The following is a 144,179-nucleotide window of genomic DNA, read 5'->3' as shown; positions in this document are numbered from 1 at the left end:
ACCACTGCTTCGCTCTTCCTAACAGTGAGAATGGGAAGAGGCGAAGTAGTATAGCATCTTTGGAAACTCCTGATATGGTGAATGTGTTGCAAATCTCCAGGAAGTGTTGTAAATGAGCACTAGCATCTTCGTGTTCCTTCCCACAGAACTGGTTGGATTGCACCATGTTGATAAGTCCAGGCTTGAGCTCAAAGTTGCCATCGATCTCTGCAGCAGGTCCAGTGCGGATGTTATCCGTAGTGGGAGCTGAGAACTCACGGATTGATTTGTTCGCCATGGCCTCGAACTCTGAAGACAAGTTCCGGTGATCTTCTTGATTGGATGAAGCTTCTTGCTGAAGTGTTGATGATCTCTTCTTGAGCTTGGCTCTCGTCTTCTTGAATAATGCTTAGGGATTGTCAACAAAATTTCCTGGAAGATGTCTTCTATTCATACATTCCCCTGCATAAGATAAAATAGGAAAATATCGGGGTAAAACTGTATGAGAGAATAGATAAGCTCAATCATCTTAGTGATGCGAATGATAACTCAAAATCTTTTATTCTATTCTTGATTAGTAATCAACCTTCCCCGGCAACGGCGCCAAAAAAATGCTTGTTGGGTATTCTTAACATCATTACCAAAAGTAGACTAAGTTCTCTAAATCTAGTAACGGTGCCAAAAATGCCAAACCTATCCCTCACACCACTTAAGCCAAGTTGTCATCCCCAACATGACATGAGAGACGCGGTATTGAAATATGCAATTGCTCTTCTAAATAAATAATGAATGGGATCTGCAAGCGCACAGATTAATACCGATGTAGCATTTTAACCAGGAAGTATTCCAGGTATCGTTATTTATATTTTTACCACTGGGAAGGGATTAGCAATCATCACTATTGATTACAGAATAGAATATGAGATTGAGCATCTATCATTGCATGTATAATTGAGAACATTATATCTAACTCTTCAGACAGAGATGAGTGTCACATAAAAGATATATGAAATAATGAATAGTGACAAGGATAACTAGTCTGATCTAGCCACATAATAAATATGATAAGCACCTCAATTAGATACTCTAGAAAGTCATTAGCATGGTATTAGAACGAACTACAAGAATATTCCCTAAGTTATTCTCAACTATATAGTCTAGCATATCGTAGTTAGTGCAAGCATACTTAGCAATCATTGTGAGACAAGACTACGCCCATGCATAGTGATATTAGCAAGGAATATGAGAAACATAGCAATCACTCCCGTGTAATAATGTTGCTCTGCCAGCCCAATACACGAGAGGGGGACTATATAAGAATCAATGAAGCTGTCACTATCACGAACCACCCCACGATCTGGCATATTGGGTACAATCGTAGATAAATACGGTATAAGCACCACGCCTACACAATATCTATCATTTACCCATGGATCCGATGGATAAACGCTATACGATCCTAAGCATGTATATAGATCCAATCTAACTAAGCCAAGTACATAACTATGATAAACTAAGAACAATATAATCTTGAATATAAGCAAGTAGAGCAAAGTCATAAGCAATATATTGAAGTAGAACAAAGTCATATTCATAATATTGAAGAACAAAGATAATTAGAAGAACAATTAGAAGCACAATTAGAGAATTACCAAGAATCCTCCTGACAGATCCGGAAACCAATCGAAGATTGACTCCTTCTAGTTCTAATCCTATGTAGCTATGATAATCTAGATATCTAATTGATGTGGTGGCTCTAATCTTGATCAGAGGCTTCTTCTCCCTTGAGGAACAATGAATTAGGGTTGAGAGGCTCTCTCCTCCAGGGGCCAGGGGGTCTGGTTTTATAGTCCCTTCAAGTGAATATGGGCCGTTGGATCAAACCGACATAGATTGTATGGTTTAGATTCATCCTTTAGGTCGGTGGAGATCTCCCACGAAGCAGAGTCCTGATTGGACTCAGGAGGTGGGTGGGCGCCCTGATCACCTGGGCGGGCGCCCAGGGTCAGGCCCCGTTTCGCCTCCGCTTCGGTCTCGTGGCTTCTGGAGTCTTCTAGATGTAAGATAATTGCGCAGCACGTTAATATCTCTATGTAATCCCGACGTGTGGGCCTTTCTTCCATATTTCCTGATAACCCCCTGCAGAAATACACAAACACCAAAACTCGTGGAATTCTGTCAGATAAAACCCTAAGTCTAGATGTTGCTTTCATTTGGATCCTTTTCTTTATTTGTTTGATAATTAAATTTGATACTTAAGGACCGTCAACAGGGAATAGACTACATGGGTCCATTTCCTCCATCAAAGAAGTGTGAGTACATCTTGGTGGCAGTTGACTATGTCTCCAAGTGGGTAGAGGCATTACCTTGCAAGCATGCCGACAACATCAGTTCAAAGAGGATGTTTGAAGAAATTATATTTCCAAGTTTTGGAGTCCCCAGAGTAGTGATAAGTGATGGAGGAGCACACTTCATCGACAAACGCTTCAAGCAATATCTAGCAAAACATGGAATCCGTCACAACGTCGCTACCCCTTATCATCCTCAGACAAGTGGCCAAGCATAAACTTCCGACAAACAAATCAAGAATATTCTTCAGAAGACAGTAAATAAAATGGGAACAGCGTGGAAAGACAAGTTACCCGATGCACTCTGGGCATACCGGACAGCATACAAGACCCCAATTGGAATGTCTCCATACCAATTGGTATACGGGAAGACTTGCCATCTACCCGTTGAACTAGAGTTCAAAGCACACTGGGCCATAAAGAGATGGAATATGGACCTAGATGTTGCTGGAGATTATAGAAAAATGCAACTATCAGAATTGGAAGAATGGCGAGAGAAGGCTTATCACAACTCAAAGATTTACAAAGAAAGAGTCAAAAGGTGGCATGACAAGAGAATCAAGAAGAAGGAGTTCACACCCGGAGATAAGGTATTACTTTTTAATTCCAGGGTGAAGCTTTTCGGGCATGGAAAACTCCAGAGCAAATGGGAAGGACCATTCAAGGTAATTAATTCATCATCCCACGGAGCTATTACACTTCAAAATGACGAAGGTACGTTATTCAAGGTAAATTGTCAACGTCTTAAATTATTTTTAGAGCCTAATCAAGAATTAGAAGAAATAGACGTAGTCCACTTTTACCTTTCCATGGAGAATTAGAGCCCGACCTTTTTAGTCTGATGTTTTTGGGTCATATATATATTTTTCTAAATAATTTCGCATCTAGAAACGCGCTCGAGAAAGTGGGCCCACAGAGGGGCCAGAGAGAGGGCGGGCGCCCAGATCAGGTGGGCGGGTGCCCAGCTCCTGTTCCCCCTCGGTCCCGATTTTCTCTGTTATGGAAAATGCACTTATGGTAATCCGAATAATCCCTCGGATGGAATGTTTCGTACGCACATCGACGGGAGCAACCCGAACAACCCATAGAGGCACTTTTTGACCCCTATATAAACAGACCCCTGACCTCAGTTTTCAAACACCAAGCCACCAAGCCTTCTCTCCTTCAATTAGAGCTTGATTAGTTCCTTGCTGCTCCAATGGCCGAGAAGTACCACGATGATTGGGAAGTCGTCCCCTTCAACCTCAACATGGATCCTGTGGAAGACCCCGATGCCCGTGCTCTCGTCCCGGCTAACACAGAGCGACAGCTAGAAGCCATGCCATTACGCCAACGCAGCTCCGCCCAATCCTACCATGCTTAACCAGTTCTCACCGCACCGCCACAACCCCTACTCCTCAAAGGATCATCATCCAAGACGAAGACCACCATCAAGGTGCCAACCGGCACAAGGATCCTTCCACCTAGACCCAATGAGAGAGTCGTTGGAGTCAAGACCAACCGGAGCGGCGAGATCAGCAGCGTACGCTACACTACGGAGGAGGAAAGGCCTTACTTTGAAGGGATTAGAGCAGCCAAAGTCCGTTTCATCCCTCCAAAGGCAGCCCCGAAGCACGCTCTCAATGCTTTTGAGACACCTCCCAAGCGTCACAAGACTATAATGGATATTGATGAGGACGTTCACAGACTAGACAGAGTTATCATAGACCTCCAGTCCTCTATTAATTCCCTCACTAGGCAGCTCTCTAACCACAACACCATTATACTAGGCCTTAGGCAGGATCTTGCCAATGCGAACACGAAGATTAGGGAATTAGAGCGCCGCTAAGTTATCTAGATTAGACCTTGAGGCAATGCATCTTAGTTATCTATCTTTAAATCCGGTTTAGGTTTACTATTATCATTAGTTTGCTATCAGTTTGCTACTAGTCTTTTGTAATAAATGCCTCAAGATTAATAAAGAGTATTATTATTATTATGTCTTGTGTGTCTCTACTTTATTTTTGTGCAAGAAAGCAGAAAACAAGTATGGGGGAGATCCCTCGACATGCCAAACACACTCTGACCACACCACTCCATGATTCAGGTACACACTCTGCACACTTTACTTTACACATACATATATTTTGGATTATGCAGAATATTGTTTCCGACATGATAAATTAAAAAGATTAAAATATTTCTAATCATGGTTAATCTCAATCTATGATATTTCCTGAAAACTTGCAACTATTATAAAATCATTTTAAAACCCTGTGTTACTTAAGTCAATATGGAATACGTGATGGTAGAGTATGAGTTTCTTATTCTTGATATCATTGTTGCTTGGAGAATTTATTTCAAAATATTCAAAACTCTAGCTACCATCCTCAGTGTTTTATATGCCTGATAAAACTAAAAATATTAATTATAATTATAAAAGCTATCTCCTCTGTATTGAGTTTGTTCAAAATGAGTTAGACCCTTGTTGAGAGGTTTATCATGCTCCTAAGATCAAGACATTTATTTAGAAAGATTCACTCTTCTGAAGTATTATTGCATTAGAGGCATGGGTTGTGCAAAAATAGAGATATTTCGAGGAAATAAAAAGGAGCAAGTGCTCGACAACCTCGCAGAAAAAATGGACAAGTGTCCGGCAGTAGAATTAGGGATACCTCGGTATCCACTTAAAAAAAAGAAGAAAAAGAGAAAATGATAGCCCATGGTCCCTCTAATAAGCAATATGCCAGCAAGAGTTGACAAAGATTTTAATTTCCAAAGTCTTTGATCTAAGAGTATGACATTCCCCTCCTTGGATCCCGTTTTGATCAGGCAATAAATGCAAAGTAAGTATGCTTGAGAATTTTAGCAAAATAAAACAACCTCAGTGAGATATATAAAAGATAATGAGTGATCTGAGAAGAACCTATGAGGATAAAAAGGTATGCTAACTTTGTTTCAAAAAAATATACAAAAACTCCAAGTGACAAGATTGAGAAGAAAGGATCTTTACTCTTAACCATAAACATCCCTGACTATAGTACACAGTGGATTTTTAACACCCTGCAATTATAAAGAGAATGCTTTTAAAATGTTTTACCCTAGATATTGATCTTAACCATCCTTTTCTCGAGGATGAGTAAAAGCCTAAGTATGGGGGTATTTGTTGACGGTTCTTAAGTATCAATTTTAATTATCAAATAAACAAGGGAAAGGACAAATATACAACCAACACCTAGAATTAGGGTTTGATCTGACAGAATTCCACGAGTTTTGTTGTTTATCTGTTTCTGCAGGGGGTTATCAGGAAATAAGGAAGAAAGGCCCACATGTCGGGATTACATAGAGATATCAACGCACCGCGCGATTTTCTACCATCTAGAAGACTCCAGAAGCCACGGGAAGAAGGCAGAGGCCGAAAGGGGCCAGGCCCAGGGCACCCGCCCTGGTGACCTGGGCGCCCGCCCCCTGTTGGATCCAGTTCGGGACTCTCTTCGCACGGGATGTTCCACCGACCTATTGGATCGCGGAAAACATAGTACCACCTCGCCTACCGACCCAAAAACGCATAGAGGAGGAGGACTATATAAGGAGACCCCCCTGGCCCCTGGAGAAGACATGAAGAAATTATCATAGAGATTGAGGGGTGCCCTCGAAGGAAAACCTCTTCTCTAATTAATATTTCTTTTTAGGCTTAGCAACCAATGTAAAGTAGAAATAGATCTTCTAGTTTCTACTAGATTGAGAGAGATAGAGTGGAGGTGTAGATTGGAGGAAGCCCGGCCTGTCGGTGTCTACTCCAAGCTTGTACCTGCGGGATCAAGTTCTCCTAACCCGAAGCTTGCTCCTAGGATTCTTCAGTATTTCGACTTCTAAATTCTAGTAAGTTCTTGTTTTATTATTCTTCTGGTTTATGAGTTTACTTTAATCTCTTCGCGTAGAGTTTAGAGTAATCATTACTGGCGTAAACATGGTGTTTAGGCTGGGGTACTCATAGATATTCCCTGACTAGCTGGACCGTGGTAGTAGTGAGGAACGTGACAATTCCGAGTTACCTTTGCATACCATATCTCGTTAGCAGGAAGGATAGGGTTTATAGGTGCGGGTTGAACATCCTTCGTGGTGTCTAGATTCCGTTAGCCTCCCCAATAGAGCAGTAAATCATCCTTACCAAGGTTAGAAGGAGACTACGGTTGCAGTCTTCTCTATTTATCACTCACATCGAAAGACATTCTTTGTGCCTAAAGGGTTAGTAGTAATAGACCGGTTAGTCAGATGCACTCTTTCTCCTAGTGGTAAAAAAATAAATACGATACTCTGGATAATTTCTCGGGTGAAGTGCTCACTGATATCCGTGCGCTTGCGGATCAATTCCTTATTGCGTTCCCAAATATCAACAGTCACCTATCGGCTCTTGTTCGGAACCATGCCCCTAAAACCAACATACATTCAGCTTTAGATGGCAGATCAGATGTTTCGAGAAGTTATAGGAACAGTAACTGATGTCCCAGTCAAAATAGACGATCATTTTGTCTACACAGACTTTTAGGTTATTGACATGGGAGAAGACGAATACGACCCACCCATCATCCTTAGAAGACCGTTCCTCAGCACTGTTAAAGCAATCATCTACATTGGAACCGGAGAAGTCCATATGCACTTCCCCTCAGAAAAGGTACGCCGTTATTTTACTGACCCTAACTATATCTTTGAAGAATCTAAGCACGTCAGGAAATGACACAACCGCAACCAGAGGAGGCAAATCATCAAGGTTGGATGGGCAGACTATGAAGGAGAAGTTGTAAGATCAGAAGACGTAGAGTTTAAATAGAGCTATCCTGAGGAGACCATAGCACCGAGTCAGGTATGGAAAGAGAAGATAACTATACATGAAGAGGAGGCGCCTCCGGAAGTACCGACTACGCCACCCAACGAATCCCAGGACAATTGAGAAAACGGAGAGTCCCGTTCGGAGGACTTAAAAATACCGAATGCCTTGCCAAGAGGTAAACTTGGTAGTTATCCTTTCCCTTTCAATTATTTTAAATAGTTTACTTAGTTAATTATGTTCATACTATCCTAAAAAGAAAATAAAAATGTGAAAAATAGTAAGCCCCATGTGAGTATACAAGCGGCATAAAACCCATAAGTACATTCACTGTGGTGGCATAAAAATAAAATAAATATTTCCTTTCTACTTTATAAAATGAAAATATAAAAACTTGGGAGCAATAATTGTTGAGGAAGCTCAACATGATAAAGGCTAGATATTTATGCTAACACTTAATCAGTTCCACAAGGCTTTGTTGTCTATTTGAGCTCCACAGAATTTAAGAATCAAGAAGACTAGCAGACAGAGGACATTCTAATCGCTGTCAAGATACTGCCGACTTTCAAATACACCTCTGCCACCTGCTAGCTACATCAAGAGAAATTACGTCAAAATTCAGCTTGGGGGAGAGCACCCCCATTTATCCCGATAAGTATTTCTACCTATCTTTATACTTACATTATATTAGAATTTAAATATACATAACTATAGAAAACCAAATAAAGATTTTATGCTTATATATATATCTTTTGCTTAGTGTGTTTAATAAATAAATAAAGTGGCTATGCTAATCTGTATCTAAATAAAACTCTAGCATGGATATGATGAATAGTTGCTCTGCTTAATTTTAAAATTTGAAGTTCTCTCTCCAGTTTAGATATAACTGTTATAATTTAAAGCTTGCTCTAGACCTAAACTTGTGAGATGAAAACTTGATCTAAAGTCTAAGTTATTAACGGATACGATATGGGAAGGTTGAGCTGTTGTTTATCTGTTACTAGAGATGCTAGAATTCTGGAGAATTTTATCTTTGAAAATCTTTGAAATGTTGCATGATGAGTTCCTGTATGATGAGAGTTTAAATTCCTACCACAGCCATATATACATGCTTGCTAGACTTTGAGCCATATATTTACTATTTACTGCTTATGAGCATTGAGTGTGGTCAAGCTGTGTAGACCCTTAGGAGCTTGTCATGTGGTTAAATCAAGATTCACTTGCACATTCACTCACACATGGTGCTTCTACTCCGGAAGTACCATCCACATATATCCACTCATTTCCATCTCCAGAACCACCTAAAAATATTCAACTCCTAATCCGGGAGAGAATAGCCAAAAATATCTCTGTTTTTCCTTATGAAATAAATGCTCAAGTTATCTTGTTACTACCACTTGCTATATTATCTCAAGAGATGAGTGCTCTAAAAAAAAGAAATAAAGATACGAGGAAATAAAAAGGGGCAAGTGCCCGGAACCTCAAAAGAAAATAAAAAGTGAGACGAGAGGTAAAAATGGACAAGTGTCCGACAGTAGAATTAGGGGTACAAGATACCCACCTGAGATAAAAGAAAAAAAATAGCATCTCATTCTCCCCATAAAGTTTCAAAAAGCAAGAAAGGTATGTATCCCCTCAAAAGAGCAAAAGTAGAATTAGACTTTCACCATTGTTATCACCATCATCACCATACACCATTCATTCACCACACATGCACATCTTGATTAAACTTATTGACTTGTTTCTTTGGATCCATGGTTTGACTATACAATAAATGTCTTGTAAGTATGTATACTTTATCTCCCACCTATGAGCTCCAGATATTAAAGCCTTATTAGAGTAGGGTGAGAGAGGAGGCAATGTCACTATGCTTTATACCACAAATACTACATATATTGAGAGAAGGCATATACCATCACTGCCTTGGTAAGGATCCAGAAATACCACAAAAGAGAGATTTGAGAGAGTCAGACAAGGAATCTCTGAGTTTTATTTGAAAATCTGCAAAAAACTCCAGAGCTATAGTTGATCAAGAATAAGAGACATGGCACTTGACTAGACTGTTCTATCTTTTAACCACTCGAGACAGAAGTGACGGTTACAAGTCCCATGGTGAAAGGTAAAGTAAGTAAGTTTTAAGTCTTGACAGTTTACTCTAACTCAGAGATGAGACCTCATTTAAAAGCATGTGTACCGTCAATTTTTAAAGTACTGCAGCAACTTCTAATATATCACTGAGATTATCCTTGCTCAGGGACGAGCAAGAGGTAAGCTTGGGGGAGTTTGTTGACGGTCCTTAAGTATCAAATTTAATTATCAAATAAATAAAGAAAAGGACCCAAATGAAATCAACATCTATACTTAGGGTTTTATCTGACAGAATTCCACGAGTTTTGGTGTTTGTCTATTTCTGCAGGGGGTTATCAGGAAATATGGAAGAAAGGCCCACATGTCAGGATTACGTAAAGATATTAACGTGCTGCGCAATTATCTTACATCTAGAAGACTCCAGAAGCCACGAGACCGAAGCGGAGGCGAAACGGGGCCAGACCCTGGGCGGCCGCCCAGTTGGTCAGGGCGCCCGCCCTGCCCCTGAGTCCAATCAGGACTCTGCTTTGCGGGAGATCTCCACCGACCTAAAGGATGAATCTAAATCATACAATCTGTGTTGGTTTGATCCAAGGGCCCATATTCACTTGAAGGGACTATAAAACCAGACCCCCTGGCCCCTGGAGGAGAGAGCCTCTCAACCCTAATTCATTGTTCCATCAAGGGAGAAGAAGCCTGTGATCAAGATTAGAGCCACCACATCAATTAGACATCTAGATTAGCATAGCTACATAGGATTAGAACTAGAAGGAGTCAATCTTCGATTGGTTTCCGGATCTGTCAGGAGGATTCTTGGTAATTCTCTAATTGTGCCTCTAATTGCTTTCTAATTATCTTTGTTCTTCAATATTATGAATATGACTTTGTTCTACTTCAATATATTGCTTATGACTTTGCTCTATTTGCTTATATTCAAGATTATATTGTTCTTAGTTTATCATAGTTATGTACTTGGCTTAGTTAGATACGATCTATATACATGATTAGGATCGTATAGCGTTTATCCATCGGATCCATGGGTAAATGATAGATATTGTGTAGGCGTGGTGCTTATACCGTATTTATCTGCGATTGTACCCAATATGCCAGATCGTGGGGTGGTTCGTGATAGTGACAGCTTCATTGATTCTTATATAGTCCCCCTCTCGTGTATTGGGCTGGCAGAGCAACATTATTACAGGGGAGTGATTGCTATGTTTCTCATATTCCTTGCTAATATCACTATGCATGGGCGTAGTCTTGTCTCGCAATGATTGCTAAGTATGCTTGCACTAACTATGATATGCTAGACTATATAGTTGAGAATAACTTAGGGAATATTCTTGTAGTTCGTTCTAATACCATGCTAATGACTTTCTAGAGTATCTAATTGAGGCGCTTATCATATTTATTATGTGGCTAGATCAGATTAGTTATCCTTGTCACTATTATTATTTCATATATCTTTTATGTGACACTTATCCCTGTATGATGAGTTAGATATAATGTTCTCAATTATACATGCAATGATAGATGCTCAATCTCATATTCTATTCTGTAATCATTAGTGATGATTTCTAATCCCTTCCCAGTGGTAAAAATATAAATAACGATACCTGGAATACTTCCCGGTTAAAATGCTGCATCGGTATTAATCTGTGCGCTTGCAGATCCCATTCATTATTTATTTAGAAGAGCAATTGCATATTTCAATACCGCGTCTCTCATGTCATGCTGGGGATGACAACTTGGCTTAAGTGGTGTGAGGGATAGGTTTGGCATTTTTGGCACCGTTGCTAGATTTAGAACTTAGTCTACTTTTGGTAATGATGTTAAGAATACCCAACAAGCACCTATCATCCTAGGGAGGCCATTCTTGAACACCACGGGAGCTATCATCTACGCTAGTGCTGCCAAGATCAGTTTCTACGTCAAAGAGAAGAAGGAGACATTTTTCTTCAAGAACAAGACTACACAAATTCAAGATCAATCCAGACGTGAATCAAGGAAGAGGACCAACAGGAGAAACAGGAACAAGCAAGTGTGGACCGAGTCAGCTAAGATGGTCACTGTAGTCCATGGAGGCCAAGATCATCAAGTTAAGTCACCGTTTTTGACCAAGAAGGACGACCCAAGAATGCCAAGCATCTACTGCTCCATAAATGGATACAACTTCTACAAGACGATTTGTGACACCGGATCGGGCGTCAACAAAATGGCCGCAGTCACTTATCGGCTCTTGTTCGGGACCTTGCCACTAAGACCAACATACATTCAGCTCCAGATGGCAGATCAGACATTTCGAGAAGTTAAAGGAATAGTATCTGATGTCCCAGTCAAAATAGACGATCACTTTGTCTACACAGACTTTCAAGTTGTTGACATGGGAGAAGATGAGTATGATCCACCCATCATCCTTGGAAGACCCTTCCTCAGCACCGTTAAAGCAATTATCTACATTGGAACCGGAGAAGTCCATATGCACTTCCCCTCAGAGAAGGTACGCCATTATTTTACTGACCCTAACTATATCATTGAAGAATCTAAGCAGGTCAGAAAAAGACGCAACCGCAACCAGAGGAGGCAGATCATCAAGGACGGATGGGCAGACTATGAAGGAGAAGTTGTAAGGTCAGAAGACGTTGAATTTAAATAGAATTATCCAGAGGAGATTGAAGCACCGAGTCAGGTATGGAAAATGAAGATAACTATACAAGAAGAGGAGGCGCTGCCGGAAGTACCGACTACGCCACCCAACGAACCTCAGGACAATTAAGAAATTGGAGAGTCCCGTTCGGAGGACTTAAAAACACCGAACGCCTTGCCAAGAGGTAAACTTGGTAGTTATCCTTTCCCTTTCAGTTATTTCAAATAGTTTACTTAGTTAATCAAGTTCATACTATCTTAAAAATAAAATAAAAAATGTGAAAAAACAGTAAGCCCCATGTGAGTAGACGAGTGGCATAACACCCATGAGTACATTCACTGTGGTGGCATAAAAATAAAATAAATATTTTTCTGCTTTATAAAATAAAAATATAAAAACAGGGAGTAATAATTATTAAGGAGTCTCAAGATAATAAAGGCTAAATATTTATGCTAACACTTAATCAGTTCCACAAGCTTTGTTGTCTATTTGAGCTCCACAGAATTTAGGAATCAAGAAGACTAGCAGACGGATGACATTCTAATCGCTGTCAGAATGCTGCTGACTTTCAAATACACCTCTACCACCTGCTAGCTACACCAAGAGAAATTACGTCAAAATTCAGCTTGGGGGAGAGCACCCCCATTTATCACGATAAGTATTTCTATCTATCTTTATACTTATATTATTTTAGAATATTAAAATACATAAACTATGAAAAACCAAATAAAGATTTTATACTTATATATATCTTTTGCTTAGTATGTTTAATAAATAAATAAAGTGGCTATGCTTATCTGTATCTAAATAAAACTTAAGCATGGATATGATGAATAGTTGCTTTGCCTAATTTGCACATTTTAAGTTCTCTCTCAAGTTTAGATATAACTGTTATAATTTAAAGCTTGCTCTAGACCTAAACTTGTGGGATGAAAACTTGATCTGAAGTCTAAGTTGTTAACGGATACGATATGGGAAGGTTGAGCTGCTGTTTATCTGTTCCTAGAGATGCTAGAATTCTGGAGAATTTTATCTTTGAAAATCTTTAAAATGTTGCATGATGAGTTCCTGTATGATGAGAGTTTAAATTCCTACCACAGCCATATATACATGCTTGCTAGACTTCGAGCCACACATTTACTATTTACTACTTATGAGCATTGAGTGTGGTCAAGCTGTGTAGACCCTTAGGAGCTTGTCATGTGGTTAAATCAAGATTCACTTGCACGTTCACTCATATATGCTACTTCTACTCCAGAAGTACCATCCACATATATCCACCCATTCCATCTCCAGAATCACCCAAAAATATTCTACTCCTAATCCGGGAGAGAATAACCAAAAATATTTCTATTTTCCCCTTGTGAAATAAATGCTCAAGTTATCTTGTTACTACCACTTGCTATATTATCTCAAGAGATAAATGCTCTGAAAAAAAAGAAAAAAAGAGATACGAGGAAATAAAAAGGAGCAAGTGCTCGGAACCTCAAAAGAAAAGAAAAAGTGAGACGAGAGGTAAAAATGGACAAGTGTCCGACAGTAGAATTAGGGGTGCAAGATACCCACCTGAAAAAAAAAGAGAGAAGAGCATCTCATTCTCCTCATAAAGTTTCAAAAGCAAGGAAGGTATGTATCCCCTCAAAAGAGCAAAGTAGAATTAGACTTCCACCACCATTGTTTTCACTATTGTTATCACCATCATCACCATACACCATTCATTCGCCACCCATGCACATCTTAATTAAACTTATTGGCTTGTTACTTTGCATCCAAGGTTTGACTATACAATAAATGTCTTGTAAGTATGTATATTTTATCTCCCACCTATGAGCTCCAGATATTAAAGCCTTATTAGAGTAGGGTGAGAGAGAAGGCAATGTCACTATGCCTCATACCACAAATACTACATATCTTGAGAGAAGGCATATACCATCAATGCCTTGGTAAGGATCCAAAAATACCACAAAAGAGAGACCTGAGAGAATCATACAAGGAATTTCTGAGTTTTATTTGAAAATCTGCAAAAACCCCAGAGCTATAGCTGATCAAGAATAAGAGACATGGCACTTGGCTAGACTGTTCTATCTTTTAACCACTCAAGACAGAAGTGACAGTTACAAGTCCCATGGTAAAGGTAAAGTAAGTAAGTTTTAAGTCTTGACAGTTTACTCTTACTCAGAGATGAGATCTTATTTAAAAAGCATGTGTACCGTCAATTTTTTTTAAAATATATATATATATATATTTCAACAACTTATGATCCATAGCTGAGTCTATCTTTCCTCAGGGACGAGCAAGAGGTAAGCTTGGGGGAGTTTGTTGACGGTCCTTAAGTATCAAATTTAATTATCAAATAAATAAAGAAAAGGACCCAAATGAAATCAACATCTAGACTTAGGGTTTTATCTGACAGAATTCCATGAGTTTTGGTGTTTGTCTATTTCTACAGGGGGTTATCAGGAAATATGGAAGAAAGGCCCACATGTCAGGATTACGTAAAGATATTAACGTGCTGCGCAATTATCTTACATCTAGAAGACTCCAGAAGCCACGAGACCGAAGCGGAGGCGAAACGGGGCCAGACCCTGGGCGGCCGCCCAGTTGGTCAGGGCGCCCGCCCTGCCCCTGAGTCCAATCAGGACTCTGCTTTGCGGGAGATCTCCACCGACCTAAAGGATGAATCTAAACCATACAATCTATGTCGGTTTGATCCAAGGGCCCATATTCACTTGAAGGGACTATAAAACCAGACCCCCTGGACCCTGGAGGAGAGAGCCTCTCAACCCTAATTCATTGTTCTATCAAGGGAGAAGAAGCCTCTGATCAAGATTAGAGCCACCACATCAATTAGACATCTAGATTAGCATAGCTACATAGGATTAGAACTAGAAGGAGTCAATCTTCGATTGGTTTCCGGATCTGTCAGGAGGATTCTTGGTAATTCTCTAATTGTGCTTCTAATTGCTTTCTAATTATCTTTGTTCTTCAATATTATGAATATGACTTTGTTCTACTTCAATATATTGCTTATGACTTTGCTCTACTTGCTTATATTCAAGATTATATTGTTCTTAGTTTATCATAGTTATGTACTTGGCTTAGTTAGATACGATCTATATACATGCTTAGGATCGTATAGCGTTTATCCATCGGATCCATGGGTAAATGATAGATATTGTGTAGGCGTGGTGCTTATACCGTATTTATCTGCGATTGTACCCAATATGCCAGATCGTGGGGTGGTTCGTGATAGTGACAGCTTCATTGATTCTTATATAGTCCCCCTCTCGTGTATTGGGCTGGCAGAGCAACATTATTACAGGGGAGTGATTGCTATGTTTCTCATATTCCTTGCTAATATCACTATGCATGGGCGTAGTCTTGTCTCGCAATGATTGCTAAGTATGCTTGCACTAACTATGATAATGCTAGACTATATAGTTGAGAATAACTTAGGGAATATTCTTGTAGTTCGTTCTAATACCATGCTAATGACTTTCTAGAGTATCTAATTGAGGTGCTTATCATATTTATTATGTGGCTAGATCAGATTAGTTATCCTTGTCACTATTATTACTTCATATATCTTTTATGTGACACTTATCCCTGTATGAAGAGTTAGATATAATGTTCTCAATTATACATGCAATGATAGATGCTCAATCTCATATTCTATTCTGTAATCAATATTGATGATTGTTAATCCCTTCCCAGTGGTAAAAATATAAATAACGATACCTGGAATACTTCCCGGTTAAAATGCTGCATCAGTATTAATCTGTGCGCTTGCAGATCCCATTCATTATTTATTTAGAAGAGCAATTGCATATTTCAATACCGCGTCTCTTATATCATGCTGGGGATGACAACTTGGCATAAGTGGTATGAGGGATAGGTTTGGCATTTTTGGCACCGTTACTAGATTTAGAGAACTTAGTCTACTTTTGGTAATGATGTTAAGAATACCCAACACTGATCATGAGGGTTCATAGCAAACTTTATTTATTTATTTATTTAGCAAACTAAGCAAAGATATATATATAAGCACAAAATCTTTATTTGAGTTTTTATGATTATGCATCTTTTTATTGTTTGAGTAAAGTATAAACGTGAATATAAACACTTAGCTGGATAAATGGGGGTGCTCTCCCCCATGCTGGATTTTAATGTAATTTCTTCTGATATAGCTAGCAGGTGGCGAAGGTGTATTTGAATGTCGGCAGCACCCTGACAGCGATATAGGATGTCCTCCGTCTGCTAGTCTTCTTTGATCCTTGAATTTTGTGGAGCTCAAATAGACAACAAAGCTTTGTGGATGTCCTCCAGTGTTAGCATAAAATCTCTTAGCCGTTATCATTTTGAGCTTCCTCTAATAAATATTACTCTCTTTGGTAGGATCATAAATTTACTTTTATATTTTCATTTTTATATGACAGGAATATATTTATTTTATTTTTACGCCACCACAGTGAATGTACATATGGGTTTTACTCCATGAGCATACTCACATGGGGCTTACTATTTTTAACATTTTTATTTTCTTTTCAAGATGATATGAACCTGATTAACTAAGCAAACTATTTTAAATAATTGAAATGAAAAGGACAACTACCAAGTTTACCTCTTGGCAAGGCGTTCGGTGTTTTTAAGTCCTCCGAACGGGACTCTGCGTTTTCTCAGTCATCCTGGGATTCGCTGGATGGCGTAGTCAGTGGTTCCGGCGGCGCCTCCTCTTCGTGTATAACTATCTTTTCTCTCCACACCTAACTTGGTGCTACGGTCTCCTCAAGACAGTTCTGTTCAAGCTGTATGTCTTCAGACCTTACCACTTCTCCTTCGTAGTCTGCCCGTCCGTCCTTGATGATTTGCCTCCTCTAGTTGCGGTTCCGTTGTCTTCTTCTTGTCCTGGCCTGCTTAGAGTCTTCAAGTATATAGTTAGGGTCAGTAAAATAGCGGTGTACCTTCTCAGAGGGGAAGTGTATGTGGACTTCTCTGGTTCCAATATAGATGATTGCTTTAACGGTGCTGAGGAATGGTCTCCCAAGGATGATGGGTGGATCGTACTCGTCTTCTCTCATGTCAATAACCTAAAAATCTGTATGGACAAAATGATCGTCTATTTTGATAGGGACATCAGTTACTATACCTTCAACCTTTCGGAATGTCTGATCTACCATCCGGAGCTGAATGTATGTCGGTTTTAGGGGCATGGTTCCGAACAGGAGTTGATAGGTGACTGCGGCCATTATGTTGACGCCCGACCCGGTGTCGCAAAGCGTCTTCTGGAAGTTGTATCCATTAATGGAGCACTAGATGCTTGGCATACCTGGGTTGTCCTTTTTGGTCAGGAACGATGACTTAAGTCAACAATCTTGACCTCCTTGAACTGCAGTGACCATCTTAGCTGACTAAGTCCAAATTTGCTTGTTCTTGTTCCTCCTGTTGGTCCTCTTCCTTGGTTCATGTCAGAATTGCTCCGAGATTTGTGTAGTCTTGTTCTTGAAGGAAAACGTCTCCTTCCTCCCCTTGATGTAGAAATTAATCTTGGCAGCACTAGCGTAGATGACAGCTCCCGAGGTGTTCAGGAATGGTCTCCCTAGGATGATGGGTGCCCACTCATCAGTACTAGTCTCTATCACCACGAAGTCTGCTGGGGTGTACAAGGTACCAACTCGGACACAGAGGTTCTTCAATATTCCCTTGGGGAAACTTAGTGTCCGATTTGCAAGCTGCAAACACATGGTTATTTCTAGTAAAGGATGTGTAAAGAATTTTTCATAGAGTACCGTGGGCATAATGTTGACGCTGGAGCCAAAGTCACAGAGTGCTTCTGGGAAGTCCACCATGCCGATAGAGATCGGGATGACGGGGTGTCCTGGATCACCTCTCTTGACCAACAGAAGGTCTGTAATTACTTCCACATCAGGGTTACTCCAGTAGTTACTTGCATCAAACATGTCTACAAGTTTTGCAGAATCTAATCCTTCTGGTTGTGATGGTATACCAGGGTTAGTAGCAGGAACAGCAGCAGCTATTTGATTTAACTGAGATTTAATCATTTTATTAAAGCTAATTTGATTCTTGATGGCAGTAGAGAAATTATTCATTCTATTATTTATATTTTCTAACATTTTATCATTAGATGCCAATTTCTTAGATAGGTTATCCATTAGCTTTCTTTGATTAGACACTAACTCTATCAGAGGTAGAAAATTATTATTATTATTGTAAGAATTATTACCTTGATAATTACCTGAGTAGTTAGGCCTCTATTGATTCCAACCTTGATTTTGTTGAGGACGGTTATAGTTGTAGTTGTTGTTGATGTAGTTTACGTCCTCAAGCATCTCAGGGCAGTGATTTCCTGAGTGTCCATTATCTCCAGTGTGTTTGTTCTTGTAGATCCAGGTTCTTCACTTAGTGGAGTCTTGGTGTCGTAAAACTCCTTCATATTTTGCTCGAAGTGTACCTGCTCGTAGAGACAAGATAGAGATCAAATGCATGGGCCCTATTGGTGGAAAACACCAACAGAACCAAAAGTTTATTTGTTTTTCTCTAACCTTAAGCATTGTGAGCAAGACAAAGTTGATGGATAATAAGATCATGAGTGTAGCATTTAAAACATTTGTCAGATCAGATTGCTCAACCTAATGGAAAGATAATCTATCTATACTTGTGTTTTTATATATATATATATCTTCCAAGGATTGCGTGTGCAACATTTTAGTTCATATGATTAGGAGTGTGGGATCACAAAGGTGGAAGGACTAAACATATTGAATCGATTGGGTTGGTTAATCTAGAGTTGTAAACCATACATGTTTATCTCTTTTATTCATGTGAACGCTAGAACCAAGGAGAAGCTTATAAAAGTGATAGTTAAGTACCTTAAGATGTTACCTTACTTGAAGAGTGATGGTACAATATCACCTTGTGGAAGCTCTCCTTTCTAAGCGGTTATGCATCGTGTTTGTGGCACCCTCCATGGATCATCTCTTGTGAGTTATGCCTTCCTTGTGTAAATTGTTAACCTTCATGTGTCTCTCACTTTGTCTCCAATGTGAGTTTATCTCAGTACTTCCCAGGTCGATATTGAAAGTTTTTCTATAGGGGTTAGTCCAACAAAATATCCATTATCTACTATAGCATACTATCGGCTCAAAAATCAACCTAGACACCATGTCTAATCTGATTTAGGAGGGCATTTTAACCTAAGCACCATACTTAATTTAAAATCCCATGGAAGTAAGATCATCATTCTTAAACTAAGCACCATGCTTAATTAAGAGATAAATGAAACTACTCCAAATCTAGACATATACTAAAGCAAATAAAGGTAGCATGAGAGCATTTATAGAGAACTACTCAAGTGGAGATGAAGTATTGTGATTGGTATTTAACAAATTGAGTATGTCTCAAAGGTAGGGACAGCCAACATAGCAACATGGCAAAGGATGTTTTTATGTAAACTACACCCCCAAGCTTGAATTTTGCAAAATTCAAGTTTGGATGAATTTAATTCAATGTTGTATGATGATTGGTTGGACATACCTTGTCCTTGTCATTCATCCGATCTTCTTGCTCCAATCCTGGTAAGGTTAGTGACAAGAATACCCGAAGGAATTTTTTTACAATTATTCTTATATGCTCAATACACAAGGTAATGTTGCAAATAATTAAAAGCTCATGTTACGATCTCATCAGTGCTTATTTTAGGACACTAAGCTTGTCCTTGGGAAACCATCAATTTATGTCAGCGAAGTGGTTTCACCTCCACGAGATCTGTAATATTTATTATAAACATATGCATCGACAACCGCCCTTTTAAGTTTTTATAAATAGAAATGAAGATGGGGTTGGATATCTTGAATGTGGTGATGTCGGAGAGACCAATACATTGGGAAGATGTTGCATATGAGCATGGAGTAAATGAAGCGGCTATGAAATAAATTCCATGCTCATTAATGTTTGGAGTGAAATCCTTGTGGTATGGTGAAAATGGTAAGGTGAGTGTGGTAAAAAAAAGAAAAGAAAAAGGATACACGGACGACTTGGTTCGAAACTAGCACACCTACCGTTCCCCGGCAACGGTGCCAGAAAGCTTGTTGGGTATTTTAAACGCAAACAGAAAAATCCGCAAGTGCACGGATACCGATGTAGCTTTTACCCGGGAGTATTCTAGAGTATCGATTTTCCACAGGGAACATGAGTGTACTAATTAAGATTCAAGATCGCACAAGGATAACTATATAATTATTTTTGGTGGGAAGAGAGGAAGTTTCCGGAGAGTTCTCTAGTTGATCTAAGAATCAAGAATTACTTCAAAGATTATTTATTTTGGGACATCAGAACACTAACCACAGAAAGAGATGAGAAGGGGGCTTGGAAGCTCTCACTTTGGTCCTACAAACACTGATCCGAACGAGGTGGAATACGTCGACCGTTAGGGCTGTCACTACCCTAGGGCTACCACAACAATCCGCAGGATTGGGTGTAATTCCAGGTAATTGCAAGACTCAACACCACGTCTAATCTATTAATTACTACTCTAGCGTTTCAAAGACTAGAGCACTTGATGCAAGCGGGAATCCAATAAATATCTTGAATGTAAATAAAAGTAATTAAAGAACTCAAGAATTATGAATTGAAGAACTTGGAGAACGATGAAGAACGAACCAGTTGCTACAAAAGTACAATGTTGAGGAAGATCTGACAGATCAGGCTCCTCCTCCACTCTCCTCTTCTCTCTCCCTATTTTCTAGATTACAACTAGAACTAACTAGAACTAGAACTAGATGAACTAGAACTAGAACATGATGAACTAGAGGGATCCTCTCTACTTGGATGAATAATTGAAACCCTAGCTTTGATTCTGTAGAAGAGGTATGTTCTCCAGGGGCCAGGGGGCCTGCTTATATAGCCCTTCCAAATGAACGTGGGCCATCGAATCAAACCGACCTTAATCGTACGGTTTTCCTTGATCCTCAAAGGTGGTGGAGCACGATCCGTGAGACCCGCCCTGATTGGTCACCAGGGCAGGGCGGGCGCCCAAGGGGGGAGGGCGGGCACCCTGCCCCCGGGCCCGTTGGCCTCCCGTTCATTCCCGTGGCTTCTGGAGTCTTCTAGATGATAGAAAATTGGCGCACACGTTAATATCTCTATGTAAACCTGATGTGTGGGCCTTTCCTTCATATTTCCTGATAACCCCCTGCAGAAATAGACAAACACCAAAACTCGTGGAATTCTGTCAGATAAAACCCTAAGTCTAGGTGTCGGTTGCATTTAGATCCTTTTCCATGATTAGTTGACGGTTAAATGTGAGCATTAAGGACCGTCAACATTGACCACATTGGCGTAGCAGAGTTCAATAGGCAACTCACCAAAAGCTATTTGACGAGATAGTGCCAATGGGTTATAAAGTTCATAAGTTGTGTTGGTGTTCTTCCCACTGCCGAAGTTGTTTACTGGGATTGCTCTTAGGGTAATGATTGCCATCATCAAGTCATTATCCTTGTTGAGTGCATCATCGGCAGGATGGAAGGTGAGTGGAAATCTAGATTCTTCGTCTTCGTAAGGCATCCAAGCCCAAAGATCCCTGGAAAGGCCGTTGTAAAATGTTTGGAAGAATCGGTCGATCTGGTTCTCGTTTGCATCGGTCCCAGGAAGGATTATGATAGCTTCACCATAATTGAGGGGCGAGCGTGTTGCCAATTCGTCCTCTGTTAGCTCATAGTCCTCAACAATGTCCCGTGGGAATTGCTGTGTGAAGAAATCCCATTGCAGATGTTTATGCATATGGGCATTGTGCCACATATTAATAAACCACCAAGGGCCTCCCAGGTTGCCGTTGGGTTTGCCTAACAAGAGTTTCTTAGCTACTTGATGAAGGAGGTGGTAGACAGAGCCCAAAAGGTATTGGCCAAGGGGGAATCAATGACCATTGGCTAGTCGCTCTGCTGCCGATAGGTAAACAGAAGTTGGTCCTACCGATCGGCCGTAGAAGATAAACTTGTCCAACCACATGTTCAGAAAGATGGCATGCTCTCTCTGGCCAACCAATCTAGTCTGCCGATACTTCTGAATGTATCTCGACCAGCCGCCGATGTTACGGGTTTCTACTTTGTACTCAGTCTTCCGGTTGAAAATACCTCCATCATCGGCAGTTGAGATATTCAAACCAGTAAGCATGAGGACATCACCAAGTGTAGGGGAAGCTGGGCCGTGACCAAATATAAAGGCATTGAGGGTGTCTGACCAGAAGCATGAGGCTGCTATCATCATCGACTCATTCTTCTCCATATCGGCAATGGAGAGTCTGATGCATTGATCTAGTTTGCGTTCCCCCTAGTACACTTGATTTGTCCCACTGACTCTCAGGAACCAATCTTTCCATCCCTTAGTGGGTTTTGGCTAGGATCGGAAAGTGTCCTTCCATAGATCTAGGGGGAAGTTTTCGGCTCTAAAGGGGATCCTGTTGGTTTCTGCGTTGACTAAATTAGTAGGATCTGGATTACCCATTGGACCCAGACATTGGAGGTGAGGTTGCTCAGTTGGAATAACAATCTTGTCACTCAAGTCCTAGAGTTTGGAGATCAACAGGATAGAAAAATAGGAAGGAAATGCTAAGTATATAAACTCACAAGAATATAAAGAACTGCAGTAAAGGAAAGAGAAGATGGGGATGGATTAACCTCAGTAACAGTGAAGTGGACGGCCATTTCTTCTAGTAGGGGGAAGATTAGGAATTTGAAGGTCTTGAGTTACGAGTCTTGCTGTAGGGGAGTTACTTGTTGCCGGAGTTCTTGAGCTTTTCGTCAGAGTCGCCGCTGAAGAGAACGAGGATGGAGATGAAGAATGGCAGGGTAGAAGATGAGTGCTGAGGAAGGAGGTATTTATAGGTTGAGATGAGTAGGGGTATTTTTGACTTATCTCTTTGCCGTATCCGTGAGATTCAAGGTTGTTCAGATGGATATTGTAACTTTTCACACGATAATCAAGGGATTGTGCAGGTGATTTGATGGCAAGTAATCATAATTTTGGAGACATTTCACTGTACACAATATTTTTAAGTCGGTCATTGGTAATCTATCCTAACAAAAAAGTTGCCGATGAGCATTTTTCTATATGATTCGGTTCGGGTGGTTGGAAGATTTGATATATTTACTGAGATATGGAAGTCAGGATTAAAGCTGTTTGGATTTGGTAATAATTTTTTACCGAAAGGAAAGTGATTATGAAAAGGTTGTAATTATCTGGAGAGAATTTTGGAGCATTAATGATTTTATACTCTGAAATTGGGGGCATGTGTTGACACCGTTTTTTGGCACAAGTCAGGATGATCAGGAAGAACTGATCAGCAGTAGGAAAATGCTGTGTCAAACCGATAAGAAGATTGCCGACAGTCGATGATGCCGATGACAGGATGACAGATGGGGGATGTCGCTGGCCTAAGGGTTGAGACGGTAGTTACTGATCATTGCCGATTGATTGTTGATGCCGATGATCGCCGATACCGATGAAGAAAGGTGTGGAAGTTGCTAAGGAGGCTAAGGGAGTATGCCGATGCCGATGAAGGAAGGCGTGGAAGTTGCTAAGGAGGCAACAAAGATATACCGATGAAGCAGAGCCGATGAAAGGTTTCATCGTAATTGAAGCAAACACCAGAATAGATAGGTGGATGTTTTCCATATTTATTAAAATATGCCTTATGTAAGAGTCCTGTTTTGTTTAGAATTAAATCCTAGTCGTACACGGTTGTAACTCTTTAGGTCAGGGTATAAATGTAGACCTAGCGGCAATGTAAAAAACACAATCAATCAATATCATACACAAGTTTTACATCTACTTTTATATCTACTTTTTCGACGACTTCGTCAACTTGCACAGTTTCTTTTTTTCTACGAGTTCTCAGGGATTCAACGAGCAATACTCGATGAATTCTCGAGTTCCGCGTGAGTACCTCTTGGCCGTGGCATCCGGGCGCATCGCTGTTGTCAAGACAAAAGTATTCAAGTTATCACCTTTGACGATTGTTAGGTCAAATCGGTTGGCGCGCCTCAACATTAGAATCGGGTATTAGCCCTTTGTGTTTCAGATATACTTTTGCATCAACACCCCCTTTTTTATTTTTAAATACTTTTCCATAGCCACATGCATCCTTGAATATAAATCATTAGAGAGATAATGATAAGAACATAGAGCAATTAAATGGGGGCTGTCCTATAGGGTATTTTTTGTTGTTGTTTACTCCCAATGTAGGAGAAAACATTTTTTAAGGTGGATCTGGGTGAAAGTGGAAAATAATTGCGCTTAGTCCTAGAGTAGGAGCAATGCATATGTAGGTGGAGTGCATAAGTGATCTTGATTTTAAAAGCATGAGAAGACTGTCATAAGGAGGAGACAAGTTCATCATAGAGTTGAGAGGAGCCCTCAAAGGAATACCTCTCCTCTAAATAAAATTTCTTTTTAGGCTTAGCAACCAATGTGAGTAGAAATAGATCTTATAGTTTCTACTAAATTGAGAGAGATAGAGTGGAGGTGTAGATCGGAGGAAGCCCGGCCTGTCGGTGTCTACTCCGAGCTTGTACCTACGGGATCAAGTTCTCCTAACCCGAAGCTTGCTCCTAGGATTCTTCAGTATTTTGACTTCTAAATTCTAGTAAGTTCTTGTTTTATTGTTCTTTTGGTTTATGAGTTTACTTTAATCACTTCGCGTAGAGTTTAGAGTGATCATCTCTAGTGTAGACGTGGTGTTTGGGCTAGGATACACATAGATATTCCCTGACTAGCTAGACCGTGGTAATAGCGAGGAACGTGACATTTCCGAGTTACCTATGCAGATCATATCTCGTTAGCAAGAAGGATAGGGTTTATAGGTGCGGGTTGAACATCCTCTGTGGTGTCTAGTTTCCGTTAGCCTCCCCAATAGAACAGTAGATCATCCTTACCATGGTTAGAAGGAGATTACGGTTGTAGTCTTCTCTATTTATCACTCATATCGAGAAACATTCTTTGTAGCCTAAAGGGTTAGTAGTAATAGACTGGGTTAGTCAGATGCACTCTTTCTCCTAGTGGTAAAAAATAAATACGATACTCTGGATAACCTCCCGGGTGAAGTGCTCACCGATATCCGTGCGCTTGCGGATCAATTCCTTATTGCGTTCCCAAATATAAACACATGAGAGGGGGACTATATAAGAATCAATGGAGTTGTTACCACCACGAACTACCCCCGCGATCCGGCATATAGGGTATAATCGCAGATAAATACGGTATAGGCACCACGCCTACACAATACTTATCATTTACCCACTATACACATGGATAAACGCTATATGATCCTAAACATGTATATAAATCCAATCTAACTAAGACAAGCACATAACTATGATAAACTAAGAACAATATAATTGCAAATATAAACAAGTAGAGCAAAGTCATAATCAATATATTGAAGTAGAACAATGTCATATTCATAATATTGAAGAACAATGATGAACAAATGAAGAACAATAGAGGAATTACCAAGAATCCTCTTCACAGATCCGGAAACCAATCGAAGATTGACTCCTTCTAGTTCTAATCCTATGTAGCTATGCTAAACTAGAGATCTATTGATGTGGTGGCTCTAGGGCTTGATCAGAGGCTTCTTCTCCCAAGATGGATAAATGAATTAGGGTTTCTAGGGTCCTCTCCTCCAGGGGCCACGGGGTCTGCTTATATAGTCCTTCCAAATGAATGTGGGCTGTCGGATCAAACCGATATTAATCGCATGGTTTTCCTTAATCCCTTAGGTCGGTGGAGAATGATCCGCGAGGTGGAGTCTGATTGGCCCTCAGGCCAGGGCGGGCGCCCAAGGGGGGAGGGCGGGTGCCCTGCCCCCGGGCCCGATCGGCCTCCCGCTCGTTCCCGTGGCTTCTGGACTCTTCTAGATGTTGGATAATTGCGGTGCGCGTTAATATCTCTATGTAAACCCGACGTGTGGGCCTTTCCTCCATAATTCTTGATAACCCCCTGCAGAAATAGACAAACACCAAAACTCGAATAATTCTGTCAGATAAAACCCTAAGTCTGGGTGTTGGTTGCATTTGGATCCTTTTCTCTATTTATTTGTTGATTATATTTGATACTTATGGACCGTCTACAACCGGCAGCGCTCCAAGTGGGTGCCACTAATAGACTCTCTTCTTGTCATAATGTTGTTCCTGCATAATTACACTTCAAAAAGAAAACCAAAACTCAAGACTCGAATTTAATAATGGGTGAGCGGTCAGCCAGTAAGTAATTGATTGTTCTTTGAGTTGATTTGAATTGACAGATTCTAGCAGGATTCTCCTTTTCTAGTTTAATTATGTAGAAATTAAATATGTGTGCTTCATATATATGGTTGTATTTTTATGCCTCTATAAAGAATATTTATTCTTATGTGGCTTAGGCTTTTCATAATGCGACGAAGTAAATACAGAAGCTATTATTATTATTCTTTATGTCATCACGATAAATATTCCTACAGGGTTACCATAAGTTTATTCCTATGGAGCTTTTAATATTTTATGATGCAGTAAATGAAGCAATAAAGATTTATTTTATTTTATTTTTTTATATTTATGTAGATGAAAATATTAGAGTGACATTATTAATGTAGACAGGAATACTACCATATTACCTTATGGCAATGATGTAAAATTTAAAGTTTACCGACAGGTCTTCTCCTTCCACTCTTGTGTATCTCTCCATCTTGAGAGATGGAGGTCTTGATGGTTGCATACCTCTGTAATGGTAATGTCACTTTTGTTCTTTGATTTAGTCAGCAGGTTGAAGTAGGCTTTAATAGTAGCTAGCAGCATCTTGCTTAGTGTGCATGCTCACAGAACTTTCACTTGTAGAATTAATAAACTTTGCTTGATGTGTTGTCCTGTTTGCAAAACTAAGGTAGAGATCAAGTGTATGGGCTCTACTGGTGGAAAAACACCAACGAAACAAAATCTATTTCTCTATTTATTTTTCTCCATCCTTAGGCACATTAAACAAGATAAAGTTGTGTTACATGATTTATTTATTTATGAGTGGTAGATCAAAAGATTAAGCATTTAATGTTGCATTTAAGTTCACATGATAGAAAAGAATGAAATTGCTTAACCAATGGAAGGATTGTCTATCTCTATATAAATTTTCAAATAAGTATGACTATCATCTTCCCAAGATTGAATATAATGTTTTAACTTATTTAGTTAAGACTGAGATTAAGAGAATGGTGCCAAGAACAATTTTAAAGAGCAAAGCATATTGAGTTAATCAATTTAAGTTGTAACTCTAATATGTTTGTGTCTTCACTTATGTGCATACCAAGATCAAGAGAAGAGAGTGACCACTTACCTTAGAATATTACCCTCATTATTAGAGCATGATGGCACTAACTTATGAAGGGTAAATGACTGGTGGTCCTTCCTCTTGCATCTTGAGTTGTTCATAGACATCCTGTCTCCTTTGTTGCACTCATTCTTTTGCCATCTTTTGCTTCTTTAATCTGTTGACTCTTTTTACTCCAGTCATTATCATGCCTGCAACAGTTTAGTGGACAACACATACCTGAAGGAGTATACAAGTTTTTAACATAGGTTGCCTGTCCAGTATTTTATTTTTCTCTATCTATGCTAATGAAAAGATAGTGTTAATATTGTTTTAGCATAGATCATGTTTATACAGACATGGCTCGAGGCAAAGTAACTTGTAGTAGAAGATAAAGTGAATGAATCATTAATGTACACAGTTCTTTCATTTATGATGAATGAGGTGTGTCTACTTCTACAAAGTTATCAAAGGTTTTTATATTTGAATTGAATTCATCTCCTGACTTACCCAAATTAAATTTAAAAATTTTCCTACAGGGGTTAGTCCAGAAAATATCCAATGTCTACTATAGTATATTATTAGTTCAAAAATCAACCTAGACACCACGTCTAATTTGATTTAGGAAGGCATTTTAACCTAAGCACCACGCTTAATTCAAAAATCCTTTGAAAGTAAAATCAACACACCTCTGAGTTCAAAAAAAATCAAACTAAACACCTTGTCTAATTATGACTCAAGAAAACAGTTTAAACTAAGCACCATGCCTAATTCAAAAGGTGTATGAAAATACTCCAAACCTTAAGGATATTATCGCAAACAAAGGTAACATGAAAGTTTATAGAGTGTTATTCATGTGGAGATTAAAGAGCATGATTAACAAATTGAATAAAGGTAGAGACAACCAATATTAGCAACATAAGAGTTTCTAAATTAGGCCATTCCCCCAAGCTGGAATTTTGCAAAGTAAATGTAAGCTTGAGTGGATGTAATTCAAAATTGCATAATGATAGGTTAGTGATACTTGGTGCTGCCATTATTAATTTTCTCACTTCAAACCTGAAATGGTTAGTGACAAGAGTATTCATAGGAATATTTTGACAATTACATTTCTATGCTAAAGGTGCAAGCTTAATGCACCTTTTTTAAGAGTGGTTATTTTAGAACACAAAGTTGTTCTTGGAAAACCTTCTGATTATTATAATTCGAGTTGGTGAGGTGGTTTCCTCTAGAACATTAGCTTTTGTGCACTGTTGGTATAAATTAACTGCACTCCTTTAAATAAGATATAAGTAATATTATCCGCAAGTGCATAGATATTGTACCAATGTCACATTTTACCCGAGGCGTTATAAATATCGTATCCAGAGGGAAGGCCTATATGTAGGACTTATAACTATAACGTATACTATTGATATGAATGATAAACCCTAACTAGAATCCTACTCATAACAGGGATAAGTCACTTGATAAAAGATATAAGATAAATAATGATCAGTCATCATAAATACATAAATATCAGAGCTCTTCTAGTCATAGTATGTCACATCCGGTTTTAAGGAACAAAACCAGGCTAGCTATATGTGTGCCCAGGAAGTCCACACATACAACAACAGAACAGTATCAGAAACAATGTTATATAGCAAAAACATACTTATAATTAACACTTACATCAGAGTATCGCGGAACGGTAACTAATCTTCAGGCTCAATCTTCACAGGGACGGTTGACTAGGGGTAACATATGCCTAGCACTTCTTGTATCCTGAGAACGTCCTTCGTAACTCCTTCGCTCCTCTCATAACTCTTACTAGTAAACTAGAGTGGTGGGAAATAGCAAGAGTGAGCACATATCGTACTCAACAAGTATAACCAGGGGTTCATGAGGCTCAAAAAGCTGACACTGGTTTGACTGCATTTAGCTTTTATATGTAGATAGCATGTTTATATTTAGATAACAAATGTCAAGGTAGCATAGATAATCCATTAATCACATGATCAAGTGTAAGCATAATTAATCTCATAGCATAAACGATAATCAAATGAACATAACAACTTAATAAGCTCATCGTCGTCGCAGCAAGAACCCCCAAGGCCGCTCATAACCGTGAGCACGGCTAGTATACTAGTTTTAACACTCTGCAGAGGTTGCACATCTTTACCCATAAGTCATGATTTACCCTTTCGCCCGAGGTGATCAGCCTCTTAACCCACTTCCAAGGAAGGTCGGCAGGGATCACTATGAAGCCTTTCAAAAGTTCGTCTAACATGTTAGGGCCGCAAGGTTTCCTTTGCGCGCAGATATAGATACCCCTTCCGAATGGCACAATGACGCGCAGCCTATACACATAGGGATCGGGGCTCGCACTATACCCAAAACGGTTCAGCCCCTCCGCCCTTTTGGGTAACCTCTAACAAGCTAGAAAAGGTCTTCATACTGAGCTAAAGCTAGAGCCATTATAGCCCTCATGGTTGCACTGTTGTCCCGGTGATCACTTAGAGACAAGATCTCATACAGTTATTTGTCATTCTTTTATGTTTATTGCATAGCTATTAATCATCCTACAAGATCATGGATTGTCTCAAGCACTAGCACATCTACAACAAATGCATATCAAGTAGGTAGCAAGAAATCCAGGTAACAATCATCTATGATTTTGCTAAGGTCGACAAGGTGATAGCATGCATATGATATATATGTGTAGTTATGAGTGAATAGGTAACAATGATGATCCCAAGTTATACTTGCCTTAAACACTTGCTCAATTCTCACACCAGCAGCTTTCAATCATCACCTTCTGATCTTCAGCGCCCACAAACAGTTCTCGTCTATTCGTAGCAAGCACCACACATAGGCAAACATACAAGCTACAAACAAAAGACAACTAAGAACAACACATCAATCAAAAAGAAAAGCTTTAAAAGAGAGCACACAAAACGGCACGACTTGATGCTAAGGTTACGAGAAACGCTAGAACCAAAACTATCATTACAAAGAAACGACTACAGAAAGTTTTAGATACTATCATGTGTAACCTACTAATTCAGATTAGTCAATTTATAGTTTAATTAAAAATAAATAAATAAATTAGAACTAATTATATCTTATTTATGAACATGTCTATTATTTAATCAATAATCATATTTCAAATATAAGCATGCACGCACCATTTTAATCAAAGTAATCTTTAACTTTTCAAAAAAATGTATGAAAACATCTATTCATATTATACGTGATACGTGTTGGATATGATCATATTTTATTCATACATAATTTTATATCGTTTATGCCGGTTAAACTTCAACTTGTAAAATAATGTAATATGCGAACACTAAAATAAGTTTATGGTGTATATCGTGATTGTCTAAGCAAAATATAATTGAAACATATTCAAGTTACTATTAGTTAAATTCATGCTCATGTAATTACAAAGGATAGACAAGACAAACCTATATTATTTTAATTATAAAACTAACTACAAGTATATTAAACAATTAAATATTTAGCAATATATGGACAACGTGTGACATGAAAAACACTAGCACTAACGTGTAGATTACATTGCTATGAGTCTAACACAACTTGAACGGATCAAATCGGGATTAGAAAGAGCATTTAATGGCTAAAACAAAATAGTGTATTTTATTTGTATTTTTAGATTTGTTTCTCTAAAGGAAAACGGCCACAAAACTTATGCGATGTCATCATACGATCATCATGAGATCATCAAGCTAGCAATCGTCCTGTGCTTCAGTGAAGATGGCCGGTGCAGCAGTACCCGTGAGCTATGGCAAGAGCTTCCAGGAAAAACATGAACAGGGCCTAAATACCATGCATGGAAGAAATACTGGAAGAAAGAGGAGGAGATTGTGATCTCACCTAGGATCTTTGCGTAGACTAAGATGGCTCGATGGCTTCGGCATCAGATGATCGATTCATCACCATATGTAGATCGAGGGAGCTAGCACCTGATCAGTTCTTCACGTGGCCAGACTAGCTAGGGTCCTCCGGCAGCGGTGGCATCAATTCGATTGCTCTTGCGTTGCCAAATTTCCGGCAGGTCGTGACTGCACGGCAAGGATGGAGAAGGACGGGACGACGGCAAGCAAGATCAATCGAGAGGTTCGAGTCTCGAGCCAAGCGATGCGTGCGGCGGCCGCTTGGTTTTTATAGGGCGGCAGGTAGGGCTTGCGTATGCTCCTGGGTCTCGATAGCGTCTGGCAAACAGGATTTAAGTTGGGCTAATATGGAAAAGAAATTACAATTAGGATTTATTATTTTTGGATTATTTAATTCATGTATTTAAAATAATTTTAGAGAAGTTTAGAATAATCATTTGAGAACAAAAAATACTCCAAAAAAAATCTAGAAATTTGGGTAAAACTTTTAGAGACATTTTTAGAATATAATGAACCCAAATAAAGTATCTGGACCTCATGATAATTTAATATAGAGCATCTAAAAATTAGATTTTGCTTGTAGAAAGTGAGAAAGAATTCTAGAAAAAGATGGGAGATTTTCGAAGAAGGTTCAATAGGTCGGTTGATGGAAGATGAACTCAAAGGAATGATTTAGAGTAGAATAAGAGGATATGAAAAACACCAAATAAAAGATTAAGATCAAGAGGGAGGAGACTTGATTAAAAAAAATTGAGACACGTCGGATACAAATCAATGACTTACTAAATGCGTTTTGAATGTTTTACTTACTCACAAAGTCATACAACAAGCAAGCAAACATCACATCACATCAACAAAAGCCTATCAAGTTAATTCGAAACAATTTGGAAATTCACATTTTTTTCTACAACTAATTTGCACAAACTAAACTTGGCAAATCTTATATAAATATTAATTTCATTTTATTTTATTTAGTGTTTTCTATGCAGAACGCAAAATCGAAAATTTTGAGGTATGACATAGTAATAGCTAGCCAATGGATAAACTCAGGATGAAATACTAAGGTAATTCTATAACTACGTCAATGAATAACTCTAATTGGTGCAATTACATCTAGAAATCATTGTTAAGTCAACCTTATATCATAATCACAAGCAAAGAGGCATCAACTAATGAGGGTTTTAAGACGCAACCGTCACCTCCTTCGCGACCGTGCCCAAGCTAGTCCTACGTACGGGTGGTGAAGTGGCAACGGGCAGATAAAATCCACGTACCCGTGGGCACCCGACTCGACGGGCGAGGATACGGGCGTCACTCTATGCCCGCGGGCACGGGCACGGGTACAGATTTATGCCCAACGGGCAATCCTACACGGGTAAGAAAATACTACGCCCGTATCTGTAAACCCGCGACACCCGCACTGACATGTGGGTCCATAGCACAAGTGATATATATAGCTCGGTTTTAGGGTTTCCACTCCTCAGGCTTGGTCCAAATTTCCCCTAATCCCCTGCCCCTGCGCCGCCGTCGCCCAGGAGACGCGAGTCACGCGACTCACGAACTCGCGATTCCACCCGAGCGCGAGAGGCCGAGACCCGACGCTTTCCCCCCTGCGCCGCCGTCGCCCAGGTCCCAGGAGAGTAGGAGACGTGACTCTCCCACTCGGCACTGCACCCAGCGGCATCTACCAGGCGCCAGCGACCAGATCCTGGGCTCCCGAAGTCCCGATAGGCCGACACCCTGCATCCCGCTCCCCATCGACAGTTCGGCAGTCACGAGTCACGAGCGTCGCGTGGGGCTGCAGGAGACCGACGCTTTTGGACCGTCACCACCGCCTTGTCCATCCCCGGAGACTGGCTGTCGACTGCTCTGACCTCACCGTTCAAAGGCAAGATCCCTATTTTGCTTGTTCTTGATGCCTCCCAGCAGATCTTGTCCTTTTTAGTTCTTGTCTTCATATTCCAGTTCGAGATCAGCCTACTGGAGTAATAAATCAAGTGACAACATTGTGATGTGCAGCTAGAATGGCGACCCCTGGTAGCTCCCAAGTGCAAACCTCCCATTTTTGGCGGGTATGCGGACATGCCCGCGGGCGAGCCTTGCCCGCGGATAGCGGGCACGGGCACAAGTTCCTGCCCGTGGCGGGTAACGGGCGCGGGTGCGGGCACAAGATTTTGGTTGCGGGTGCGAGCATGCAAAGTCATTATCCGCGCGGATTTTGCCCGTTGCCATACACAGGGTGAACTACAGAGGAACCAATGCAGCTGTCACCTGCGCGGACTACCACACGACCCAGCACGTCAGGGTGCCCTCACAGATAAACAAGATATCTAGACACCAGATCTACATATTGTCTACCATCTACCCACCAATTGATTGGATAAACGCTATATGAGCAATTACATTAATTCAATAAGATCAAATCAACTATCCTACACATATAATCAATGTAGACAATGACTATTGAAATTTAGAATATATAAGAGATTAAGAACAATGTTGCCTGAATCATAATATTGAATACAATAAGAGAAAGGTACTAGAGCTATACCGAACTCCGCGCTCCAGACAGACGCCAGCGGCTCCACATCCCGGTGAAGAACTAGAACTCTTCTACTTCTAATCTAACTAGACATTGGCACAAACTCAAAGTAGGGAGTGTTCATGGAGATTGGAAGGAGTTATATAGTAGTTTTCTTTCTAAATATTTTCCAATCTCCAAAGTGGTGGAACTTCAGCGTGAGATTCTTTATTTTAGAGAACTGGAAGAAGAATCTCTCGGCAAATCATGGGACCGCTTTATTAACCTTACTCTCACTGGTCCAAAGCTTTCTATTCCAGAAGAAGTTCTTCTAATTCACTTTTTAAGGGCCTTAGTAGGGAAAATAAGCAAACCTTGAATACAGCCTTTGGAGGATCTTTCCACCACCTATCCGCTAGTGAAGCTTGGAATTTGATTGATTTAATGAGCGGAAAGTCTCTTAGCTTTTATATCCCTGAGAAAGAGAAAGAACCAGTTCCTAGACAAGAAGAAGAAGTTTCGATAGCTAGATCACAACCACTTCAATTCCAAACTTTAGCTATCGATCCTAAACCATCAATACCCCAAAATTCTCCAAGGGAGGAAGGAATTCCGACCTTGAATCTTTCAGATGCTGATGGTTTAGACTTCTGGTTCCATAAGAGACCTTCAAGCAAGGATAATTCAAATCTTTGCAATAATGTTTCTCTTAGAGAATGTCCTGATTCCTATTATGAAGAAGTGGAGGATGAAATATCAAGTGAAGGAGAGCTAAACCATATAGAAGACTCTATCTGCTTAGAGAATGTCCTGGTTCCTATTATGAAGAAGTGGAGGATGAAATATCAAGTGAAGGAGAGCTAAACCATATAGAAGACTCTATCTGCTCCCCTTCCATGTTCACAAGTTCTAAATCCATCCTTGACCTTAGAGACCCCTCTTATCCCTCTACTTTTAAGTCTCATGATGATCCTAGCAATTCACCAAGACGACCAAACCATAGGAGTCATGAAGACCATAAGGATGGCATGTCAAGTAATGCCATAGAAGGAGAGCTAAGCTATATAGAAGATTCTATCAGCTCCCCTTTCCTGATCACAAGTTCCAAATGGCTAAAATGTGTAGAATGGATGGATAAGAAAGAAGCCTTAATGGATTCTGACTTTGGCTCAATTTCAAATGGTGAGTTCTTGACTCCCATTGAAAATGGGATTCATCCAACTATAGAAGAGGACATAAGTGAGACCAATCCAAGAGAAACTCCGAACATTCGGATTGGAAATGAAGATAACATTAATGAGCATGGAATTTATTTCATAGCCACTTCGTTTACTCCATGCTCATATGCAAAATCTTCCCAATCTATTGGTCTCTCCAACATCACCACATTTGAGATCTCCATCCCCCTCTTCCTTTCTATTTATAAAAACTTTAAAAGGGCGGTTGTCGATGCATATGTCTATAATAAATATTGCAGATCTCGTTGAGTTGATCTTGATATAGGTCAGCGTTGGAAGGGAAACCACTTCGCCGACATAAATTGATGGTTTCCCAAGGACAAGCTTAGTGTCCTAAAATAAGCACTGACTAGATCGTAACATGAGCTTTTAATTATTTACAACATTACCTTGTGTATTGAGCATATAAGGATAATTATAAAAATATTCCTTCGGGTATTCTTGTCACTAACCTTTCCAGGATTGGAGCAAGAAGATTGGATGAACGACAAGCACAAGGTATGTCCAACCAATCATCATACAACACTGAATTAAATTCATCCAAACTTGAATTTTGCAAAATTCAAGCTTGGGGGAGTACTTACACAAAAACATCCTTTGCCATGTTGCTATGTTGGTTGTCCCTACCTTTGCGACATGCTCAATTTGTTAAATACTAATCACACTACTTCATCTCCACTTGAGTAGATCTCTATAAATGCTCTCATGCTACCTTTATTTGCTTTAGTATATGTCTAAGTTTGGAGTAGTTTCATTTATCTCTTAAATAAGCATGGTGCTTAGTTTAGGAATGATGATCTTACTTCCAAGGGATTTTAAATTAAGCATGGTGCTTAGGTTAAAATGCCCTCCTAAATCAAATTAGACATGGTGTCTAGGTTGATTTTTGAGCCGATAGTATGCTATAGTAGATATTGGATATTTTGTTGGACTATCCCCTGCAGGAAAACTTTCAATATCAACCTGGGAAGTCCCGAGATAAACTCACATTAGAGACAAAAAGAGAGACACATCAAGTTTAACAATTTAGACAAGGAGGACGTAGCTCATAAGAGATGATCCATGGAGGGTGCCACAAACACGATGCACAATCGCTTAAAAAGAAAGGCTTCCACAAGGTGATACTATACCATCACTCTTCAAATAAGGTAACATCTTAAGGTACTTGACTATCACATTTATAAGCTTCTCCTTGGTTCTGGCGTTCATATGAATAAAAGAGACAAACATGTATGATTTACTGTTGACGGTTCTTAAGTATCAATTTTAATTATCAAATAAACAAGAGAAAGGACCAATATGCAACCAACACCTAGAATTAGGTTTTGATCTGACAGAATTCCATGAGTTTTGTTGTTTATCTGTTTCTGCAGGGGGTTATCAGGAAATAAGGAAGAAAGGCCCACATGTCAGGATTACATAGAGATATCAACGCACCGCGTGATTTTCTACCATCTAGAAGACTCCAGAAGCCACGGGAAGAAAGCGGAGGCCGAAAGGGGCCAGGCCCAGGGCGCCCGCCCTGAGGACCTGGGCGCCCGCCCCCTCCTGGAAGCCATTCAGGACTCTCTTCGCACACGACGTTCCACTGACCTAAAGGATCAAGGATAAACATAGTACCACATCGCCTACTGACCCAAAAATGCATAGAGGAGGAGGACTATATAAGGAGACCCTCCTGGCCCCTGGAGGAGACAATAATTTATCATAGAGTTGAGGGGTGCCCTCGAAGGAAAACCTCTTCTCTAAATAAAATTTCTTTTTAGGCTTAGCAACCAATGTAAGTAGAAATAGATCTTCTATTTTCTACTAGATTGAGAGAGATAGAGTGGAGGTGTAGATCGGAGGAAGCCCGGCCTGTCGGTGTCTACTCTGAGCATGTACCTGCGGGATCAAGTTCTCCTAACCCGAAGCTTGCTCCTAGGATTCTTCAGTATTTCGACTTCTAAATTCTAGTAAGTTCTTGTTTTATTGTTCTTTTGGTTTATGAGTTTACTTTAATCTCTTCGCGTAGAGTTTAGAGTAATCATTGCTAGCGTAAACGTGGTGTTTAGGCTGGGCTACTCATAGATATTCCCTGACTAGCTAGACCATGGTAGTAGCGAGGAACGTGACAATTCCGAGTTACCTTTGCAGACCATATCTCGTTAGCAGGAAGGATAGGGTTTATAGGTGCGGCTTGAACATCCTCTGTGGTATCTAGATTCTGTTAGCCTCCCCAATAGAACAATATATCATCCTTACCAAGGTCAGAAGGAGACTACGGTTGCAGTCTTCTCTATTTATCACTCACATCGAGAAACATTCTTTGTTGCCTAAAGGGTTAGTAGTAATAGACCGGTTAGTCAGATGCACTCTTTCTCCTAGTGGTAAAAAAATAAATATGATACTCTGGATAACCTCCCGGGTGAAGTGCTCACCGATATCCATGCGCTTGTGGATCAATTCCTTATTGCATTCCCAAATATCAACAAGCATTTCTGGCGCCGTTGCCGGTTAGAAAGACGGTTTGCTGAGATAACCTTGAGTCTTACTACTAGCTTGTATCTATACTTTTATCTTTTCTTATCTTTTATATTCTGTATTTATTTTCTTTACTCTTACCTTATGGAAAACCAAAATTCTAAATCGATCCATGAATCTGCAATCCCTTCAGTAACTGACCTTTTACCATGGGAGTCATCACAACCTATCCAAACATCCCAGTATAAGTTAAGTTCTAGGTTGATTGCCATGATACAAAACCTATCTTTTTCAGGAAAGGAAGACGAAAACCCTTACCTTCATATTAGAGATTTTGAGCAAACATGTGATTGTCTTTGCATTGAAGGCATTTCTGATAAAACTTTACGTTGGAAGCTTTTTCCTTTTTCCTTAAGGAGAGAAGCTAGACAATGGTACAGTCAGAAGGTAAGTCAACAACGAGGTGAATGGGGAATTTTACGAGCCAACTTTTGTCTAGATTTCTATTCCCTCGACCGTATAGCTGACCTTAGACTTGAAGTCCTATCTTTTAAACAAAAAGATAATGAAACTTTGGGAAAATCCTGGAAACGTTTTTCTGATCTTTTAGAATCTGGTCCAAACCTTAATCTTGAAGACCCTGTTCTTTTATTTCACTTTTTTCGAGGTCTTCAGAAAAATCACAAACAAATGCTACACACAATGTCTAGAGGTTCTTTCTTTCGCATCCCTACTGATGAAGCTAGAGTGATCCTAGATAGAATCCTAGAAGCTGAGATGGATAATACCCTTCATGATGAAACCTACGAAGCCGAAGTATACACTCTGCCAAATTCTTGATCTACTTTAGCTATCCCAAGTTCTGAGCCACAAGAGGAAGAAATTCCACTACCGGACTTCATGATGGATATAGAATCCGATGTTTTTGCCGATTTTGGAAACATTTCAAACTACCATTCTATTGACAAACCCCCAAACGGAGCATTTATTTGCCAAGTGAATATCAATAGAGAGAGCTTATCTCAGTCATGAGTAGCGAATGGTTGGAGGAATCAGAGCTTTCCTCTGATGTGATCCGTTTGGACACACCCTCTATAATTATACGCTGTGCTTATAATTCTAATCGATTTAATGCTCTTTATAATCCTGTTGTGGGGATCAACATCATGTCTGAATCTTTTGCACTTAAACTGTTTAAAAATCTTGTCTTAACCCCCACAACAAAGGTCATAAAGGAATCTTCGAGACGATTAGTCTCCAGTCTTGGAATTATTAATGTCCTACCTCTTACGGTAGAAGGCTTCATGGTTCATTTGAACTTCTATATCTTTGATACATGGGACTTCGACCTGTTGATAGGACAACCTTTTAGAAGACTCCTTTATGAAGGTCATACTGGAAAGCTACACATTTCTTTTGGAAAAGCTTTTAAATTCCCAATAACAATTTCACACTCCTTGAATAATAAGGCCGAGTCATATCTTTTGCCTGATCCTATGGAGGAGGTAAAGGCTGCATCTCTTGAACTTTTAGAAGAATCAGAATTAGAAGACGAAACTCCTTTCTTCACAGAAGAAGAAGCCAAACCTTCTGAAACTGAACCCTTAGATGAGTTTGCAGAAACACCTAGACCCCCCATAGAGCTTACAACTTTATCACCCGGTCTTACCTATGCTTTCCTAAACAATAATCCAGAGTTTCCTGTGATCATTAGCGATAAACTCACTCAGGATCAAACTCTGCGATTAATGACCATTCTTGAGAAAAATCACTTAGTTTTCGGCTACTCACTCCAAGATCTTATAGGAATCAGTCCTATGATTTGCACCCATCGAATTCCAACAGATCCTTCTGTTTCACCTTCTCGAGAGCCCCAACGTAGACTTAATAACACTATGAGAGAGGTAGTTAAAAAGGAAGTTATAAAGTTGTTGCATGCAGGGATTATATACCCTGTGCCGCACAGTGAGTGGGTAAGCCCAGTACAAGTTGTGCCTAAAAAGGGAGGCATGACTGTTATTATGAATGAAAAGAACGAGCTAATTCCGCAACGCACCGTCACAGGATGGCGGATGTGCATAGACTATAGAAAACTAAACAAAGCCACAAGAAAGGATCACTTTCCTTTACCTTTCATAGATGAGATGCTAGAGCGATTAGCGAACCATTCGTTCTTTTGTTTCTTAGATGGATATTCAGGGTATCACCAAATCCCGATCCATCCTGATGATCAAAGCAAAACCACTTTTACATGCCCATATGGAACTTATGCTTACCGTAGAATGTCTTTTGGGTTATGTAATGCACCAGCTTCTTTTCAAAGATGCATGATGTCTATATTTTCTGATATGATTGAAGAGATTATGGAAGTTTTCATGGATGATTTCTCTGTTTATGGAAAAACTTTTGATAGTTGTCTTGAAAACTTAGACAAGGTTTTGCAAAGATGTGAAGAAACGCACTTAGTCCTTAATTGGGAAAATGTCATTTTATGGTTAGGGAAGGAATAGTGCTGGGACACCTAGTGTCTGAAAGAGGTATTGAGGTAGACAAAGCTAAAATTGAAGTAATTGAACAACTACCTCCACCTGTGAATATAAAAGGAATTCGAAGCTTTCTTGGCCATGCTGGTTTTTATCGTAGATTCATAAAAGATTTTTCATTCATTGCTAGACCACTTACTCTTTTGCTAGCCAAGGATGCTCCTTTCAAATTTGATGATGCATGTCTAACATCTTTCAATTTATTAAAGAAAGCACTCATCTCTGCACCAATCATTCAACCCCCTGATTGGTCGTTGCCTTTTGAAATTATGTGTGATGCTAGTGATTATGCTGTGGGGGCAGTTTTGGGACAAACTAAAAATAAGAAGCATCATGCAATTGCTTATGCTAGTAAAACTTTGACAGGAACTCAACTTAATTATGCAACCACTGAAAAAGAGCTTCTGGCTGTTGTCTTTGCCATTGATAAATTTAGATCTTATTTAGTTGGAGCTAAAATAATTGTTTACAATGATCATGCAACACTAAAATATTTGCTCACTAAAAAAGATGCTAAACCTCGCCTGATTAGATGGATCTTATTACTCCAAGAATTTGACTTAGAAATAAAAGATAAAAAGGGAGTAAAAAATTCTGTTGCTGATCACTTGTGTAGAATGTATTTTAAGAGTCCATAGGAAACCCCCATCAATGATTCACTCCGGGACGACATGCTCTACGGGATTAACAGGTCTGACACCTGGTATGCAGATATTGTTAATTTTATGGTTTCAGGGTATGTACCACTAGGAGCAAACAAGAAGAAGCTTATTCAAGAAAGTCGTTCACATATATGGGATGAGCCATACCTCTTCCGAGTATGCTCTGATGGCTTACTCAGGAGATGTGTGACCACTAAGGAAGGATGGAAGATCATCGACAGATGTCATTCATCGCCATATGGAGGTCATTATGGAGCATTCCGTACACATTCAAAGATCTGGCAGTGTGGATTCTACTGGCCTACAATGTATGAAGACACGAAGCAATATATCAGAAGATGTGGGCCATGTCAAAGGCACGGAAACATAAATACAAGGGATGCAATGCCACTCACCAACAACCTTCAGATTGAGCTCTTTGATGTCTAGGGAATAGACTACATGGGTCCATTTCCTCCATCAAAGAAGTGTGAGTACATCTTGGTGGCGGTTGACTATGTCTCCAAGTGGGTAGAGGCATTACCTTGCAAGCATGCCGACAACATCAGTTCAAAGAGGATGTTCGAAGAAATTATATTTCCAAGATTTGGAGTCCCCAGAGTAGTGATAAGTGATGGAGGAGCACACTTCATCGATAAACGCTTCAAGCAATATCTATCAAAACATGGAATCCGTCACAACGTCGCTACCCCCTATCATCCCCAGACAAGTGGCCAAGCAGAGACTTCCAACAAACAAATCAAGAATATTCTTCAGAAGACAGTAAATGAAATGTGAACGGCGTGGAAAGACAAGTTACCTGATGCACTCTGGGCATACCGAACATTATACAAGACCCCAATTGGAATGTCTCCATACCAATTGGTGTACGGGAAGACTTGCCATCTACCTGTTGAACTAGAGTTCAAAGCACACTGGGCCATAAAAAGATGGAATATGGACCTAGATGTTGCTGGAGATTATAGAAGAATGCAATTATCAGAATTAGAAGAATGGCAAGAGAAAGCATATCACAATTCGAAGATCTACAAAGAAAGAGTCAAAAGGTGGCATGACAAGAGAATCAAGAAGAAGGAGTTCACACCCGGAGATAAGGTATTACTTTTTAATTCCAGGGTGAAGCTTTTCGGGCATGGAAAACTCCGAAGCAAATGGGAAGGACCATTCAAGGTAATTAATTCATCATCCCACGGAGCTATCACACTTCAAAATGACGAAGGTACGTTATTTAAGGTAAATGGTCAACGTCTTAAATTATTTTTAGAGCCCAATAAAGAATTAGAAGAAATAGACGTAGTCCATTTTTACCTTCCCATGGAGAATTAGAGCCCGACCTTTTTAATCTGATGTTTATGGGTCATATATATATTTTTTCTAATTAGTTTTGCATCTAGAACCGCGCTCGAGAAAGTGGGCCCACAGAGGGGCCAGAGAGAGGGTGGGCGCCCAGATCAGGTGGGCGGGCGCCCAGCTCCTGTTCCCCCTCGGTCCCGATTTTCTCTGTTATGGAAAATGCACTTATGGTAATCCGAATAATCCCTCAGATGGAAAGTTTCGCACGCGCATCGACGGGAGCAACCAGAACAACCCCTAGAGGCACTTTTTGACCCCTATATAAACAGACCCCTGACCTCAGTTTTTAAACACCAAGCCACCAAGCCTTCTCTTCTTCTTCAATTAGAGCTTGATTAGTTCCTTGCTGCTCCAATGACCAAGAAGTTCCACGATGATTGGGAAGTCGTCCCCTTCAACCTCAACATGGAGCCTGTGGAAGACCCCAACGCCCGTGCTCTCGTCCCGGCCAACACAGAGCGACGGCTAGAAGCCATGCCATTACGCCAACGCAGCTCTGCCCAATCCTATCATGCTCAACCAGTTCTCACCGCGCCACCACAACCCCTACTCGTTAAGGGATCATCATCCAAGACGAAGACCACCATCAAGGTGCCAACCGGCACAAGGATCCTTCCACCTAGACCCAATGAGAGGGTCGTTGGAGTCAAGACCAACCGGAGCGGCGAGATCAGCAGCGTACGCTACACTACGGAGGAGGAAAGGCCTTATTTCGAAGGGATTAGAGCAGCCAAAGTCCGTTTCATCCCTCCAAAGGCAGCCCCGAAGCATGCTCTTAATGCTTTTGAGACACCTCCCAAGCGTAGCAAGACTATAATGGATATTGATGAGGACATTCGCAGGCTAGACAGAGTTATCATAGACCTCCAGTCCTCGATTAATTCCCTCACTAGGCAGCTCTCTAACCACAACACCGCTATACTAGGCCTTAGGCATGATCTTGCTAGTGCCAATAAGAAGATTAAGGAATTAGAGCGCCGCTAAGTTATCTAGATTAGACCTTGAGGCAATGCATCTTAGTCATTTATCTTTAAATTTGGTTTAGGTTTACTATTATCATCAGTTTGTTACTACTATCGTCAGTTTGCTGCTAGTTATTTGTAATAAATGCCTCAAGATTAATAAAGAGTATTATTATTATTATTATTATTATTATTATTATTATTATTATTATTATTATTATTATTATTATTATTATTATTATTATTATTATTATTATTATTATTATTATTATTATTATTATTATTATTATTATGTCTCGTGTGTCTCTACTTTATTTTTGTGCAAGAAAGCAGAAAACAAGTATGGGGGAGATCCATCGACATGCCAAAGACAACTTTGACTACACCACTCCACGAGTCAGGTACACACTCTGCACACTTTACTTTACACATATACATCTTGGATTATGCAGAATACTGTTTCTGACATGATAAATTAAAAAGATTAAAATGTTTCTAAATATGATTAATCTCATTCTGTGATATTTCCTAAAACTTGCAATTATTGAAAAATCATTTTAAAACCCTGTGTTACTTAAGTCATTGTGGAATATGAGATGGTAGAGTATGAGTTTTTTATTCTTGATATCATTGTTGCTTGGAGAGTTTATTTCAAAATCTTCCAAATTCTAGCTACCATCCTCAGTGTTTTATATGCCTACTAAAAACTGAAAATATTAATTATGATTATAAAAGCTATCTACTCTGTATTAAGTTTGTTCAAAATTAGTTAGACCCTTGTTGAGAGATTTATCATGCTCCTAAGATCAAGGCATTTATTCAGAAAGATTCACTCTTCCGAAGTATTATTGCATTAGAGGCATGGGCTATACAAAAATAAAGATATTTTGAGGAAATAAAAAGGAGCAAGTACTCGACAACCTCGCAGAAAAAATGGACAAGTGTCCGGCAGTAGAATTAGGGGTACCTCGGTATCCACTTAAAAAAAAGAAAAAAAAGAGAGAAAAAAGAAAATGATAGCCCATGGTCGCTCTAATAAGCAATATGCCAGCAAGAGTTGACAAAGTTTTTAATTTCCAAAGTCTTTGATCTAAGAGTATGACATTCCCCTCCTCGGATCCCATTTTGATCAGGCAATAAATAAGTATGCTTGAGAATTTTTGTAAATTAAAACAGCCTCAGTGAGATATGTAAAAGATAATGAGCGATCTGAGAAAACCTATGAGGATAAAAGTATGCTAACATTCTTTTCAAAAATATACAAAAACTCCAAGTAACAGGATTGAGAAGAAAGGATCTTTACTCTTAACCATATACTTCCCTGACTATAGTACACGGTGGACTTTAACACTCTGCAGATATGAAGAATGTTTTAAAAATGTTTTACCCCAGATATTATTCTTAACCATCCTTTTCTCGAGGACGAGTAAAAGCCTAAGTATGGGGTATTTGTGGACGGTTCTTAAGTATCAATTTTAATTATCAAATAAACAAGAGAAAGGACCAATATGCAACCAACACCTAGAATTAGGGTTTGATCTAACAGAATTCCATGAGTTTTGTTCTTTATCTGTTTCTGCAAGGGGTTATCAGGAAATAAGGAAGAAAGGCCCACATGTCGGGATTACATAGAGATATCAACGCACCGTGCGATTTTCTACCATCTAGAAGACTCCAGAAGCCACGGAAAGAAAGCGGAGGCCGAAAGGGGCCAGGCCCAGGGCGCCCGCCCTGAGGACCTGGGCGCCCGCCCCCTCGTGGAAGCCATTCAGGACTCTCTTCGCACACGACGTTCCACCGACCTAAAGGATCAAGGATAAACGTAGTACCACATCGCCTACCGACCCAAAAATGCATAGAGGAGGAGGACTATATAAGGAGACCCCCCTGGCCCCTGGAGAAGACAAGAATTTATCATAGAGTTGAGGGGTGCCCTCGAAGGAAAACCTCTTCTCTAAATAAAATTTCTTTTTAGGCTTAGCAACCAATGTAAGTAGAAATAGATCTTCTAGTTTCTACTAGATTGAGAGAGATAGAGTGGAGGTGTAGATCGAAGGAAGCCCAGCCTGTCGGTGTCTACTCCGAGCTTGTACCTGCGGGATCAAGTTCTCCTAACCTCAAGCTTGCTCCTAGGATTCTTTAGTATTTTGACTTCTAAATTCTAGTAAGTTCTTGTTTTATTGTTCTTTTGGTTTATGAGTTTACTTTAATCTCTTCGCGTAGAGTTTAGAGTAATCATTGCTGGTGTAAACGTGGTGTTTAGGCTGGGGTACTCATAGATATTCCCTAACTAGCTAGACCGTGGTAGTACCGAGGAACGTGACAATTCTGAGTTACCTTTGCTGACCATATCTCATTAGCAGGAAGGATAGGGTTTATAGGTGCGGGTTGAACATCCTCTGTGGTGTCTAGATTCCGTTAGCCTCCCCAATAGAACAGTAGATCATCCTTACCAAGGTTAGAAGGAGACTACAGTTGCAGTCTTCTCTATTTATCACTCACTTCGAGAAACATTCTTCGTTGCCTAAAGGGTTAGTAGTAATAGACCGGTTAGTCAGATGCACTCTTTCTCCTAGTGGTAAAAAAATAAATACGATACTCTGGATAACCTCTCGGGTGAAGTGCTCACCGATATCCGTGCGCTTGCGGATCAATTCCTTATTGCGTTCCCAAATATCAACATTTACAACTCTAGATTAACCAACCCAATCGATTCAACATGTTTAGTCCTTCCACCTTTGTGATCCCACACTCCTAATCATATGAGCTAAAATATTGCACACTCAGTCTTCGGAAGATATATATAAAAAAAACATAAATATAGATAGATTATCTTTCCATTAGGTTGAGCGATCTGATCTGACAAATGTTTTAAATGTTACACTCATGAACTTATCATCCATCAACTTTGTCTTGCTCACTATGCTTAAGGTTAGAGAAGAACAAATACACTTTTGGTTCTGTTGGTGTTTTCCACCAACAGGGCCCATGCACTTGATCTCTGCCTTGTCTCTGTGAGCAGGTACACTTCGAGCAAAACATTGTGGAGTTTTTCAACTCCCAGACTCTACCAAGTGAAGGACCTGGATCTACGAGCACAAACACACTTAGCAGGATGCTGCCAACGCCGCACTTCGAACTGCTGGGCAAACGAAGAACATGGGTGACACCGTATCAAGAGGTGCAGACGTCAAGATCTGCACCTGAATCAAATGACGCACCTAAAGAATGAACACGGTGAGAAGTCTTGTTCAGAAGACTTAAAATATTGAACCGTTGCCGAAAGGTAAAATCGGTAGTTATCCATATTTATCCTTTTTGCATTCCCTTTTCCCTTTAATTACTTACTTTTCTTAAATAGCTTAATAGTTAATTATGCTATCTTGAAAAGAAAAAAATGTTTAAATACTAAGCCCCATGTGAGTATGCTCGTGGCATAAAACACATAAGTACATTCACTGTGGTGGCGTAAAAATAAAATAAATACATTACTGTCCTATAAAAATGAAAATATAAAAATAAATTTATGATCCTACCAAATAGAGTAACATTTATTAAGGAGGCTCAACATGATAAATGCTAGATATTTATGCTAACACTTAACTAGTTCCACAAAGCTTTGTTGTCTATTTGAGCTCCACAGAATTCAAGGATCAAAGAAGACTAGCAAACAGAGGACATGCTAATCGCTATCCGGGTGCTGCCGACATTCAAATACACCTCCGTCACCTGCTAGCTACATCAGAAGAAATTACGTCAAATTCCATCTTGGGGGAGAGCACCCCGATTTATCCAGCTAAGTGTTTCTACTCGCGTTTATACTTTACTCAAATAATAAAAAGATGCATAATCATAAAAACCCAAATAAAGATTTTATGCTTATATATATATATATATCTATGCTTAGTTTGCTAAATAAATAAATAAATAAAGTTTGCTATGAACCCTCATGATAAGCTCTCACATAGGAATGATGAATAGTTGCTCTGCCATGACTAGTTCTCAAAATTGAAATCTCTCTCAAGTTTAGGCATGACTGTTATGAATTAATATTTTCTCTAAACCTGAACTTGTGGGAAGAGTACTTGATCTAAAGTCTAAGTCGTTAACAGATATGATATGGGAAGGTTGAGCTGCTGTTTATCTGTTCCTAGAGATGCTAGAATTCTGGAGAATTTTATCTTTGAAAATCTTTAAAATGTTGCATGATGAGTTCCTGTATGATGAGAGTTTAAAATCCTACCACAGCCACATATACATGCTTATGAGACTATGAACCATACATTTACTTTTTACTGCTTATGAGCATTGAGTGTGGTCAAGCTGTGTAGACCCTTAGGAGCTTGTCATGCGGATAAAATCAAGATTCACTTGCACGTTCACTCATACATGCTGCTTCTACTCCGGAAGTACGCATCCACATACAACCACTCCTTTCCATCTCCAGATTCACCTAAAATTATTCTACTCCTATCTAGGAGAGAATAGCCAAAAACATTATCCTATCCCTGTTATTCCCCGTGAAATAAATGCTCGAGCTAATTTGGTCACTACCACTTGCTACATTATTCTAGGAGGGTGAGTGCTCTAAAAAAAGAAAAAAAAATACGAGGAAATAAAAAGGGGCAAGTGCCCGGAACCTCGAAAGAAAAGAAAAAGTGAGACGAGAGGTAAAAATGGACAAGTGTCCGACAGTAGAATTAGGGGTACAAGATACCCACCTGAGATAAAAGAAAAAGAAAATATAGAGCATCTCATTCCTCTCAAAAACCTTCAAAGTGCAAGAAAGGTATGTATCCCCTCAAAAGAGCAAAAGTAGAATTAGACTTTCACCATTATTTTCACCATTATCACCATCATCACCATACACCATTCATCCGCCACACATGCACATCTTGGTTTGACTTATTGACTTGTTTCTCTGGATCTATGGTTTGACTATGCAATAAATGTCTTGTAAGTATGTATTAGCTGTCTCCCACCTATGAGCTCCAGATATCAAACCTTACTAGAGTAGGGTGAGGGAGAAGGTAATATCACTATGCATCATACCACAAATACTACATACTTTGAGAGAAGGCGTATATTATCACTGCCTTGGTAAGGATCCAGAAATACCACAAAAGAGAGACTAGAGAGAGTCATACAAGGAATCTCTAAGTTTTATTTGAAAATCTGCAAAAACTCTAGAGCTATAGTTGATCAAAGAACAAGAGACATGGTGCTTGACTTGACCGTTCTATCTTTTAACTGCTCAAGACACAAGTGACTGTTGCAAGCCCCGTGGTGGAAGGTAATATGAGTAAGTTTAAATCTTAACAGTTTACCATAATCTAGAGATGAGATCTTGTTTGAATGCATGAGTACCTTTAAGGCATAAAACCACTGCAAAAACTCTTGAGTCCATCCTTGCTCAGGGACGAGCAAGGGGTAAGCTTGGGGGAGTTGTTGACGGTCCTTAAGTACCAAATATAATCAGCAAATAAACAAAGAAAAGGATCCAAATACAACCGACATCTAAACTTAGGGTTTTATCTGACAGAATTCCATGAGTTTTGGTGTTTGTCTATTTCTGCAGGCGGTTATCAGGAAATATGGAGGAAAGGCCCACACGTCGGGTTTACATAGAGATATTAACATGCCACGCAATTTTCTACCATCTAGAAGACTCCAGAAGCCACGGGAACGAACGGGAGGCCGAGCAGGCTAGGGGGCAGGGCGCCCGCCCTGCTACAGTGGCCAATCACGTTCAACCTCGCGGATTATGCTCCACCGACCTAAGGGATCAAGAATAACCGATCAATCAATGTCGGTTTGATCCGACAGCCCAGGTTCACTTGAGGGGACTATATAAGCAGACCCCCTGGCCCCTGGAGGAGGCACCCCTTGATCATTATTCATTATTCATAGACAGAGCAAAAGCCAGGGTTTAGAGATGAGAGCTCTCCTCTCTTCCCTAATCTAGAGTAGATCTAGATAGTAGGGAGATGGAGAGCGAAGGAGGATTAGAGGAGAGGCCGGCCTGTCGGTTCTTCCTCCGGTTGTACTTCGTCATGATCAAGCTCTAATCAAGCTTGCTCATGGGATGACTCTGGTAATCTACTTCTAATTCATTATGCAATTACTAATCATGTATGTTCTGGTTCACAACGCTTTTGAGTACTTTTAATCTATAGGACCCTATAGGTTAGAGTTGTAGTATAGGTGTAAGCGTGGTGCTTAGACCTAGATTACTTGTAGATATCCCCTGTCTAGCTGGATCATGTGGTAGGCCGCGTAGGTGACAGTTACGTTGGTCCTCTGTAGTCCACCTCTTGTTAGCAGGACGGGTAGGGTTTATCGGCCTATGGATAAGCATCCTTTGTGGTGTATTCTTATCACGTGGTTCGTCCCAGACATAGACATACCCCTTTGAAGTAGAGAAACCATAAGTTATCCTCTCTATTCTGCTACCATCGCCTATATATTAGATTGCTCTACTCTCTATTCCCATATTATCAGTCACTGTTATCTTACCTTTAATATTGTTCTTATTCAATTCTATCATCTTTCCTATTTACACTTATCTATCTATCTTGGTTAAGTTAGAGTGTAGTGGGTTCTCCCGTTTCCCTGTGGATACGATAAAACCTTTAACCGGGTAAAAGCTACAACGGTATCCGTGCGCTTGCGGATTTATCTGTGTGCGTATATATACCATAGTACACTCTAGTGCCATGCTGGGGATGACAACCTAGTATTCAAGTGGTGTTAGGAAGTGTCAACAGGAATGATTGCGATTACTCCTAGTGTGGGAATAATGCATATGTGAACTGGAGTGTGTACGTGATCTTGCTTTTAAAAGTATGACAAGACTCAAGACTCTCATAAGGTATACGACAAAGGTTGACTAAACTCAATGCAAAGCAAGTAGCATAAATGTGCAAAAGTTTTCCTAACTCTAAATGTATATTATATATGGCTTTGGTAGGAATTCATACTTTGTCATACAGAGCTCATCATGTTGGATTTTCGGTTTTCAAAATAAATCTCCAGAACTTAATAATGGTAGGAATAAGATAAATAGTAGCTCAGACTTTCAATGATCATATCAACCAACTACCTAGACTTCGCTCAAACTTATGCCTCCACCATTTGTAGGTTCATAGTAAACCTTCAAATTAAAATAGTCATGTCCAAAACTTGAGAATCTAGGTACTTGTAAAGAATTATAACAGAGCAACTATTCATCATCTCCAAGACAAAATTTTAATGTTCATCATTTTTTTGTTTAGCTCTTGTTTAGACTGAATCTAAATAGACTCTGACACTTAACTTATTATAAACTCTCAAAAAGACTCTATGACTTGTGGACCTTCATGTGCCCACATATTTTTGGTATTTTTATGACTATGTAGACTCGATAATCGCTTTGGTATAATTACCTGATAACTAGGGGATGCTCCTCCCCTAAGCTGGATGGTTGCAATACTTGGTGTAGATGTCCCTTAGAGTGAGCTAACCAGTAGCGGACCTGGTGGGTGTCACTGATAGACTCTTTCCTTGCTATGATGTTATTCCTGCATAAATACTCTCCACAAAGAGGAACCAAAACTCGAGGCTCAAATTTGTTAATGGGTTAGTGGTCAGCCAAAAAGTAATTGATCTCCTTTATGAGCTGGTTTTAATGTTGTCTAATTTAAACAGGATTTCACTCTTTTTTTCTTCTTTTTGAATTTTCTGTTTTATGATACATGAATTTAAACATGAATGCTATATTTTTATCATTTTTATTTTATACCACCACAGCGGATGTTCCTTTGGAAAATACCATAGGGTATTCACATGGGGCTTGTGATGCCATGAGTAATGCAGTAAATATTTTTGTTGTTTTATATCTTTTAGTGTGTAAACAAAATTATACTACTAAATAAATTGCAAATGCATTTAAAGAGATAACTACCATTCTAACCTTATGGCTAGGGTACGCAATTTAAAGTCTACCGATAGAACTTAGATAGAGGACAACACTTACTCAGTGGGTTCATCATCTAAGGTAACCTTAGTCAACTCCCCGTTTCATGGTGATGCCGTACGTGCCTTCTTCCATCTCGTTTCTGTCTCTTTTGCTTCTCCCTTTTCTAGCTCCAGCTCTTCAACTTTATTCTCTTTCTCCCATGCTTCTAACCATGCTGATAGCTAGGGGATGCTCTCCTCCAAGCCAGATATTTGCTTATGGTTGATCGTTGAAGCTGAGTGGTCCTCATGGAGGAGCTCATGCTTATAAGAGCAAGTGTTGCCTGGAATACTTCAATCTCATCACCCAAGAAGTTACTTCATTTATACAGGGGTTAGCTGTATGTCAAAAAGGTATGCTTCAAGTGATGAAAGATGAAGATTCTTAGGTAAGCTGGCTCTTGGATTCATCTTGCAGAGAGCTCTCGCAAAACACCAAAACTCATAGAACGGTATTAGGATAAAATGTTAGTGATTATCTTTTTTGGAGGATTGGGTGTTGTGGTGGTTCCAAAGTATTTTTAAGACAGTAGTATTGTAGCAGGATGCTCAGTTAATATTTTTTTTGGATTTTATGGGTTTATATGCATAAAGTGCAAATGCATAATATATATTTTTATTCTATAGGCCACCATAGTGAGAACTCCCACAACTTTTACACTGCAAGGGTTTAACATGGAGCTTAATATATATTATTTTTTTAAATGCATGAGTGTAGCCTAATGCAAGACTATTTATTTTTGTTATTTATATGCATCGCCAATATAGAAAGGTAAACATACTAAAGTGAAATTAACTCATACAATGTAAGGAAGTAAATATAGATAACTACCAATGTTACCTTACGGTGAGGGTTCGATGTTTTTAGTCCTTCGAACTGGACTTCTCCTTGCAGTGGTTCATTGAGTACTTTGAGTTGCTCTTGACAGTAAGGATTGAGGTGGTGCCTCTACTAGTGGCTCCCAATAGTGGTGCCACCTTATTTCTTTCTGTTGTAGGCGTCAAGCCAATCTTATGTGCATCATTATAACTAGTTGAAAACCTTCATAAAGACAAGGTAGAGATCAAATGCATGGGCTCTGTTGGTGGGAAAACACCAACAAAACTAGAAATTTATTTATCCTCTAACCTTGGGCACAATAAGATTGATATTTTTCATATTGTTCATTTCTGTCATGGGTGAGAGGACCAGAAGTATAAATATGATATTTAAACTTGTGAGATAAAGAGTAAAGTTACTTAACCATTAGAAAGGCTATTCATCTTTATAATATATCAAGAATAATTGACAAAGTACTTCTAGCTTACTCGGTTAAGACTGAGATTACAAGAATAATGCTATGAATAAACTTAGAGAATAAATCATGTTGAGTTTAATCAGGTTGATCAAATTAAGTTGTAATTCTAACATGGTTGTATTTTCATTTATTGCATACCAAGATCAAGAAGAAATTAATAACCACTTATCTTAAGGTGTTACCTTCATTAGAGCATGATGAGTTTCAATGGTCTCTCTTTTTTTTTGTATCATGGGTTATTCATTAGCATCTTATCTCGTATGTTGTACTCCTTTCTCACTCTTCAGACCTTCTGCTTCTCTCATTGTCTTTCCTGCAAGGGGTTAGTGGACAACGCATACCCGAAGGAATATACTATTTATCAAAGTATGGATAGTGTTTGCCTAAGAGTTAAAGATTGATTTGTAGCTCATGTTTTCAATGATTCAATACTATTTCAAATTTTTTTATATCAAGGTTAAAGCAAGGATATTATTTTGAAGCATACTCTTAACCTTGAATTGATTCTAAGAATAGTCTCCTAATATGATTTAAACATTTTTTTAAGTAGGAGGGGTTGTCTATATGTACAACAAAATTCTTATATAAGCATGCTTGATTTTCATAATGTTTAAGTAATATTCTAAAGTATACTTATAATAGAATATGAAAGTTTGCAAGACTAAAGGTATTTATTCACATAGAACCAAGAATATGTATGGTGAACCACATGAGCATTTTATTATATATATATTAGCAAGTTATGTTTGAGCATAGCATAGGGTAGAAATGACCAAGACAAATTAGCAACATTGTATGAGATGTTAATTGTTGTTACATGTTGCATGAGGCTTGGACAAACGTACCTCATATATTCATCTTTCTAAGTAAGTGATGACGAACTTACTTCGAAGAGGAGGGTTCGAGTTCATTTGTTGGTGAGAGCTCCTGGTCTTGCTGAGCAAGGCCTTCCTTTTATTCTTCGCCTTTTCATCATTCAATGAAACTATAGAAGATTACATACTCTTCACTCATCAACCTTTTCCTGACTTATTTGATTAATTTGTGGTTGATGAGCTGGGGTCTATTGGAGATGCAATAATGTTCACTTGAAAACTTCTTCTCCAATAGATTAAGGTTGTTCATTCCTGCAAAACATTAATGGACACATACCTGAGGGAATAGCAAGATTGAAATATGGGTTTTGTTGTCCATACTTTTTTTATTTTTATTTTCTTTTATGCTAGTCAAGATGATATATGGATTAAGATTATTTAGCATAAATTGTGTCTATTGTGTTTTTTGTTGTTGTTGCAATCTATCATGGTTCAAGGTAAAGATAACTTGTAACAAAAGATAAACGGATAAATATTACTACTCACAAGTTGGACTTTTAGTGCAAAGTTATCATCTGCCTTGATTTATCCCTGGTGTGAACTTATCTCTTGACTTTCCTAGATTTAATACAAAATTTTCCTGCAGGGGTTATTCTGATCGGCTCAAAAATCAACCTAGACACCATGTCTAATTTGATTAAAGAAGGCATTTTAACCACGTCTAATTAAAAGCCTTTGAGAGTAAGATTATCACTCCTAAACTAGGCACCATGCTTTATTTAAGAGATAAATGAAACTACTCCAAACCTAAACATATACTATAGCAAATAAAAGTAACATGAAAATATAGTAGAGATTTATTCAGATAGAGATAAAAGAGCATGATCATGGTGAGTTTTCCTATAATGCATGTGAGATGAATATATGAAATAGAACAAGTTATGGCTGAGGAAATTTAAACTAAATAGTGTGAACATATGGATTAATGCAAACATGCATTGGAATATAAAAGATATTTACTCATAATTGTTGAAGTTCATGAGCAAAACTTTCTCACCATTATTTGATCATACATACCATGACTCACATTCTGGAATTTGTGAGTGATGTAACATCATTGTTCCCGTCACTTGAGATATGAATTAAAGTCCTATGACGTCGACCTCTTTCTCCAACATCAGATTTGTTATGTTTCTTCTTATTTGTGGGGCCACGTCGAAACATCATAAACCGGTCATTTATTACCCTGCATAAGATAAAAAAGTGGACAAACAAGGGTAATTCTGCTTGAGCAGGGGTTAATCGTTATCTCGATCACATAATTGAGTATAAGTCTGTCAACGTTCCTTAATTGCCTAGCTACCTTCCCCGGCAACGACGCCAAAAATGCTTGTTGGTATAAATTAACTGCACTCCTTTAAATACGTCTTAAGTAAGATTATCCGCAAGCGCACAGATATCGTACCAATATCACATTTTACCCGGGGGTTATAAATATCGTATCCACATGGAAGGTCTATATGTAGGACTTATAACTATAACATATACTATTGATGTGAATGATAAACCCTAACTAGAATCCTACTCATAATAGCGATAAGTCACTTGATAAAAGATATAAGGTAAATAATGATCAGTCATCATAAATAGATAAATATCAGAGCTCTTCTAGTCATAGTAATAGCTAGCCAATGGATAAACTCAGGAAGAAATACTAAGGTAATTCTATAACTACATCAATGAATAACTCTAATTAGTGCAATTACATCTAGAAATCATTGTTAAGTCAACCCTATATCATAATCACATGCAAAGAGGCATCAACTAATGAGGGTTTTAAGACGCAACCGTCACCTCCTTCGCGACCGCGCCCAAGCTAGTCCTACGTACGGGGAGTGGACTACAGAGGAACCAATGCAGCTGTCACCTGTGCGGACTACCACATGACTCGACACATCAGGGTGCCCTTGCAGATAAACAAGATATCTAGACATCACGTCTACATATTGTCTACCATCTACCCACCAATTAATTGGGTAAACGCTATACGAGCAATTACATGAATTCAATAAGATCAAATCAACTATCCTAGACATATAATCAAAGTAGACAATGACTATTAAAATTTAGAATATATAAGAGATTAAGAACAATGTTGCCTGAATCATAATATTGAATACAATAAGAGAAAGGTACTAGAGCTATACCGAACTCCGCGCTCTAGACAGACGCCAGGGGCTCCGGATCCCGCTGAAGAACTAGAACTCTTCTACTTCTAATCTAACTAGGCTAAAACTATGAACTAGAGAGGCTCTGATGAACTAGAGAAGGCTCTTGATGAATGCATCTCCAAATGACTTGATGCCTACAAGGAGGGGATCTGCCCCTTTATTTATAGCCCGGTGGGATCGACATGCGCCATAGGATCAAACCGACTTAACCAAGGGCCAAGATGACTCCTCGGAGGCAGTGGGGGAAGCTTCTAGAAGGGGGCCGAGACCCTAACAGGGTGGTGCCGGCCGGTGTCATGGTGGGGCCGGCAAGCCCCACCTGGCGGCCTCTGGCCTCCGGTTTCTTTCGGTATCTTTGAGAGTCTTCCCACGTCCCGTTTGTGATTTTTTCATTGCGGATAAGTTTTGTGGTAAATATGCACTTGAATCCCTCTTTTCAGCCTTTCTAAAAATAGACCCTGGAAAATACAGAATATGCAAAACTCGTGGAAATTGTCAGTTTAAACCCTACACTAGTGTATTTTCATATTCTCCTTCGGGTTTAGACTTCTAATAAAAGTTGACGTTATCGACCATCAACATGCACCTATAACCTAATTACAACAAGATCTATAATATTTTTGATAAACATATGCATCTACAACCACCCTCTTAATGATTTTATGAATAGGTAGGATAAGGGGGTTGAGGATCTCGTGTGTCATAATATTAGAGACTATTGATCTAGGAGATTTCTCATATGAGCATGGGTCTGCTAGGGTGTTTAATAAAATAATTCACATGCTCGACAATATGATCTCCCTTTTCAAACTCCAAGGGTGTCCCTTCATGGTTGTCTATAGGCAATAAGTTTGCCTCTATTATTTCATGCCTATGACATTTATTAGATATTTTATTTTCTAGGATTTCCTATGAACTGATGTCCCTAAGGTTGGTCTCGTCTAAAGCTTTCTCTAAACTTAGGTGAGTTTTGTTTATCAAAGAAATTGATTTAAGCTAAACATTTGAATTTAGACTAAGTTTAGATGCTAGTGCTAAAACTTCATCTTCTTCCATCCATTCTTTGACAATAACATATGTATTTCTAATATGTTCTACGTGTTCCTACTATTGTCGTTGCTCTTCTTAGGTATTCCTATAATTTTCATGATCCTATTCTTAGGATGTCTTGATGGATTTCTAGGGTCATTATGAAGTTTAGTAGAAGGAGCATACAAAGATTTATTGGGGTCAAGGATGGGTTCAAAAACATTTAATATGGGCATAGAAGGGGAGAAGATAGAATTTGTTTCTAAGTTGTTTGACTCTCCTATGGCATCACTTGGCATGTCATCCTTGAATTCTTCCCAATGTCTTTTTAGGAAGGAAAGGAAGTTGATGATGCTTTTTCCAAGATACCCTTCTAAGAACATCTGATATGCATTGATTTAGTAGCATCTTAGCTAATTGGAAGTCTAAATCATTAAAGTGGAATTTAAAGGTTTAGGATTGATAGCTAAATTTTAGGAATGAAATGATTGTGTTTTAGCTACCAAGACTTCCATTTTTAGTTTGGATAATAAATCCTCTTCTTCTTTTGGGGAGTTCAAAAATAGCCAGAGAAACTCTTTTGAGCATAATCTCTTGCTTTTTAAAAGATAAGAAAGAACTCTCGAGAAGATAAATCAAGGGATTCCTTGTAACTCTTGGTAAGACCCAAATGTTGAATAAACATGGGACCTAGTAAACCAAGGTCAGGATTAATGATCTCATGATATATTTGAGAAGGGTTTATTATATTATGTAGACATGGGCATAGCTTATAGATATTATGATAAGGTTTATGCTTTAAGCTTTTGCACATGCCATAAAGATAGGTATGGAATTTAAATAAATATCCAGAAGGGTAAACACAAAAATAATGAAGACACTAGGATAAAAACAGGAAAATATAAAAGTATAATACAACATTAAGCTAAACTAAGTCAAAATCAGCAAACCGTTCCCTGGCAACGACGCCAAAAATGCTTGTTAACACTTCTAACGTCATTACCAAAAATAGAGATAAACCCTATCCCCAGCAACGGCACCAAAAATGCTTGTTGGTATAAATTAACTGCACTCCTTTAAATAAGATTTAAGTAAGATTATCCGCAAGCGCACATATATTGTACCAATGTCACATTTTACCCCGAGGTGTTAAATATTGTATCCACAGGGGACAGCTGTGATGATGACCAAGTATATAGACTTAACCCTACAATTAGCTAGATCATATCAAGAAAAAGGAAATAGCTAGTGCACTCTGATCCTGACTCCGGTAAACTTATTATAATATTGTCTTATCGCGCAAGTAACCCGAAAAGGAGAAGAAACAGAGTAATCTCCTACTAGGCACCTATAAGCCTATCAGTCCTATCAATGGGAAGTGGACTACAGAGGAATCATCGTAGCTATAAAGTGACCTACACGAGCTACCACTATCCGGCTGATCACGGGACATCCACAAGTAAACCTAGCGTAGACACCACGCCTACACTACGAAATACTACTTCAACCAAGTAATTACCAAGATCAAAGCACTCAATATAAGTTGTGAACCAAATAATGAATAAGAACAAATTGCTTAGTTAAATCGGAATGGTAAGTACAAAAGTACCTCAGAACGTAGCTCTAGGCGAGGGAACTGGATCTAGATGAATACAGCCACGAAGAAGTGCCGACAGGCCAAAACTCCTCTAGAATCTCTACTCCTCTACTCAATCTCTCAAAGCTCTAAACAAGTCTAGATTTAGAAGAACTAGTCTCTCCTAATTGCTACATCTAGATGAAATAGAACTAGATGAACTAGAACTATATCAACTACATGGACCCTAACCCTAATTATGTAGAAAATATGAAGCATCGTGGTGTAGAATGCCTCTTGGGGGGAGCCTTGTGCATCATTGTATAGGCCGAGGTGGAGTAGGGGGCAAGGAACCGCCACGTCAGCGATCCGCGTCTTCACCTTGTGTGCACCGTCGGATCAAACCGACTTAAAATCGATGGAGGGATACTTTGCATGGCTTCCAAGGAGGCGTAGGAGGAAGATTCCATCAGGCGAAATAGGGCACCGACCAGCCCTTGGGTGGGGTCGGCCAGCCCCACCTTGTTTCCTCTGTGGGTCTCGTTCCTTCGGGTGTCTTCTAGACCCTTCCTGAGTCTTGTCGTGATATTTTCCGTCGCGGATGAGTTTCGTGGTAAATATGCACTAGAATCCCTCTTTTCAGCTCTTTGTGAAATAAACCCTCGAAAATAAAGAATATGCAAAACTCATTGAAATTGTCTGATTAAACCCTAGAGTAGTGTGTTTTCCTGTGTTCCCTTGTGTCTAAAGTTCTAGTAAATATTGACGTTATTGACCGTCAACAAACACCCAAGAGTCAGAGGCCCAGCTAGTAGGACCCGAGGAGCCCGAAGAGTAAGTTGAGTGCCCAAGTCACGAGCTCGCGTTGTTCGTGAAAGGCAAGCCCCGGAGTATTATAAGCCTCCTATTTTATTTTACCAAGCATGTGTGTTTATGTTATTATTTATTGCTGCATTACGTATAGGAGTTGTTATGAAACCCTTGCTGCATTATATCTCTCCTTGTCTAGATATCTCACCTTACCCTAGTATAGAGGTAGGATCGAGTAGTAGCTTAGCCATGCTTAAACTGGTAGAAGTCGGGTGATGTCTTATCGCCTGCGAGCTATAGGGTCTAATGTTGGATCACGGTTGCCTATATTTGCTATCATGGAAAGAACCTGGTTAAGATGACTTAAGCCAGGCGGAGTTTTGCAAGGTGGTAGTAACTCCATCTGTGGCAGCTAAGGACTGATCGTTGTACGTCCTCTTGTCATGTTGAACACATGTCTAAGACTTAGTTGGCCGGATAACTTGTTCCACCGTAAAGCCTAGTAGTATGTCTTAGGCCGAAAGACTGGTAAGTATAAAGTGCGCACTACCGGAGGAAGTGCGGTGTGCAGGAGGCCATTGGCGTAAAGACTGGTAACTAGCCCACTTGTTGCAGATGACATCTTCTATGATGGTTTTTGCATGTCCTGTCTTCACCTTGCTGGGGATGAGGACTAAACCGTGGGTCGCAGTTCTCTCTCTAACTTTGTACCTTAGTTGCTTTTGGTCGATATGGTGAGACCCTAGCTGTAACAATGAACCAGTGATGTGTGTTTGAAAACTATGTTGCTTCTGCTACTTTGAACTTGTGTTATAATAACTTAAGTAAACTCCAATGTGCGTTGCTTCGTCGACTATGTATGAAATGTTGTAACAATCGATATGCTGTGCTGGACTTATTACGATCTTGGATTGTTGCTCAGTTGGTTTGAAATCCTTCAAGATTTCGGTTGACTACCAGGATTATATGGGCTCAAGTTTGGAAACTTGATTGCTACAGCGATCGTTTCTACACTTGAACTCTTATAATTTGGTCGATTCTATGACAACTGGCATCAAAGCAGGTTCAACACTAAATATGTCATTTGTGCATTCAAAATAAAAGAATTTCCCAAATAAAATTTTGAAAATTACACCTAAAGTGCGCTAGTGGTCAAATCCTCCTTGCCCATATAAGGACCTTAGGTGGCTATGTAAGTACCGACTTAGGGTTTTTTACTTATGCATCTACGGCAACGCTTAGGTATGGATGTGTGACAACCACACTATGCTACCCTGTGGTCAAATGGTAGAGGTAGCCTTCATATGTGAATTAGCCATATATGTCGCTAGATTTAAATTATGCAACGTCACACCTACGCTTAGGTAAGTGTGAGCTGTGAGAGCATGATCGTCCAAATGGCAGTCGAGAGGAGTGTTCGTGGTGGTTTTCTAGAGTGGTTGCATGTTTAACCATGGAACTATGAAAGAAACTTAATTGGGGAGCAATTAATTTTTCCAGGTAGATGTGGTGTTATTGCTGCACATGCTGCGGTATGTGTAACCAATGTGCACTTAGCTTACTGCTTTCTTGAGTGATATATTGGGAACTGACTGGGCTACAATGAAGTTTTGTGCAGGTACTCTAACAGCGCACGTGTAAATCATTAGTAACGTATTGAGAGATGAATGTATGCCACCGTATATCCGTTATAATGATAATTTCTAAGTTTGTGAGGACATACGGAACGTGCATGCATCATTTCGCATTCATACATACATTTTGTCTACTCCTTCCCTTACAAATGTCCCTTTTTAATCAATAAACATCTCTTAAATAATCTTCTTTCACCCATAGTTGTTTCTTTCCACATATGGACGTGTCCGCTTCACCTCTCCCAGTGACACTTTTCTGAGTGAGTTTGGTACTCCTACCCTGTTGTGGAGGGTTTGCAGTTAGTGGGGTATGTTGACACTTGCTAACACCACTTGAATACTAGGTTGTCATCCCCAGCATGGCACTAGAGTGTACTATGGTATTTATACGCACACAGATAAATCCGCAAGCGCACGGATACCGTTGTAGCTTTTATCCGGTTAAAGGTTTTATCGTATCCACAGGGAAACGGGAGAACTGATCTATGCTCTAACTTAACCTAGATAGATAGGTAGGTGTAAATAGGAAAGATGGTAGAATTGAATAAGAACAATATTAAAGGTAAGATAACAATGGGTGATAATATGGGAATAGAAAGTAGAGCAATTCTATTATATGGGCGATGGTAGGAGAATAGAGAGGATAACTATGGTTTCTCTACTTCAAAGGGGTATGTCTATGTCTGGGGCGAACCACGTGATAGGAATACACCACAAAGGGTGCTTATCCATAGGCCGATAAACCCTACCCGTCCTGCTAACAGGAGGTGGACTACAGGAGACCAACGTAACTGTCACCTACGCGGCCTACCACACGATCCAGCTAGACAGGGGATATCCACAAGTAATCTAGGTCTAAGCACCACGCTTACACCTATACTACAACTCTCACCTATAGCGTCCTATAGATTAAAGTACTCAAAAGAGTTGTGAACCAGAACATACATGGATAGTAATTGCATAATGAAATAGAAGTAGATTACCAGAGTCATCCCATGAGCAAGCTTGATTAGAGCTTGATCATGACGAAGTACAACCGGAGGAAGAACCGACAGGCCAGCCTCTCCTCCAATCCTCCCTCGCTCTCCATCTCGCTACTATCTAGGTCTACTCTAGTTTAGACATGAGAGGAGAGCTATCATCTCCAAACCCTAGCTTTTACTCTATCTATGTAGAGGAAAGGTTATCCTTCGAGGGCACCTCTCAACTCTACAATGAACTTGTCCTCCTCCAGGGGCCAGGGGGTCTGCTTATATAGTCCCCTCAAGTGAATCTGGGCCGTCGGATCAAACCGACATTGATTGAACGGTTATCCTTGATCCTTTAGGTCGGTGGAACGTAATCCGCGAGACGGGTCCTGTTTGGACTCAGTAGTTGGGCAGGCGACCTGCCGCCGAGCCCGCTCAGCCTCCCGTTCGTTCCCGTGGCTTGTGGAGTCTTCTAGATGATAGAAAATTGCGCGGCACGTTAATATCTCTATGTAAACCCGATGTGTGGGCCTTTCCTCCATATTTCCTGATAACCCCCTGTAGAAATAGACAAATACCAAAACTCGTGGAATTCTGTCAGATAAAACCCTAAGTTTGGGTGTTGTTTGTATTTGGATCCTTTTCTTTATTTATTTGATGGTTAAATTTGATACTTAAGGACCGTCCACAACTCCCCCAAGCTTACCTATTGCTCGTCCCTGAGCAAGGATGGACTCAAGAGTTTTTGCAGTGGTTTTATGCCTTAAGGGTACACATGCGTTCAAACAAGATCTCATCTCTAAGTTAAGGTAAAATGTTAAGATTTAAACTTACTCATATTACCTTCCACCATGGGGCTTGCAACCGTCACTTGTGTCTTGAGCAGTTAAAAGATAGAATGGTCAAGTCAAGCACCATGTCTCTTGTTCTTTGATCAACTATAGCTCTGGAGTTTTTGCAGGTTTTCAAATAAAACTTAGAGATTCCTGTATGACTCTCTCTAGTCTCTCTTTTGTGGTATTTCTGGATCCTTACCAATGCAGTGATGTTATATGCCTTCTCTCAAAGTATGTGGTATTTGTGGTATGAGGCATAGTGACATTGCCTTCTCTCTCATCCTACTCTAATAAGGCTTTGATATCTGGAGCTCATAGGTGGGAGATAAAGTATACATACTTATAAGACATTTGTTGCATAGTCAAACCATGGATCCAGAGAAACAAGTCAATAAGTCAATATCAAGATGTGCATGCGTGGCGAATGAATGGTGTATGGTGATGATGGTGATAATGGTGAAAACAATGGTGCAAGTCTAATTCTACTTTTGCTCTTTTGAGGGGATACATACCTTTCTTGCACTTTGAAGCTTTTTGAGGGGGAATGAGATGCTCTATATTTTCTTTTTCTTTTCTCTCAGGTGGGTATCTTGTACCCCTAATTCTACTATCGGACACTTGTCCATTTTTACCTCTCATCTTACTTTTTCTTTTCTTCGAGGTTTCAGGCACTTGCCCCTTTTTATTTCCTCGTATTTTTCTTTTTTAGTAGAGCACTCACCCTCCTGGAATAATGTAGCAAGTGGTAGTAACCAAAATATCTCGAGCATTTATTTTATAGGAAATAACAGGGATAGGATAATGTTTTTGCCTACTCTCTCCTGGATAGGAGTAGAATAATTTTGGGTGAATCTGGAGATGGAAATGAGTGGATGTATGTGGATGCGTACTTCCAAAGTAGAAGCAGCATGTATGAGTGAACTTGCAAGTGAATCTTGATTTTAACCGCATGACAAGCTCCTAAGGGTCTACACAGCTTGACCACACTCAATGCTCATAAGCAATAAAAAGTAAATGTATGGTTCATAGTCTAATAAGCATGTATATATGGCTGTGGTAGGATTTTAAACTCTCATCATATAGGAACTCATCATACAACATTTTAAAGATTTTCAAAGATAAAATTCTCCAGAATTCTAGCATCTCTAGGAATAGATAGATAGCAGATCAACCTTCCCATATCATATCCTTTAACGACTTAGACTTTAGATCAATTACTCTTCCCACAAGTTCAGGTTTAGAGCAAATCTTAATTCATAACAGTTATGCCTAAACTTGAGAGAGAATTTAATTTTGAGAACTAGTCATGGCAGAGCAACTATTCATCATTTCCATGTGAGAGCTTACCATGAGGGTTCATAGCAAACTTTATTTATTTATTTATTTAGCAAACTAAGCAAAGACATATATATATATATATATATATATATATATATATATATATATATAAGCACAAAATCTTTATTTGGGTTTTTATGATTATGCATCTTTTTATTATTTTAACAAAGTATAAGTATAAACGTAGATAGAAACACTTAGCTGAATAAATGGGGGTGCTCTCCCCAAGCTGGATTTTAACGTACTTTCTTTTGATGTAGCTAGCAGGTGGCTGTTGGGTATTCTTAACATCACTACCAAAAGTAGACAATTCCTAATTCTAGTAACGGTGCCAAAAATGCCAAACCTATCCCTCATACCACTTAAGCCAAGTTGTCATCCCCAGCATGACATGAGAGACGCGGTATTGAAATATGCAATTGCCCTTCTAAATAAATAATGAATGGGATCTGCAAGCGCACAGATTAATACCGATGCAGCATTTTAACCGGGAAGTATTCCAGGTATCGTTATTTATATTTTTACCACTGGGAAGGGATTAGCAATCATCAATATTGATTACAGAATAGAATATGAGATTGAGCATCTATCATTGCATACGTAGTTGAGAACATTTATCTAACTCTTCATACAGGGATAAGTGCCACATAAAAGATACATGAAATAATGAATAGTGACAAAGATAATTAGTCTGACCAGCCACATATAAATATGATAAGCACCTCAATTAGATACTCTAGAAAGTCATTAGCATGGAATTAGAACGAACTACAAGAATATTCCCTAAGTTATTCTCAACTATATAGTCTAGCATTATCATAGTTAGTGCAAGCATACTTAGCAATCATTGTGAGACAAGACTACGCCCATGCATAGTGATATTAGCAAGGTAAATGAGAAACATTGCATTCACTCCCCTGTAATAATATTGCTCTGCCAGCCCAATACACGAGAGGGGGACTATATAAGAATCAATGAAGCTGTCACTATCACGAACTACCCCATGATCTAGCATATTGGCTACAATCGCAGATAAATACGGTATAAGCACCACGCCTACACAATATCTATCATTTACCCATGGATCCGATGGATAAACGCTATACGATCCTAAGCATGTATATAGATCCAATCTAACTAAGCCAAGTACATAACTATGATAAACTAAGAACAATATAATCTTGAATATAAGCAAGTAGAGCAAAGTCATAAGCAATATATTGAAGTAGAACAAAGTCATATTCATAATATTGAAGAACAAAGATAATTAGAAGAACAATTAGAAGCACAATTAGAGAATTACCAAGAATCCTCTTGACAGATCCGGAAACCAATCGAAGATTGACTCCTTCTAGTTCTAATCCTATGTAGCTATGCTAATCTAGATATCTAATTGATGTGGTGGCTCTAATCTTGATCAGACGCTTCTTCTCCCTTGAGGAACAATGAATTAGGGTTGACAGGCTCTCTCCTCCAGGGGCCAGGGTGTCTGGTTTTATAGTCCCTTCAAGTAAATATGGGCCGTTGGATCAAACCGACATAGATTGTATGGTTTAGATTCATCCTTTAGGTCAGTGGAGATCTCCCACGAAGCAGAGTCCTGATTGGACTCAGGGAGGGGGCGGGTGCCCAGGGGAACAGGGCAGGCGCCCTGCCTCTGGCCCTGTTTCGTCTCCGCTTCGGTCTCGTGGCTTCTGGAGTCTTCTAGATGTAAGATAATTGCGCGGTACGTTAATATCTCTATGTAATCCCGACGTGTGGGCCTTTTTTCTGTATTTCCTGAGAACCCCCTGTAGAAATAGACAAACACCAAAACTCGTTGAATTCTATCAGATAAAACCCTAAGTCTAGATGTTGATTTCATTTGAATCCTTTTGTTTGTTTATTTGATAATTAAATTTGATACTTAAAGACCGTCAACAAACTCCCCCAAGCTTACCTCTTGCTCGTCCCTGAGCAAGGATAGACTCAGCAATGGATTAGAAGTTGTTGCAATATCTTTAAAAATTGACGGTACACATGCTTTTAAAATAAGATCTCATCTCTGAGTTAGAGTAAACTGTCAAGACTTAAAACTTACTTACTTTACCTTCACCATGGGACTTGTAACCGTCACTTCTGTCTTGAGTAGTTAAAAGATAGAACAGTCTAGTCAAGTGCTATGTCTCTTATTCTTGATCAAGCTGTAGTTCTGGAGTTTTTGCAGATTTTCAAATAAAACTCAGAGATTCCTTGTATGACTCTCTCAAATCTCTCTTTTGTGGTATTTCTGGATCCTTACCAAGGCAGTGATGGTATATGCCTTCTCTCAAGATATGTAGTATTTCTGGTATAAAGCATAGTGACATTGCCTTCTCTCTCATAAGACTTTAATATCTGGAGCTCATATTTGGGAGATAAAATATACATACTCACAAGACATGTATTGCATAGTCAAACCATGGATCCAAAGAAACAAGTCAATAAGTTTAATCAAGATGTGCATGTGTGGCGATTGAATGGTGTATGGTGATGATGGTGATAACAATGGTGAAAGTCTAATTCTACTTTTGCTCTTTTGAGGGGATACCTACCTTCCTTGCTTTTTGAATAGTGAGGAGAATGACATGCTCTTCTTTTTCTTTTCTCTCAGGTGGGTATCTTGTACCCCTAATTCTATTGTCGGACACTTGTCTATTTTTACCTCTCGTCTCACTTTTTTCGTTTCTTTCGAGGTTCCGAGCACTTGCTCTTTTATATTTCCTCGTATCTTTTTTTCTCTTTTTTAGAGCACTCATCTCTTGAGATAATATAGCAAGTGGTAGTAACAAGATAACTTGAGCATTTATTTCACAAAGGAAAAACAGAAATATTTTTGGCTATTCTCTCCCGGGTTAGGGGTAGAATATTTTTGGGTGGTTCTGGAGATGGAAATGGGTGGATATATGAGGATGATACTTCCGGAGTAGAAGTAGCATATATGAGTGAACGTGCAAGTGAAATCTTAATTTAACCACATGACAAGCTCCTAAGGGTCTACACAGCTTGACCACACTCAATGCTCATAAGCAGTAAATAGTAAATGTGTGGCTCAAAGTCTAGCAAGCATGTATATATGGCTGTGGTAGGAATTTAAACTCTCATCATACAGGAACTCATCATGCAATATTTTAAAGATTTTCAAAGATAAAATTCTCCAGAATTCTACCATCTCTAGGAACAGATAAATAGCAGCTCAACCTTCCCATATCGTATCCGTTAACAACTTAGACTTCAGATGAAGTTTTCATCCCACAAGTTTAGGTCTAGAGCAAGCTTTAAATTATAACAATTATGTCTAAACTTGAGAGAGAAGTTAAAATTTGCAAATTAGGCAGAGCAACTATTCATCATATCCATGCTTGAGTTTTATTTAGATACAGATTAGCATAGCCACTTTATTTATTTATTAAACATACTAAGCAAAAGATATATATATATATAAGCACAAAATCTTTATTTGGTTTTTCCTGGTTTATGTATATTTATATTTTAATATAGTATAAGTATAAAGATAGATAGATAGAAATACTTATCGGTATAAATGGGGGTGCTCTCCCCCAAGCTGAATTTTGACGTAATTTCTCTTGATGTAGCTAGCAGGTGGCAGAGGTGTATTTGAAAGTCAGCAGCATTCGGACAGCGATTAGAATGTCCTCCGTCTGCTAGTCTTCTTGATTCTTAAATTCTACGGAGCACAATTAGACAACAAAGCTTGTGGAACTGATTAAGTGTTAGCATAAATATCTAGCCTTTATCATGTTGAGACTCCTCAATAAATATTACTCTCTGTTTTTATATTTTCATTTTATAAAGCAGAAATGAAATATTTATTTTATTTTTATGCCACCACAGTGAATGTACTTATGGGTTTTATGCCACTCGTCTACTCACATGGGGCTTACTGTTTTTCACATTTTTATTTTCTTTTTAGGATAGCATGAACATAAGTAACTAAGCAAACTATTTTAAATAATTGAAAGGGAAAGGATAACTACCAAGTTTACCTCTTGGCAAGGCGATCGGTGTTTTTAAGTCCTCCGAACGGGACTCTCCATTTTCTCAATTGTCCTGGGATTCGTTGGTTGGCGGAGTCGGTACTTCCAGAGGCGCCTCCTCTTCATGTATAGTTATCTTCTCTTTCCACACCTGACTCAGTGCTACGGTCTCCTCTGGATAATTCTCTTTAAACTCTACGTCTTCTGACCTTACAACTTCTCCTTCATAGTCTGCCCATCCGTTCTTGATGATTTGCCTCCTCTGGTTGTGGTTGCGTCGTTTCCTCACCTGCTTAGATTCTTCAACGATATAGTTAGGGTCAGTAAAATAACGGCGTACCTTCTCTGAGGGGAAGTGCATATGGACTTCTCCGGTTCCAATGTAGATGATTGCTTTAACGGTGCTGAGGAACAGTCTTCCAAGGATGATGGGTGGATCGTACTCATCTTCTTCCATGTCAATAACTTGAAAGTCTGTGTAGACAAAATGATCGTCTATTTTGACTGGGACATCAGTTACTGTTCCTTTAACTTCTCGAAATGTCTGATCTGCCATCTGGAGCTGAATGTATGTTGGTCTTAGTGGCATGGTTCCGAACAAGAGCCGATAGGTGACTGCGGCCATTATGTTGACGCCCGATCCGGTGTCGCAAAATGTCTTGTAAAAGCTGTATCCATTTATGGAGTAGTAGATGCTTGGCATTTCTGGGTCATCCTTCTTGGTCAAAAACGGTGACTTAAGTTGATGATCTTGGCCTCCATGAACTGCAGTGACCATCTTAGCTGACTCGGTCCACACTAGCTTGTTCCTGTTCCTCCTGTTGGTCCTCTTCCTTGATTCATGTCTGGATTGATCTGGGATTTGTGTAGTCTTGTTCTTGAAGAAAAATGTCTCCTTCCTCCCTTTGATGTAGAAACTGATCTTGGCAGCGCTAGCATAGATGATAGCTCCCGTGGTGTTCAAGAATGGCCTCCCTAAGATGATGGGTGCCCTCTCATCATTTCCAGTCTCTACTACTACGAAATCTGCTGGGGCATACAAGGTACCAACTTGGACACAAAGGTTCTTCAATATTCCTTTTGGAGAACTTATCGTCTGATCTACAAACTGCAAACACATGGTTGTTTCTAATAAAGGATATGTAAAGAATTTCTCATACAGTACCCTGGGTATAATGTTGACGCTAGAGCCAAAGTCATAGAGTGCTTCTGGGACGTCCACCATGCCAATGGAGATCGGGATGACGGGGCATCCTGGATCACCTCTCTTGACCGGCAGAAGGTCAGTATTGAATTCAGTGACGGGGTTACTCCAATTATTACCTGCATCAAACATGTCTACAAGATTTGTAGATTCTAATCCTTCCAGTTGTGATGGTATACCGGGGTTAGTAGCAGGAACAGCAGCAGCTATTTGATTTAACTGAGATTCAATCATTTTATTAAAGCTAAGAGTAAAGTCCACTACCGGTCCCTAAACTTGTGCTGTCATGTCATCCCGGTCCCTAAACTCACAAATCGATTGTTTAGGTCCTCAAACTTGTTCATCTGTGTCATCTCGGTCCCTAAACTTGTTCAATTGTGTCATCTCAGTCCCTAAACTTAGAAATCATCCGTTTAGATCCTCAAAGTTGTTCAGTTGTGTCATCTCGGTCCCTAAACTTGGTTTTGAATCTCATCTGGGTCAAAACAAAGCGATCTAACAACTCTATATCAAAAGATAATTCATAACTTTTCATATGAACTCAAATGAAGACAAATTTTATACCAAAGTTATAGTCCTCAGCACAATCTACAAATTTGTAGTTGAAAAGTTTTTTATTTGAAGTCGTTTAGTGTTATAAAATTTAATTTTAAATTTTAAATTTTAAAATCTATAAGCTTATAAAAAATATTTTGGGAACCTAAACGATTTTAATTTAAAAAGTTTTCAACTGCAAAGTTGTAGATCATGTTGCTGCCTACAATTTTGATATAAAGTTTATCTTCATTTAAGTTCATATGAAAAAATTATGAATTATTTTTCAATATAGAGTTTTTAGATTCGTCCTGTTTTGACCCAGATAAGACTTAAAAACAAGTTTAGGGACCGGGATGACACAACTGAACAAGTTTGAGGACCTATATGGGAGATTTTTAAGTTTAGGGACCAGGATGACACAACCGAACAAGTTTAGGTACCTAAACGGTCATTTTGCGAGTTTAAGGACCGGGATGACACATCCGAACAAGTTTAGGGACCGCTGATGGACTTTACTCTAAAGCTAATTTGATTCTTGATGGCAGTAGAGAAATTATCCATTCTATTATTTATATTTTCTAGCATTTTATCATTAGATGCCAATTTCTTAGATAGGTTATCCATTAGCTTTCCTTGATTAGACACTAACTCTCTCAAAGGTGGAAAATTATTAGTATTGTTGTAAGAATTATTACCTTAATAATTACCTGAGTAGTTAGGCCTCTGTTGATTCCAACCTTGATTTTGTTGAGGACGGTTGTAGTAGTAGTAGTTGTTGTTGTTGACGTAGTTCACATCCTCAAGCATCTCAGGGCAGTGGTTGCCTGAGTGTCCAGTATCTCAACACTCCTCACAAGTCATGTGAGAGTCGTAGATGTGCATAATGTTGGGTATTTTAAACGCAAACAGAAAAATCCGCAAGCGCACGGATACCGATGTAGCCTTCACCCGGGAGTATTCCAGAGTATCGATTTTCCACAGGGAACGTGAGTGTACTAATTAAGAATCAAGATCGCCCAAGGATAACTATATAAGTATTTTTGGTGGGAAGAGAGGAAGTTTCCTGAGAGTTCTCTAGTTGATCTAAGAATCAAGAATTACTTCAAGATTATCTATATCGGGACATCAGAGCACTAACCACAGAAAGAGATGAGAAGGGGGCTAGGAAGGTCTGACTACGGTCCTACAAACACCGATCCGAACGTGGTGGAATACGTCGACCGTTAGGGCTGTCACTACCCTAGGGCTACCACAACAATCTGTAGGATTGGGTGCAATTCCAGGTAATCGCAAGACTAAACACCACGTCTAATCTATTAATTACTACTCTAGCGTTATAAAGACTAGAGCACTTGATGCAAGCGGGAATCCAATAAATAACTTGAATGTAAATAAAAGTAATTAAAGAACTCATGATTATAAATTGAAGAACCTGGAGAACGATGAAGAACGAACCAGATGCTGCAAAAGTATAATGTTGAGGAAGATCCGACAGATCCGGCTTCTCCTCCGCTCTCCTCTTCTCTCTCCCTATTTTCTAGATTACAACTAGAACTAACTAGAACTAGAACTAGAGGAACTAGAACTAGAACTAGATGAACTAGAACTAGATCTAGATGAACTAGAGGTAGAACTAGAAGAACTAAAGGGATCCTCTCTACTTGGATGAAGAATTGAAACCCTAGCTTTGATTCTGTAGAAGAGGTATGATCTCCAGGGGCCAGGGGGCCTTGCTTATATAGTCTTTTCAGATGAATCTGGGCCATCGGATCAAACCGACATTGATCGTGTGGTTTTCCTTGAAGTATTAGGTCGGTGGAGTGTTGTCCCCGAATTGGACTCTGTTTGGTCCAGGGGGGAGGGCGGGCGCCCTCAGGACTAGGGCGGGCGCCCTGTCCCTGAGGCCTCTCGTCTTCTGCTTCGGTCCCGTGGCTTCTGGAGTCTTCTAGATGATAGAAAATTGCACGGCACGTTAATATCTCTATGTAAACCCGACGTGTGGGCCTTTCTTCCGTATTTCCTGATAACCCCCTGCAGAAATACACAAACACCAAAACTCGTGGAATTCTGTCAGATAAAACCCTAAGTCTAGGTGTTGGTTCCATTTGGATCCTTTTCCATGATTAGTTGATGGTTAAATATGAGCATTAAGGACCGTCAACAAGCTCCCCCAAGCTTAACGTTTGCTCGTCCCTGAGCAAAGATGAACTCAAGAGTTTCTGCAGTGGTTATATACCTTAAAGATACACATGGGTTCAAACAAGATCTCATCTCTGGTTAGAGTAAACTGTTAAGACTTAAAACTTACTCATTTACCTTCCACCATGGGGCTTGTAACCGTCACTTGTGTCTTGAGCAGTTAAAAGATAGAACGGTCTAGTCAAGCACCATGTCTCTTGTTCTTCGATTAACTATAGCTCTGGAGTTTTTCAGATTTTCAAATAAAACTCAGAGATTCCTTGTATGACTCTCTCTAGTATCTCTTTTGTGGTATTTCTGGATCCTTACCAAGGCAGTAAAGGTGTATGCTTTCTCTCAAAGTATGTGGTATTTTTGGTATGAGGCATAGTGACATTGCCTTCTCTCTCACCCTACTCTAATAAGGCTTTTGATATCTGGAGCTCATAGGTGGGAGACAGCCAATACATACTTACAAAACATTTATTGCATAGTCAAACCATGGATCCAGAGTAACAAGCCAATAAGTCAAATCAAGATGTGCATGTGTGGCGAATGAATGGTGTATGGTGATGATGGTGATAACAATGGTGAAAGTCTAATTCTACTTATGCTCTTTTGAGGGGATACATACCTTCCTTGCTCTTTTGAAACTTTCTGAGGAGAATGAGATGCTCTATATTTTCTTTTTCTTTTCTCTAAGGTGGGTATCATGTACCCCTAATTCTACTGCCGGACACTTGTCCATTTTTACCTCTCGTCTCACTTTTTTTTTCTTCGAGGTTCCGGGCACTTGCCCCTTTTTATTTCCTCGTATACTTTTTTTTTCTCTCTTTTTTTAGAGCACTCAGCTCTTGAAATAATGTAGCAAGTGGTAGTAACCAAGATAACTTGAGCATTTATTTCACAGGGGAAAATAGAAATGTTTTGGCCATCCTCTCCCGGATTAGGAGTAGAATGTTTTTGGGTGGTTCTGGAGATGGAAATGGGTATATGTGGATGGTACTTCCTGAGTAGAAGCAGCATGTGTGAGTGAACGTGCAAGTGAATCTTGACTTAACCACATGACAAGCTCCTAAGGGTCTACACAGCTTGACCACACTCAATGCTCATAAGCAGTAAAATGTAAATGTGTGGCTCAAAGTCTAGCAAGCATGTATATATGGCTGTGGTAGGAATTTAAACTCTCATCATACAGGAACTCATCATGTAACATTTTAAAGATTTTCAAAGATAAAATTCTCCAGAATTCTAGCATCTCTAGGAACAGATAAACAGCAGCTCAACCTTCCCATATCATATCCATTAACGACTTAGACTTTAGATCAAGTACTCTTCCCACAAGTTCAGGTTTGGAGCAAATCTTAATTAATAACAGTCATGCCTAAACTTGAGAGAGATTTCAATTTTGAGAACTAGTCATGGCAGAGCAACTATTCATCATTTCCATATGAGAGCTTATCATGAGGGTTCATAGCAGACTTTATTTATTTATTTATTTAGCAAAGATATATATAAGCTCAAAATCTTTATTTGGGTTTCTATGATTATGCATCTTTTTATTATTAGAGTAAAGTATAAACGTGAGTAGAATACTTAGCTGGATAAATGGGGGTGCTCTCCCCCAAGCTGGATTTTGACGTAATTTCTCCTGATGTTGCTAGCAGGTGGCGGAGGTGTATTTGAATGTCGGCAGCACCGTGACAGTGATTAGAATGTCCTCCGTCTACTAGTCTTCTTTGATCCTTGAATTCTGTGGAGCTCAAATAGACAACAAAGCTTTGTGGAACTGGTTAAGTGTTAGCATAAAAACTCTTAGCCGTTATCATGTTGAGCTTCCTCTAATAAATTTTACTCTCTTTAGTAGGATCATAAATTTATTTTTATAATTTCATTTTTATAGGACACAAATATATTTATTTTATTTTTATGCCACCAAAGTGAATGTACTTATGAGTTTTATGCCATGAGCATACTCACATGGGGCTTACTATCTTCAACATTTTTATTTTCTTTTCAAGATGATGTGAACCTGATTATCTAAGCAAACTATTTTAAAATAATTGAAAGGAAAAAGATAACTACCAAGTTTACCTCTTGGCAAGGCGTTCGGTGCTTTTAAGTCCTCCGAACGGGACTCTCCGTTTTCTCAGTCGTCCTGGGATTCGCTGGGTGGCGTAGTCGGTGGTTCCGGCGGCGCTTCTTCTTCATGTATAACTATCTTCTCTCTACACACGTGACTCGGTGCTACGGTCTCCTCAGGATAGATCTGTTCAAGCAGTATGCCTTCAGATATTACCACTTCTCCTTCGTAGTCTACCCATCCGTCCTTGATGATTTGCCTCCTCTGGTTACAGTTGCGTTGTCTTCTCTTTGTCCTGACCTGCTTAGAGTCTTCAACTATATAGTTAAGGTCAGTAAAATAGCGGCGTACCTTCTTAGAGGTGAAGTGCATGTGGACTTCTCTAGTTCCAATGTAGATGATTGCTTTAACGGTGCTGAGGAACGGTCTCCTAAGGATGATGGATGGATCGTACTTGTCTTCTCCCATGTCAATAACCTTAAAATCATCTGGAGCTGAATGTATGTCGGTTTTAGGGGCATGGTTCTGAATAGAAGCTGATAGGTGATTGGGTTGTCCTTATTGGTCAGGGACGGTGACTTAAGTCGACGATCTTGACCTCCTTGAACTGCAGTGACCATCTTAGCTGACTCGGTCTACATTTGCTTGTTCCTGTAAATCCTGTTGGTCCTCTTCCTTGTTTCATGTCGGGATTCCTCTGAGATTTGTGTAGTCTTATTCTTGAAGGTAAACGTCTCCTTCCTCCCCTTGATGTAGAAACTGATCTTGGCAGCACTAGCGTAGATGACAGCTCCCGAGGTGTTTAGGAATGGCCTCCCTAGGATGATGGGTGCCCTCTCATCAGTATCAGTCTCTATCACCACGAAGACTGCTGGAGCGTATAAGGTACCAACTCGGACGCGGAGGTTCTTCCATATTCCCTTTGGGAAACTTAGTGTCTGATCTGCAAGCTACAAACACATGGTTGTTTCTAGGAAACGATGTGTAAAGAATTTTTCATAGAGTACCCTGGGCATAATGCTGACGCTGGAGCCAAAGTCGCAGAGTGCTTCTGGGAAGTCCACCATGCCGATGGAGATCGGGATGACGGGGCATCCTGGCTTGCCTCTCTTGACTGGCAGAAGGTCAATAATTACTTCCACAATGGGGTTACTCCAGTAGTTACGTCCTCAAGCATCTCAGGGCAGTGATTGCATGAGTGTCTAGTATGTCCAGTGTGTTTGTGCTCGTAGATCTAGGTTCTTCACTTGGTGGAGTTTGGGAGTTGTAAAAGTCCTTCATATTTTGCTCGAAGTGTACCTGCTCTTAGAGACAAGGCAGAGATCAAGTGCATGGGCTCTGTTGGTGGAAAACACCAACAGAACCAAAAGTGTATTTGTTCTTCTCTAACCTTAAGCATAGTGAGCAAGACAAAGTTGATGGATAATGAAATCATGAGTATAACATTTAAAACATTTGTCAGATCAAATCGCTCAACCTAATGGAAAGATAATCTATCTATATATATGTTTTGTTTATATCTTCCAAAGATTGAGTGTGCAACATTTTAGCTTATATGGTTAGCAGTATGGGATCACAAAGATGAAAGGACTAAACATATTGAATCGATTAGGTTGGTTAATCTAGAGTTGTAAATCATACATGTTTGTCTCTTTTATTCATGTGAACGCCAGAACAAAGGAGAAGCTTATAGAAGTGATAGTCAAGTACCTTAAGATGTTACCTTACTTGAAGAGTGATGGTACAATATCACCTTGTGGAAGCTTTCCTCTCTTAGCGGTTGTGCATCGTGTTTGTGGCACCCTCTATGGATCATATCTTGAGAGCTATGCCTTCCTTGTGTAAATTGTTAAACTTCATGTGTCTCTCTCTTTATCTCCAATGTGAGTTTATCTCAGAACTTCCCAGGTCGATATTGAAAGTTTTCCTGCAGGGGTTAGTCCAACAAAATATCCAATATCTACTATAGCATACTATCGGCTCAAAAATCAACCTAGACACCATGTCTAATTTGATTTAGGAGGGCATTTTAACTTAAGCATCATGCTTAATTTAAATTCCCTTGGAAGTAAGATCATCAGCCCTAAACTAAGCACCATGCTTAATTAAGACATAAATGAAACTACTCCAAACCTAGACATATACTAAAGCAAATAGAGGTAGCAAGCAAGCATTTATAGAGATCTACTCAAGTGGAGATGAAGTAGAATGATTAGTATTTAACAAATTGAGCATGCCTCAAAGGTAGAGACAACCAACATAGCAACATGGCAAATGATGTTTTTATGTAAAGTACTCCCCCAAGCTTGAATTTTGCAAAATTCAAGTTTGGATGAATTTAATTTAATGTTGCATGATGATTGGTTGGACATACCTTGTGCTTGTCATTCATCCGATCTTCTTGCTCCAATCCTGGAAAGGTTAGTGACAAGAATACCCGAAGGAATATTTTTACAATTATCCTTATATGCTCAACACACAAGGTAATGTTGCAAATAATTAAAAGCTCATGTTACGATCTGATCAGTGCTTGTTTTAGGACACTAAGCTTGTCCTTGGGAAACCATCAATTTATGTCGGCGAAGTGGTTTCCCCTCCAACGCTGACCTATATCAAGATCAACTCAACGAGATTTGCAATATTTAATATAGACATATGCATCGACAACCACCCTTTTAAAGTTTTTATAAATAGAAAGAATGAGGGGGTTGGAGATCTCGAATGTGGTGATGTTGGAGAGACCAATGGATTGTGAAGATGTTGCATATGAGCATGGAGTAAATGAGGTGGCTATGAAATAAATTCCATGCTCATTAATGCTTAGAGTGAAATCCATGTGGTATGGTGAAAGTGATAAGGTGAGTGTGGTAGAAAAGGAAAAGAAAAAGGATATACGGGCTACTTGGTTCGAAACTAGCACAGCTACCGTTCCCCGGCAACGGCGCCAGAAAGCTTGTTGGGTATTTTAAACGCAAACAGAAAAATCCGCAAGTGCACGGATACCGATGTAGCCTTCACCCGGGAGTATTCCAGAGTATCGATTTTCCACAGGGAACGTGAGTGTACTAATTAAGAATCAAGATCGCCCAAGGATAACTATATAAGTATTTTTGGTGGGAAGAGAGGAAGTTTCCTGAGAGTTCTCTAGTTGATCTAAGAATCTAGAATTACATCAAGGTTATCTATATCGGGACATCAGAGCACTAACCACAGAAAGAGATGAGAAGGGGGCTAGGAAGGTCTGACTACGGTCCTACAAACACCGATCCGAACGTGGTGGAATACGTCGACCGTTAGGGCTGTCACTACCCTAGGGCTACCACAACAATCCGTAGGATTGGGTGCAATTCCAGGTAATCGCAAGACTAAACACCACGTCTAATCTATTAATTACTACTCTAGCGTTATAAAGACTAGAGCACTTGATGCAAGTGGGAATCCAATAAATAACTTGAATGTAAATAAAAGTAATTAAAGAACTCAGGATTATGAATTGAAGAACCTAGAGAACGATGAAGAACGAACCAGATGCTGCAAAAGTATAATGTTGAGGAAGATCCGACAGATTCGGCTTCTCCTCCGCTCTCCTCTTCTCTCTCCCTATTTTCTAGATTACAACTAGAACTAACTAGAACTAGAACTAGAGGAACTAGAACTAGAACTAGATGAACTAGAACTAGATCTAGATGAACTACAGGTAGAACTAGAAGAACTAGAGGGATCCTCTCTACTTGGATGAAGAATTGAAACCCTAGCTTTGATTCTGTAGAAGAGGTATGATCTCCAGGGGCCAGGGGGCCTTGCTTATATAGTCTTTTCAGATGAATCTGGGCCATCGGATCAAACCGACATTGATCGTGTGGTTTTCCTTGAAGTATTAGGTCGGTGGAGTGTTGTCCCCGAATTGGACTCTGTTTGGTCCAGGGGGGAGGGCGGGCGCCCTGTCCCTGAGGCCTCTCGTCTTTCGCTTCGGTCCCGTGGCTTCTGGAGTCTTCTAGATGATAGAAAATTGCGCGGCACTTTAATATCTCTATGTAAACCCGACGTGTGGGCCTTTCTTCCGTATTTCCTGATAACCCCCTGCAGAAATACACAAACACCAAAACTCGTGGAATTCTGTCAGATAAAACCCTAAGTCTAGGTGTTGGTTCCATTTGGATCATTTTCCATGATTAGTTGATGGTTAAATATGAGCATTAAGGACCGTCAACACATAACTTCTTTCTTGTCTCCAGCTCTATCATCGAGCTTCTTCATGAGCAGGTCTAGCTTTGCAGACAGCATGTCTACCTCCTTCAGCTGATGCATACCTCCACCTCTCTTGCATGTCTGGGTCCTCTCTTCATTCCAGCTTTGGTTGGACGCCATCTTCTCCACAAGAGCTGTGGCTTGTGGTATAGTAAGTGATAAGAATGCTCCTCCAGCTGCAGCATCCATTGTCTCTCGGGCACTGTTGCCGAGCCCATCATAAAACGTCTGCATCAATAGCCAACTCACCATTCCATGATGGGAATATTCTAGGATGTAGTCTTGAAAGCGCTCCCATGCTTCTGGAACAGATTCATCATTTTGTTGCTGAAAACTTGTAATCTTCCCACGGAGAGCATTGGTCTTGCCCATGGGAAAGAACTTTGCCAGGAAGTTTGTTGAGGAGAGTGCCCACGTAGTATTCTTCTCCTTTGTAGCGTAGAACCACTGCTTCGCTCTTCCTAACAGTGAGAATGGGAAGAGGCGAAGTAGTATAGCATCTTTGGAAACTCCTGATATGATAAATGTGTTGCAAATCTCTAGGAAGTGTTGTAGATGAGCACTAGCATCTTCGTGTGCCTTCCCACAGAACTGGTTGGATTGCACCATGTTGATAAGTCCAGGCTTGAGCTCAAAGTTGCCATCGGTCTTTGCAGCAGGTCCAGTGCGGATGTTGTCCGTAGTGGGAGCTGAGAACTCGCGGATTGATTTGTTTGCCATGGCTTCGAACTCTGCAGACAAGTTCCGGTAATCTTCTTGATTGGATGAAGCTTCTTGCTGAAGTGTTGATGATCTCTTCTTGAGCTTGGCTCTAGTTCTTCTGAATAACGCTTCGGGATTGTCAACAAAATTTCCTAGAAGATGTCTTCTATTCATACATTCCCCTGCATAAGTTAAAATAGAAAATATAGGGGTAAAACTATATAAGAGAATAGATAAGCTCAATCATATTAGTGATGCGAATGATAACTCAAAATCTTTTATTCCATTCTTGATTATTAATCAACCTTCCCCGGCAACGGCGCCAAAAATGCTTGTTGGGTATTCTTAACATCACTACCAAAAGTAGACAATTCCTAATTCTAGTAACGGTGCCAAAAATGCCAAACCTATCCCTCATACCACTTAAGCCAAGTTGTCATCCCCAGCATGACATGAGAGACACGGTATTGAAATATGCAATTGCTCTTCTAAATAAATAATGAATGGGATCTGCAAGCGCACAGATTAATACCGATGCAGCATTTTGACCTGGAAGTATTCAAGGTATCGTTATTTATATTTTTACCACTGGGAAGGGATTAGCAATCATCAATATTGATTACAGAATAGAATATGAGATTGAGCATCTATCATTGCATATGTAATTGAGAACATTTATCTAACTCTTTATACAGGGATAAGTGTCACATAAAAGATATATGAAATAATGAATAGTGACAAAGATAATTAGTCTGATCAGCCACATATAAATATGATAAGCACCTCAATTAGATACTCTAGAAAGTCATTAGCATGGAATTAGAACGAACTATAAGAATATTCCCTAAGTTATTCTCAACTATATAGTCTAGCGTTATCATAGTTAGTGCAAGCATACTTAGCAATCATTGTGAGACAAGACTACGCCCATGCATAGTGATATTAGCAAGGTAAATGAGAAACATAGCAATCACTCCCCTATAATAATATTGCTCTGCCAGCCCAATACACGAGAGGGGGACTATATAAGAATAAATGAAGCTGTCACTATCACGAACTACCCCACAATCTGGCATATTGGGTACAATCGCAGATAAATACGGTATAAGCACCACACCTACACAATATCTATCATTTACCCATGGATCCGATGGATAAACGCTATATGATCCTAAGCATGTATATAGATCCAATCTAACTAAGCCAAGTACATAACTATGATAAACTAAGAACAATATAATCTTGAATATAAGCAAGTAGAGCAAAGTCATAAGCAATATATTGAAGTAGAACAAAGTCATATTCATAATATTAAAGAACAAAGATAATTAGAAGAACAATTAGAAGCACAATTAGAGAATTACTAAGAATCCTCTTGACAGATCTGGAAACCAATCAAAGATTGACTCCTTCTAGTTCTAATCCTATGTAGCTATGCTAATCTAGATATCTAATTGATGTGGTGGCTCTAATCTTGATCAGAGGCTTCTTCTCCCTTGAGGAACAATGAATTAGGGTTGAGAGGCTCTCTCCTCCAGGGGCCAGGGGGTCTGGTTTTATAGTCTCTTCAAGTGAATATGGGTCGTTGGATCAAACCGACATAGATTGTATGGTTTAGATTCATCCATTAGGTTGGTGGAGATCTCCCACGAAGCAGAGTCCTGATTGGACTCTGGGAGGGGGCGGGCGTCCAGGGGAACAGGGCGGGCGCCCTGCCTCTGGCCCCGTTTCGTCTCCGCATCGGTCTTGTGGCTTCTGGAGTCTCCTCTTTGCTTTTATCATGTTGAGCTTCCTCTAATAAATATTACTCTCTTTGGTAGGATCATCAATTTATTTTTATATTTTCATTTCTATAGGACAGGAATATATTTATTTTATTTTTACGCCACCACAGTGATTGTACTTATGGGTTTTATGCCACGAGCATACTCACATGGAGCATACTATTTTTAACATTTTTATTTTCTTTTCAAGATGGCATGATTAACTAACAAGCCATTTAAGGAAAGTAAATAATTTATGGGAAAAGGGAATGCAGAAAGGATAAATATGGATAACTACCGATTTTACCTTTCGGCGAGGGTTCAATGTTTTAAGTCTTCTGAACAAGACTTCTCACCGTGTTCATTCTTTAGGAGCGTCTTTTGATTCAGGTGTGGACCTTGACGTCTGCACCTCTTGATATGGTGTCACCCATGTTCTTCATTTGCCCAGCAGTTCGAAGTGCGGTGTTGGCAGCATCCTGCTTAGTGTGTTTGTGCTTGTAGATCTAGGTCTTTCACTTGGTGGAATCTGGGAGTTTTAAAACTCCACCATGTTTTGCTCCAAGTGTACCTGCTCATAGAGACAAGGCAGAGATCAAGTGCATGGGTCCTGTTGGTGGAAAACACCAACAAAACCAAAAGTTTATTTATTCTTCTCTATCCTTAAGCATAGGGAGCAAGACAAAGTTGATGGGTGATAAGTTCATAAGTGTAGCATTTAAAACATTTGTCAGATCAGACCGCTCAACCTTATGGAAAGATAATCTATCTATGTATATGTCTTTTTATTTATATCTTCCCAAATATTGAATGTGCAACATTTTAGCTCATATGATTAAGAGTGTGGGATCATGGGGTAGTACTAGGAACAAAGATTAAAGAACTAAACATGTTGAATCAGTTGGGTTGGTTAATTTGGAGTTATAAACCATACATGTGTCGGTGTTTTCCCCACAGGGGGTCACACCGACGAGTGAATTTGTATGCGTGCTCCCTTTTCCAGATGGTGATGCAAAAAGACACACAAAGATTTATCCTGGTTCGGGCAAGAGAAGGCCCTACGTCCAGCGGGGGGAGAGAGTTTGTATTATTTTGCACCTAAGTGCTTGTACAGGGGTGAATACAAGCGTGGTATGAAATGAGGGGGAGTATAGAAGCTCTACTGCATATGAGTGTGGTGCTGCCTCATTGATGTCCCTTTGAGTCCGCTCCCGGGCTTCCCCTTTTATAGTTCCAAGGAGAAGCCCAGGGTACAAATATAGGTGTTAGAGTAGGGGTCGATAGAGGCATGGCGCGCTGACCTACTCGAGGCCTCCGTACCGGCGTGGTCTCGAGCCGTCCCGTCCTCGTAGCGTGATGATGATTACGCGTGCCCTAGAATCTTGCTCTGCGCACCGTCTTGGACTGGTTCATTGGCGGCACGCCGGTACGATACAGCGCCGGATCCGTCGGGGTGGTTGCTTTATTGCCGTTCGACACCCAACCCTTTCCCTGGAAGGAAAGGGGTTTGGTCGAGGGTCGGCCGCCGTGTAGCACTTCGCTGTCTAGAGCGTTGACCCTGGATGTCTCGAGGGGGTTCTGACTTGACGTTCCATCCCTGCTTCTCGTGTCCTGACATGCTCTGGGTCTTTTGTTGGGGAAGGCTGCAAAAAGAATAACGGGACCGATGCCTGTTCCCTATCACGCTTCCCGTGACTGGCGTGTTAGGTGAGAATGCGACAGGCGCATTGAATGCCCTAGTTCCCGTGCGCGCGTCAGGCGGCGGGCGGCGTCCTTGCGCTCGACGCCTCCTGGTTCGCTCAAGCCTATTTCCGTATTCGATGGTAGCGGCACTCGAGCCCTAATCGATTCGCTCGACGCCTTTTCCGTCTTCGAGGCTGTGGTTGTCGACGGCTATACGTATGACTGGCTAGAGCGTCGAGTTGAGGGCTTTGACCTGTGTACGGATAATCTCATCAGGTGTATCAGTTAGGATACCCCTTATTGATACCCTCGACAGTAGCCCCCGAGTCTCCGTTTGAGCGCTGGCGCTCAAGTGGAGGCTTTATTTTGTGGTTGAATCTCCGTGGGGGCGTGCGAGCGACCCCGTGGGGGTAGCCCCTGAGCCCTTGGAGGAGTTTTTTACTCCTTCGAGGGTTATGTTGCCTAACTCGCAGAAACGCTGTCGACACCAGTGGTGGAAGCTTCTGATTGGCTCGCTTTGCGCAGGGGTTTCGACGTACTCTCGATAGAGCGAGCGTCATCCACCCCAAATTGAGCTCCTAACGGGTAGTCCAAGTGAGAACCTGTGCCTCTTTCGAGGGGGTCAGCTGTAGCATGGAGGTGTTCTCATAAAGCGGGGTCGACGTGGTTGGGGATACTGGACTCGTTCGATAGAGTCCACCGGCTCGATGCCTCCCGTCGGAGGGATTCCTCTCGACTGTCTCGACCCTACCTTGGACATCCCCAGCGAGTTCTCGAGGCGGGCCTCGTTTTTCGACCACTCGCTGGGCATCCCTGACTCTGGCGCTCGAGATCGACTATCGAACCCTTTCCGGTGTGCCAGCCTGCGACCTCTCGAGGCTTCTGTGGGTGCGTTCCTTGGCTTACAACGGAAGGAAGAAGTCGTGGCGGTTCGCCTTTCTGCCCGTTGGGCGCGTCTTTTCAGGCGGGAGCCGTTGCGGCACTGTACCGGCGTAGAATTTGGAGCGCCCCGTCTGTGAGGAGGAAAAGGACCGTTAGGCGGCGCATTTACGGGGGGGGGGGGAGTTACCTCATTTATCGGATCTGTCCATTGGTTGGTTGCTGTCTATAAATATCCCGTGGCGTCGCTGGTGTTCTTCCTTCCGCCTTCCGCCTTCCGCCTTCTCGCCTTTGCTCCCTCGTCTCAGCTCCCTTGTCATCTCACGCGCACGTACGCTCGAGTGGCGGCGGAACCGCCTTCTGTTCGCCCAAGATGCCTGTGAGACTCATCGCCGCCGACGACTGGCGCCCGTCGTCGATGACGGAGCGCCAGTTGCTGGAGCTCGAGAGGGAGGGACTCCTACGCCACCGCACATCGTTGTCATCGCCGGAGTGGATCGCACCGGCGGCGGACCACCGGGACCCCAGGCCGCCCAAGGGCTACGTGGTTTCGTTCGCCAAGTTCTAACAGCACGACCTGGGCGCTCCTCCGAGCCGATTCATGCGGGCGCTCTGCCACTATTATGGGGTGGAGCTCAGCACTTCTCCCCAAACGCCATCACCGTCGTGGCGGTCTTCACCGCGGTGTGTGAGGGCTATTTGGGGATGATGCCCCACTGGGAGCTGTGGCTCCACCTCTACAGGGGCAAGCTCTTCAATGCCCCCATCGGGACCACTGGCGTGAGGAAGCCTGTGCGGGCGAGATGCCTCAACCTTGTACTGAAGACGGGGAAGACGGAGAGGCCGCGCGAGTACATCCCAGTGGGATTGTCTACGAATCACGACGGCTGGGACTCCCAGTGGTTCTATCTGTGCAACGACGACGATCTCCTACCCGCCTACATCGGTCACCTGATCACGGAGCGTCTGGCGGACTGGACATACGGCGTCGTCCAAGCCCATCAGTCGCGGCTTGACCCCCTCCTCGACGCCTTGAACAAGCTACGCTTGGAGGGCCTGTCCGCCGCTCTCGTCCTCTCGGCCGTCCATCGTCGAAGGGTTCTCCCGCTCATGTCTCGGCCATTGAGGATGGATGAGATGGGACCCGGTGTTTCGTCCCGGGACCTCAAGGCGTGCCGGATGTCGAACGAGGCCCTGGCGGACGATGAAGCCGCGGCCCGGGTTAGGGCAGCCATTGCCGGCGAGTTCAAGCCGGAGCACGTCAACGGCTTCCCCATGAGGCCCGATGCGGGCTCGATCGACCTAGTACGTTCCTTTCTTGTACATGGCTCTGATTCTGGATTCCCTTCGACCTCTTTTTAAAGCTTGCCTTTGTTCTGGCAGGGGTGAATCGATGTCCGGTCCTCGAGGCCTCCAGTAAAGGAGGACGAGGTCGACCGTGACGCACGGCGCCAGTCCGCCGAGAAACAAAAGTCCGTCAAGGACTCTGTGAAAAAAGGAGAGAAGAAGAAGAACCTCAACCGCCAAGCACTAGAGGCACATCGAGCTAAGTCCAGGCAGAGGGGGGAGCCTGAGGAAGAATCCCCCAGCGAAGACGATGGCGGAGACGGTGATGACGACAGCGACGACTTCGAGGGGATGGCGTCTCGTCTCGATCGGATCCTCGAGGGTCTGCCTCGAGGCGATGTCAACGTCCCACGGACGGGAGCGCCGAAAGAGGGCCCAAGCGGATCTCATCGCTCCCGCTCCGTCACCCCTCCCGCGCCTGCGCCAAGTCGGGCCGTCCCGCACCATCAACCTCCCCCCGCGCCCAAGAAGGGTGGCCGGGCTAAGCCCCTGGCAACGGGGCCGTTGACCTGCGGTCGCGCCGCGGCCTCCGAGAAGGGAGAGGCTGGCCGTAGGAGCGCCAGTCCCGGTGCTCGCCCGGCAGGAGACGCTGGGCCAATACCAGCACCTGTCCTCGAGGGTCCCGGAGCCTTGACGCGTGGTGGCTCGAGGCCCACCGGTCGAGGTACCGGCAGGCGAGCCGTTCTCCCTGTGGGGTAAGTCCTTCGACGCTGAAGTTCTTATTTTCCTGATTCTTCGCATTTTCTCGTATAACGGTCTTTTTTTTACGCTCGTTCCTCTTTAGATTGAAGCGAACGCTTGAGTAGGCCCAGCCTTCGATGGCGAAGAAGCTCAAGGTGGGAGCAGCCTCCAAGGAGCCAGGTCAGTAGCTTATTCATGGGATTTGTGTTGCTCTTACGTTGGTCATCATAGTGATTGACCTTTGTTTTTCGTTTTACAGGCTCCTCCGACCCTCAACTGCCGATCGGCACCGAGAGCGCCCCACCCCGTCCCCTGGCGGGTGAGAGTCTGTTAATGTTTATGTCAGTGACCTATTCTTCAAACGTTATCTTCTTTGTAACTTCATGGGTAATTCTCCTACTTGCACATGAAGTAAGAATCTTCTGATATGATCTAAAGAGATAATTGAGGACAAACTCATGATGAGATGACACATTGGTGCAGTTCTATAATGGATCATGGCTAGCAACAATGATACCAGCGCGTGCCGAGCAGCACAACCATGTGTCGGCCGCCACAAGGGGCTCTCAGTTTTGTCACGGCATCATCAATCATTAACCAAGACACCATTACCGAACATACAATCCAAAAGAAATCTCTCATGGCAAAAATTGGGTTGCATAGCAGCGAGCATTATGCATAAGAGGGATAGCAAACAAAGATAGTCATGGGATTAGAGGTCTACAAGGAGACGATTCAAAGATTAAACATAGTACTAGAGAACATAGATCACATGAGAGTAAGACGGATAAACACCTAGAGACTCAATATAGTTGGAGATAAAACGATTGAGATTTGAAAGATTGAGTCAATACACAGAATAGGGGTTCAGTTGCTACAACAACAACATGATCTACAAGGAAAGGATTTTTGTAGATCCATGCAACAACAGATTAGCATGGCACCAGATCAATCAAGATGACAAAGAGAAGAGAGAGCTGATAGGAATTCTTAGGTTAGGATCTTGATACATAGAAGTAAGACACCCATAACATACTCAAGCATGTAAGAGAGATAAGCTTGGGATCATGAATCAGATTAGGGAATGGATACACAACATTCAAGAGCTAACAACCATGCACAAACCCAAGCTCTTTATCATTGGAATCTTCTTGGAGACAACCATGAGATTAAAGTGACATGAGTGTTATTCTAAGATAAGGCTCTTCAACACTCACATGCTTACTAAGGACAAAAAGGTAACAACTATGACACTACCTAGTTAACAACACATCCACTCATGTATCATGGTTTTTAGCAAACATTTGAGAACATGAATCACACTATCTCCAACAATCATTACTAAGCACAAAGTTTTGCAGATAACAAGCAGTCATCTAAAGCAACACTAGTACACCTGAACATACAAAACATGATGGTAAGGTGTTTTTATCTTTCACTTCTTTTACTAGAAAGGTGTATGTCTCTTCTCTAGTTGTGAAAACAAATTTTTAACTTATGCTTAAAAGACTAGTCATCTTAGAGATGTGCATCATACTGATAGGGTGCACAGATTAATCACAACATGGGCAAAACAAAGCTAATCACACCCTACCTTCAATTATAGCTATTCAAGCAACATGGAGTAAAGCATTATATCTAACTGCACACAAGCAAGGTGACACACATTGATTTACAAGTTACTTATTGTTAGAACAAAGGTGAGAGAAGCATAGTTATACATAAGACAACAATCATGATGATGCATGCTTCGTCCTATTCGTCCTCACAAAATTGCCAGGTGGCAATCACGTTCTATGTCGATGGCATAACACGTACACTCTCGACATATAACTAGTCGTAAGCTATATTCAATTTACGCAATCGTGGTTAGCATACCTGCAGAAAACTCATTTTAGCCCACCCACAGTATGAAACATGCAGTACAAGACTTAAAAGCTATGCGCTCCACACACGTGTATCCCATACTTGTATGTGTAGTGCTACTACCCACATCATCGTCCTAGCAATGGCATCGCCTCTAAGGACGGAATCACCCATCATGCGGTACTTTTTCATAGGCACATGTAAAATGCGCACATGATCCAGTACCCAAAGCACTTCCCTAGATCGGCGGTGTATCCGATCATGCTCTCACAGCTCACACTTACCGAGGCATAGAGGAAGAAATGATCCATATATTACCATTCAAATGAATGGCACTCATACTATTGCACGCCGTATGAGCAACGAAATAGAAATATGATGCAAAAACCCCCAAGTCAGTACTTAAAATAAGCCACCTATAGGTCCTTATTCGGGCATAAAAGAAATGACCACTGGCATACTTAGGTAAAATCTTTTTAGATTTGAACACACCTATATATATAATAGCTATAAGTTGTCAAAAACTGATTTTATAAAACAAAATCTTTTGCTTTAAATACACATATGACAAGTTTAATGTTGAACCTTGCTCTGATACCAGCTGTAACAGAACCGCCCAATTTATAAGAGATCAACTATAAAAAACTCCCGCCAAAGCAGTTGCTTTAACATAATCGAACTCTCATAAACCCGGTAGTCTGTGAAATCACGTGGGATTTCAAACCAACCATCTTACAAGCCAAGATCGTAGTGATTCAACATAACAAGTCACATATTACATCCACTAGCATATGCCCGTGCGTTGCTACGAGAGTAAAATTTTAGTGCAACAATAATATAAAAAACTATGCCGAGTCAAAATATATAGACAAACATCTTGCAAATAAAAAAGCTCAATTTCTAAGAAAAAACATCAATCTGTCAAATGTATTCATCAATATGTACTGTTTTTTTTATTTTTTTGGCACGCAAATTTAACATCAATTCATCGAAACTATTTTCTTTTAAATTAGAACGGGACCATCTCATCGTTCGACGGGCATAAGGCTATACGAGGTAGAAAATTCTATTTCAAGCATGTTCTAACACAATTTCTGCATCTATGGTATTTTTTGAACCCCGTATAATAAGCCTACCAACCATTATAAAGTCTATTGGTAAGATCAATGTTCTCAAGCAATATGACCAGACTGCTAATCTTTAGCTTTAACACATGCGACGGTGCACCATCTCATTCTCATGGAAACAACCTATCATCTTCATATATTAATCATATCAACCCATTCGTTCTGCTCTGATAATATAGCTTGTGTAACACCCCAGTGTTATGGTTGCATTGATCATGTGCATAGCATAAGCATCATCATCTACTCAAAGCATATCATGATCATCATATACCTGGAGCCATGTCATTCTATGCAAAAATGTGTTTTAACTTGCTTAAATAGGCTTCCTATGCTTATAATTGAGTGAACCATGCTTGTGTTTGTGCTCAATGCCTTGGTAATTAGTTTATCTATGTTTAACTTGACTTTGGGAACAATGTTCATGTTGGTCACTTCTCCAAAATATGCCTTTAGGTCACACTTATGAAAATAGGCCCTAGAAACCTCTTTTGCTTAGGCTTTTAAAAAGTGTTTCATAAAATGTTTGCATGTCAAAACTTTCTACAGCAACGTTGTATCAAATTTTATAAGGAACAAAAGTTGTTTTATGGCCATCTCATGAAAATGATCACAAATAGCTCAAAAGTGACCCACAAGGCAGATTTGGGGTTGTTTCCAACACTTAGAAAATTTTCTAAGTCCTGGAACGAAACCAGTTTGCTTGATCAATTTTGAAAACTCTATATCTTTCAATCCAGGTCGAATTGGCTTTTGCTCCAATTGACAAAGTTTTAGAACTCAGTTGGAACTCCAACTTTGTCAACTGCACTGTCCTCTAATTTGCACTGGTTTGGGAGTAAATCGTTGCCAAAGTAGCTCTATCAGTCGGCCATCGTTTTGTCTGAATCGGTTTGAAGCTCGCCGAAGTGGTCGACCGGCGGCAGCACAACGGCGACATTTGTTGTACGTACGCCGTTTCTGGCCCTGCCTGTCAGCTCCTGCCGCGTGCATGACCTCCACGGCGTCGCCCGCGCAGAGTGGACGCGTCCACTTCGCTCTCCCTCGCCCTGCTCGCCAGAAACGCGGCCGCCGGGAGCTCTCCTCCGCGAGCTTACTCCGGCGAGCTCGCGCGCGTTCCCTGCTGCGCCATTGCCCACCAAACTTCACCCAAAGCTCCGCTGTGAACCGCTCTCCAATCTCCACCCTCTAACTCGCCGAGAAATCCACCGGTGAGCCGACATTTCCTTCTTCCCCCAACTCGGGTCGCCGTGACCTTCTTCTCCGGCGAACTCAATGCCGAGCCCTGTGAAGCCTCTCGTCGTCTCTGGTTAGGTCCTAGAGGTAGCTTAGGTCCGTAGCGAGCTTTTGCTCCACTTGGCGGAGGCTCTACCAAGCTCTCCGTCACCGGACACGGTGCGCAGCGCCGCCGTGTTTCCGCCGGAGATGGGTGCTCTCGTGGCCAGCGTGTTCCACGAGGATCCAGGCCAAGCTGTGTACCTAGGAAGCTTCGCCGTAGTCCGCTGGTGCTGTAGAAGGCCTTAGGTTGTGCTCTACCGGCCTGAGGGCTCCGGTGTAACGTCGAGCACCTCCGCCGAGCCGCCATCGTCGACGGCAGGCCCTTTCCGGTGGCTCCGCCGTGGGGAAAAGGGGGTCAATCGAGTCGTTAGGGTTTGGGGATCACGCTGATGCCCTTGGTTTGGCCAGAGACCTCGCCGTCGCGGAGAAATCGCCGGCAAAAGTCGCCTCGGCCGTGAGGAAGAAGGACCTGACAGATGGGGTCCACTGTCAGTGTCACCTCCTTCCCTCCTTTTCTTTTATTCAAAATCTGGATTTTTGGCTTTCTTGCAAAAATCATATCTCCTGTTTCTGAGATCCAAAAATTGTGAAACAAATTTTGTGGTATTCCTTGAGATGGCTAGTTTTTAATAAAAATATAAAATGAACCATGTTTTCTGGGAAAATAATTATTAAGGATTTAATCTTGTTATTCTTGGATAAATGCATATCTCTTGTGATACTGCTTAGTTTACTCTGAAACTTTTATGGTAGTCTCTGTATGGTATTAGAGTGCTTTGGTAAATATTTCATGATTTTTGGTGTGCTGCAGCTTTGATATGCAATTTATGATTGAAGTGTGGCTTGTTTCTTTAATTAAATCATATAAAATAATTGGTGCTTATGCTGGTGCTCTACTTTGGTAGTAAACATGTTCATGGTATTTCTCATATATAAGTAATCTGAAATCTGTTGTTTGGTACCATATAAGTCATGTTTCTGAATTTATGAAATAAGAGCCTTGGCACATGTTAAATACATATCTTTAATTTAGTATGTGCAATTGCTCTGAAATTTTTATGGTGATGCCCTGATACTATACTTGTGCTTCTGTAATTTTTGTAGATTTTTCTGAGCAATTTGACTGGTATCTTATAATTATGCTCTTATCTAGAATTAATTAATAAATGCCTTGTTAAGTAAATGTTGAGGGTTGTCATCTGATGTTCTGGCAACCTTGTAATGTGCTTGTGCTCATAAGCCATGTGGTTGGCATGGTTTGTGTTTTGGTCATGTCATTAAATAATTAATTATAGTGTTAAAGGCTGTTCTGGACAGCAAGGGAGCAATTTAACTTTTGCTTGATGATAATTTGGTTTTCTGGGCAACTTGTCTAAATCAAAGTTGTAGTAAACTTATTGAACTAGCTGTTGTTTAAATTTGGAATGAATTGGTCCAGTAATTTAAAAGTTATGGCTGTTCCAAGTTAGGTTCCAGAAATAGGTGCTCTCTGTTTTTCTGGAACAGAACCTGGAACCTTGTTTAAATGACTGGTTTAATTTAGGAATCTTGCTGTGATGTTTAAAGATGATTTGTAGACAATTTCATAAGATTTCCAGAATGTCTTCACTCATGTTTGTTGGACCTGTCTCTCTTTAGTTATGATTTATTTACCAAGTCACTCCTGTTTTGTGTTGCTTGCTGATTTAGTATCGTGATAGGTTTTGGGCTAAGCTAACTTATTAACTTGTGTGAGATTGTTATAACTTTTGCTCCGTAATTGAGTGTCCAGTAAGCTACTTGTGCTATCAAGCATTCATCTTTAGCATGTGCATCTTCTTATTGTTCGGGCATGCAATAGGTGCATCGGACGCGACAGCCTCCTACGAGCTGCAGGCGAATCCCGAAGGTCAGGAGGGCAGCGAAGAGGTGGAGTTCCAGCAAGCCGGACTCGAGGAGCCCGAAGAAGAAGTTGATTGCCCGAATCACGAGCTGGCGTCGTTCGTGAAAGGCAAGCCCCGGAGCATTATAAGTCTCCCTTTATTTTTGAAAGTTTACTTAATATGTTATATCTATTGATGCATTACGTATAGGAGTTGTGATGAAACTTTTGCTGCATTCTACTCTATCCTTGTCCAGATAACTCACCACACCCTGGTTGTAGAGTTAGGATCGAGTAGCCGCTTAGCCATGCTTTAATCGGTAGAAGTCGGGTGATATCCTGTCACCTGCGCGATATAGGGTTATGTCGGATCACGATGGTCTATATGTGCTATCGTGGATGGAACCTGATTAAATTGACTTAAGCCAGGCGGAGTTTTGCAAGTTTGTAGTAACTCCGTCTGTGGCAGCTAAGGACCGATCGTTGTACGTCCTCTTGTCATGTCGAACGCATGCCTGACACTAGTTGGCCGGATAACTCGTTCCGACCGCGAAGCCGAGTAGTATGACTCAGGCCGGAAGACCGCCAAGTATAAAGTGCGCACTACCGGAGGAAGTGCGGTGTGCGGGGGACCATAGGCATAAGTCCATAGGCGGGTGAGTTAAAATTCCTGACCTCCCTGGCAGAGTGGTAGCCCTGGGAGTGCGGCGCTGATCGGAGCCGCGATTCCTGAGTTGTACCAAAGGTAACCCGTTGGCTCTCCGGCAGGGGATGCTTGGGTGAGTGCTAGGAATAACCCTCCAGCTGGATAGGAATTCGATTCGATTCGCCGTCTCTCCCGGTTAGTGAGAACTTGACAGAGCAGCGGCAAACGTAGCCGTCACTAATGAACTTGGTTCATGATAATGATGATAGCAAGAAGAACACATGATGAATTTGATATGGTTATTATTGTTTGTAATAATCAAGTGATGTGTTGTAGTACAGGTGCTAATCTAGTGGTAGGCTGATGATAAATAAATATGATGCTCTCAAAATAACTTATTCGTAAGTTAAGCTTTTGGCAAAAGGTGAGTCAACCAGCTCCACTTGATATTTAGCCTTGCATGATCCTTGGTGTCTTTTATGTTTTACTAGACGGGTAAGTCTAGCTGAGTACATTCTCGTACTCAGGGTTTATTCCCACCTGTTGCAGATGACATCTTCTATGACGGCTTCTGCAAGACCTGTCTCCATCCCGCTGGGGATGAGGACTAACCGTTGGGCACGGTTCTCTAACAACTTCGTACCTGTTGCTTTTGGAACGATGGCATAGACTTTGGCAGTAACTCAAACTTATGAACTGAACTTTGGAAAGTGTGTGTAACTATTTTGCTTCCGCTAATTCGAACAAGTGTTGTAATAACTTAATACTCCGATGTGGTGCCGCTTCGACGGCAATGTATGACTATGTAACATTCGTTGTGTTTATGTTGAACTATTACGATCTTGGTTTGTTGCGAGTTGGTTTGAAGTCCTTCGTGATTTCAATTGACTACCGGGATTATATGGGCTCAAGTTTGGAAACTTGATTGCTTGGCGATCGTTTCAGCACTTGAACTCTTATAATTTGGTCGGTTCTGTGACAGCTGGTATCGGAGCAAGTTCAGCATTATAAATGCAGCGTTTGTGTATTTAAAACAAAAGAGTTTTAAATAAAATAGTGTAAAACAACTAATTAAGTTATGCCAGTGGTCGAATCCTCCTTGCCCACATAAGGACTATAGGTAGCTATTTAAGTACTGACTTGGGGGTTTTATTTATGCATCTCCGGCAGTACTCAGGTATGGATGTGTGATGACCGCACTATGCTACACTGTGGTCTAATGGTGGAGGTAGCCTTCATATGTGAAGTAGCCACATATGTCGCTAGATTTAAATTATGCAACGTCGCACCTACGCTCAGGTAAGTGTGAGCTGTGAGAGCATGATCGTCCAAACGGCGGTCTAGGGGAGTGTTCGCGGTGGTTTTCTGGAGTGGATACATGTCGAAACCATGGAACCATGAAGGAAACTTAATTGGGGAGTATTTAATTTCTCGGGTAGTTGTGGTGTCATTGTTTGTGCATGTTTGGGCATGTCCAAGCAATGTGCACTTAGTTTACTGCTTTCTTGAGTGATATATTGGGAACTGTTGGGCTGAAATGAAGTTTTCTGCAGGTACTCTAACAGCGCACGTGTAAACCGATAGTTATCGTATCGAGAGACGAATGTATGCCATCGTATATCCGTTAGAATATTAATTTTCTAAGTTTGTGAGGATGTACGGTTCGTGCATGCATCATGTCGCATTCATGCATACATTCTGTCTACTCCTTCCCTTACAATTTCGCCCCTTTTAAATAAGTAAATGTTGCTTAAACTAATCCTCTTTTACCCATGGTATTCCTATTCCTTTCCACAGATGGACGCACCCACTTCACCCCGTCCCAGTGACACTTTCTTGAGCGAGTTTGGCACTCCTACCTTGCTCTGGAGAGTGCTTCAGTCTGTCGGGTATACTGAGCCACCTCAGTATTCCTGGTGGGAGTTGGAGAGCACTGGAGGGATACAGTGGTTTGCTGTGCAGGGAGTTGTCCCTCCACATGGGGACAAGCCTGCATGGACAGGCTGGACTTGTAGCTCAGATGGGCAGACTCCTTGGGAGGCAGCTCAGGTTGCAGCCCAGACTATCCTGCTCGATATTTGTCAGAGGTGTGGAGATGAGCTGACGGGAGGACCAGCGGCCTCCATTCCCCGTGCTGACCCAGTAGCAGCGGAGTGGAAACAGGCTGATGGTTATGCTTTGGTTCGAGGCAGGGGAGAGAGAGCTGAGAGTTCTAGTCCTGCTATGAGCGCTATGATGGCTGTGCTCAAGCTGATCAGTCAGCGAGAGAACACCTATGCACAGGTGATGGTGGCTGTTCGCAGGGCTCAGGAGATGCAGCGGACGGCTAAAAAGCGTGCTCGCAAGTTTCGCAAGCAAGCTAGACTCCTGGAGCAAGCTCAGAAGGACCGCAATGACTGGGAAGACATTGCGGAGTATCGTAGGCAGCAGTGGGTGAAGGCCATTAGGGAGAGAGATCATAAGCAGGATCAGATGAGCCAGTTAGCTAGAGAGAGGGAGACCTTACAGGAGCGCTTGGTGCAGCTCACCCGTGAAAGGGATACTGCACTCCGCGTGTCAGAGAACAGGCGCCAAGCATGGGAGATGCACCGAGTTCAGTCGCTTGAGCGGGAGAACTATCTGCAGGATCAGATTGAGGCTGGTCTTGTGGAGATTCACCGTCTCAACAACTTGCTACACCCTATTTCTCGCCCTATACCCGTGTATCTAGAGGTGGGAACTCAGGTGATTGTGGCCGATGATGATGCTATGGAGGTCGATGGACTAGCAGCGGCTGCACCACCTTTGCACGAGGACGTGGAGGACGAGGAGCTTGAGCCGGTTAGCGATGAGGATGGAGAGGCGATCTTCGACGCTGACTCGGACGACGAGCCTGGAGTGTAGGGAGTAGTGGGTAGTGTCTTGTTAGGATCTTTTGTAGTTGGCAGCTAGTGGTGATGCTTTTGTACCCATGTTGTAATCCGAAACTTCGACCTTGACTCATGGCATGTACTGTGTTGGTGTAATAACTTTATGGACCCGATGTGCAGTCTTAATATGATCGTTATGTTATGCCAATGTTTTCCGTTATGGTGCGTATTGCGGATATCTATGTCATGTGTTGGATTGGTGATGTTGTTTTGTGGAATTGAATTGTTGTGCCTTTCTGTAAAGCTATTCTCTCGAATACTTTCAGGCATGAATATAAGTTCTTCTGCGGCAAATCTTGTCATCATTAATGCTGACTAACTGTGTCTTTACAGATGTCTCGTGGCACCCGAGGTGCGGAACAGCGTGCAAACATGAATCCACCTCCTCCTCCCCCACCACCAAATCCAGCTGAGCTGATGCAAATGATGGTGGAAAATCAGAGGATGCTCACTGAGACCATCAATCAGATGGCAAATCAGGGTGGTCGTAATGCACAGGAAGGGCCAGCTCCTAACTAGTACAGTAGCTTCAAGGACTTCATGGATACCTAGCCCCCACCTTTGAGAGAAGCTGAAGAACCCCTTCAAGCTGAAGAATGGCTGAACACGGTGGAACAAAAGTTCCGCTTGCTTCGTTTGACTGAAGGTTTGAAGGCAGAATATGCAGCTCACCAACTGCAAGGACCGGCAGGCATCTGGTGGAATCAGTATCGGGAAGCTCTTCCAGCCAACACAGTGCTTGACTGGAATCTTTTCCGTGAAGCTTTCAAGGGGCATTTCATTCGTCCTGGTGTCATGGAGATGAAGCATACTGAGTTTATGCAGTTGACTCAGGGCAACAAGACTCTGAAGGAGTATTTGCATGCTTTCAATCATTTGTCTAGGTATGCTCCTGAGTTCGTGAACACGGAGACGAAAAAGATTGCTAGCTTCAAGCGGGGTTTGGGCCCCAAATTGCTGAAGACTATGGGCCGTAGTAAGTGTGCAACTTTCAATGAGTTTGTCAGTGATGCTCTCACTCAAGAGAACTATAACACTGTGTACACTGCGACCAAGACTCGTAAGAGGGCCTTTGAGGCCGGGGTCGGGTCATCTCAGTCTAAGGCTCCAGTGGCAGCTAAGCCACCGTTCCGTGCCCCAACGTCTAACCAGCGGTACCGCCCTCCGATGAAGAAGAATCAGGCCAAGACGAGTTTTCGCAAGGGGTACACTATTGCTCTTCCTAGGGGCAACACGGGTCCCAACTATGCCAAGACTCCACCTGCCAACCGTCCGTGCTGGAACTGCAATCAGACCGGGCATTGGCAGAGCAACTGTCCTTACCCACCAAAGAAGGGCAACCAAGGGAACGTCCGTCAGGGGCGTGTTCACTACACAACTGTGGAAGCAATCCCTGCTGGTGAGGTAGTCACGGCTGGTAAGTTCTGGTTAATCAACATGATGCACTCGTGCTTTTTGATTCTGGAGCATCGCATTCCTTTATGAGTTCTGAATTTGTGTCTAAGCATAGCATCAAGGCCATTACACTTGATAAGGGCAGTTATTGTATTAGTGCTGCGGGGAATGATATTTCCACAAATCAAGTGGTTTTGGGGGCAACTCTGGATATAGGAGGCCGTCAGTTTCTTGCTGATTTGGTTGTTCTACCCGTTGTGGGCATAGATGTAATTCTGGGGATGAAGTGGATGAGTGGCAATGGAGTTCTTGTCGACACCACCACTCATGTAGTGATGTTGAAAGACCCAAATTCCAAGGAGGCATTTCTAGTGCAGCTTCCCCGTGATATTCATATCCGTAGCACTGTGAATGCAGTTACATCTAAGGCTATTCAGGATATTCCGGTGGTGTGTGAGTTTCCGGATGTATTTCCTGATGATTTGCCCGGGCTTCCACCGGATCGGGATGTGGAGTTCAAAATTGAATTGATTCCAGGTACCGCTCCTATCTCTAGAAGACCTTATAGAATGCCACCCAATGAATTAGCTGAGCTTAAGACCCAACTAAATGAGTGGTTGAAGAAGGGTCTTATTCGTCCTAGTTCTTCTCCTTGGGGTTGTCCAGCTATCTTTGTGAAGAAGGATCAATCGTTGCGCATGTGTGTGGACTATCGTCCCCTAAATGCGGTGACTATCAAGAACAAATACCCTCTTCCTCGTATTGATATTTTGTTTGATCAGTTGTCTAAAGCTAAGGTATTCTCCAAGATTGATTTGCGATCTGGGTACCATCAGATCAAGATCCGTCCTGAAGATGTACCTAAGACAGCTTTCTCGACGAGGTTTGGGCTGTATGAGTACCTTGTCATGTCTTTCGGCCTTACGAATGCACCTGCTCATTTCATGTATCTCATGAATTCGGTGTTCATGCCCAAATTGGACAAGTTTGTGGTGGTCTTCATTGATGATATCTTGGTATATTCTCGCAATGAAGAGGAGCATGCAGAGCATCTGCGTGTAGTGTTGTCGCGTTTGCGCAAACATCAGCTTTATGCCAAGTTTAGCAAATGCGAGTTTTGGCTAAAGAAAGTACCTTTATTGGGCCATATCTTATCTGAAGAAGGCATATCGGTGGATCCAGCTAAGGTGCAAGAAGTGCTGGATTGGAAAGTTCCAACTTCGGTACATGAGGTTCGGAGTTTTCTTGGTCTGGCAGGATATTACCGTCGATTCATTCCGGAATTCTCCAAAATATCCAAGCCTATGACTCGTCTACTTTAGAAGGATGAGAAGTTTGTGTGGACACCTGAGTGTGAAGAGGCATTCCACAAGTTGAGGACATTGCTGACATCAGCTCCTGTCCTCGCTCAACCTGATATCGAAAGGCCCTTTGATGTCTTTTGTGACGCGTCGGGCACTGGTTTAGGCTGTGTGTTGATGCAGGAAGGTCGCGTAATTGCGTATGCCTCACGCCAACTTCGAAAGCATGAGGTCAATTACCCTACTCATGACTTAGAATTGGCAGCAGTTGTTCATGCTTTAAAAATCTGGAGGCATTATTTGCTGGGTAATCTGTGTAATATCTATACCGATCACAAGAGCCTCAAGTATATCTTCACTCAACCTGAACTGAACATGCGACAGCGAAGGTGGCTTGAGTTGATTAAAGATTATAATCTCCAAGTGCACAATCATCCGGGCAAGGCAAACGTGGTAGCGGATGCCTTGAGTCGGAAAGTGCACTGTCACTCAATCCAAGTGGAAGATCCGTTGTTATCACATCTTATGCATCCACTTGTGCTCAACCAGATTTCTCTGGAAAGTACCATTCGCAATCGAGTCATCGAATTGCAGCAGACAGATGTAGGCATCCACCATATAAAGAGGAAAATGAAGGAAGAAGAAACCAAGCATTTTTGGGTCGATGAGAACGGAATCCTTTGGTTCAAGGATTGACTTGTGGTCCCAAAAGACCGTGAGCTGCGAAATCAAATCTTATCTGAGGCTCATTCATCCAAATTGTCTATTCATCCTAGTAGTAGCAAGATGTATCAGGATTTAAAACCGTTGTTTTGGTGGACAAAGATGAAAAAGGAGATAGCTGCTTTTGTCGCTCGTTGTGACAATTGTTGTCGTGTGAAAGTTGTTCACATGAAAGCTGGTTTGCTTCAACCCTTGTCAATTCCTAGTTGGAAATGGGAAGAAGTCAGCATGGATTTCATTAGTGGACTCCCAACTTCTGTTAAGGGGTACGACTCCATTTGTGTGATTGTAGATCGTTTGACCAAAGTTGCTCGATTTATTCCAGTCCGAACTGACTATCGTCCACATCAGTATGCGGAGTTGTATTTCGAGCACATTGTTCGTCAGTATGGTGTGCCTCAAACAATCATATCCGATCGCGGACCACAGTTCACTGCTCGTTTTTGGGAATGTCTGCATGAGCAAATTGGTACTCATTTAGTCCGCAGCTCTGCTTATCATCCCCAAATAGCTGGTCAAACTGAAAGGGTCAACCAAATCCTGGAAGACATGTTGAGGGCATGCGCTCTCTCTTCAAAAGGTTCTTGGGTTAAGTGGTTGCCATTAGCTGAGTTCTCCTACAACAATAGTTATCAGGAGAGTATCAAGATGGCTCCATTTGAAGCCTTGTATGGTCGAAAGTGTCGAACCCCGTTGAACTGGGTGGAAGCCGGAGAGCGAAGGTATTATGGCATCGATTTCGTGAACGAAGCCGAGCAGAAAGTCCGTACTATCCAGCAACATCTGGAAGCTGCTCAAGCTCGTCAGAAAAGTTATGCCGACAAGAGAAGGAAGCCGATTGAGTTTTCAGTTGGTGACCATGTGTACATCAAGGTGTCTCCGATGAAGGGTGTACAAAGGTTCGGAGTCAAGCGAAAGCTTGCACCTCGCTATGTGGGACCTTATCGGATTCTCGAAAAGAAAGGGAATGTGGCATACAAAGTTCAACTCCCAGTTGCGCTCTATTTTCCCTGTCTTCCACGTATCACAATTGAAGAAGTGCCTTCGTGTACTGGAGGAACGAGTGGAAGTTCGAGATATCAAGTTGAAGTCAGACTTGGTGTATGAGGAGAAACCCGTGGCGATTCTTGATCGCAAGGAACGGGAGGCGTGTAATCGTGTGGTTAAGCTCTACAAGGTATTGTGGAGCAACCATGGGGAAGAAGATGCCACTTGGGAGACGGAGGATTATTTAAAAGAAGTTTACAAAACATTCTTCGAAAATCAGTAAGCTTTCAAATCTCGGGACGAGATTTTTGTAAGGGGGGAGGGCTGTAACACCCCAGTGTTATGGTTGCATTGATCATGTGCATAGCATAAGCATCATCATCTACTCAAAGCATATCATGATCATCATATACCTGGAGCCATGTCATTCTATGCAAAAATGTGTTTTAACTTGCTTAAATAGGCTTCCTATGCTTATAATTGAGTGAACCATGCTTGTGTTTGTGCTCAATGCCTTGGTAATTAGTTTATCTATGTTTAACTTGACTTTGGGAACAATGTTCATGTTGGTCACTTCTCCAAAATATGCCTTTAGGTCACACTTATGAAAATAGGCCCTAGAAACCTCTTTTGCTTAGGCTTTTAAAAAGTGTTTCATAAAATGTTTGCATGTCAAAACATTCTACAGAAAAGTTGTAGCAAATTTTATAAGGAACAAAAGTTGTTTTATGGCCATCTCATGAAAATGATCACAAATAGCTCAAAAGTGACCCACAATGCAGATTTAGGGCTGTTTCCAACACTTAGATCTAAGTCCTGGAACGAAACCAGTTTGCTTGATCAATTTTGAAAACACTATATCTTTCAATCCAGGTCGAATTGGCTTTTGCTCCAATTGACAAAGTTTTAGAACTCAGTTGGAACTCCAACTTTGTCAACTGCACCGTCCTCTAATTCGCACTGGTTTGGGAGTAAATCGTTGCCAAAGTAGCTCTGTCAGTCGGCCATCGTTTTGTCTGAATCAGTTTGAAGCTCGCCGACGTGGCCGACCGGCGGCAGCACAACGGCGACATTTGTCATCCGTATGCCATTTCTGGCCCCGCCTGTCAGCTCCCGTCGCGTGCATGACCTCCACGGCGTCGCCCGCGCAGAGTGGACGCGTCCACTTCGCTCTCCCTCGCCCTGCTCGCCAGAAACGCGGCCGCCGGGAGCTCTCCTCCGCGAGCTTACTCCGGCGAGCTCGCACGCGTTCCCTGCTGCGCCATTGCCCACCAAACTTCACCCAAAGCTCCCCCCTGAACCGCTCTCCAATCTCCACCCTCTAACTCACCGAGAAATCCACCGGTGAGCCGACATTTCCTTCTTCCCCCAACTCGGGTCGCCGTGACCTTCTTCTCCGGCGAACTCAATGCCGAGCCCTGTGAAGCCTCTCGTCGTCTCTGGTTAGGTCCTAGAGGTAGCTTAGGTCCGTAGCGAGCTTTTGCGCCACTTGGCGGACGCTCTACCAAGCTCTCCGTCGCCGGACACGGTGCGCAGCGCCGCTGTGTTTCCGCCGGAGATGGGTGCTCTCGTGGCCAGCGTGTTCCACGAGGATCCAGGCCAAGCTGTCTACCTAGGAAGCTTCGCCGTAGTCCGCTGGTGCTGTAGAAGGCCTTGGGTTGCGCTCTACCGGCCTGAGGCCTCCGGCGTAACGCCGAGCACCTCCGCCGAGCCGCCATCGTCGACGGCAGGCCCTTTCCGGTGGCTCCGCCGTGGGGAAAAGGGGGTCAATCGAGTCGTTAGGGTTTGGGGATCACGCTGATGCCCTTGGTTTGGCCGGAGACCTCGCCGTCGCGGAGAAATCGCCGGCAAAAGTCGCCTCGGCCGTGAGGAAGAAGGACCTGACAGATGGGGTCCACTGTCAGTGTCACCTCCTTCCCTCCTTTTCTTTTATTCAAAATCTAGATTTTTGGCTTTCTTGCAAAAATCATATCTCCTGTTTCTGAGATCCAAAAATTGTGAAACAAATTTTGTGGTATTCCTTGGGATGGCTAGTTTTTAATAAAAATATAAAATGAACCATGTTTTCAGGGAAAATATTTATTAAGGATTTAATCTTGTTATTCTTGGATAAATGCATATCTCTTGTGATACTGCTTAGTTTACTCTGAAAATTTTATGGTAGTCTCTGTATGGTATTAGAGTGCTTTGGTAAATATTTCATGATTTTTGGTGTGCTGCAGCTTTGATAGGCAATTTATGATTGAAGTGTGGCTTGTTTCTTTAATTAAATCATATAAAATAATTGGTGCTTATGCTGGTGCTCTACTTTGGTAGTAAACATGTTCATGGTATTTCTCATATATAAGTAATCTGAAATCTGTTGTTTGGTACCATATAAGTCATGTTTCTGAATTTATGAAATAAGAGCCTTGGCACATGTTAAATACATATCTTTAATTTAGTATGTGCAATTGCTCTGAAATTTTTATGGTGATGCCCTGATGCTATACTTGTGCTTCTGTAATTTTTGTAGATTTTTCTGAGCACTTTGACTGGGATCTTATAGTTATGCTCTTATCTAGAATTAATTAATAAATGCCTTGTTAAGTAAATGTTGAGGGTTGTCATCTGATGTTCTAGCAACCTTGTAATGTGCTTGTGCTCATAAGCCATGTGGTTGGCATGGTTTGTGTTTTGGTCATGTCATTAAATAATTAATTGTAGGGTTAAAGGTTGTTCTGGACAGCAAGGGAGCAATTTAACTTTTGCTTGATGATAATTTGGTTTTCTGGGCAACTTGTCTAAATCAAAGTTGTAGTAAACTTATTGAACTAGCTGTGGTTTAAATTTGGAATGAATTGGTCCAGTAATTTAAAAGCTATGGCTGTTCCAAGTTAGGTTCCAGAAATAGGTGCTCTCTGTTTTTCTGGAACAGAACCTGGAACCTTGTTTAAATGACTGGTTTAATGTAGGAATCTTGCTATGATGTTTAAAGATGATTTGTAGACAATTTCATAAGCTTTCCAGAATGTCTTCACTCATGTTTGTTGGACCTATCTTTAGTTATGATTTATTTACCAAGTCACTCCTGTTTTGTGTTGCTTGCTGATTTAGTATCATGACAGGTTTTGGGCTAAGCTAACTTATTAACTTGTGTGATCTTGTTATAACTTTTGCTCCGTAATTGAGTGTCCAGTGAGCTACTTGTGCTATCAAGCATTCATCTTTAGCATGTGCATCTTCTTATTGTTCGGGCATGCAATAGGTGCATCGGACGCGACAGCCTCCTACGAGCTGCAGGCGAATCCCGAAGGTCAGGAGGGCAGCCAAGAGGTGGAGGTCCAGCAAGCCGGACTCGAGGAGCCCGAAGAAGAAGTTCAGTGCCCGAATCACGAGCCGGCGTCGTTCGTGAAAGGCAAGCCCCGGAGCATTATAAGTCTCCCTTTATTTTCGAAAGTTTACTTAATATGTTATATCTATTGATGCATTACGTATAGGAGTTGTGATGAAACTTTTGCTGCATTCTACTCTATCCTTGTCCAGATAACTCACCACACCCTGGTTGTAGAGTTAGGATCGAGTAGCCGCTTAGCCATGCTTTAATCGGTAGAAGTCGGGTGATATCCTGTCACCTGTGCGATATAGGGTTATGTCGGATCACGATGGTCTATATGTGCTATCGTGGATGGAACCTGATTAAATTGACTTAAGCCGGGCGGAGTTTTGCAAGTTTGTAGTAACTCCGTCTGTGGCAGCTAAGGACCGATCGTTGTACGTCCTCTTGTCATGTTGAACGCATGTCTGACACTTAGTTGGCCGGATAACTCGTTCCGACCGCAAAGCCGAGTAGTATGACTCAGGCCGGAAGACCGGCAAGTATAAAGTGCGCACTACCGGAGGAAGTACGGTGTGCGGGGGACCATTGGCGTAAGTCCATAGGCAGGTGAGTTAAAATTCCTGACCTCCCTGGCAGGGTGGTAGCCCTGGGAGTGCGGCGCTGATCGGAGCCGCGATTCCTGAGTTGTACCAAAGGTAACCCGTTGGCTCTCCGGCAGGGGATGCTTGGGTGAGTGCTAGGAATAACCCTCCAGCTGGATAGGAATTCGATTCGAATCGCCATCTCTCCCGGTTAGTGAGAACTTGACAGAGCAGCGGCAAACGTAGCCGTCACTAATGAACTTGGTTCATGATAATGATGATAGCAAGAAGAACACATGATGAATTTGATATGGTTATTATTGTTTGTAATAATCAAGTGATGTGTTGTAGTACAGGTGCTAATCTAGTGGTAGGCTGATGATAAATAAATATGATGCTCTCAAAATAACTTAGTCGTAAGTTAAGCTTTTCGCAAAAGGTGAGTCAACCAGCTCCACTTGATATTTAGCCTTGCATGATCCTTGGTGTCTTTTATGTTTTACTATACGAGTAAGTCTAGCTGAGTACATTCTCGTACTCAGGGTTTATTCCCACCTGTTGCAGATGACATCTTCTATGACGGCTTCTGCAAGACCTGTCTCCATCCCGCTGGGGATGAGGACTAACCGTTGGGCACGGTTCTCTAACAACTTCGTACCTGTTGCTTTTGGAAGGATGGCATTGACTCTGGCAGTAACTCAAACTTATGAACTGAACTTTGGAAAGTGTGTGTAACTATTTTGCTTCCGCTAATTCAAACAAGTGTTGTAATAACTTAATACTCCGATGTGGTGCCGCTTCGATGGCAATGTATGACTATGTAACATTCGTTGTGTTTATGTTGAACTATTACGATCTTGGTTTGTTGCGAGTTGGTTTGAAGTCCTTCGTGATTTCAATTGACTACCGGGATTATATGGGCTCAAGTTTGGAAACTTGATTGCTTGGCGATCGTTTCTGCACTTGAACTCTTATAATTTGGTCGGTTGTGTGACAGCTTGAGATAGAAAAAAATACCCCATTTTCATTTCTTTTTCCTTTTCTAATTTATCCTCTTTTTTCTCCAGTTTTTTCATTCTCTCCCCGTCGTATCCTCTCAACATAGCCTCTGTCCCATTAAAAGTGTCATTTTTTACTTTTCGTTCTTCTTATTTGACCATTCATCTTATTCTTTTGTTATAAATATTATTTATTTTGTTATGACTTGTTTAGTCAATAAAAATACTTTAACCATGATTTATTTATTTTACTATTTGCATAACAATTTGAATAAGACAAACGGTCAGACAATAAAATCTAAAAGTAAAAAAAATGACACTTTTAATGAGACGAAGGGAATAGATATTAATAAATAATAAAAACCAATAATAACTCAAACGTCCATGTTAGAGGTATTTTCCTAATACCTGTCTTAAAAACTAAAAGAAATTATGAGAGTTTCATATACATTAAATAATCTGATATGGTATAATATAAATGAAAAGAAAGATGACAAAAATTTTAGAGGATGAAATAAGTTTCATAAGTAGATGTACTTATTGTGACAGCCAAATGTATGAATTTGTCGTATGTGTCTCTCTACTTACCCGCATTGATAGTATTAGTCAGGTCTCCAAAAAGAGTGTGTGCACTGCTATTTTTATCTATATCCAACAGGCAAAGATCGACTACGGCCCTGTTTAGTTGGCAAAAATTTCATCTCGTGATTTATAGACAAACTGTATAATTAGTTTTTGTTTTTATCTAAATTTAATACTCCGTGCATGTGCCGCAAGATTTGATGTGACGGAGAATCTTGAAAGTTTTTGGAACTAAACAAGGTCTACAAAGAATCAAAAGCAAAAATGATGAAGACGTATGTTGCCTGAGTTAAGGAGGTCAGCTTTTCTGTGGGGCCCACTAAATAAAAAAATAATCACATGCCCGGTCATGTCGATCTGCTCCAAGTCTTCGGCGCACCACCTTTTCCATCTGTCGGCGATTCTCGTCCACAACATCCACCTCTTGCCAAAAAAAAATACAGATGAATCGAAGAACGCCTCACCTCCGCAGCTCCGCCCCTTCGCTCGCCTCCCTCTAGATTCTCCACAGGCTCGCCGCTGCTCGTCTGCTGCTCACCACCTCTGCCTGTCGTGCTCGTCGGCTGCGCCTGCTTGTCCGTGGCTCCTTCCGCCGAGCACGGTTGCGGCACAGGCGGCGCAGCCGTGCCAGCTCACCGCCAAGTCCAAGGACGAGCTGGACCCCGACGACGACGGCGGCGCTGCTGACCCCGAGGGCAGGGCCGCGGTGCACTTGGCGTCTTCGCTCGCGGAGAACCGCAACCGACTACTGCTGCTCACCACCTCGCTCGCCGTGCTCGTCGGCTATTCTTGTTACCCTGCTCGTCCGCCTCTCCTCCCCGCCCCGCGCGGCCGCGGCACAAGCGGCGCAGCCGCGCCCGCTCGCCGCGCCCGCTCGCCGCCAAGCCTAAGGACGAGCTGAACCCTGACGACGGCAGGCAAAGGGTCACCGTCTTCTTCGGCACACGGTCGCGACTCTGCACCGAGTTGCTGACGGCGAGCGGTGCGGACGACGAGCAGGCAGCCTGTCACGGGAGTGCTAGGCGACGCTCGCCACTATGGAGCCGCCGCCGGTGTTAGGCAGCCTGTCACGGGAGTGCTAGGCGACGCTCGCCACTAAGCGGGGGAAGGGCGCCGGCGGGAGTGGAGTGCGGGCACGTTGAAGAGGAGTGCGGGCACGTTGAAGGGCGCCTGTGTCAGGAAGCCTCGGGAGTGGAGTGTGGGCACGTTGAAGAGTAACTTTGGAGTTGTGTTGACGTCCCTTGTATTGGTTTTTTAGGGGTAGAGATTTCACAAATAGTTCGACATACATCGGAGCTCAATATATTTATTACAAGTGGAGTTGAAAAGTTGCGGAAGCAAAGTAATTTAAAACTAATATTGCCCTCATTTCAAATACATGTCAGTATCCAGGTCAACTCCAACAAAAGGAACATAGATGAGGTAACTAAGAAGGATCATGTCCATGATCTTACTCCTCTAATATGGTAGGAGTCATCCAACTTTTGCAGTAGCCATGATACATCACAATCTGCAACAAGTGGGAATAAACCCTAAGTACGAGAAGGTACTCAGCTAGACTTATCCGTCATAAACCAGAAATAAGATGACACCAAGGAGTATGCAAGGCTTTATTGGTGGAGCTAGCTTGACAATACTCTTTGCATAAAAAACTTAGGTTATAGGTAAGTAACTTTTCAGGTATTTAGCTCAAGTTAATAATCATTACCTGTCATCTATATTAGCACCTGTACTAGAGCAATCACTTGATTAAGATACAATAGTAGTACCCATATTCGATGTGGCATTTCCAACATCATAATCATACCATAACAACCCAAGTGTTCCATAAACATTACTACGAGGACAGGGCTCAAGTCAAGTGCTCACTATCCAGGAGCGATGGCGATTCGAATCGATTTCTGACCAACTGGCGAGTTATTCTCCACACAAACCACACTCACTGATCAAGTGAGCTACAGGTCACCGTATTACACTATCCAGGACCAATTCGCGGGTTCGACAGGCACCGCCTGTACCCGAGGACCGTTCCGGCGACCGATGTATCCAAGGTATACCAAGGTTGCGCGGCGTGCCCTCGTCGTTCTCCTCAACCATCACCAATACAGCGCGTACATCGAGCCGATTCCCGGCCCGGATAGTGTTCAGGCTTCGCGGTAGGAACGACTTATCCTTCCAGCTAAGTGTGGGGCATGCGTTCAACATGACAAGAGGGCCGTCAACGATCGGTCCTTAATTGACACAGGCGGGGATAGATAGGCACCCAAGACCTCCATGTCTTGTTACTTCTCTATCATCGTCCCGCCCGGTCTCCAATTATTAATCCTCATCACTTGGTTATTTCCATGATAGCATATATAGCCAACCTTTTCAGGTATCCACCTATCACTAGTACAAAAATCATTTTTGCTGGCACGTTGTTTTTTTTCACTGGCGGCTCACAATATCATGGCGCTAGTAGAAAAATTTCAGAGGGCCCAACAAGAAAACCGCCTGTGTAAACACGTTTACACAGGCGGTCTTCTTAATTACACCACATGTGTAAACTTCACATCTACACTGGCGGCTTACAATACAAACCGCCTGTGTAAATACCATTAACACAAGCAGCCGAATTACGACAACCGCCTGTGTAAATGTGTCTTTTTACACAGGCGGTTTGTATAGAGGACCGCCTGTGCTAATGTATTTACACAGGCAGCCCTCTTTATGAGCCGCCTGTGCTAAGTCTGCTATAAATACCCTTCGTCCACCTCTAGACAAGAACAGTTACTCCCGTGAGCTCACGGACCAGGCGGACCAGACGATTCCAGTTTCTAAGGGGGGAGGTTTTGATCCTCATTTCTTTGGTGAGAAACTTCCAAAAGGTTAGTTGGAGCCCGTGATGCTATTTTTTTAGTGATTCTTTCGTTCAATTCTTGTATTGGAGGTGCTTTAGATCTAGAGTTCATGAAGCATTCTTGCTTAGGGTTAGGGTTCATAGGGCAAGAGAGAGTTTTAGCTAAATTTTTATCTAAATTTATAGTAAATTGTAGAAATTTAAAAAAATAGAAAATAAATACTTTTTAGAATTCTTGTGAGTAGATCTATACAATAGAGTAATGATGAGGACATTTTGAAGTTTATAATTTTGATTCAGTTTTAGCTTTTCTTTTTTCAGATGAATTAGACTTATAAACTCAAACATTAAAATGTTGAAAATCATAAAATGGCAAATAAATACTTTTTCAAATCTTTGTGCATAAATACTTCATAGCAATCCTTGAATTATTCCTATATTTTATACAATTGTTTCTTATAATTATGAAAATGAGTTTAAACAGTTATTTAAATTCCATAAATTGTAAACTCTGTAAGGGTTAGGTTTTCATCTCTGTTTAGTAGAAGGAGGTTAGTATCTTAGTTAAATCTGTTTTCGGGGGTTATATTAGTTTTGTTTTTAGATTGACCTACATTAATTGTTCTTAACTAATTACAGCTAAATATGGAGAGGTCATTATGGATGTACAACTTATCATGATTGGACCCATCATATGTAGTGGATGTCCAAAAATTTATTGATGTCGCAAAGATACATGCTCGCAGAACAAAGGCGAAGCACATATGTTGTCCATGCGCAGACTGCAAAAATATTGTGGTATTTGACAATGTAGAAGCAATTACTTCCCATCAGAGGATTTATAGAGGACTACTTGATTTGGACAAAACATGGTGAGGGTAGTTCTGCACCTTATATGCGGACAACTGACAACACTGCAACTAACATCAATGTGGAGAGTCAAATGCCACCTCTCAATGAATTTCATGCTATGCCAGATGTCAATGAAACTCATACGTCTGATGTCAATGAAACTCAACATGCTAACACAGATGCTGTTGAAGATGCAGATTTCTTAGAGGCAATAATGCACCGTTGTGCAGATCCATCAATATTCTTCATGAAGGGAATGGAAGCATTGAAGAAGGCAGCAGAGGACACTTTGTACGACGAGTCGAATGGTTGTACCAAAGAGTGGTCGACATTACGTGCCGTTCTTCAATTTTTGACGATGAAGACTAGACATGGTTGGTCTGATGCTAGCTTCAATGATTTCTTGCGTGTACTTGGATACCTTCTTCCTAAGGAGAACAAAGTGCCTGCTAACACATACTACGCAAAGAAGCTAGTCAGTCCACTTATGATAGGTGTTGAGAAGATCCACGCATGTAGAAATCATTGTATTCTATATCGGGGTGATCAATTTAAAGACTTAGATAGTTGTCCAAACTGTGGTGTCAGTAGATACAAGACAAACAAAGATTATCGGGAGGAAGAGAATCTAGCCTCTGTTTCTATAGGGAGGAAGCGAAAGAAGACCCAAACAAAGACTCAACAAGACAAACGCTCAAAGCCTAGTAGCAATGAAGAAGTGGACTATTATGCATTGAGAAGAATTCCTGCTTTGGTGATATGGTATCTCCTCGTGGTTGATCGTTTGAGGTGTTTGTTTGCAAACCCTGAAGACGCTGAACTTATGACCTGGCATGCTTCGGATGAAAGGAAAGATGATGGAAAGTTACGACATCCAGCCGATTCAAAGCAATGGAAAGATTTTGATAAGAAATATCCAGACTTTGTTGACGATCCATGGAATGTAAGGTTTGCACTGAGTACTGATGGAATGAATCCATTTGGCGAAACGAGCAGCACGCACAGCACATGGCCGGTGATCCTGACAATATACAACCTTCCTTCATGGTTGTGTCAAAAGAGAAAATATCTTTTGCTAACCATTCTTATTTCTGGACCTACACAACCTAGAGTTGATATGGATGTATTTCTAGAGCCCTTAATGCAAGACATGCAAACATTGTGGGAAGTAGGTGTGGACTTGATCGATGCGTTCCGCAAAGAGACATTCACACTAAGAGCAATTATTATTGTCACAATTAATGATTACCCTGCTCTCTTCTCATTATCAGGCGAGTTCAAGGGAAAGGTTGGTTGTGTAGAGTGCATAGATGGAACATGGCACGTGTCTCTTCCTGCATCTAACAAGATAGTGTACATGAGGCACAGAAGATGGCTACTGGCAGGCCATAAGTACCGCTTACAAAAGATGAATAAGTACTTCGACAATATTGATGAATCAAAATCTACTGCTCCATCAGGTTGTAGTAAAGGGCATAGAGTGTACAAGATAGTTGAGAATGTGAAGTTTGTTTTTGGAAAGAAGACCAAAGATGAGAAACAAAGAAAGGTTGTCAAGGCAAATGAAGGGGACACATTCAAGAAGAAGTCCATTTTCTTCAAGTACTTATCATAGTGGAAAGACTTGGACGTACCACATGCGATCGATGGTATGCATGTTCAGAAGAATGTGTTTGAAAGTGTAATTGGAACCTTGTTAGACTTAAAGAGCAAGACAAAGGAAGGTCTCAATTCACATTTGGACATGTAACATTTAAAGATCAGAAAAGAACTTCACCCTATACTCCTAGAGAATGGGAAGTACCACCTACCGGCAGCAAGCTACAACCTGAACAGAGAGGAGAAACATGCAATGTGTGTGTGGTTGAAGAATTTAAAAGTTCCATCTGGTTTCTGCTCCAACATAAGGAGTCTTGTGTCAATGAAAGACCTTACATTCACCAACTACAACTCACATGATTGTCATGTCATGCTAACCACTTTTCTTCCTATCGCCATCAGGGCTATAAATCCAGTGTTCTTAAAGATGGCAATCACACGGTTGTGCTACTTCTTTAAGAAGATATCTAAGAAGGTAATTGTCCGTGATGAGTTAGAGTCCCTACAAAAATTTGCTGCAGAGACATTGAGCCAGTTAGAGATGTGCTTTCCCGCATCGTTATTTGATATAATGGTACACCTTGTTGTTCATTTGGTACCTCAAATAGAGGCATTAGGTCCCATGTATTTCCATGAAATGTGGACATATGAGCGTTTCATGTCAATATTGAATGGCTATATGTCAAATCGTGCTCATCCGGAGGGTTCCATGATAGAGGCGTACACTACAGAAGAGGCCATTAAGTCTGGAGGACCATTATGTAATAATCACCAGGTATCAATTGGTTTGCCTCCATTGCGACATGAGGGAAGGCTTGATTTACATGGGAGAATGGGACGAAAATTATTCATCCCACCAGATTACAACATAGTCCTAGAGGCACATTCTAGCATACTACAACAACTCATAATAATGGACCCATTCATTGTGCAGCACATGAAAGAGCTTCGTGAGAAGAATCCAGGATGCACAAATGATTGGGTACACAAGGAACACAAGCGTCAGTTCACCACATGGTTAAAGGATTTGGACATGACAGAGGAATCAGAATCCATAAAGATGTTAGCATCTGGACCATCAAGCCAGGTCACATCATGGCAGAGCTATGACATTAGTGGCTTTTCATTTTCCACCAGCTATAGGGACACCAAGAGCATGGCATAGAATTGTGGCGTTCGATGCGAGGCTATAGATGATGCAACTGGTGAAACAACTACATACTTTGTGTTCATTGATGACATATGGGAGGTAGAATATGGTCCACTCCTGCAGATTCCAGTGTTCGGATGCCGATGGGTTCAAGATAAACATGTCACTGTGGATAACTATGGCCAGAGAGTTCTTGACCTAAGTAAAGTAGGTTATAAAGATGATCCGTGGATCCTTGCTAATCGTGCCGCACAAGTATTCTATGTAGAACAAATCGTTTCTAAGTATGAAAAGAAAAATAGCCACAAGCCAAAGCATATAGCTATTCCTGGAAAGCAACAAATTTAGGAGTTGATGGTGTAATGGATTTGGAGGATGTTAACCAATTCAGCGAGATGTCTCTTTTTACAAACTTTCAAGAAAACATAAAAAATGTTGAGAAAAGTATCCCACAATCCTCATTGCCATGTGTGCGCCACGATGGACAAGGAAGGACTGTAGCACGCTAGATTCTACAAGTTGTCATTACTTGTGTAACTCATGTATCACTTATCATTTGTACCTTATGCTACTATTTCTTATTAAGCAACATGTTTACACACTACTACAAAATTTATTTTGCACAACGTTTCACATAAGCCCTCCGAGGCGGGCGTTGGTTTCGCCCGCCACGGTTATTCACTGCCGGTTCAGGCCGGCCAGGCCGGAAGACAACCGCCACGGTTAATAATTAACCGTGACGGGCATTGTTAGAAAACCGCCACAGTTAATATATATTAACCGTGGCGGGCATTGTTAGAAAACCGCCACAGTTAATATATATTAACCGTGGCGGTTCCCTTTAGTGCCCGCCGCGGTTAATAGCTAATTAATCGTGGCGGGTGGCTTACAATGCCCGCCTCGGTTAAGTACGGGCTATAAATACAGCCGCAACCACCTTCTTCCCCGCGGCTGCTCCTCCATTTTTAGGGTTTTGACCTCAAATCCCTAAAAATGGCCATTTTCTAGAGGGGAAGATTTTGCCCTTATATTTAGTGAAGGAGGACACAACAAGAGGTTGATTTATGTTCTCTTGCTCGATCCTCTCTCTTTTCTTTGATTTGGAACCTTTTTCTTTAAATCTAGATCTAGATCTATTTTGAGTTGTTTATTTTCTAGATTAGTATGCTTACATGTGTTATTCTTGTTGTCTTTGCAAGGGAGCAAGAGTCATGGACAGGGAATGGATGTATAAGATGTCAAGATTGGATCCAGCTTACATTGAACATTTGACAAAGTTTATTTCCACCGCCAAAAGTCATCGTCTTAGTCTCAAGCGAGAACTCACCATCTGTCCATGTAAGAGTTGCAAGAACCTTTATGCCCATGGAGATGACACGGTGAAATCTCATTTGGTCCGATACGGTTTTGTTAATGATTACACTGTTTGGAAGTTTCATGGGGAAATAGAAGATGAGGCGGCGGTGAATACCGAACCGCATACCTCATCAGTAGCGGACGACGAACATGGTAGTGCTACTACCGTGCATGACTACATCACGATTGCTGATCTGCTCCAAGACATGGCTGACGGCGATGAAGGATACGATGATAGTGATGAGCCAGTGAGGGATCCTGAGACTGTGGAGCTGTTTGAGTCAATTGCTAATCGTCATGATGATGATGACATTTTATTTGGGAGCCCAAGGTGGTTGGAGAATTTTAGAGAGATGAAGCAGGCAACCATTGATCCCCTCTATAAGGACTGTCCGAAGCACTGGACAGCACTACGTTTTAACCTCCAAATGCTAATGGTAAAGGCTCGTCATGGGTGGTCGGACAGTAGCTTTAACGAACTATTACGTATCCTTGCTGACACATACCCAGAGGGAAACAAGGTGCCCCCCAACACCTATCGCGCGAAGAAGCTCATCCGGCCAGTGGCGATGAAGCTTAAAAAGTTTCATGCTTGTCCTAACCATTGTATCCTCTATCGAGGCAAGTATGAGAAATTGCAGAGTTGTCCGCACTGTGGCGCGAGTCGGTACAAAAGGAATGCCGGTTGTCGCACGGAGACGGACGACGAGAGAGCGCTGAAGAAGAAAAAGTCTACCACGAAGAAGCCGATCCCATCGCCGGAGGATGAGGAAGAAGAGGGTTACATGCAGAGGAAGATTCCAGCTTTGACGATGTGGTATCTACCTGTGATTGATCGCCTACGTGCTATATTTGGGAATCCTGAGGATGCTAAGCTGATGTCGTGGCATGCATCTGATGAGCGCACAAAGGGTGATGGCAAGCTGCGCCACCCCGCCGATGGCAAACAATGGAAGCGTTTTGATGCTAAGTTTCAAAAGGAATTTGGTAATGAGGCAAGGAACGTTCGGTTCGCACTTAGTACCGATGGGATGAACCCATTCGGTGACCTTAGCAGCTCACACAGCACTTGGCCGGTCATCCTCACCATATACAACCTACGTCCCTGGATATGTCAAAAGCGTAGATATCTTTTACTAACCTGTATTATTTCTGGACCAAAGCAGCCAGGCAATGATATAGATGTGTTCCTCGAGCCACTCATGGAGAACATGAAGATACTATGGGAAACTGGTGTCACCATGATGGATGCTTCAGAAAAGAAGAAGTTCACCCTAAAAGCTATTATTTTTGTGACCATCAACGATTACCCTGCTCTTCTTTCCCTATCAGGGCAGATCAAGGGTAAGTGAGGTTGTGTAGTTTGCATTGACGGTACCTGCTACACTTATCTTAAATCATCCAAGAAGTTAGTGTACATGAGGCATAGGCGATTCCTATCCAAGAACCATAGGTACCGGGCAAGTACGATGAATAAGTACTTTGACAACAACGACGAGCCTGAACTTGACAAGGCAGAAAGAACAAAGTTTGGGCAAAAGGTGTTTGAAACGGTGAAAGGTATAGAAAATGATTTCGGGAAGAAGAAGAAAGAGGAAGCCGGTACCACGTCAAGGAAGAAGAGGAAACGAGATAAGTTAGAGGGTGAACCACCTGTCGCCCCAATCCTTTTCAAGAAGCAGTCATGTTTCTTCAAGTACCTTCCGTATTGGAAGGAGCTAGACACGCCTCATGCAATCGACTGCATGCACCTGGAGAAGAATGTCTTCGAAAGCACCATTGGCACTCTGTTGGACATCAAGACTAAGACAAAGGATGGTCTAAAATCACGGATGGATCTTGTGAACCAGAACATCAGGACTGAAATTCACCCAACACAGTCACCACAGAGTGGCAAAGTGGATATTCCAGGTGCAAGCTACAACCTCACGAAAGATGAGAAGAGGGCTGTGTGCCAATGGCTTAGGAGTGTCAAGGTGCCGACTGGTTTCTCTTCAAACATCAAGAGCTTGGTCTCCATGAAAGACCTTACACTAACTAGCTTCAACGCACATGACTGTCATGTCATGCTCATAGTGTTCCTTCCCATTGTGATCAGGGCTATCGGTCCAGAGTATGTGAAGATGGTCATCACACGCCTAGGTTACTTCTTTAACTTCATCACACAAAAGGTGATCGATGAAGCTGAGCTGCCTGACCTAAAACAGTTCATCGCAGAGACTCTTTGCCAGCTCGAGATGTGCTTCCCACCATCTTTCTTCGATATTATGACACACCTGATGATGCACATGGTTAATCAGATACAAGAGCTAGGCCCCGTGTACCTGCACCAGATGTGGACGTATGGGCGGTTCATGTCAACCCTCAACAGATACGTCCTTAACCGTGCCTACCCAGAGGGCTCTATGGTCGAGGCATACACAACCGAGGAGGCTGTTAACTGTTGCACAAAGTATATCCGGGACGGAAGGGCTATTGGCCTACCTGTCCCTCAGCATGAAGGCAGAACAACAGGAATTGGTTGCACAGGGAGGAAAGTACGCACCGATTTCAAGTACGAAATGGTGAAGGAAGCTCATCACAATGTCCTCAATCAACTAGTGGTTATGGAACCATTTGTTGATAAGCATCTGGAGGAGATCCGTGCCACTTGTGATGGACAACGCACGGAGGCATGGGTCCAAAAGCAACACAAGGCAAATTTCACAGTGTGGATCAAAGAGCTACAGGACATACCCCACGGGGACTCTGATGAAGCAAGGCTTGCATCTGGCCCATCAACACAAATCACCACATGGCAAGGGTATGACATCAATGGATACAGATTGCACACAAAGGAGAAGGACAAGAAGAGCGCGGCACAGAATAGTGGGGTTCGATATGAGGGCATTGACGACTCAACAGGGCTGACCAGGACATACTTTGGGCAGATTGAAGACATATGGGAACTTGACTACGGTGGTGAACTACAGTTAGCTGTCTTTCGGTGCCAGTGGGTCAAACCAAAAGGGGTTCTTGTCGATGAATATGGGCTAACCAATGTGGAGCTCCAAAGTGTCGGCTATAAAGATGATCAGTGGGTGCTAGCAAGCCGTTGTGTGCAAGTTGCCTACTTTCCGAAGCCCAAAGACAGCAAAAAACATGTGGTTGTGTCCGGGAAGCAGCGGATTGTGGGAGCAGATGGAGTCCAAAGCCCCGAAGAATACAACAACTATGCTGAGCTATCGCTCTTTACCGATCATCCACGGAAGATAAAGTTCATCGAGGCCCGCTGCAATAAGAGTAAGATTATGCCGTGGTTTCGCCCTGATGGTGAGAGGAAGACCATCGTAGGATCACTTGTAACAAAATGATATATATATATGCTCACTTATTAATGAACAAGAACTTATGTAACTATCTATTATTGTAATGGAACCACATATATTGTAATGTACTACTGCTACTACTACTACTATCCTACTAGTTACTACTAGTCGTAACTACTACTCTTACTACCTACTCCCTCCGTCCCAAAAAGAATGTCATTTTAGACCTATTTGTACATAAATATTTTGTTAAGACCTATTTAATTATATCTTTTGTTAAGACCTATTTTATCATTAGAGATACTTTACAAATGATTTAATTATTTTATAATTTACATGAACTATTTACTGTGGCGGGCAACCTAAAGAAACCGCCACGGTTAATACATTTACCGTGGCGGTCTATATAACCCGCCCGCCACGGTTAATATTTACCGTGGCGGGCACTCTTATCCGCCCGCCACGGTTAATCTTCCCCTATATAAGCAGCCCTCGTCCCCACCACGGCCAAGTTCTTCGGTCGTCTCACACTTGACCCCGAAGGGCTGCCCAAATTTTTGCGCGCCGCCGCCACCGCCACCGCGCGCCGCCGCCACCGCCAGCGCCGTCCGGAGCCTCCTCCGCCCCCACCATCGGCAACGAGCCCGCGTGACATCGGAGCCGCCTCCACCCGAACACCGGCTCTGTTACGGTGGAACCCTAGATTTGCCCCCGGGCCCCGGCTCGTCTTCTTCCCCAGACTCGTCTTCTTCCTCCGGCTCGTCTTCTCCGCAGGTCTTCGTCGGCTTCTCCCCCGACTCGTCTTCTTCCCCCGACTCCTCTTCCTCGGCCCCACTGTGCCTCGTACACTGGCGGTTGTTTTGATTCCCTCGACTTTTCTTCGCTCACTGGTGGTTGTTTTGATTCAATGCTGCCTGTGTTATTCTTCCCTATTGTTTTGATTCAATGCTGCCAGTGATGTTTGTTCGTTTTTTAACTAATATTGCAATGCCACTGCCTATGATGCTAATTACGTAGTTAACTGAGCACTGTGTCAACATTTGGATAAATTGGGGTCAATTAGAAATGAGTTGGGATTAATTTTTTATGAATTTGGATGAAGTTGGGATGCTATTGCCTATGAACTATGCTGACTACTATTGCCTACTATCTGCTCTACTACTTTGTACCCTATTACTTACTACTACTACTACTGAGATGAATTTGGCATGTGCTTTGATTCAATTTGAGCTTAAGTTTCATGTAATATGCTTTGATTCAATTTGAGCTTAATTTGTGGCATGTGCAATGATGAATTGTTGAAAAGTTTAAAAATATGCTGAGGCAGTGGCATTTGTTATGATGTGAATCTTTTTCTACTGAGGCAGCGGCTATGATGATCACATGCCTCCTTATTAATGGTAATAAGCTCCTAATCTAGGATGGCTTGTATTCAAGCAACCAGTTTAGAAGCACGATGACAATGGGGCGAATCTGAGCCAACTATGTACACCATTTTGCTCCAATTTCTAATTTTTGTACTTTTTTCTAGGACAACTATGTAATTTTCTTGTTCACTTTTGTACTTTTCTTCACTTTTTGTATACAAACAACGAATGTATATGAAAAAAAGATGTATACTTGCTGTCAAATGAATATATACTTTTAATGATTCTTTTATATATTCTGAGATGAATATGGCATTGTTCGTGTTTATATTACTATGAATGTTCCATATAACTATATCTTCTTCATAGCTACCAATGTCGACGGAGGAGGCACTTCAAAATTGGCGTGAGCCTACTCCTAATGAGAGCGATGATAATGGCTCATCATCAGACACCTCGTCTTACGAGAGCGAGCAACTAACACCGAGGCCACAAAAGAGACCTCGTGGAGAGGACGATGATGATCCAGACTTTGATCCGACGGCCGAGAAACGAGCTCCTCGCACGGAGACACATGTTGCATCGGTAGATGATTCTATATCACAAAGGCTCGATGTAAGTTTATAATGCACCCATTGTTAATTGACACGTACGGGGGCCTCTCATTTAAGTATGTAACTAATGCAAGGTCTTCTCCTTGAAAGGCATCAATCGTGCCTCGTTCCTTGGATTACCCCAATGAAGGAGATGAACAAGTTGCGGATACACCAAATAGGGACAAAGCACCCACTACCTCCACGGGCACTTCATCAACTAGTACCAAGGACAGGTCCAACTTGAAGAGGGGACAACACGGGAGGCACCAGGTTAGCAAGAAAAAAGTGTTTGCGATACACCATATAGGGCCAAAAGGAGAGCCCTTGGCGCCAAAAACCATCATCGGCACCTTCAGCAACCAGTGTTCATGTATAGTTAGGGAGAAGGTGCCTATCACATATAATGATTGGAGGAAAGTCCCCATAGATATCAAGGATACAGTGTGGGGAGAGGTGAAGAGGCGGTTCACGTATCCAGTGCAAGGTTATGATGAAGACAAGTGCAAGAGCCATGCACTATTTATTGCAGGCAAAGCACTTCGTAACTTTAGATCTATGCTCAATCGAGACTACGTCTAGAAAGGAAGGACACCATTCGAAGACTACAACTTCATCTTAGCTAATGTCTGGGAAGAGTTCGTCACAAAGATGTTAAGCGAAGATGCAAAGGCCAAGAGCGAGAAGTTGAAAGAGCTCGCTAAGAGGAACGAGCTTGCCCACCACCTAGGCATGACAGGCTACGCTGGCAAGGTAGAGCAGTGGCGGCAGGAAGAAAGGGAGGCAGCTGAGGCTGGGCAGTCGAATCCATTACTGGATATCGATGAGAGGTCACGTCACTTCCTAAAAGCACGACAGCCAAAAAAACTAAAGGAGGGTAGGACCAAGTACAATGACCCAAAAATCGAGGAGGTGGAGAAGAGGATCTTTGAGGTCACTGCAGCCGAGAAGAGCGGATCGTTCGAACCTCGGCGAGATAGGGACGTCCTAACCGAGGCACTAGGAAACCCCGAGCACCGCGGCCGCGTACGTGGGATTTCCTCAAGGAAAAGTTGGAAGGATGTGGAGTCTTGGCAAGCTGAGGGTAGCTCTTACCGCTCGAGGCAGAGGTATAAGGAAGAGCTCATCCAGAAAGGCAAGGATGATGCAGTCAAGGAAATGATCATGGGGAAGATACAAGACGCTTTCACGAGCACGGACCCTAAGATGGTGCAGCTGAGGATGCAGATGTTTGAACAGGCTGGTGTGCTGCCACTACCGGGTCAACCCACCATACAAGGGCAGATTGTCCCAGGGCCTGGACAACATCGAAGGTACCCAGCCGATGACATCACCGAACAAACAATCTGCACGCTCCAGATGCCCTTTGGTAGGAGTGGGAGGAAGAAGGAGGTGGCCCAAGGTGTGGTACTACCGCCCGACAATGACACCACGTATGACGGCAAGCCCATCCCACCTGACTATGCTAAGGTGGTTGTGGCATGGACGAACACAGAGTTTGAGGAGGATGAACTTGACATTCCCACAGAAGATGGAATCAGGTTCATCGGCGGAACAATCGGCTCGTGCGTGCTATGGAACAAGAGTGATATCTTGTTGGAAATGCCGACGCCGATGTCCCAGCCCTCACAACCATCATCGTCCCCTGCGGCTAGCCCAAGTGATTACAACGAAGGTGGTGGTGATGACAATGGCGGTGATGACCAAAAATGTGCTGGTGGCCCAAGCAACACTCCTCAAAGAAGCGTGACTCCTGACAACTGCAATACACATGAAGGAATAGGGGCAACACCGAGCGAAGTGACACCACCACCTACAAGTGGATCAAACCAAGGCTCAAACCAATGTCCTCCTCCTCCTCCGAGGAAGCCTGAAGATGAGGCCATACCACCGAACCATACCAAGTCGAGTTGGGTGGCCTATCAAATAGCCAACAAGCACCCATTCTCAACTACATTTGAAAGGTATGGTACTAGCATGCATCATCAATATATAATTCATTTTAAGATGTTCTCTGCCTTTTCCACTCCCTAACATGTCAAGCCTTGGTGTTGTAGGCCGAAAACACCTCCGTCCTTTTGGCCCCAGTCGGATGATTGCCCCGAGAACTATGTGCATGGGAAGTTTATGTTGACCTTGGGCGACCTCATTGAAGAGAGGTGGGAGGTAAGGAGGTTCCATTTGTGGTACATGGAAGCCGCAAAATTGGGCCTACACAACTTTGTCATCAATATCCCGGCTGAGTACTTCCAAATGCCTACAGATGGTGTAGTAGTTGTTGATTTCCATGACATGCATAGACTACTACGGCGAAAGGACCTCGACGTGTCCCAAGTCACCATATTTGCCATGTAAGTTACTTACATCTTTGATAAAACCTGATCATTGCTATGGGAACTTTAACACTCAAACTAATAATGCCATGATTACTTCTTGCAGGATGCAAGCCTACGTAAGCAAAGAGTTAAACAAGGGTATTATATATCTATCTCCAATCCTTCTTACAGAGAGAACAATTGCGGGTTATGATATACCCGATACTCATGAAGACTTGGTGAACTTAAATGCGAAAGAGAGTGTGAAATATAGGAAAGATCTACTAATCGAGTATAGGTATCGGGCGGGAATGTATATCTATGAGGCCATGAAGAAGGTCCGAGGAGATGGATGCATCATGGCTGCCCACCAGTTCGGGTAAGAACAAAATATACTTTGATCATATATATTGTAACTAAGACCATGACTTCTCATATTTGACCATTTGAAATCTGTATCATCTGATGAATGGTGTAGTCATGGCATCATGGGTCACTGGATAGCATTTATAATCTATCCTCAAGATGGAAGGGCTTGCATATTAGACTCATTATAGGGAACAAACAAAGCAGGGTACAAGCACTTTGAAAGCGTTTTGAGATAGTAAGTGATAGAGCTTATTCTTATTCATTTACAGTTAACATATAAATGTCTTCAAGTTGTCGTTGACACTAGTATTTTTTGGTACAGTGCTTATAAGAAGTACGTGGAAGATCCTGAGTGCTATGATCGGAGATCTGAAAAGTCGAAGATCAAGAATGGTAAAAAACTAAAAATCAAGCGTGATTTCCCGGTAAGTAGCAATACTAATAATGTACTACTACTACACTACTACTACAACCACTACTACTACTTTTACAATACTATACTATACTCACTACTAGTTGTATCGTGCAGTGCGCCAAACAACCCTATGGCTCAGTTTCATGTGGATTCTATGTTTGTGAGTATCTGAGGACGTGCAGCAGATATAGCAGTAGTTGGCGACAACTTAAGAAAGCACAAGGTTGGTGGGAAAAGGAGAAGGTCGACCCTCAGTTCAGACAAACTGTAGCAGATATATGTAAGTTTGTCACCGAGGCCGCACATGAAGGTCGAACATTCTTCAATAAGGAAGGTGACTTAGCTCTAGATCCAAAGTTTGAGAGAATCAGAAACTGGAGCGACAAGGAAAAAGGGTTACAAATGAAAGATTATTTGTTGCCCTCCTTAGATGATATGTAGAACCATGTATGCACGAATGATGTGAATGATGTGTTTATAAAGAATGATGTGATCACTAATATTGGTTGTTTTAAATTAACATGCATGTATATATATATATATGTCATCTATTTGCTACTATTAACATTATCAAAATTTTGCTTAGAAAATAACATTAACAACATTGAAATCTGAATTTGAAATAGGTTTTTCATCCGAATTGATAATAATTTTTTTAAATATCAAACAAACATTAACAGAGTCGGGCAAATAGAAACAACCGCCTCCATTAAAACTTTAATAGAGGCGGGCAACATAAGACAACCGCCACGGTTAAAGACTTAACCATGGCGGGCTGCGTAAGGCAACCGCCACGGTTATTGAACATTTACCGTGGCGGTTGCCTTATGTAGCCCGCCACGGTTAAGTCTTTAACCGTGGCGGTTTGGAAAACCGCCTCAGTTAAGCCATGATTAACCGTGACCTTATGTCCGTGGCGGTTGCCAAAACCGCCACGGTAAATGAAAAATGCCTGCCACGGTTAAGTTTTTTTGTACTAGTGACATTTTCCATTTGTTTTATACCTTATGCTATTTTATAATATTTGTACAATTTATTACGGATTATTTAATTTTTGAAACAAACATAATTAACATACCATTAATCACTAAGTAAATTAATTAATAAAGCACTCCTTTTCTATTTTATAATATTTGTACAATTGTTTACAGATTATTTAATTTTTGAAACAACATAATTAACAAACAAACAAATAATTAACTAAGAAATAAATAACTAACAAACTAACCCTAATTAACAAATAACAAATAATTAACTAATCAACAATTAATAAATAAATAAATAAATAACAAATAAATAATTTACAAATAATTATTAATTAATTAAAAAAACAAAAGACAGGATATATTAGTACTGGCGGCCCTCAATGAAAGCCGCCTGTACAAATATATTAGTACAGGCGGACGTGAGGGAGATCCGCCTGTACTAATACATTTTTACAGGCGGCGCTCATTGAAGGCCGCCTGTGTAAACCTTTAGTACAGGCGGCTGTCATTGAGGACCGCATGTACCAATCGCCCACTATAAAAACCCTAAGCGCGGGACGCGAAAATTTCTAAGTCCGGTGGCGCGATTTGACGAAAACGACGCCGTCAGGCTGCCGAATTCCGCCACGCCTCCGCGCCCACTCCGCTGCGCCCTGCCGCGACCGGAGCGAGGACGCCGCCGCCCGACCGCCACCGTCACGCCGCCGCCACCGGAGCGAGGACGCCGCGCTCCGCGCCGCCGGTGAGGTGAGCAGCGCCGCGAGCCGCCGTGCCGCGAGGTGCGGCGGCGGCAGTCGTGCGCGCGGCACGCCGCCGCCACTCCCAGCGCCGGCAGCAGGCAACTGGCTTGCTGGGCCCTGTTGGGCCTTGCAGGCCGCCCAGGCTGTTTTTTTTTATTTTTTTGTTAATTATTTATAAATTATTTATTTATTATTTATTGATTAATTAATTATTTGTTAAGTTATTTATTAATTAGTTTTTAATTAGGGTTTAGGGTTTTATTAATTAGTTTTTAATTAGGGTTTCTTAATTAGGGTTAGCTAGTTAATTAATTGTTAATTATTTATTTATTTAATAATTGTTAATTAGTTTTTAATTAGGTATTAGGGTTTTATTAATTAGTTTTTAATTAGGGTTCAGTTATTTATTAATTAGTTTTTAATTATGGTTTCTTAATTAGGGTTAGCTAGTTAATTAATTGTTAATTATTTATTTATTTAATAATTCTTAATTAGTTTTAATTAGGGTTTCTTAATTAGGGTTATTTATTGTTAATTTTTAATTATTGATTAATTAATTATTTGTTAAGTAGGGTTTTCAATTAGGGTTTGTTAATTTGAGTTCGTAAGTTAATTGTTTATAAATTATTTGTTTAATTAGATGAGTACTCCATCGAATGCTGAAGCCCAGATAGAAACACGGGGATCCGACACCTCTGGATCAGACACTTATAGAAGCCCGAGCGTATCACCACGTGAATCCCCTAGAGCTAAGAAGGCTCGTCTAGAGTTGGAACATGACCCGACATACGAGCCTCAAGCTGATCCGAATGATGATGAGGTATATATTGTAGTAGTGTCTATACAATAGAATACATGTGTATATATTTATGTACCTAACAATTGAATGGACAGGAGGTGTTATCTCAAGTTGTTGCCTAAATGGAGGCAGAAGAACAAGATGTTCAGAAGGACACGGCGCCTCAAACGACTGGGACATCCTCTGAGCCAAGAAGTAAAACAAAAAAGAGTGATCGGGCACAAGGAGACAGAGGAAGGAATAGATTTCCAGAAGAAGTTTATCAGATTATAGAGTTAAGTCCGAGCGAAGAGCCCTTACCACCTCTAGAGGCGCTACCCAAATTTAGGGTCGCAATTGGATATTTAGTAAAAGAGGAATTTGATATCACTTGGAGTGATTGGAGTATGGTGCCACAAGTGAAAAGGACCACTTGCTGGAATCGCTTGTGCACTCGATTTATTTTTCTCGATGTACAGATGATTTGGCCAAGGGTTATGTCATGAAACAGTTGGCAATATCATTCTGGAGCTATAGGCACGATATGAACAAAAAGTGGTTGCAGAAGGGACGGGATCCGACGAAGCGGTACCCTATCACAGAGGCTCAGTGGGCACGTTTTCGTTTGATGAGAGAATCGGACGATGCGAAGGCTAAGAGCAAAGCCGCCTCTGAACTCGTGAAGAGGAACAAGTATCACCACCACCTTGGCACTGGTGGTTATAAGACCAAGATTCCTAAATGGAGGGCAGAAGATGATGCAAAGAGGAGAGAGGGACATTTGGCATTGACCAATATAGTGCGTGAAAGGAGTGCGAGTTGGCTTCGCGCTCGGAAGGCAAACACTGAGAGCGATGAGATGTCATGTCCCGATGAGATTAGAGAAGTTGTCGACAAGGTTTTGGAAGCATCAAACCTGGAAAAGAAAGGCGCCTTCAAGTCACAGAGGGAGAGGGACATCCTTACCCATGCTCTAGGTAACCCCGAGCATCCAGGACGTGTACGTGGATTCTCCTCTAGAATTAGTTGGAAAGAAGGATTCGGTTATGAGTGGAAAGGCATGTATAAGAAGAGAGACCGACATAAGGAGGAAATGAAAGATTTTTTTGAGTAGCAGGCTGCAAAAAAGTTTAGGGATATGATGGAAGACTTCTTTACAAATCTTGATCCTGAAGTGATGAAGTGGTTGGCAGGAGCGGTGTCTGTTAAACAAATGTCCTCACAAGCTCCTTCGCATATGCAGCTTGTACCAGCTCAACCCTTGGAGCGTCAGGAGATGGCCTCACAATCTAAGCCCTTTTCAAGCAGTATAGCGTCAACAACAAATAAGGACCATTATCTAGTTGATGATATTGATAGACCTTGGCCTTGCTCCTTAGTCATATTCTATGTCCTTAAGAATCAGCATACAAAGCAAGTGGCCACCAGCAATGCTATCTCAGGACGTACATTACATACTGTTGACATGCAAGATGCATACTGTAGGGTGGAAGTGTTGACGGTCGAGGCCGGATATGAAGACGACTTCATAGACATCCCTGTAACACCCTAGGTGTTAAGCATGCACTTAGTCTCATAAAGCATTCATAAGCATCCTCATCAAGCATGGCATAAGCATCACATCCCATGAGCATAATAATAATAATTCAAGTGTGATTTTATGTGTGCTTTGTTTAGGTGGATTAAATATGATTAAAAAATATTATGCTTGCTTCTAAAATTGTGAAATATTCAAATTAGGTTGAATTGTGTGTTAAAAGGTTTAAGAGTAATTTTGTGAAATTTTTGGGGCCATAGGATTTGAGAAATGGAATTTATACAAAAATCCCTAAAATGAATTTATTTAAAAACCTAGAAATAGTATTAATATGTGATTCAAATTCTATTTGGAATTTGGCTTCACTTATTAAAGCAAAGTTGTAGGGAATTTCATGGGGAACAATTCTTCTTTTTACTCCAACCCCTAAAAAGTTTTGTAAAAGCTTCAAAAGTTTCATTTAAACCTTTTTTAAGAAAAGAAATTCAAAAAAAAAGAAAAGGGGACAGGCGCTGCTGGGCCGACCCGCCTCCCTTTCGGCCCAGTCAGACAGCGCAGCCCGCTTCCCCTCCCCTCTCTCTCCCACGCGCGGCGCCCGCCTCGCTCCACCCGGCGTCGGCCACGTGGCGGCCGTACGCCGGCATTGGACGCGCCGCGCCCGACCTGCTATAACCTGGTCGGGACGCTGCCCCGCGCCCCCAGGCTCCACTCTGTCGCCCCGCTCCTCTCTCCTTCTTCCTCCGCTCGCGAGCGTCGCAGCCGTAGCAGCTCCGACGCAGCGCCATCGCCGGAGAGCTCCGCTGCTCACCGCCGACCACGCCAGTACCCCAAACTCGACGCCAAGACCACCCGCGCACTCGTCGTCGCCGCGGTAAGCCCCTGCGAACGCTCTACCGAGGTGAGAGCCCGTCGTGTGCCGTGAATCACACGCCGGAGTTGCTCCGACCTCGCCGAAGAGCTCCGCCGCGTTGAATCTCGCTAGTTTCTCCCTCTTTCCGCTCGCTGTTGGGCGCGTTAGGTCCGTAGTTTGGTGAGGAAGCTCGGAGAAGCACTCACGCGCGCTCTACCGCACCGGAGCGGCCTGGCCACGGCGAGCAGCACCACCGTGCCGCCATGCATGCTCGTCGGGGGTGCTCCGGTCACCCTCCGCCCGAACCAAGGGCACCCTTGGGTGCGCCTCGCTGCGGGGAACACGCTGGTGCTCACCCCGTGGCCGGAGACCTCGCCGTCGGCGAGAGCCGGCAGACCGAAGTTGGCCGGAGTGCTGCATGGCTGACCCGTGGGGCCACGACCCATGGATCCCACCTGTCAGCGCCTCTGCGGGTGTGGATCTGGGTGAATCTAACGTTTTCCGTCGGTTTTCTTAAATAAAGGTTTTCCAGAAATTGATTTAGATGATGTAAAATCCATATCTTGAGTTGTATAGCTCCAAATTTGGTGAAACAAATTTTGGTGTGTTCTCTATTCTCAGATCTATAGTTTGGTGTGGTTGCATGTCATGTTTGAACAAATTTTCTGTATAAATATATTTAATCCATGTTTTTGGTGGGATTGGAAAATGCATAGTAATTAAAATATAACTCAGAAAAATATGAAACTTGATTTACTGGCTCTGCATGGATGATTAGTCACTGGGAAAATTTTGCTACACATTATTTGATGTATAAATGAATTTATGGTGATTTAAATGCTTGCATGGCAGTGGTTTATGATTTTTAATAAATAATTGGATCATGCAATTAATCTGGAAATTTTTGTGGGTGTTTCTTATGATAATAAGTAATTTATAAAATTATGAAATCTGCTGTTTGACACTAATACCACAGTAGAGTAATTGTACTTTCTTTTATGAATTAATCTTGTGATTTTTGTAACTCAAAATGAGTGTCCAAATATTCTGAAAAATTTATGGTAGACTTTATGTTTGACTGGTAGTCTACTGTAATTTTTGTGGAATTTATTGATAAACAGAAATGCATGCTAGTATTGGTAGGCCTAAATATGGATAAAGAAATTATAAATTGTTATGTATAGATTAAGTAGAATGAAAGGGGGTTTGGTGTATCTTTGAAGCATCTTGTGAGTTTGCTGGTTACGCTTGAGGACAATATGTAGAAGAGAAGGAAATAGATGATTAGTGTAATTGCATGTTCTTGGATGATGTTGTAAAAAGAATTGAATGGGGGTTTGGTGTACCTTGTAAAAAGAATGACCAATTAAATCATCTATGCATCATGTCATGGTCATTTGGTACCCTCTCATATAAGCATTTCACCCGGGCATCTCGCACTCCACTCATGAGCACACATGCATCATACTGGCTTGCAGGAGAATGAGGTTGGACCCGAGGAGCAGGAGGAAGCACAGGAGCAGAAACCTCTGGGAGTGTCAGAGCCCGAAGAAGAGCTGCAAGAGTGCCCGGATCATAAGCCGAGCACGTTTGAGAAAGGCAAGCCCCGAAGCATTCTAAGTCTCCCTATTCTCGCTAACTTAAATAATATATTATGCTTGTTCTACTATGTTGTATTTAAGTGGTAGGAATTGCTTGATACCGTTGATGCATATGCACTCCTTGATATCACTAGTCGTTTATCTACCTTGTCCTATGTAGATAGGCACGGAGTCTATGCTTAGCTTGCTTAGTCCGGTAGAAGTTGGGTGATTTCCTGTCACCTGCGAGATATAGGTGGATACCTGCTTGATTAAGCGGTGATTGCTTTGGGAAAGAATAACCAAGTGTGGAATGGAATTCGAGACCGGGCAGGGTCTTATGGTGGGTTGACCATAGTGCCCCTTCCTGTGTCGATTAAGGACCGATCGTTGACGGCCCTCCTGTCATGTTGAACGCATGCCCCACATTTAGCTGGAAGGATAAGTTGTTCCGACCGCGAAGCCTGAGCAATATTCGGGCCGAGAATCAGCCCGATGTACGCGCTGTATTGGTGATGGTTGAGGAGAACGACGAGGGTGCGACGCGCAACCTTGGTATACCTTGGATACCTCGGTCGCCGAAACGGTCCTCGGGTACGGGCGGTGCCTGTCGAACCCGCGAATTGGTCCTGGATAGTGCAACACGGTGATCTGTAGCTCACTTGATCAGTGAGTGTGGTTTGTGTGGGGAATAACTCGCCAGCTGGTTAGAAATCGATTCGAATCGCCATCGCTCCTGGACAGTGAGCACTTGACATGAGCTTCGTCCTCGTAGTAAGGACTATGGAACACTTGGGTTATATGTTACATAATTGCATGAATGCTATGATGAGGTACCACTATATTATTATATTTATTTGCAATAGTGCAGGTGGAAACCTAGATAATAGGTAATGATACTTTCAACTTGAGCTAATTAAAAGAAGAAGGAATTCTTTAGGATATGTTAATAGAATAGTGCTTTTATGCAAAAAGTCATCAGCTACCCCACCATATAGCCTTCATAATCCTTGAAGAGTCTTTATTTTTGGTTTATGATGGGTAAGTTTAGCTGAGTACATTCTCATACTTAGGGTTCTATTCCCATGTTGTTTTGCAGATGGTCAAATGTACTATGGTTATTGCATCCTCTGCTTGTACCCAGCAATGGGCGATGACTAGACCAAGGGCGATGGTCACTCTACCTCATCTTTTGCTTTTGTGAGAATGACTGAACTATGGCACTGTATCAGACTAAGTATGTGTGTGTTATTTTCCAAACTATGAAGCTTCCGCTACTTGAGAACTTGGTTTGTAATAATTTTAAGCACTCCGATGTATTTGATGGATGTTTATGAACTGGATGTAATTGTGGATGGTGACCTCTAAACTTATTACGATCTTGGCTGTATGTACGATATGTGGTTTGAAATCCTTCGAGATTTCACGGACTATCGGGATTATATGGGCTTAAGTTCGATGGTTTTGACTATGCAAATGGTCACTATTAGGCTTAATCTCTTATAATTTAGGCGGTTCTGTTACAGCTGGTATCGGAGCAAGGTTTAGCGAGTTACTGTTCATAAGTACGTTCTAAAGTAAATTTAAACCGGTTTAATAAAAGATTTTTATTAATTAATGATAATCAAGGTGTCAAACTAAGTTTTTGGAAAACTATCTAGTGTGCCATGGTCATATCCTCTATGCCCAGTTAAGGACTCTAAGGTGGCCAGTTAAGTACTGACTTGGGGGTTAATGCATCATATTTCTATTTCGTCGCTCATACGGCGTGCAATAGTATGAGTACCATTCATTTGAGTGGTAATGTATGGATCAATTTTTTCCTCTACGCCTCGGTATGTGGGAGCTGTGAGAGCATGATCGGATACACTGCCGATCTAGGGGAGTGTTGTTAGGTGCTGTGTCATGCACACATGTTTGGTGTGCTTGGGAACAGTACCGCATGTTGGGAGATTCCGTCCTGAGAGGCGATGTCGTCATTAGGGCGATGATGTGGGTAGTAACACGTCATATGCATGGATGGGGTGTCTGTGTATGTGGGGTGTATAGCTTTAAATTCTTGTTCTGCATGCTCATACTGTGGTTGGGCTGAAATGAGTTTTCTACAGGTACACTAACCACGTTCCCGCCTAGCACGCTAGTTACGTTATGAGAGAACGTCGTATGCCACCGCATATACCGATTAGTGTTAACCTTTGTTTCTAAGTTTGTGAGATCGTAAGTCTGTGCATGCATCATGTTCATTTCATATCATTGCTTACTTTCTCCCCTTAATTTAATCTGTCCCAATTCTAAATAAAATAATTAAAGATAATCCTCAATCTTACCCCAGGTATTCCATTTGCAGCAGATGGCATGCACTAGGCTCACCGCTCGCAAGTCCACTGGTGGGCGGGCCCCTCGCCACCCGTTGGCAGCCAGGAGCTCGCGTCATAAGAGCAAGTTCCTGGAGGAGTTTGGGATGCCCACCTTGCTTTGGAGGGTGCTCAGTTCGATGGGGTATCCTGAAGGAAGGGAACCTCGCTACTATTGGGACAAGGAGCAGCTTGGTGACGGGACCCTGGTGGGGATCGAGACAGTGGTCCCTACCAGTGGAGGTGACCCTGCATGGGGCGGTTGGGTGTACGAGTCCCGAGGTACCACGCCTTTCCACGGTGCCAGCAGGGCAGCTTTCGCAGTCCTGAGGGACCTCATGGAGAGGTTTCCACAGGAGCTGGCCCACGCCTTCACTAGGGTGTTTCCACGGAGTGACCCCTACACTTCGGTGTGGGATCAGTCCGAGGTGAACGCTCTAGAGAGGAGTGCGGATGAGGACCAGCACAGTGACAGCACAGCTATGAGTGCTATGTACGCCTTGATGAAGACCTATGGGGGCCTGGAGCATTGTTTGGGGCGCTTGTCCGGGTCTCTTCTCACAGTCCAGGATGAGAAGCGCCAGCTGCGGCGTGAGTTCGACACTGAGGTTGAGAGACTGCAGGCAGAGTTGGCCCGCGTGACTCGAGAGAGGGATCAGGTGGTCCAGAAGAATAGTGAGCTGAGCCAGGACCTGCTTGCAGTGAGAGAGCAGAGAGACAGGGTGACTACTGCTCACAGGAACTGCGAGCGCATGCTAGTTCATGTGCTTGGTCAGAGGAATGAAGCCTGGCACGCGGAGGACACCCTGAGGGCCCGACAGCTAGAGCTTGAGCAGCAGCTAGCTAATGCTGAAGAGTATAATGAGAACTTGCATGAGGAGATCCACCAGCTGCATAACCAGCTCCACCCTCACCACCTGCCTGGAGCAGCTGAGCTAGACTCTGAGGATGAGATGGATGAGGATCCAGAGATAGAGGCAGCTGCTAGTGGAGATGAGGACGAGGAGGGCTCCGGCATGGACAGTGACCATAGCGAGTACATGCTTGGGCTCTAGAGCTAGTCCTTCTTCTTTTGTTGTTGATGTTGCATGGCATGTCTTGTACTTTTGGATCTGGGCTATGTAAAACTTTATGAGATGACGCTAAAAGTCCAGTGTATGTATGCTGGCAATTTTGGATGTATGCGAACCTTATTATTTGAATGTTACGTAATCTGTTAGTGATGTTGTATGTGGATGATGAATTGTTGTGCCTCTATTTATTGTGCGAATTTATTTCCTCAATAAATTCAGTACGGCATAATTCTACACATGTCTACCATTGATGGCAACTCCTAACGATTACTTATCATTGACGCATGCAGATGGTGCAAACACGTGGCCGGGGTAACAGCAACCCCGGTTTTGGAGAAGGTACCTCCGGAGGTGGGGCTCGACGGAATGAGGATAGGGCAACATCACCGCCACCACCACCGCCTCCTCCGTACACTGCGGACGTGTTTTTCGCGCAGTTTCTGGGGAGCCAACGCAACATGGAGCAGATGCAGCGCAATATGGAAGAAGCTCTGCGCAATATCACTGACAATACCCGCCGTGGGGATAACCAGGGCGGCCGTGAAGTCAACCAGTACAGCTCTTTCAAGGACTTCATGGACACCAAACCACCAGTCTTCAAGGAGGCATTGGAGCCGCTTGAGGCAGATGAGTGGATCAACACCATGGAGCAAAAGTTTCGTCTTCTTCGGATGACTGAAGAACTTAAGGCTGAATACGCGGCACATCAGTTGCAAGAACCTGCTGGGATTTGGTGGTCCCATCACCATACCACCTACCCCGAGGGAACCCCGATCACTTGGAACCGCTTCACCACCGCTTTCTGGGGAAATTACATTCCTCCGGGTGTGGTTGAAATGAAGGTTGGGGAGTTCATGAGGCTGTCTCAGGGAACGAAGTGCGTGAAAGAGTATCTACACGCTTTTAACAATATCGCTCGCTATGCCCCCGAGTTTGTGAACACGGAGGCCAAGAAGATCGCTAGTTTCCAGAGAGGTTTGAGCCCAAAGATGCTGAAGACCATGGGTACAGGAACCCGGGCTACCTTCAATGCTTACATCAGTGACTGTCTGACCCAGGAGAACAATAACAACAACTATAGTGCATCCAAGTCTTATAAGATGGCTTTTGAAGCCGGGTTGTCTCAGTCTAGGGCACTAGTGGCAGGGGGATAGCAGTATCGTCCTCCTACACCAGGTGCTAGGTTCCGACCGCCGCAGAGAAGGAACACCAGGCATCCAACACAGCAGAAGCCGTACAAGGTGGCAATAGCTCCTGCCAAGCCAAAAGCCATTCAAGCTACCGCACCTGCCGTCAACAATGCGACCAAGGGACCGTGCTACAACTGCCACAAGATGGGGCACTTTGCGAAGGAATGTCCCTACCCCAAGAGGCAGCAGACAACCTACCCAGCCCATGTGCACCATACCTCGATAGAGGAGATCTCGAAAGGAGAACCGGTAACAGCTGGTATGTTTCCTGTCAACCAACATCTTGCAGTCGTTTTGTTTGATTCTGGATCATCGCATTCATTCATGAGCCAAGCATTTGCACAAAAGCATGACCAGCCAGTTACTGAGTTGGGTTATGGCTATCGTATCAGCTCAGCCGGGGCTGATGTGTTGACTAACAAAACAGTAACAGGGGTTACCTTGGATATCAGTGGCCGAAGGTTTCATGTAAACCTCATGGTCATGCCAGGGCTGGTTCTGGATGTTATCATTGGAATGAATAAGATGACCGACTGGGGTGCAGTTATAGATGCCGGAAATAGAACTCTTTCCGTCAAGGACCCGCAGGGGGAAGGTGTGCTTCAGGTCAAGCTACCTCGACGGTTAGACTTCGCTAGTCTTTCATGTGCAGTACAGGTGGTTCCACTAGAACACATACCAGTGGTATGTGAGTTCCCTGATGTCTTTCCTGAGGAATTGTCGGGACTTCCCCCAGATAGGGAAGTAGAGTTTGCAATCGAGTTGATACCAGGTACCGCACCAATATCTAGAAGGCCGTACCGGATGCCGCCAAATGAGCTCGCTGAGTTGAAGAACCAACTAAAGGAGTTACTGGATAAAGGGTTCATGTGGCCAAGTTTGTCAGAATGGGGTTGTCCGGCATTGTTTGTGAAAAAGAAGGATCAATCGTTGCGCATGTGCGTGGACTATCGTCCACTCAATACGGTAACAATCAAGAATAAGTATCCATTGCCAAGGATTGATATTTTGTTTGATCAGTTGTCCAAGGCAAAGGTATTTTCCAAGATAGATTTGAGGTCTGGGTATCACCAAATCAAGATCCGTCCGCAAGATATCCCGAAGACTGCTTTTTCCACCAGATATGGGTTGTATGAGTATCTTGTCATGTCCTTTGGGTTGACAAATGCTCCTACATACTTCATGTATCTGATGAATTCAGTCTTTATGCCAGAGTTAGATAAGTTTGTTATGGTGTTTATCGATGATATTCTGGTTTATTCAGAAAATGAACAAGATCACGCCGAGCATGTGAGAGTCGTGTTAACACGACTGCGAAAGTGTTGATATTTGGTAACGCAATTAGAAAATGATCCGCAAGCGCACGGATATCGGTGAGCATTTCACCTGGGAGGTTTTCCAGAGTATCGTATTTATATTTTTACCACTGGGAGAAAGGGTGCATCTGACTAACCAAATCTATTGCTACTATCCCTTTAGGCTACAAAGAATGTCTCTCGATGTGAGTGATGTATAGAGAAGACTGCAACCGTAGTCTCGTTCTAACCTTGGTAAGGATGATCTACTGTTCTATTGGGGAGGCTCACAGAATCTAGACAACACATGTTCGACCCGCACCTATAAACCTACCCGTCCTGCTAACGAGATGTGATCTGCAAAGGTAACTCGGAAATGTCACGTTCCTTGCTACTACCACGGTCCAGCTAGTCAGGGGATATCTATGAGTACCCTAGCCTAAACACCACGTTTACGCTAACAAGTGATTACTCTAATACTCAACCGGAAGAGGATTAAAGTAAACTCATAAACCAAAGAACAATAAAACAAGAACTTACTAGTATTAGAAGTTGAATTACTGAAGAATCTTAGAAGCAAGCCTCGGGTTAGGAGACTTGATCCCGTAGGTACAACTCGGAGTAGACACCGATAGGCCGGCCTTCCTCCGATCCATACCTCCACTATATCTCTCTCAATCTAGTAGAAACTAGAAGATCTATTTCTACTTTACATTGGTTGCTAAGCCTAAAAAGAAATATTATTTAGAGAAGAGGTTTTCCTTCGAGGGCACCCCTCAATCTCTATGATAATTTCTTGTCTCCTCCAGGGGCCAGAGGGGGTCTCCTTATATAGTCCTCCCCTTCTATGCGTTTTTGGGTCGATAGGCGAGGTGGTACTATGTTATTCTGGATCCAATAGGTCGGTGGAACGTCGTGTGCGAAGAGAGTCCGGAACGGAGTCTAGAGGTGGGCGGGCGCCCAGGTCCTCAGGGCGGGCGCCCTGGGCCTGGCCCCTTTTGGGCTCCCGTTCGTTCCCGTGGCTTGTGGAGTCTTCTAGATGATAGAAAATTGCGCGGCACGTTAATATCTCCATGTAAACCCGACGTGTGGGCCTTTCCTCCATATTTCCTGATAACCCCCTGTAGAAATAGACAAATACCAAAACTCGTGGAATTCTATCAGATAAAACCCTAAGTTTGGGTGTTGTTTGTATTTGGATCCTTTTCTTTATTTATTTGATGGTTAAATTTGATACTTAAGGACCGTCAACAACTCCCCCAAGCTTACCTATTGCTCGTCCCTGAGCAAGGATGGACTCAAGAGTTTTTGCAGTGGTTTTATGCCTTAAGGGTACACATGCGTTCAAACAAGATCTCATCTCTAAGTTAAGGTAAAATGTTAAGATTTAAACTTACTCATATTACCTTCCACCATGGGGCTTGCAACCGTCACTTGTGTCTTGAGCAGTTAAAAGATAGAATGGTCAAGTCAAGCACCATGTCTCTTGTTCTTTGATCAACTATAGCTCTGGAGTTTTTGCAGGTTTTCAAATAAAACTTAGAGATTCCTGTATGACTCTCTCTAGTCTCTCTTTTGTGGTATTTCTGGATCCTTACCAATGCAGTGATGTTATATGCCTTCTCTCAAAGTATGTGGTATTTGTGGTATGAGGCATAGTGACATTGCCTTCTCTCTCATCCTACTCTAATAAGGCTTTGATATCTGGAGCTCATAGGTGGGAGATAAAGTATACATACTTATAAGACATTTGTTGCATAGTCAAACCATGGATCCAGAGAAACAAGTCAATAAGTCAATATCAAGATGTGCATGCGTGGCGAATGAATGGTGTATGGTGATGATGGTGATAATGGTGAAAACAATGGTGAAAGTCTAATTCTACTTTTGCTCTTTTGAGGGGATACATACCTTTCTTGCACTTTGAAGCTTTTTGAGGGGGAATGAGATGCTCTATATTTTCTTTTTCTTTTCTCTCAGGTGGGTATCTTGTACCTCTAATTCTACTATCGGACACTTGTCCATTTTTACCTCTCGTCTCACTTTTTATTTTCTTCGAGGTTCCGGGCACTTGCCCCTTTTTATTTCCTCGTATATTATTTTTTTTTCTTTTTTTTTCTTCTTTTTTTTAGAGCACTCATCTCCTTAAATAATATAGCAAGTGGTAGTAACCAGGATAACTCGAGCATTTATTTCACAGGGAATAACACGGATAGGATAATATTTTTGGCTATTCTCTCCCGGATTAGGAGTAGAATAATTTTTGGGTGAATGTGGAGATGGAAATGAGTGGATATATGTGGATGGTACTTCCGGAGTAGAAGTAGCATGTATGAGTGAACGTGCAAGTGAATCTTGATTTAACCACATGACAAGCTCCTAAGGGTCTACACAGCTTGACCACACTCAATGCTCATAAGCAGTAAATAATAAATGTGTGGCTCAAAGTCTAGCAAGCATGTATATATGGCTGTGGTAGGAATTTAAACTCTCATCATACAGGAACTCATCATGCAACATTTTAAAGATTTTCAAAGATAAAATTCTTCAGAATTCTAGCATCTCTAGGGACAGATAAACAGCAGCTCAACCTTCCCATATCGTATCCGTTAACAACTTAGACTTCAGATCAAGTTTTCATCCCACAAGTTTAGGTCTAGAGCAAGCCTTAAATTATAACAGTTATATCTAAACTTGAGAGAAAACTTCAAATTTGCAAATTAGGCAGAGCAACTATTCATCATATCCATGCTTAAGTTTTATTAGATACAGATTAGCATAGCCACTTTATTTATTTATTAAACACACTAAGCAAAGCATAAAATCTTTATTTGGTTTTTCATAGTTATGTGTATTTATATTCTAATATAGTATAAGTATAAAGATAGATAGAAATACTTATCGAGATAAATGGGGGTGCTCTCCCCCAAGCTGAATTTTGACGTAATTTCTCTTGATGTAGCTAGCAGGTGGCAGAGGTGTGTTTGAAAGTCAGCAGTATTTTGACAGCGATTAGAATGTCCTCCGTCTGCTAGTCTTCTTGATTCTTAAATTCTGTAGAGCTCAAATAGACAACAAAGCTTGTGGTACTGATTAAGTGTTAGCATAAATATCTAACCTTTATCATGTTGAGACTCCTTAATAAATATTACTCCCTGTTTTTATATTTTTGTTTTTTCTAGAGCAGAAAAATATTTATTTTATTTTTATGCCACCACAATTAATGTACTTATGGGTTTTATGCCACTCGTCTACTCACATGGGGCTTTTATGCAAAAAGTCATCAACTACACCCACCATATAGCCTTCATGATCCTTGAAGAGTCTTTATTTTTGGTTTATGACGGGTAAGTCTAGCTGAGTACATTCTCGTACTCAGGGTTCTATTCCCATGTTGTTTTGTAGATGGTCAAATGTACTATGGTTATTGCATCCTCTGCTTGTACCTAGCAATGGGCGATGATTAGACCAAGGCCGATGGTCACTCTACCTCATCTTTTGCTTTTGTGGGAATGACTGAACTATGGCACTGTATCAGACTATGTATGTGTGTGTTATTTTCCAAACTACGAAGCTTCCGCTACTTGAGAACTTGGTTTGTAATAATTTTAAGCACTCCGATGTATTTGATGGATGTTTATGAACTGGATGTAATTGTGGATGGTGACCGCTAAACTTATTACGATCTTAGCTGTATGTACGATATGTAGTTTGAAATCCTTCGAGATTTCACGGACTACCGGGATTATATGGGCTTAAGCTCGATGGTTTTGACTATGCAAATGGTCACTATTAGGCTTAATCTCTTATAACTTGGGCGGTTCTGTTACAATCCTGACCTCTGAGGGTATAGAGAAGATTGGACAAGCAATCAACAACTTCATACAATGGCCGAGACGATACGTAAGGTTGATTGATCCACTAGTGCCACCCTCTCCAAGCATAGTGCCTCAACCATACCAAGAGGCCGAAACATATCAACAGCCACCATCACCAATGCATGCTCCAGCATCCCCGTACATTTATGAGCCACCACCATCCTCCCCAATACATGAGATGGCATTCTTGCAGAATGAGTCTGAGGTGCCAGCCAAGGAGAACATGCCTGAGCAGCAGACTTCGCCATCAAAGGAGAATAAGCAAACTCCCCCACCACCTTCAAAGGGGAAGGAGGATGAGCAGACTCCCCCACCACCTCCAAAGCAGAAGGAAGATGACCAAACTCCCCCAGCAGCACCGGCCTCTAAGAAGGTGAAGAAATTTCCAATTTCAAATTTGATTTCTCCCATTGAGCCAAAAAAGGGGAAAGCAGCAGGCACAACTCTCTTTCTGAAAGGACTTGGAAAGCAGCGGACGGCACGACTTATTGAGCTCAAACCGTCACAGAAAAAGGAAGCCACCGCCCAGTCAACAGAAGCCATGCCCCCATCAAAGGAAGCCCCAAGTGGCGATGTACATGTTAAACAGCCATCAAGTCAACCATTGACCCTAAAGGATATCAGAAAGCCAACGATTGATGATTATGTCAATGTCCCCAGTGACTATGTGCCCGGAAGGCCTATGCTCCAATGGACGCTGCTTGATAAGATTCACTGGCTGATAAAAAGGTTTCATGACGGGTACATGAGAGCAGTGCATGCTGGCCTCCATGCAATCAGAGTTGATATACCAGCAGACATGTTTGCTACTGGTAACGAAAAAAGCAAGGCATTTGTTACCTTTGAGGACATGCACTTGTTATTGGACTATAGGCGGCTTGACGTCCAACTCATAACAGTCTGGTGTCTGTAAGTATCACTCATGCAGACATAATAATTATTATTAATATGTAGTGTGAAAATCTAATATGTAGATGTTGTCTGTAGTTTGCAAGATCACGAGCAGAGGTCATTATTATCTACCGGATCGATGGTCGGTTATGTGAGCCCTATCAAGTTACAGGAAAAATATGCACAAATTTGTACTATCAAAGGAAGATAGAGCAAAGATAGAGGAAGACAAAACACCAGAAGAAGTTGCAGAAGCTATAAAAGAGTTGCAAATAAAATACGAGGATAATTATGCCCTCTATCTTGGTAGATCAATGCTGAGGTGTAAGTATAGGGATTTTATATTGGCACCTTTCAACTTTAGGTAAGCTTGACTTCATATACGTACTTCAAATAATTATCGTGCAAACAATATAAATGTGTCGCTCACTCATTTATTCATGCAGTGACCATTGGATTGTTTTTTATATTTATCCCTTCGAAGGGAAGGTGCTTGTCCTAAACTCTTTACATGTTCCTCCCGAGAAGTATCAACCATTCTTGGTTCAATTAGAAAAGTGAGCCAACATATGAAACCACATGCGTACTTATATAAATTAGAGTTTCAAAATAACTTTAGTGATTTATATTCGATATCTACAGGGCATGGCGGTTTTATAAGAAACAAAAGGGACCGGTCGACGTCGCACGCTCAGATCCTAGGGTGCCATTGATGATACAGCACCACTATCCGGTAAGTTGTCCAAACACATTTCATCATATAAGTAATACATAAAGCATCGCAAATTTAGAATAATCCGTTGCTCATTATATAGTGCCACAAGCAACCACCTGGATCAGTCTATTGTGGGTACTATGTCTGTGAGTTTATAAGGCAGCGGGGACGTTACGTCAGGGACAAAAATATGGTAAATAATATATATGTATGAAGTTTTCTCATTAAAGTTGCAAAATTATATATTTAACATGTGTCAATCATGCTTTTAAACTTTGTTTCCAGCCAAAATAGCAAGGAAAGGACGTGCCCTTTACACCAAAGACTCTGGAAGATATAGTAGCAGACTTTGGTTTTATAGTGAGAGAAATAATTCCAAGTGACGGTGCATATTTTGATCATGAGGGCGATTTAGGAAGTGATAAATTTAGAGTGCTGACAGACATAGCAGGTCTAAATCTGAAGCGAAAAGACATGTAAACATTGTATGGTCGTGCGGATAACATGCATTGACGTGTATATATGTAATTTTATGGTTGATGTTTGATTTCATGTTTACAATTCTATAATATATATATGTGGTGTATGTATGATGTGTGTGTGTGTATATATATATATACATATATATGGTGTTTAGCACTGTGTTTGGTGGGAAAAATTAAAATTTGAAATATATATAAAAAATTATTTACACAGGCGGTGTAGTGTGAGCCGCCTGTGTAAAAATACATTTACACAGGCGGCTCACCTTGTCAGCCGCTTGTGTAAATATTCATTTACATAGGCGGCTGGCTAGGTGGCCGCCTGTGAAAACCTAATTTTCACAGGCGGCTCACACAGCCCCGCCTGTGCTGTGGTCTATTTTGTACTGACCCCTGGTACAGGCGGTGGGCTTGGCCGCCTGTGAAGATGCCTTAACCGCCTGTAAAAATATTTTCTGTACTAGTGTATCTTGCTCAGGTGACAGGACATCACCTGGCTTCTATCGGTGTAAGCATGACTAAGCATTTAGATTCGATCCCGAATCTACATAGGGTTATAAGGAGTGATATATGCAGCAAGGGTTTCACCCAACTTGAAAGCCCAAGTTTGGTTTTGGTAATTAATGACACCAAGTTGCTAATGCTTTGTGTCCAAGTGATTTGAGTTAGGCATAGCAACACATTTGAAGAAGGAGCAACGTGACATGAGTGGTGGACACATGGTCATAAAGAGAGAAGGCATGAAGTGGAGATCATGGTGATGGACAAGGAGTAAAGTGATCAAGGCAAAGGTATAAACATAAGATTTTGTTTTTGCCGGTCTCAGATGAGTAGAGAAGTGATTGGCTAGATTTAGGATAGATAGCCGTACTATAAAGAGGGGAAATCTCTAATTGCAATGGTTATCTAGTGCCACTGAGTGTGAGTCTCATTTGCATATACCTAGCGCTTAGTGACGTGATGAGTGTCATGAGAAATCCTATAAAAATGTTTGTGAAATGCTAACACACATGCACTTGGTGGTGTACACTTGGTGGTGTTGGCACATTTGCAAAGGAGAAGGTGTTGAAGTTGATTTTGATCAACTTGGTAAAGAGAGAGAGGTGTTTCGGTGTTCTTCGGACATTAGGATGGCTCTTGGATTGAGACTTGGATCAAGTATCCATATGGATTGTATAGTCCTCTGAGTAAGCTTTCCAAAATGTCCAAGATCATTGAATTCGGAGTTCAGAGCTAAAAGTTAGCAACCTAACAATGTTTGAGATGGTGCTGAGAATGCAGGACCAGAAGTTCCGGTGGTACTTCCGGTGCGTGACCGGAAGTTCCGGTTGGGCTGTGAGAGATGCGCTCGCGTTTGAGAAAACACTTCCGGTGTCTGACCGGAAGTTCCAGTCCATGACCAGAAGTTCTGGTCCATAACCGGAAGTTCCGGTCCATGAATGGAAGTCCGCATAGGAGCCTTTGCGCATGGCCTCACGTGTCAGGATTCACTTCTGGTCTCTGACCGGTGGGTCCGAGTCTCTCACAACGGTCAGATCTGCTTGGCCACAACGGTCAGATCTGCTTCGATTGAGGCTCCAATGGTCAGATCTGGTCGGACCGGAAGTTCCGGTCCCAGGCACCGGAACTTCCGGTGCCACACTATAAATACTCGTTTCCCTTGTTTCTAACCGGGCACTTCGCATAGAACAAATTTTCTAACTTCCGGTGGCTCTTCCAAAGAGTAGAGAAAGCTCTCCCCTCCTCCTCTCTCACTCCCTAAGCTTTGTGCTCCATTCAAGTGAGAGATTGAGCTCTAGTGATAGATCTGAGAGCTTCAAGAGCATCTCTTCCCTCTCCTCTCCATCCCCATAGCTTGGTGCTCTTTGGTGAGAGGATTTGGGAAACCCTAGTGTTGTGCATTTGTGATTTCATTCTTGTGGCACTAGGTGGTGATTGCAAGTGTGGATTTCTTGTTACTCTTGGGTGTTTCCCGATGCCCTAGACAACTTGGTGCAAGGGAGGTGTTGAGCTCGTGATTGGAGATTGTTTCGAGCCTCACCAAGTGATTTGTGAGGGGTTCTTGAGCCTTCACCGTGGGAGATTGCAATTGGCTACTCTAGCGGATTGCTCGTGGCTTGGAGGATCCCCATCTTGTGAGTGGATGTGCGGCACCCGCTGAGGGTTTGGCTTTGGATTGCCAATTAGCTCGTGATCCATCAAGTGGGTGTATCGCCACAACGAGGACTAGCTTGCCGGGAAGAAAGTGAACCTTGGTAAAAATCTTGTGTCATCTCTTGCCGAGGACTCTCTTGTGATTGTGAGTGTTTGGTTGGATATATCTCTACTCTACAACGTTGGTATAAAAATCACTCTCCACTCCTTTTCTTACTTGTTTATCTTGCTAGTTGTTTAGCTTGTTTAGTTTAGTCTTCTTGTTTAGGAGTGTAGCAAGTTTGTAGTTGTGCTTTCTTGTTGTAACTTGTGTTTAGCTTTCTTGCTAGACTTGTGTAGGTGGCTTGCATAGCTTAGTTGTGCTAGTGCTAGAATAGCTTCGCCTTTTGTTTTACTAACCAACTTGTCTAGTTGAAGTTTGTAGAATTTTTAAATAGGCTATTCACCCCCCTCTAGCCATTTGGACCTTTCAAGTGGTATCAGAGCCAAGGCACCATTTATTTGAGGCTTAACAACCTACGGTGAAGAAATGGCTCTTAGTTTGTATATCAACAACACCAAGAAGGCACCTTACTTTGATGGCACCAATTATGCTTATTGGAAGGTCAAGATGACCGCCCATCTCAAGTCAATCAATAGAGAAGTTTGGAAGGTGACCGAAATAAAGTTTGAGGTTGCAAATGAGAATGCACCTACACCGGTTGAAGAAAAGAAGCTTCAATGCAATGACATTGCAATAAGTGCTCTTCATGAAGCTCTTGATGATAAGACCTTTGAGCAAATCAAGAACTTTGAGATTGCTCATGATGCATGGGCAAAACTAGAAGAAACATTTAAGGGCACCAAGGGAACCAAGACTGCCAAGGCATATATCCTCCAAGAAAAGTTCTCAAGCTTCAAGATGCAAGAAGATGAAACTATGCCGGAGATGTTTCACCGGTTGCAAGTTATTGTGAATGAGCTCAAGGCACTTGGGGAAGAAGTGAAGGATAGTCAATTCTCTATGAAGTTCTTGAGATGCTTACCCAAGAGATTTGACACTTTGATCACCGTGCTAGTCAAGACAACACTTAGTGAATCAACTCCCCATTCAAGTGTTCCAAGAAGTGATGACCGATGATGCTTAGAAGATGATGAGAAGGATGAGTTGATCAAGAAGAAGAAGAAGGATGGTGAGAAGAAGGATGATGAGAAGAAGAAAAGTGTGGCATTCAAGGCCTCCTCATCCAAGGGCAAAGCCAAGATAGAGTCATCAAGTGAAGAAGAAGCAAGCACTTGTGATAGTGATGAAGATGAGAAGATGGCTCTTCTTGTCAAAAGATTTGGCAAGTTTATGAATAAGAAGGGCTATCGGGCAAGAAGGAAGAAGAGCTCCTCCAAGAAGAATAACCATTCCATGAGGTGCTTTAGATGCCATAGCAAGGATCATCTCATCACCAAGTGTCCTTATGATAGTGATGATGAAGATGCTATCAAGAAAGAAAGAAAGAAGCAAAGAAGAAGCAAGAAAAGAAGGAAGGCTCAAACAAGAAGAAGGGTGATGCCCATGTTGCAACTTGGGATAGTGATGACTCCTCAAGTGATGAGGATAGCACCAAGAAGAAGGCGCATGCTAGCATTGCCATTCAAGGAAAAAGCTCCATCTTCAACACTCCATCATGCTTCATGGCTAAGGCCACTAAGGTCAATTACAAAGCCGGAGGAAGGCATTGGGTGCTTGATAGTGGGTGCACTCAACATATGACCAGAGAGTCTTGTATGTTCAAATCCATTGATACAAATCAAAATGGTGGCATTGATTCTATCACCTTCAGCAACAACAAGAAAGGCAAGGTCAAAGGGCTTGGTAAAATTGCTATCTCAAATGACCTGAGCATATCAAATGTGTTGCTAGTTGAGAGCCTAGATTTCAATCTCTTGTCAATTGCACAACTTTGTGACCTTGGTTTCAAGTGCATCTTTGGTAGTGATGATGTTGAGGTTGTTAGTGTTGATGGATCAAACTTGATATTCAAAGGATTTAGGCATGGTAGCTTATACTTGGTTGATTTCAATGATAGTGACACTCAATTGACATCATGCCTAATTAGCAAATCAAGTTTGGGTTGGTTGTGGCATAGAAGGCTTTGTCATGCTGGAATGAAACAATTGAACAAACTTTTGAGGCATGACTTAGTTAGAGGCTTGAAGGATGTCAGTTTTGAGAAGGATAAACCATGTAGTGCCTGTCAAGCCGAAAAGCAAGTTGGAAATGCACATCCCAAGAAAAGTGAAATGAGCACATCAAAGGCATTTGAGCTATTGTACATGGATTTATTTGGGCCAACAACATATACTAGCATTGGTGGCAACAAGTATGGATTTGTGATAGTAGATGACTACACTAGATACACTTGGGTGTTCTTCCTCTATGACAAGAGTGATGTTTGTGATCTATTCAAGTCTTTTGTCAAGAGGGTGCAAAATGAGTTTGAAACCACTATCAAGAAGATTAGAAGTGACAATGGTAGTGAATTCAAGAACACAAGAATTGAGGAATTGTGTGATGATCTTGGCATTGGACATCAATTCTCTCCAACATACACTCCTCAATCCAATGGAGTAGTTGAAATGAAGAATAGAACCTTGATTGATATGGCTAGAACAATGCTTAGTGAATACAATGTTAGCCATTCATTTTGGAGTGAAGCTATCAACATGGCTTGCTATTGTAGCAACCGTCTCTATTGTCATGGGAAGCTTGGGAAGACACCATATGAGCTATTGAATGGAAGAAAGCCCAACATTGCATACTTTAGAGTGTTTGGTTGTAAATGCTACATTCTCAAGAAAGGCACAAGATTGAGCAAGTTTGAGAAGAAATGTGATGAAGGGTTCTTACTTGGTTATTCCACCAGAAGCAAGGCATATAGAGTTTGGAACTTGGCAAGTGGCACATTGGAAGAAGTCCATGATGTTGAGTTTGATGAAACCAAAGGATCACAAAGTGAAGCTCAAAATCTTGATGATGTGAGAGGAGATCAATTGGCAAATGTAATGAAGAACATGGATGTTGGTGACATAAGGCCAAGGCAAGTTGATGATGATAATGACATTCACATGATCAATCAAGAAGTGCAAATTGATACAAATCAAGTTAGTACTAGTGGCTCTCATAATGATGTTCAAAATCAAAATCAAGCAAGTGAAAGCAATCAACTCCCAATACTCCAACCTACAAGCACAGCAAGAGAT

This window comes from Sorghum bicolor, chromosome 8, assembly GCF_000003195.3.
Source record: "Sorghum bicolor cultivar BTx623 chromosome 8, Sorghum_bicolor_NCBIv3, whole genome shotgun sequence".
In the NCBI taxonomy this organism is placed as follows: domain Eukaryota; kingdom Viridiplantae; phylum Streptophyta; class Magnoliopsida; order Poales; family Poaceae; genus Sorghum; species Sorghum bicolor.
Note: the sequence above shows the minus strand (reverse complement) of the source record.